Source organism: Geotrypetes seraphini, chromosome 4 (assembly GCF_902459505.1).
Source record: "Geotrypetes seraphini chromosome 4, aGeoSer1.1, whole genome shotgun sequence".
NCBI classification, from domain to species: Eukaryota; Metazoa; Chordata; class Amphibia; order Gymnophiona; family Dermophiidae; genus Geotrypetes; species Geotrypetes seraphini.
The window spans coordinates 154,252,381-154,365,479 of NC_047087.1; the positions used below are offsets into that span (position 1 = coordinate 154,252,381).

A 113,099-nucleotide genomic window follows, 5' to 3' on the forward strand; every position below is an offset into this window, starting at 1 on the left:
AGAGCAGGGCAGCAGGAGAGAGAGTAAGGAAGCGATCGCTGCCTAGGAAGAGTCGGGAGGCAGAGCAGAACTGCGAGGCAGAGGGGAGAAGGCAGGAGACAGCGAGGGGCAGCAGCGAGAGATAGTTCCGCCCACCCCTCTGATGTTACCGCAGAGCAGGACTGGAGCTCCTCCTTAAAAAGGGAGGAGCCAACGGCGGCCAGCCGTTCGGCGCGTGTCGAAGGCGAGCAGCAAAGGCAAGAGCACCTTTGCGAGGGGCCTTGAGAAGGGCCGAGCAAAGACAGCCAAGGATTCCAGAACACCAGAGAATAACAGGAAGGTAAAGAGTGGGCACACGTGCAAGGAGAGTGCACACATGAGCACACATAAAAGAGAACACACACAAAAGACTCACACAGGACAGGGAAGGATAAAAGAGGCAGCAGGCTCCAGGGACAAGAAGGAGGTAGGCCCAAGAGAGGACAGCACTTACTCACAAGCAAAAAGCGGCAGACGAAGTTGGCAAGAAAGAGCCAAGCACAGGAGAGAACACACACACACGCAAAAGAAAGAGAGAGCACCTAGTGGACTAAAGAGAAAGAGAAATGGAAGCAGCAGGAACCCAGAGGAGCTTCCCAGTGTACTGCACGGAGTGTCATATGTACGACTACCTCCTCTTGGGAAGGCAGGCGTACATATGCAGTCGGTGTCAGGAACTGGAAAGCCTGAAGAAGGAAGTTGGTCGACTACAGGGCAGGGTTCAGGAGCTGCCGCCGGCCGCCGGCAGTGTTCCCTCTAAGCTGAGCAGGTGTCCTCCAGCTGCATTGCTACCACTAGGGGGTGGAATATTTTCAGTCGCTAAGGACAGGTATGTTCCCTGGAGTCCTGCAGAACTTGCTTGTCCCTCACAATTGAAAAATGTGACAGTAAAACAGCACCCTCTATTGGTGAGACTGTGGGTGGAGGACTCCTGCTCAGCTTAGAGGGAACAGTGGTCAGCTGGAGGGACTCCATATCTCGGAAAACCCGTTCAAGACAGCTGAAGACCCCATAAGAGAGAGCCACATCGAGGAGCAAGTAAAGGAGCTCGAGAGATTCATCGAGGAGGCCTACAGGAGGGTGGAAGAACAGAATCATCAGCAGCGCTGGAGCGAGGAAGCTACACCCACGCGAGATGGAAGACAAAATCCAACAGACACCAAGGATGAAGGACCTCATGGAAAAATCGAGAAAGCAGAGGAGGCAAAGGCTCACCGGTACCCTGAAGGAGAAGTACTGAACCACATTGAGGATACAGACTTGAGACCAATGAGGAAGCTGAAAAAGGGGAAATCTGCAATCATAGTGGGAGACTCAATCCTGAGAGAAGTGGACAGTCACATAACAGGAGGGAGAGAAGACCGGCTAGTGACCTGTGTCCCAGGAGCAAGAACGAAGGACATCACCGACAGAATCGAGTGGATCCTGGAAGGAGCCAAGACAGAAGAGACGGCAGTGATAATCCACGTTGGAACAAATGATGTCAATAGGAGAAATTACAGCAGGACTACGCTAACTGAACAGTTCAAGATCCTGGGAAGGAAACTGAAGCTGAGGACACAGAAGATAGCATTCTCAGAGATCCTGCCAGTACCGAGGGAAGCAGGACCAATCTACAAGCAATAAATGCATGGCTGAGGAAATGGTGCGAAGAAGGTTTCCATTTTATGAGGAACTGGACAACTCTTTGGGGGAAGAACAAGCTCTTTAGGAGGGATGGACTACACCTGAGCAAGGCAGGAACGAGACTGCTAGCAAACAATGTCAAGAGAGGAATAGACCAGGCTTTAAACTAAGAAGAAGGGGAAAGCCGACAGTCGACCTGACAACGACGGTTTGGACGAAAGTATCCAAAGAAGATACTGAGCGGGAAAAATGCTGGGAAGAAACGCAAGACGAACTACAGGAGTCAAAGGAACAAGAAAAACTGGAGAACAAAAAGAAGAGCAAGCAGCAGGGACTAGAAGAACAGGTTAAAATGAGGAAACAGGTTGCGGATAAAAACGACGAGCCAAAGAAAGAGGAAGAAAGGAATAGAAATCAGGGGCTGGCAGCTCATAAGGAAGACGGCAAGAGAAGCAAATCACAAGGAAAAACAGAAGAAAAAAGGAAAAACCAGGACTTAATTTGCCTGTACGCAAATACGAGGAGCCTAAATTCCAAAATGGGAGAACTGGAAGTCACAGCCAAAGAAGATGACCTAGACATCATTGGAATCACGGAAACATAGTGGAATGAGGAAAACAAATAGAACACAGTACTGCCAGGGTACAAACTCTATAGAAGAGACAGAACTAACAAGAAGGGTGGAGGAATAGCACTATATATAAAGGACACCTTTCACTCAACCAGAGTGGATACGGCAACACAGGCGGAAGGATTGGAATCATTATGGGTTAAATTACTAGGAAGAAATGGAGTTGACATAAAATTGGGACTATACTATCGTCCTCTTGGACAAATAGAAGCAAACGATAAAGAATTGGAAGCAGAATTGAGGCAGGAATGCAAAAACGGAAATGTGATGGTTATGGGGGACTTTAACTACCTCGGGATAGACTGGAGTATTGGAAACTCCAACTGCGCGAGGGAAACAGAATTCCTAGAGGTTGTGAGGGACTGCTTCATGGAACAGCTCTTCAAGGAACCAACGAGAGGGAATGCCACTCTCGACCTAATCCTCAACGGGCTAGGGGGACCTGCAAAGGAAGTGGTAGTAGTAGGACCACTAGGAAATAGCGATCGCAACATGATCTAGTACAAATTAGAAGTAAATAGGACCAAAAGTAAATAGGACCACAGCGACAACACTCAACTTCAAGAAAGGGAACTACGATGCTATGAGAGCAATGGTGAGAAAGAAACAGCTCAAGAAAGCAGAGACCGTGGAGAAAGCCTGGTTCAAGGACATGGTGCAAGAAGCACAAAATCTGTACATCCCCAGGTTTAGAAAAGGGTGTAAAAAAATCGAACAAAAGACCCGGTATGGATAACCAATGAAGTGAAGAAAATGAAAGGACCAAACCGGGGAAAACTGGAAGGAACACAGGAAACACCAAAAATAATGTCACTGAGTGGTTAGAAGAGCAAAAAGAGAATATGAAGAGAGACTAGCCAGGGAAGCAAGAAATTTCAAATCGTTCTTCAGATACGTTAAAGGAAAGCAACCGGCGAGGGAGGAAGTAGGACCGTTGGATGATGGAGACAGAAAGGGAGTGGTAAAGGAGGAAAAAGAGGTAGCTGATAGATTAAACAAGTTCTTCACAAGCGAGGACACATCCAATGTACCGGAACCCGAAGAGATCTTAAATGGAGACCAAGTAGAAAAACTGTCGACAATAGAGGTAAGCCATGAGGATGTCCTCCAACAGATAGATAGATTGAAAAGCGACAAATCACCAGGCCCAAGGGTATTAAAAGAACTAAGAAACGAAGTAGCGGAAATACTCCAACAAGTTTGCAACCTATCCTTGAAAACTGGGAAGATCCCGGAGGACTGGAAAATAGCAAATGTTACACCTATCTTTAAAAAGGGATCCAGAGGTAACCTGGGGAACTATGGGCCAGTAAGCTTGACTTCAGTTCCAGGCAAGAAGCACTGATAAAAGACAGCATCTGTGAGCACATAGAAAAAAATGGACTAATGAAAGCAAGCCAACATGGCTTCTGCAAAGGAAGATCGTGCTAAACGAACTTACTGCACTTCTTTGAAGGGATAAACAGCCAGATGGACAAAGGGGAACCCATAGACATCATTTATCTCGACTTCCAAAAAGCCTTTGACAAGGTAGAAACATAGAACATGACGGCAGAAAAGGGCCACGGCCCATCTAGTCTGCCAACACTAATGGCCCACCCCCTAACTACCTACATGCCAATCCCATCTTTTCTTAAAATCTGGCATGCTGCTTGCCTCAATTACCTGTTGTGGAAGATTATTCCAGCGATCAACCACCCTTTCGGTAAAAAAATATTTTCTGGTGTCGCCATGAAATTTCCCACCCCTGATTTTCAACGGATGCCCTCTTGTTGCCGTGAGTCCTTTAAGGAAAAAGAGATCCTCTTCCACCTCGATACGGCCTGTGACATATTTGAACGTCTCGATCATGTCTCCCCTCTCTCTGCGTTCCTCGAGTGAGTACAGCTGCAACTTACCCAGTCGTTCCTCATATGGGAGATCCTTGAGTCCTGAGACCATCCCGGTGACCATTCGCTGAACCGACTCAACTCTCCGCACATCTTTTTGATAATGCGGCCTCCAGAATTGTACACAGTATTCCAGATGGGGTCTCACCAGGGATCTGTACAACGGCATTATGACCTCAGGCTTACGGCTGACGAAACTTCTAAGGATACAGCCCATGATTTCTCTAGCCCTGGATGAAGCTTTCTCCACTTGATTGTCAGTCTTCATGTCTTCGCTAATGATCACCCCCAAGTCACGTTCTGCTACAGTCCTTGCTAGGATCTCACTATTTAGGGTGTAAGTCTTGCATGGATTTTTGCCGCCAAGGTGCATGACCTTGCATTTTTTTGGCATTGAAACTTAATTAAATCAAAAATAAGCCCCTCACATTCAATAATGTCAAAATAATATGATAATCAAAAAATGAAAAAGCAAAAAAGTATAAATGTCAGAAATAAACTTATAAACAATTTACAAAACTTTATTCATTTCAGAAATATTATAATATGAAAAGTATCATTAACTTAATAAGACTATTATAAAAATCAGTATAAAGATATATAAAAGACTCAAGCCCCACTAGCAAAATATGTAAGCTTCATGATCATGAAAGAAAAAGGGATCCCAATGGCAAAAGTTTCCACCCTTTAAACACTATTAAATCTAAAAAATATATCATCTATATAAACCTAGAAAAGTGCTCAGAAGCAAAAGCATCAATAGTGGAATGAATAGATACATTTTTAAATGTATAAAACAAACATGTATGGTAGCATAACAGCTTAAAATATGCATAAACGATTGCATTCAATAGTTTCAAGTTTCAAGTTTATTAGGATTTTATATACCGCCTATCGAGGTTATCTAAGCGGTTTTACAATCAGGTACTCAAGCATTTTCCCTCTCTGTCCCGGTGGGCTCACAATTTATCTAACGTACCTGGGGCTATGGAGGATTAAGTGACTTACCCAGGGTCACAAGGAGCAGCATGGGATTTGAACCTACAACCCCAGGGTGCGGAGGCTGTAGCTTCAACCACTGCGCCACACACTTACAAACAGAGCAAACACAAGCAAAAAAAGTACATCTTACAAAGCAGGGAAGAGTTAGGTCTATCTGTGTTTAACTTATCTTCTAGACACCTTTCTATATCTGAGATCTCTGTTCTACAGTTGGGGATGTCCTTTGTTCCTTTTGCTCCGGTTGACAAGTATGATATTTATGCTCACCTTCATCGCTTTTTAGAACCTTGAAATTGAAATTATTCTTTGGTTGGAATACTGTCCCTAATGCCAATCCTTCTTTCATAGACAGTCATCGTATTCCCTCTACCTGGACTCCACCGGGGGATCCTGATGTATTCATTTCTGTTCGAAAAATTAGTTCTTAAGGATCTAGATCACCCCCAGACTATCAATTCAAAACTACCTTATAATCTTTCTCGAGCTCAGAATATGGCCATTAAGAATCTTGCCCAAGACCCCACCATTGTAATTACCAGGGCTGACAAGGGTGGTGGAGTTGTAGTCCTTGACTCTACAACATATTTAATGGAAGCTCTTCACCAACTTTCCGATGCTGACGTTTACACATGTCTCCCGGTCGATCCTACTGCCAGCTTTCAGGTCGAGGTGTTTTAACTTTTATCCCAAGCTCACCAGGAAGGGATTATATCTTCCAAAGAATTTAAATATCTTTACTGTCAGCATCCTGTTATCCCTGTCATTTATTTTCTTCCTAAAATTCATAAGTCTCTTAATCATCCCCCTGGTCGCCCTATAGTCTCGTGTAGAAATTCCTTGTTTGAACCCTTGTCTCAGTTTACTGATTTTTTTCTTCAACCTTTTATGTTCAAGATCCCTTCCTATATCCGTGATTCTATGGACTTTATTATCCATCTGTCCAAGATTGAGATCCCTGCCAATAAAAAAGATTTCATCATTTTAGTTACCAAGGACATCCGGCCTTATACACCAGCATCCCTCAATCTGAAGCTATGCTTACTCTCAGAAAAGTTCTATCTGAGTCCTCTGAGGTTGGCAATCGTATGGAACTCATTATGTCGATGGCAGATTTTGTCATCAACAAAAACTATTTTCGGTTTAATGAGTCCCTTTACATTCAGAAAAAGGGTGTTGCTATGGGGGCCTCTGTTGCCCCCTCCTTTGCCTGTTTATTTATGGCTATGTTCGAGGAGGTTTTCATCTATCCCTCTGAGTTTTTTTCAATATATCCTCTTTTGGAAAAGATATATTGATGATATATTTTTTATTTGGCAGGGGTCTCCATCTGATCTGGATAATTTTTTGGTTTATTTGAATCAGTGTAATAGTAATATCCAGTTTTCTATGTCTCAGAATTCTAATTAGGCCAACAAAAACCAAAATATATACCAATATACAAATAAATTACAACACAAAAAATTGGTACGAAAAAGATATAATTTCCCACCGGTTCTATACCAACAAAGGTATAAATAAATGCACTGCCAGAGAAAACCTACAGATAAGTAGGAAAATTCCTATACATCAAAAAAAATCAAAAATCAGTAATCAATAAAAGGTAGCACTAATCAGTACGAGTCTGGGAGAGCCCTTAGACAATGGCTCCGGGCAGGCATTTATGCATTGAGACATGCACTCTTAGATAACAAATCTAGATAAATCCTGCCCCGTACATCATCATGCCACTTATATGATAAATTATGTGATGTGTAGATATAACCTGGTACAAAAAATCAGTGCATAAGTCAATGAACCAAAAAGGTATTAGAAGAGGAAAAAAATATATCAAAAAATGAGGAGATAATAAACAGAGCCCTACCTAACAAACACATATGTAATGCTCAAATAAATAAGTCTAAAAAACCAAAGTGCAGTGAAACTGGGGCAAAAAACTCCCCCAGGAAAAAGGAAGTAAAATAATTCACAATCAAAAGTATAAGTGAGTGCCGTGGAAAACAAAAACACATAAAAAACTAAAAAGGCTAAAAGGTGCAAAATCCTATCACCCCAGCTGGAGAAGCCCCAACATTCAGTCAATCAATCAAGGGCTAATAAAAGGTTCAAGGGAGAGCAGAATGAAACGCCCCCCCAAAAACTCCAAACTTCAAAGAGTAACACAAATACTTAGCTCAAACAGCTGGAGAATTAGTCCAAGGCCAATGCCAAATGTAAACAGTGTCCAAAAAGGTTCAAATGTAATAGTAAATCCACCTCGGGTTTCCGCTGTGTCCTACTATCTTCAACTGCAGTCATGAAATCCACACTGTAATTCACTCACTCCGCTCATTCACTCCACTCGACAGGTCCTGTTTCAATATCCTCATCAGGAGGGAGGAATAGTCACCGAAGGAAAACTTTCAATGAATGGAAGTCCAAAAGAACCCGAACTAAAACACGGGTTCCAACAGACCACAGGCAGAGGCACAATCACGCTGCTTTCACAAAAGTGTTGAAAGGAAGGGCCCTATTTAAAATCGCCATGAAGGCCCCTCCCACCACAACGCACTTACGTCAAAGATTACGGGGAGCCAATCAACAGAATCCTGGGAACCTAAAAAGTTTGATCAGGTAAAGCACTTATCCACGTTTTCATTCAAGCCATGAGGGGAAAACGCCTGGAGATTAAAAATCCAAAAGTTTTCCCGAACCAGTAGCTGAGCCTGTATGTCACCCCTGAAAGTATTAGGTATTTGTTCTAAAATACACCAATTAAGGTGAGCAAATAAATGATGATGTTTAAGATTATGAGTGACCATCGGAGCTGTATGTTTACTTGTATTAAGGCAGCTCCGATGTTCAATCAGTCTAATTCTTATAACTCTACTGGTGCACCCTACATAAATAAGCCCGCAGGGACAAGAGATAACATAAACCACATTGGCAGAATCTCACGATTTGGTAGCCCTGAGGGGATAAATACATTTAGTCTTAGGGTGAATCCATGAATTACCTTGCAGGGAAGTGGCACATACAGAGCAGCGACCACAAGGTTTATGACAGCCCACAGTGGGCATGGGAGTGGGCTGAGAAGAAAAATCAGAACACACCAAATGTTCAGACAAGTTTTTCCCCCTGGTAAAGGCAATACACGGGCGTTCTTTAAACGTAGGACGTAACTGAAGAACATGCCAATATTTGTGTATTTATCCCCTCAGGGCTACCACATCGTGTGATTCTGCCAATGTGGTTTATGTTATCTCTTGTCCCTGCGGGCTTATTTATGTAGGGTGCACCAGTAGAGCTATAAGAATTAGACTGATTGAACATTGGAGCTGCCTTAATACAAGTAAACATACAGAACATAAGAACATAAGAAGTTGCCTCCGCTGGGGCAGACCAGAGGTCCATCCTGCCCAGCGGTCCGCTCCCGCGGCGGCCCATCAGGCCCACTGCCTGAACAGTGGTCTTTGACTAATTTTATAATTTACCTCTAATCCTGTCCCTATAATCTTACCTCTACTCCTATCTGTACCCTTCAATCCCTTTGTCCACGTCTGATAAAAGGGATGGAAAACCTTTCATACGCTGAGAGATTGGAAAAACTGGGACTTTTTTCCCTGGAGAAGAGAAGACTTAGAGGAGATATGATAGAGACTTACAAGATCATGAAGGGCATAGAGAGTAGAGAGGGACAGATTCTTCACACTTTCAAAAAATAAAAGAACAAGAGGGCATTCAGAAAAGTTGAAAGGGGACAGATTCAGAACGAATGCTAGGAAGTTCTTCTTTACCCAGCGTGTGGTGGACACCTGGAATGCGCTTCCAGAGGGCGTGATAGGGCAGAGTACGGTACTGGGGTTCAAGAGGGAATTGGACAACTTTCTGCTGGAAAAGGGAATAGAGGGGTATAGATAGAGGATTACTGCACAGGTCCTGGACCTGTTGGGCCGCCGCGTGAGCGGACTGCTGGGCACGATGGACCTCAGGTCTGACCCAGTAGAGGCATTTCTTACCTGTCCAGACCTTCTTTGAAGCCCTGTAGCGTACTTCTGCCTATCACATCCTCCGGCAGCGCGTTCCATGTATCCACCACCCTCTGAGTGAAAAAGAACTTCCTGGCGTTTGTTCTAAACCTTTCCCCTTTCAATTTCTCCGAGTGCCCCCTTGTACTTGTGGTTCCCCTTAGTTTGAAAAATCTGTCCCTGTCCACTTTTTCTATGCCCTTTATGATCTTGAAAGTTTCTATCATGTCTCCCCTGAGTCGTCGCTTTTCCAGGGAAAAAAGCCCCAGCTTTTTCAGTCTGTCAGTATATGAGAGGTCCCCCATACCCTTTATTAGCTTAGTTGCTCTTCTCTGGACTCTCTCAAGTACCGCCATGTCTTTCTTGAGGTACGGCGACCAGTACTGGACACAGTACTCCAGGTGCGGGCGCACCATTGCACGATACAGTGGCAGGATGACTTCCTTCATCCTGGTTGTGATACCTTTCTTAATGATACCCAACATTTTGTTCGCTTTCCTTGAGGCTGTGGCGCACTGCGCCGATGCCTTTAATGTTGTGTCCACCATCACTCCCAGGTCTCTTTCAAGGTTGCTCACCCCTAGCGGTGATCCCCCCATCTTGTAAGTGAACATCGGGTTCTTTTTCCCAATATGCATGACCTTGCATTTCCCTATGTTGAAGCTCATTTGCCATTTTTTGGCCCACTCTTCCAGCGTTGTCAGATCTTTTTGGAGGTCTTCGCAGTCCTCCATGGTTATGACCCTGCTGTATAGTTTAGTGTCATCCGCAAATTTAATAACCTCACATTTTGTTCCCGCCTCCAGGTCGTTAATAAATATATTGAACAGGAACGGTCCCAGCACCGACCCCTGTGGAACTCCGCTCGTGATCCTTTGCCAATCTGAGTAATGGCCCTTTACTCCAACCCTCTGTTTCCTGTCCACCAGCCAGTTTTTGATCCATCGGTGGACCTCCCCTTGCACTCCGTGGTTCCATAGCTTCCTTAGCAGTCTTTCGTGTGGTACCTTGTCAAAGGCTTTTTGGAAGTCAAGGTAAATGATGTCTATGGATTCCCCTCTATCCACCTGGCTGTTCACCCCCTCAAAGAAGTATAATAAGTTTGTGAGGCATGACCTGCCCTTGCAGAAGCCATGTTGGCTCGACTTTAGCTGCCCATTTTTTTCGATGTGTTCCCAGATGCTGTCTTTAATCAGCACTTCCATCGCTGGAATAGTCTTCTACTTCAGGTTATTGAGGCCAGCAGCGTGCCTGATTTTAAGGCCAAATGGGATAGACACGTGGGATCTATTCACAGAGAAAGGTAGGGGAGGGTCATTGGGGTGGGCAGACTAGATGGGCCGTGGCCCTTATCTGCCGTCTATTTCTATGTTTCTATCAAACGCTTTGCTGAAGTCCAAGTACACGACGTCCAGGGACTCCCCTATATCCAGCTGATCAGATTTGATTGGCAGGACCTTCCCTTCGTAAAACCATGAGCAGCTACTTAGGAAGCTGTGGAAACACGGGGTGAAAGGGGACGTATACAGATGGGTTAAACACTGGTTGGCAGGCAGAAAGCAAAGGGTTGGAGTGAAGGGCTACTACTCGGACTGGAGGAGAGTCACGAGCGGTGTTCCGCAGGGGTCGGTACTCGGACCGCTGCTGTTCATTGTATTTATTAATGACCTAGAAACAGGGACAAAGTGTGACGTTATAAAATTTGCGGATGACACTATACTCTGTAGCAGGGTTAGGACAGCGGAGGAGTGTGAAGACCTACAAAGGGACCTGAACAAACTGGAGGAGTGGGCAAATAAATAGCAGATGAACTTCAATATAGAGAAGTGCAAGGTCATGCATATAGGGAAAAAGAACCCAATGTTCAGCTACAAATGGGGGAATTAGTACTAGGGGAAAGTAACCTTGAAAAAGACTTGGGTGTGCTGGTGGATACAACAATGAAGTCAAAGGCACAATGCGCAGCAGCCTCAAAGAAAGCAAACAGAATGTTGGGCATTATTAAGAAGGGTATTACAACCAGAACAAAGGAAGTCATCATGCTGCTGTATCGTGCAATGGTGCGCCCGCACCTGGAGTATTGTGTCCAATATTGATCACCGTACCTTAAGAAGGACATGGCGATACTTGAGAGGGTTCAGAGAAGAGCAACGAAAATGATAAAAGGTATTGAAAACCTTTCATACGCAGACAGGTTAGAAAGGCTGGGGCTCTTCTCCCTGGAAAAGCGGAGACTCAGAGGAGACATGATAGAGACTTACAAGATCATAAAGGGCATAGAGAAGGTGGAGAGGGACAGATTCTTCAACCTATCGGGAACCACAAGAACAAGGGGGCACTCGGAGAAATTGAAAGGGGACAGGTTTAGAACCAATGCTAGGAAGTTCTTTTTCACTCAGAGGGTGGTGGACATCTTGAATGCGCTTCCGGAGGTTGTGATAGGACAGAGTATGGGGTTTCAAAGAAGGATTGGATAAATTCCTGATGGATGAGAGGATTGAGGGATACAGATAAAGGCATAGATAGGATTATGTAAGGGTATAGATAGAGAGATAAAGGGGATTGAAGGGTTTTAGGCAAAGGATCATCTTACAAGTCATGGACCTGATGGGCCGTCGCAGGAGCAGACTGCTGGGCATGATGGACCTATGGTCTGACCCAGCGGAGGCAACTTCTTCTGCTATTTATTTGCCCACATGTTCATATGTTCTTATTAAACTTATCAGATGGATGGCGGAATATACATATGCTAGCAAGAGATTATACTTATTATTCTTCACCACACAGAGTGTACTCCCGAATTGATATAATTTGGGTCGCTAAATCCCTAGGAGGTAAGATAACAGATGCAAAAATAGAAGAAACTAGTTGGACAGACCATTCCACAGTTTGGATTGATATAATGTGGGGATATTCTAAAATGGGGACACAATACTGGAAATTAAACGATATGCTATTAAAAGACCCCAAAGTAGCACAGAAAATAAAACAATCTATTAGAAATTTTTTAGATAGCAATAGTATTTACCACAACTCACCTATTATGATTTGGGAATTTTTAAAAACTGTCCTAAGGGGAGAACTGATTTCTATAGCCTCATTTAAGAAAAAGGCTTGGGAAAAGGAAGAAAAGGGCTCCTTTTATCAAGATGCGGTAGGCGGTTAACGCGCAGAATACCTGCCGTTATTTTTTTGGCTTGCCACGGGGTGTGTGATGAAATGTCTGACACGCTAACCCCCGTAGCGCACCTTGATAAAAGGAGCCCTAAGAGAAAAACATAAAAAGGGAATTGATGGGGAACAGGTTAGGACCCAATAAAAGAGCACCTTGACTTTAGGAAAAATGGAAGATGAAGCCATTCAATTCAATATAAACCGCCTTAGACTTAAACATTATTAATCTGGGAATCGGGCAGGGAAAATATTAGCACATCGTATTAAAATACATCAGCAAAGTAATATTATGGGGATAATGATCTGAACATGGAGAGCTTTTAACAAAAGAGGAGATCCAGGATAGATTTGTGGAATTGTATAAGAAATTATATACATCAGAATACCAGGGCCAGGAAATATCTCTGACACAATACTTATCTCAATTAGAATTAAATAGCTTAAGATTTAGAGGCCCAGAGTCTGGATAAAGATATAACTGAAGATGAGATTCGAGGAGTAATAAATCAAATTAAATCAGGCAAATCTCCAGGATTGGATGGATTTACAGGAATGTTTTATAAAAAATTTATATCCTATGTAACCCCCTCTCTTAGCAAAGTTATTTAACAACTTAAAAGATAGAGAACAATTGCCATATTATATGAGATTAGCGGGAATTGCAATATTACCATAAAACAGGCGAATAAGATAATACTTATTGTGGCTGGTTATAGACCCATTTCTCCATTACTGGGAATAGATTACAATAAATTATGGCTAGAGTCCTTGCTAATAGACTGGCATCATATATGCCGTCACTCATACACCCAGACCAGGTAGGCTTTATTACCGGGAGACAAGCTTCTGATGGGATTAGGAAGGTGTTAGATTTGGTATGGAGGGCTAAGAGAGAAAAAACTGGGTGGGTGGCAGTCTCGGTTGATGCTGAAAAAGCATTTGGCCGAGTCGAATGGAGGTTTATGGACGCAGTATTGGCGCATAGGGGCTTGGGGTATAGGGATTGGATATTTAACATAAGACCATTAGCTTATGTTAAAATAAATGGATCCTATTTCTCTACATATGAACTCCAAAGAGGGACAAGGCAAGGTTGCCCCGTTGTCCCCCTTGATCTTTGCATTAACTATTGAGCCTTTAGCACAGAAAATCAGACAATCTCAACAGGTAAAAGGCCAGAGGGTGGCGGGTGAAGAGCAAAAGCTGTCTTTTGTTTGCAGCCATTGTTGAGGAATCTGAGAAGACTAATCACTCTTAAAGACATTATGAGTGAATACAGCCAATTATCAGGATTTAAAGCCAATTTAAATAAGACGGAAGTGATGAATATTTCAGCATCAACAGAGATTACGGAATTACAAAGATCAATATCCCTGAGATGGGTAAAGGGTTCTATTTGCTATCTGGGAATAATTTTGGGAGCAGACTGGACATTTTTGTTCCAACAAAATTATATGCCATTGGCCAAAGATATTCAGATAGATTTAGATAGATGGAATAAGTGACATATCTCTTGGCTAGGTCGTATGGAAATGGTAAAGAAGATGATTCTCCCTAGGTTTCTTTATTTATTCCAAGCATTACCGATAAAAATCCCAAAACAGTTTTTTAAAAAATGGAATAAAATGATATTGAGATTCATATGGGGAGGAAAACGACCAAGGGTTGGAAAGCAATCAATGTTTAAGTCCAGGACGGAAGGAGGATTAGGATTACCTTCTTTGGAGAATTATTATAAATCAGCACAGATGAGAGCAATAGTCAAATGGCATTCATCTTCTCCTAAGCTTTGGGTAAAGGTAGAACAAGCAATGTTAGATGGGAAAGAGGGTATAAGAAAATTGAAATATTTACCATGGTTGGGGGAAAAATAATTAATAAATATAAATAATCCCTTCAGTACCTGCTACCTTGGTTGAAAATGCTATTAAACTTATAGTATGATGGTATATTACCCCGGTTTTAATTAGCAAATATACCAACCAGAGTGATGCTAGCTGTTTGAAAGGATGTGGTGAAAGAGGTACATTTTATCATGTGGTGGGAATGTCAAAAGGTCCAGAAATTTTGGGAGCAAATTTTCGAGTATGTAAGCAAACTAATTCAGATCCCACTTAAGCTTAATCCTGAAAGGGCACTATTGGGAGTAAGAATAGAAGGTTTAACATTTTTTCGAACTAAACTTTTGGACTTGGCATTCATAGCCGCTAGACTGACATTAGCTCAGCAATGGCGAATGTTAAATGTACCTACTCTGAGAGATGTAAGGGATCGCTTAGGAATAGTCTGTGAAAAATATAGACTTTCGGCCATTCTAACTAACCAATGGGCAAAATTTAATGATATATGGGGGAGCTATATTGAATTGGAAAAAGAAATTTTTGAAGGAACTATATGATTATTTTGGATTTGGAACCAGGTCCCTTGGGAGGGAGGGGGGGTGAGATAGGGAATGGGAATGTTCAAACTCTAGCATTGATAAGATGTTTTATTTTTATTAGTTTAACAAATGTTACGAGGCATATTCAACTTAAATTGTGTTTTGTACTGAGTTTATTGTATTAAAAACATTAAATAAAGAATTTAAAAAAAAAAAACATATCGGGAAAGATTCCGGAAAACTAGAAGGTGGCGAATGTTATGCCAATCTTCAAGAAAGGTTCGAGGGGAGATCCGGGAAACTACAGACCGGTGAGTCTGACCTCGGTACCAGGAAAGATGGTAGAGCCACTGATAAAGGACCACAATATTGATCACCTTGATGGAAACGGGCTGATGAGAACCAGTCAGCACAGTTTTAGCATATCCAGATCGTGTTTGACAAACTTGCTGCATTTCTTTGAGGGCATAAATAGACAGATAGACAAGGGTGATCCAGTTGACATTGTATATCTGGATTTTCAGAAGGTGTTTGACATGAACGACTACTTCGAAAAATTGCAAGCCATGGAATCGAGGGTGAAATACTCATGTGGATTAAAAACTGGCTAGAGCATAGGAAACAGAGAGTGGGGGTAAATGGACAATACTCGGACTGGAAGAGCATCACCAGTGGGGTGCCGCAGGGCTCGATGCTTGGACCCATGCTCTTTATAAATGATCTGGACAGGAGTCACGTGATGTGCTGAGCCGAGTGAGACGTGCCTTACTCGTGCTTCGGGGCCCCTTGTACCTAACCTACTCCTTTTTGTGAGTCATGCACATTTTCTGCTGATTAGGGCAGTGCATGGACAAGTTTCTTCAACTCTCCAGTCCGGTCATGAGTGCAAAATCGAGCCGAGCTGTCAAGGAACGAAAGACCAGAGCAGCGCGGCCTGAATCGAAAATGGCGGCGGGGGAATTGGGCTCCGCGCTCCCCTTGTCATTGGCCCATATTGCAGCGTTGTCAGCTTCAGTTGTGAGGGCACTAGATTCCCGTTTTGACCAGCTATCGGGCCAACTTATCTATCCTGACGGAAACCACAAGGCGCATGGGTGAGCTGGAACAACGAGTCTCTGTGGTGGAAGACACTACCACTGCTTCTTCAGCGGAGCGGGCGTCCATGAAAGCTTTGATTCAGCGACAGGGGGAGAATCGCTCTAGATGGGATAACATTCGTCTGGTGGGTCTTCCAGAGGAGATTCCGGATTCCCGACTGCTTTCTACATTGGAGTCCTGGCTCCGCACCACATTACCCCTTCCAGCTGGTGTGGGACCCCTGCAGCTCAATCGAGCGCACCGCCTGGGTCGGCGCTCTGATGAGTGTGAGCGCGCTCGGGTTACAATATTTAAGGTGCACAACTCGGCAGTGAAGGCTGAACTGATGCGGCAGTACAGGAAAACCCGGAATACCCTTTCTTTTGAGGGTGCATCGGTTCGCCTCTTCCAAGATTATTCGCCCGCGCTTCAGGAGCGCCAGAGACGCTTCTCCCACGTGTGCACGGCTCTTTTCGACAGGAAGCAGCGGTTTCAGTTGCTTTACCCGGTGCTGCTGAAGATTTGGACTTCATCTGGATGGCGGACTTATGACTCGGCGGAGGCGGCGCAGGCCTATCTGGATGTCTTACCTGGGGAGTCTGGGCCTTCTTCGGCCCCCCCTGAGATCGCTGGCATGGCTGGAGTGTTGGCTTACACTCTCCGGAGGAGTGGATTTTTCTTCCTTTCAGCCTTGGCCTTTTCGGGCCTAGAGATCGACTAACACTTCAGACTCTATTGCGAACTGGCTCTGCAGGGGGGGGGGGTTTGCTCCCTCATTGCTCTTGAATTGCCCCGAGACTTTGTTGAATCTTAGTTTGTGTTTTTGTTTGTTGTCTGGGGGGCAAGAGTTGGGCCATTTGGCAGGAGTGAGTGTCTAACGGGGAGCAGAGTGAGAACTGGATCCCATGTGGCCTATTTTGCTGCCATTATTGTTTTTTTGGAGCTTCCAGTGGATGGGATTTCTCCCTTCTCCCTGGCGTGGGCCCATGATTGCTTGCTGACTGAGAAGTTTGGGGGGATGGTTGAGTTATGAGTGTTTGTAGATTGTTTATGGGGTATCTGTTTAGTATGGGTTTGGTACTGTAGAAGTATTTGCTGGGGTTTGTCTATTTGGGGGGGGTGTGCTTTTCCTGACTCTGGGTTGATTCCTCATTTTGGAGTTCTGCTAGCTTGAATTGCCTCTGCTTCTTCGTGTCTCTTGAGAGTTGCCTGTATGAGCTTTAGGTTTTCTTTATTGGGGGGCGTTCTGGAGGGCTGGGTAGCTCCTCGAGGCCTGAGGCGCTACTACATCTTGGTTCCGGGTGCCTCTTTGGGTTCCTGCAGCCTGGATCTGCTTTTTTGGGTGACTGGGTAAGTGTGTGGAGAGTGGAGTGTGGCTGATTTGGTGTGGGATACCGTGGGGGTTTCGGTTTGAATGAATGTATCTCCGGAAAGACCTATATGGGTGGGATTGGGGGCCCTGTATGCATCCCAATGTGACTCTCTCTCCGCTGCACATTTGTGGAGTGGGGTTTCGGATTGTGGTTGGGTACATGGGAAGACTGGTTTGGGCGGTTGGGGGGGGGGGTTCTTGGGTTGGGATGGATTGGGTTTGTAGGGGTGGGGGTCCTCCGTCATTATGAATAATCCCTTTGTTCATTATCTGCAATGTTTTTGTTTTTGTCTTAGGTCATACCACTTGTTTGGTACAACTGCTCTGGGGGGTGGCTGGGCCCCTGGGGTAGTCTCTTTCTTTTTCTCCTTCCTTTTCTTTGTTCCTCTTCTTTGCTCGCTTGCCTGAGTACTCCTTTTAGACTAACTTCTTGGAATGTTGGAGGCATTACGTCACCGATAAAAAGGTCCAAGATACTAACAGCTTTGCAGTGGTATCGGTCGGATATTGCTTGTTTGCAAGAAACTCGCTTGACTGACGCAGAACATCTTAAGTTACGTCGCTCCTGGGTGGGGGAGGTCTTTTTTGCTGCTTCCCAGGGCAGTGTCGGTCCGCAAATCTTCGCCGCTAGGGGTTCAAGTTCTTGATAAAGCCACCGATGGTAGATCTCTTCTTTTGCGTCTCACTATGGGAGCGCGTTCCTTTTACTTGTGTTCTATGGACCTAACTCGGGAGAATCGGCCTTCCTACAACGGTTGCTTCACCTTTGTTCCCGTTTTCCAGGGGATCCTCTTCTTCTCCTGGGTGACTTTAATTTGGTGTTGGATCCTGCCTTGGATAAGTCTGGATCCTCTGCTACCCCTTTGGGTGCCAGGGGTCGTCTTCTTTCTGACTTTTGTGATGCTCTTTCTGTAGTGGACCCTTGGCGTTTTCTCCATCCTGAGGTTCGTGACTATACCCATCTTTCTCGCGCCCATGGTTCCTGGTCTCGGATTGACCATATTTTTCTATCTACGCCTTTGTTTTCTTCAGTTCAGTCGGCCGAGATTGGTCCTTTGAATATTTCTGATCACGCACCGATTTGGGTGGACATTCACCTGGACACTACATATCTTCGTACTTCATCATGGCGGTTCCCGTTCTATCTTGCTCAGGATGCGGAATTTCGGATATTTCTGCAGACTCAATGGGATGATTATTCTACCAATAATGCTCCACACATGGATGATCCAATTTTGTTTTGGGAGGCTGGGAAGTCTGTGCTTCGTGGACACATTATCTCTTTTTTGAGTGCCCGCAATAAACGCATTAATGGTGGCATTGTTAACTTAGAATGGGCCTTGCGAGTGGCTAAACAATACTTTCTGCGCACCCCTCGAGGGAGACTCGTGAGAACTATTTGTCAACTCAGGTTGCATTGAACTCCTTACTTCATTCTCGTTTCCAAAAATGGATGGGCTTTTTCATCGGCACCATTTTCAACGTTTTGGGAACAAACCTGGACGCCTTATGGCCCGGTTGGTTGCTACTGAGACTAGCAGGAAACCGATTCTCTCTCTTCGGACTCCGAGCGGGGGGTTGGCGACTACTACGCCTGATATTTCAGGGGTCTTTTTTGACTTTTTCCAACGGCTTTATGATGCTCCTGAAGATGTCTCTTCGGCTTTGTTGACAGATTACCTCCAGTCTTCTGGGCTTCCCCGCCTATCGGAGGAAGTAGTGTCCTCTCTTAATAGCCCATTCCGGGCGGCTGAGTTGGGAGTCTGCCATTAAAGCTCTTCACTCTGGGGGGGTCACGTGATGCAGAGCTAGAGAGCAGACGTGTGCGCCTCGAGCTCCTGAGCCCCGCTCTCTTTATCGGCATTTTGGCCTTGGCAATTTCATTCCTCCCTGCTTCTACCTAGTCTCGGCGACGCGCGACCGGGAACCCGATGGCTGCTAAAACGCTGCGTCGGGAGAAGGAAAAGTTAAAACCCGCGGATCCTAAGATGGCGGAGGGAGAAGGCCCGGATGGGGGGATGGTGAGCCCTGCATGGCTACAGGCGATCGTGTCAAAGGTGAAGGACGCCATTAAATCCTCCTTAGATCCGCGTCTTCAATCCATCACTGACAAGCTGGAGGTGGTGGATGGCCATTTGGAGTCTCTGAAGGGAGAGTTTGCGGGGTGCTGCCAGAGAGTGTCAGCGCTAGAGGATACTATGGCTCAGGTTTCCACCACGCAGACAGACTTGCAAGCCTGGGTTCGATCTCTTGAGGATAAGCTGGATGACGCGGAGAATCGCTCCAGACAGGGGAATCTGCGGCTGGTGGGCCTGCCGGAGTCTGTTACCGAAGCGGAACTTCGTGAGTTTTTGGAGCGCTGGCTGGTTGAGACCTTGGAGTTGCGTTCTGCAGCGGGGCCCCTGTGGATTGAACGAGCTCACCGGCTTGGGCCTCGGCGGGCCCCTTCTGAAAAGCCACGGGTGGTGATTTTTAAGCTCCTTAATTATGTGCACAAAATGGAGATCCTCCATGCCATCCGACAGAAGAGGCCACTTCTCTACGAAAACCACCGCGTCCTCTGTTTCCAGGATTACTCTCCTCGGGTCTCCAGTCAACGGTGAGCCTATGCATTGTTATGCTATGCTATGCATTGTTATGTTATGCAGTTCGCATTGTTATATCCTGCCAAGCTTAAGATCTTTTACGAGGGCAAACCACATTTCTTCGACACCCTGCAGGCCGCTTCGCGATTTGTGGCCCAGATGGCGATCCCCTCTACCAGCTCTGCTACCCCATAATGTTGACGGGTCCTTGCTGTGGACTGCTGGCGATTTAGAACTTTGCGCTGGATTCCTGATTTTGTGACTCCTGGACTTGTTGCCATCTACCACCCCTGTCAGCCAGCCTGTTGACTCTGCTGGTAGTCCTGGGTGGGAGAGGGGGTTTCCCCTCTATCGTCCTTGGGAGCTTCTTTGGATGGTGCCTACTGTTCCTGGACTGGGGACATTGCGACCAGCATATGGTTCTCTGTTTTGCAATTTGGGCTGATATGCCTTGCCTTTGTTTCCATTTTCTTTTTTTTGGGGGACCCTTTTGTTGATCGAACAGGTGTCTTGCGGGGTGTTTTGCTTGTTGGGGTGGGGTGTGTATGTGTAGTGGATGTGCTAGGGTGCTAGGTGTGATGGTGGAGCTGTGAGGGTGGGAGTGGGAGTTTCTGAGGTTTGTTTCTTTCTCTTTCTTGTTCCTCTGGGATTGTTTGCTTGATGGGGCGTGTAGAATTGGGCTCCGGATGGCTGTACTTCCTTCTGGTGTATGGTAGGGACTAGCGGCCACCCCTATCACCTGGCTTTGGTTCTGGCTGCTTGGGGTTTTGGGAGGGGGGAGATTGTTGTGGGGGGAGACCTTTTTTGCAGCAGAGTTTTGCCCTTTCTTTTTTTCCCCTTTAGTAGGGGCTTCATCGTATGGTTCTTGGGTTGGGTTGTGAGGGGACTGTGAATTTGTTGCTGGTTTTGGACATAACGAGGGGGGCTCTGGGGGGCTCGAGGCCTGGTTGTCCTCTGGGACGCAGGTGCTTCAGGGGGGGGGTATGGGGGCTATCCCTATGGGGGATAGGGGAAGGGGGGGTTGTTGGGAGTGGGGAGGCTGCTGGGGATTGGTCTTTTTCTTTCTTTTTTTCTTTTCTGCTTGTTCTGGTATTTTGATTTTTAGTGTTTTTCTTTTTCTAGTTGCTTGGAGGTCTGGCTGGGGGGGGTCTCTTCCGGGGCTCGGGGCCTCCGTAGGCATCTTGGGATAATGCTCACCGCTTGGATAGAGTTGAGGACTTGGTGGGTCTGTAGGCTGGGACGGCCTCACCATCTTTATACTCCGTTACAGGATTGTCTTTTGCTCTGGGTCTTTTTGGATCCTGATGGTTAAATTCATATCTTGGAATGTTAACGGAGTTACCTCACCTGTTAAGAGACAGAAGATATTGCAGACCTTAAATAGACACAGGGCAGATGTTGCCTTCTTACAGGAGACGCACCTGACCTCTTCAGAACATGAGAAATTTGCTTGCTGGTGGGTGGGGAGGGTGGTGGGCGCAGCCGCTGTACACCGTAAGGCTGGGGTATTGATTCTTTTGCGCAGGACCTTGGACGCTGTAGTGCACGGGGTCTATGAGGACCCGCTCGGAAGGTTTGTGCTGGCTCATGTTACGTTGGCTAGAAAGTCTTTTCTCCTTTGTAATATGTACGCACCGAATGTCTATGATAAAGTATTTTACACTCGCTTGTTTAAAGCGCTGACCGGGTATTCTGGTGTACTATTGGTGATGGGAGGTGATTTTAATATTGTCCATGATCCCTGTTTAGATAAGTCTGATCCCCGTCCCCATGAGCGCAGGGATTCTTCTAAGGGTATTCCCCTGCTGTGTTCTTCTTTAGATCTAGTGGACATTTGGCGCACGTTGCATCCTGGGGAACGTGATTATACACATTTGTCTCGGGCTCATGGTACCCAATCCCGGATTGACTATTGGCTCTTCTCTTCTAGCCTTTTCTCTTCGGTAAGAGATACGGGGATTGGCCCATATTGCGTTTCTGATCATGCTTTTGTTTGGAGTACTTTGGATGTAGGGTCGGAAAATGTGGGCTCCTGGAGATGGCGGTTCCCGCCCGCGTTGTACAAAGACACAGGGTTTTCTGATCATCTGCTTCAGAAGTGGACAGATTATCAACTTCACAATGTGGGTCATATGGATGATCCTGTCCTGTTCTGGGACGCAGCCAAGGCTGTGCTCCATGGGGAAATAATCGCGTATGCTAGTTTCAAGAAGAGGGCACGGGATCAGGAGATCTTACGCTTAGAAAAACAGGTGAGGGCTGCTCGGATGTGGTATGCTTGTGCTCCGACACCTTGGCGACGCAGTAATCTATTGGCGTCTCAGGCCTCATTGAATGAGTTGCTGCAGGCTCGCTCGATGCTATATTTTAAACATCAATTCCATTTGCATGGCAATAAGGGGGGTAGGCTGTTAGCTAATCTGGCACGTACGGCGGACGGTCCTCGCCGAGTGCTGCGGGTGGTGGGGGAGGGGGGCGAATTGGTTGGCTCGGATGCTGCGATAGTGAAGGTTTTTCGCACCTTTTATCAGCAGTTATATTCCCGATCTGACGAGCCGGACCTACCTAGTGCTCTTTATTTAGATAATGTTTCTGTGCCTCGAGTGACTGCTCTTCAACAACAGCGGTTGAATGCGCCCATCTCTACTGATGAAGTGGCCTTGGCAATTCAATCTAGTCAGTTGTGGAAGGCACCGGGACCGGATGGCTTTCGAGCTGAATTCTATAAATTGCTTTCGTTGGAGATCACTCCTCTTCTGGCCTCCACCTTTACTGTTTACGTTGCACAGGGATCTCTGCCATTGTCTTTACGCGACGCTCACATTGAAACCGGGACATTATCCCACCTTGGCGGGTTCCTATCGTCCGATTTCCCTCCTTAACTTGGAAGCCGAATTTTTTGCGAAAATTCTGGCCAGCCGATTGGCTCGTGGTCGATGATTCTCAGGTTGGATTTGTTTGGACCCGCCAGAGCTCCAGAAACATCCGCCGTCTTTTGACTTCCTTGGAGTTTGTCGCTTCTCGTCGCGTGCCTTCTTTGTTGGTCAGTTTTGATGCAGAGAAGGCCTTTGATAGGGTCTCTTGGCGCTTCATGTTTGCCACTCTTCGGCATTATGATTTTGATGGGTTCTTTACTGGCCATTACTGCTCTCTATGCTTCCCCGTCGGCGGCACTTTGGGTGAATGGTATCCTTTCTGAGTCTTTTGATATTCGGAAAGGTACGCGGCAGGGATGTCCTTTGTCCCCTTTATTGTTTGTTCTTACATTGGATCCGTTGATTCGGGAAGTGTTGCAGAACCCTGACATTAGTGGGGTTCGTATTGGTCGGGAGTCTTTTGTGGTTTCTGCTTTTGCGGATGATCTCCTTGTACATCTTACTAATCCGGTTACAACCTTGCCTGCTCTTTTGATGACGATAGCTGAGTATGGGGATTTTTCCGGTTTCCGGTTGAATTTAGACAAGTCTCTAGCCCTTCCGACCTCCCCGGAGGTCCGGGATTCCTGGCCAGGGATGTTCCCATTGCGTTGGGCGACCGGTGCTTTTCGTTACTTAGGAATCCAATTGACCTCTTCGGTTGATTCCCTTAAGCAGACAAACTTACGCCTGCTCTTTGATTATACTCGTCAACGGCTGGACCAATGGAGATTTTTTCCCCTTTTGGTGCATGGTCGTATTCATCTTTTTAATATGATTATATTTCCCAAATGGCTGTATGTCCTGCAGTTATTGCCTATACGTTTATTGCAGAAGGATCTTCGGGCATTTTATAGACTTCTTTCTCGGTTCCTTTGGAATGGGAAAAAACCGCGGATGCAGTTCCGCTTTTTGATTGGGTCTTGGTCGAGGGGGGGCATGGGTCTCCCCGATTTGCAGAAATATAATCAGGCTTGCCTGCTCCGTTATCTTGGGGATTGGATTCTGGACCATGACGTTTATACTTGCTTTGCTTATGAACGGGCGTACTATTCTCCTTGGCATTTATCTTCCCTGTTACATGCGCCTTGGTCTTCCGTGCCTTCTTCCTTGCGCTCTAGCTTGTTGTTAGGATCTTTACGTGATATCTGGAAGATTTTGGTGTTGCATTTAGGGGGGAGGCCGGGGGTATCTGACCAGTTGCCTCTGCAGGGGAATCTTCAGTTCTTGCCAGGTACTTCTTCGGCTTCCTTTAGGCGTTGGGCCCAACTTGGAATGACTACTTTGGAGCATGTCCTCACCGAGGCTGGGACTCTCTGCTCTTGGCCGGCATTTCAACTCCGGACGGGGATTCGGGAAACTGACTTTTTTGCATATCTACAATTAGACCATTATGTTCATTCCTTGAGGGCGGAGGATTTGCAGCTGGGTTTGGGTGGCCGACTTCGCTCATTTTTCGCTAGTTTTGCAGATGGGGGGCTTTCAGTTTCAGCGTTGCATAAAGCCCTCTGTTTGTTGGCCCCGCCTCGCTCTTGGGACTCTTTGTGTGTACGGTGGGCCCCGGATTTGGGCCTTCTCCCGGTGGATTTGGATGTGGGAGGTCTTATTCGGCGCATCCCAATTATTTCTGTTTCTGCTGAACTACGGGAATGTCAGTTTCGGGTGCTCCATAGGGCTTACTTCACAAAGGTTCAGCTGTTCCGCTCTGCCTTGACCGACTCGGCTCAATGTGAGAAATGTAATGCTGCCCCTAAATCCTTCTTTCACGCTTTTTGGAGTTGTCCGATTGTTCAGTCCTTCTGGAGGAGGGTGGTCCGCTTTTTGGAGGCTCTGTTGGGCTGTTCCATTCCTCTTACCCCAGTGGGGTTTCTTTTAGACAAATTTGAGGCTTTTCATTTATTGCCTGGTGTAGGCAGTTTATTCCTGCGGAAGGCGGGTTTGGTGGCCAAAAAGATTATCTTGACCGAGTGGGTGTCAGCTGACCCTCCTGCGTATTGGGCCTGGCGCAATCAGCTGCATGCCTTGATGTTACTAGAGAGGGGTCAGGTGCGTGCTTCCTTTCGTCAATCCAAGATTTTTCTGCGGGTCTGGAGGCCCTATATCTATTCTCTGTCTCCTAGAATTCGGAGTTCGATTCTTAATACTCTGAGGCTTTGACCTGCTGGAGTGGTGGGTGTTGTTGCTCTGGGGTGCCCCTCCCTGGCCGAAGACCTATTCCTTTATTTCTCTTTATTTTAATTTTAGTTAGGGGATGGGGAGGGGAGAGGTCTGGCATTTCTTCTCAGGGCTCATCAGAGTACAGGGCTCTGTTTGTATGGTATCTTTGTATATATTGTCTATGCCTTTCCATAGGTCAGCGCTTGCAGTTCTCTGCTATCAGCCGTACACATTCTTGCTTTCTCCGTCATCACCTTTTTTTTTTTTTTTTTTTTTAAAATTTTATTTTGGAGGGGTGTTGGGTTGGGTGGAGGGGGGGATGGGGAGGGAGTTGGGCGGGAAGGGGAGAGTTTGGAGAGTTGCTGTCTACTCGCTGCACCGCCTGTGCCTTTCTTGTGTTTCTTTGCTCTGTTTATGCTGATATTAGAAGCATATCTGTATTTAGCTAGGCGATGATGGACAATTTCTTGACATTTGCTCCAGCTCTCCCTGTTTTCTCTGACCTGTACATGTTTCTGCTGCTTTTGTATGTTTATTGTAACTTTAATAAACAGTTTGAATGTAAAGCTCTTCACTCTGATCGAGCATCGGGCCCGGATGGATTTTCGGGTGACTTTTACCAAATTCTTTCCTTTACTCTTTATGGCCCCTTACTGGCTTATTTTAATGCTGCCATAACTCACGGTTCTTTTCCCCGTTATGCTAACGAGGTCCTTATCACATTACTGTTGAAGCCTGGAAAAAGGGCTGATTCCCCCGGATCCTATCGTCCTATTTCTTTGATCAATGTGGATTTAAAACTTTTTGCTCGAATGTTGGCTGATCGTCTTGCTCTTCACCTTCCCCAGCTTATCCATGAGGATCAAGTAGGCTTTGTTCGGGGTCGCCAATCCATTTGTAATGTTAGAAAGGTTCTTTTTGCTTTGGCCCATTGTCATACTCGTCAGATTCCAGCTCTGTTTGTTAGTCTTGATGCTTCTAAGGTGTTTGATAATGTCCATTGGCCTTTTTGTTTCGTACTCTTGAATATGTAGGGTTGGGGGGGTTCTATTTTGATGCCATTCGTTCTCTCTATTCTAACCCCAGGGCGTCACTTCTGGTCAGCGGGACACGAACGGATTCTTTTTCCATCCTTCATGACACTCGGCAAGGATGCCCCCTCTCCCCCTTGCTGTTTCTTCTTTCTCTGGAACCACTGTTGTGTACTCTTAGGAGGTTCGCTGAGGTGCGGGGCCTTCAAGTGGGTGAGATTGAGCTAAAGACCTTAGCATTTGCAGATGACATGTTTTTGATTCTCACGCGCCCTGAGGAGTCGTTATTGTCTGCCTTGGACCTGATTTTTGAATTTGGCTTTTATTCGGGACTGTCTCTCAATTTGGATAAGTCCTTGGCCTTACCCTTTCCTCTTGAGTTACGTGCTGCGTGGAGGGGTGATTTTCCTCTTCGCTGGGCCGATTCAACTTTGAAATACTTGGGGGTTTTTATTCCTCAGGAATTGTCTTGTCTATACCGCTTGAATGTGGAACCATTGCTTCAAGCCCTTCAGAATAAACTGCGTTTATGGGAATCTCTTCCTTTTTCGCTCTTAGGTCGGGTTCATTTATATAATATGCTCATAGTCCCCTGTTGGCTTTACGTCTTTCAGGTCCTACCTCTGTACTTGACGTCTCGGGATGAGAGACGACTGGAACGCATGGTCCAGAAGTTTCTTTGGGCTGGGAAGTGGCCCCGCCTGCCTTATAAACAGGCGGCGACACCGTGGTATAGGGGTGGCTTGGTTTTGTTGAATCTTCGATATCTGACTGTTGGTTGTGGCATGCGCCATTAATGATCTCTTTAGGGGTACTTCTGCATTCACCAATACATCTTTGGAACTTTCTTGTTTTCAATCTGCTCACTTTAGTGCTTATCTTCATTCTCTTTCTTCTCTTGAGCCTGAATCACTGTACAGGTGCTCCACCGTCCCTTGCGGAAGGTTTGGTGCTGGGTCTGCAAATTTCATTCTCTTTCTGCTTCTGTCATTCCCTTTCTGCCTATCCGCTTTAATAGTTCTTTCTTGCCTGTGATAGATGGGCCGAGCTTTGCTCGATGGGAAGCAAGGGGCATTCATTATGTTTTTCACCTGGTTGACAATGATGTGAAAATAAAGCCCTTTGCACAGTTGCGAGAAGAGTTTGATCTTCCGCCCACTGATTTTTTCGCCTATATGCAAGTACATCATTATCTTTCCTCTTTACCCTCTGGTTCCTTGAGAACCTCCTGCCAAGAGCTATTGTCTACGGCATTCACCATTGGTTCCCAACTCTCGGTCCCGCTAAAATTTCATCATCCTCACTTAAAAGATGAATCCCCCTTGTTTGACTATTCTAAGTTGCGAGAAGCTTTGGCTCGTGATCTACCGTGTTTCCCCGATGGTAAGACACTGTCTTATTTTTTTTGGAAGGCCAAAATATGCTCTAGGGCTTATTTTCGGGGGGATGCCTTATTTACCCTTTCATGTCCCCTCTGTATCTCTATCCTTATTCAGTAGGTCCTGCTTACCCTTTCTCTTCTTTGTGTCACTATCTCCATTTTCAGCTTTCCCCCCCTTTTCCTTTGTTACTGCACCCTGTAACTAGAATCTTTCCACCCTCCCTCCACTCCGGCCCAGCCCAGTATGAAATATTTCCTTTTGTTTCCCTCCCCTCTCTCTTTCTCTCTCTCTTCTCCTCTCTCACCCACGAGTCCTGCATCTGGCCCTCTCCCTTCTACCTGCACCTGGCAACACCCCCCTGCTCCGCGGCTCTCTTCAGCAACTCGTCAGCAGCAGTGATCAAGACAAGCTGCCGACATCGAGGCCTTCCTTCTACGAGTCCCGCCTTTGTGGAAAAAGGAAGTTGAAACAAGCGGGACTCGCAGAGGGTAGGCCCCGACGTCAGAAGCTTGTGTCGATCGCTGCTGCTGAGTTGCCGAAGAGAGCCGCGGAGCAGGGGATGTGGCCGGAAGCAGGTAGAAGGGAGAGGGAGATAGGAAGTCTGTAGATCTCCGGAGCATGACACCGACCCTGGCCAGGATGATTTCTTTTTCAGGCGTGCAACTTACAAGTCCAGCGTCGCGGCGGGAAATAGCCATACTGAGCAGTGAGCTCAGCACTACACAGATGAAAGCCTTGCTTGCTGATTGGTCCGGCGGCACGGCCGCCGGACCAATCAGCAAGCAAGGCTTTCATCTGTGTACGTGCTGAGCTCACTGCTCAGCATGGCTATTTCCCGCCGCGACGCCGGACTTGTAAGTTGCATGCCTGCGTGACACACTACTGGAGCCACGGCAAAGGTGGAAAAGAGCCGCATGCGGCTCTGGAGCCGCGGGTTGCCGACCCCCGCGGTAGACGGAGGGACCACACGGAGTCACCCACCGTACCACCCGATTCGGGTAAGCGCAGGTATCGGTGGGTGGCTTATTTGCGGGGGGGGGGGGGTGCCTTATTTTACAATTTTTTCTAAAAAGGGGGGGCTGTCTTATTTGATGGCCCTGCCTTATCATCGGGGAAACACGGTAGCAGTGGAGTTGCTGACTGATGTGATTTTTCAGGCTGTACGTCGGTTGCCTGCCTATCGCAAGTATACCACCTTTTAGGAAAAACACTATAAGCTGATCTTCCGTTTGTATGTTTCTCCTAGGAGGGATTATTTATCTAGTCTATGTGAGACTGCAGCCTGCCTTCGTTGTCAAGCTCCTGAAGCGGGCTTAGGTCACATGTTCTGGTCCTGCCCTGCTTGTTCAGGTTTTTTGGACTGCTATATTTGCTTTTATGGAAAGCATTTGGGACATTACCATTCATTGTTCCCCTTTGCTTTTGTTTGGAAAGGTTCCTCATTATTTCCCTCGTGTGAAGGGAGTTGCAACTTTTCTCAAATGGACTGTGCTTATTGCTCTGAAATGTATTTTGCTGCAATGGCTTGAAAAAGATGCTTCTGAATATTCCCTCTGGCGTTGCCGGATGATTAATCTTCTGATGTGGGAGCAGAGGGATGTGAAAGATCTGTCCTTTCTACCAGGTCGTTTATTCCAGAGCACCTGGGAACCGTTTTGGACTACCCTGACTCCTCTGGCTCGCAGCCACTTGCTCAACTGTTAATTTTTCAAGTCCATTGTTCCTTTTGTTCTGCTTGGTATGACTGTGTCTTTTGAGTTTACTTTTGTACTATTTCTTTGGATGGAGGACCCGGGGTGGTGGGGGGATGCTTTGTGGGACGGTTTTGGGGTGGGGGGGTGGTTATGGGAGATTGGGACATGTGGTCTGGGATTTTTGTGGAAAAAGTTGAGCTGTTTTGCTTCCTGTACCGTTGTTGTGATGCTGTTTTTGTTTGCTCAATAAAATATATTTGACATATAAATGATCTGGACATTGGTACGACGAGTGAGGTGATTAAATTTGCGGCTGATACAAAGTTGTTCAGAGTAGTAAAGACACAGGGGGATTGTGAAGATCTGCAACGTGACATAATCAGGCTCGAGGAATGGGCAACGACATGGCAGACGAGGTTCAACGTGGATAAGTGTAAAGTGATGCATGTAGGTAATAAAAATCTCATGCATGAATACAGGATGTCTGGGGTGGTACTTGGAGAGACCTCCCAGGAAAGAGACTTGGGAGTTATGATCGACAAGTCGATGAAGCCGTCCACGTAGACTTAGTAGATAAGAACAGGTTGTTCACCCTCTCCAAGGTAGGACACTCTCTAAAATTGAAAGGGGATAGATTCCATATGAACATAAGGAAGTTCTTCTTCACCCAGAGAGTGGTAGAAAACTGGAATGCTCTTCCGGAGTCTGTCATAGGGGAAAACACCCTCCAGGGATTCAAGACAAAGTTAGACATGTTCCTGCTGAACCAGAATGTACGCAAGTAGGGCTAGTCTCAGTTAGGGCACTGGTCTTTGACCAGAGAGCCGCCACATGAGCGGACTGCTGGGCATGATGAACCACTGGTCTGACCCAGCAGTGGCAATTCTTATGTTCTTCCAAAGGTGGTTTTTGTTTTCCATATAAATCAGTGAGTCCATCTTCCAACATTCGTTCCCTTGGGGTCCAAGTCCAGGGACAAGATCTTGAAGTCTCTGGACTTCTATCACCTTCTTCTGCCTTATTTGAAGGTCAACATCGTGAGAGATTGGAGAAACTGGGCCTCTTCTCCCTTGAAAAGAGGAGACTGAGAGGGGACATGATCGAAACATTCAAGATAATCAAGGGATAAAGACAGGTTGTTCACCCTCTCCAAGGTAGAGAGAATGAGAGGGCACTCTCTAAAGTTAAAAGGGGACAGATTCTGTACAAACATAAGGAAGTTCTTCACCCAGAGTGGTAGAAAACTGGAATGTTCTTCCAGAGTCTGTCATAGGGGAAAACACCCTCCAGGGATTCAAGACAAAGTTAGACAAGTTCCTGCTGAACCAGAACGTATGCAGGTAGGGCTAGTCTCAGTTAGGGTGCTGGTCTTTGACCAGAGGGCCGCCGCGTGAGTGGACTGCTGGGCATGATGGACCATTGGTCTTATCCAGCAGTGGCAATTCTTATGTTCTTAACAATGATTTTCGCCTCTTAGATCATCTATTCGTGCTTTCGGGTCCTGCCCATTAGGGTAGGCCCACCTGTAAGGCTACTATTTCCAGATGAATTTGTGCTGCCATTTCTGCTGCCTATGTAGTGTCGAGGAAAAAGCCCCCCCTAGGGTTCAGGCTCACTCCACTAGAGGAATATTTTCCTCTTGGGCTGAATCCACTGCAGTTTCGCCTGAAGAGATTTGCAGGGCAGCTACCTGGTCTTCCCAGCAAACATTTACCAAGTTTTACCTTGATGTGGCTGCTTTTGGGGCTTTGGTTCTGGCAGCAGGCTCATCAGTTCCCCCCTGAAGTTTTGGGACTATTTTGTTATGTCCCAGCAGTCCATAATAAAGAGGGATTATACAAGAACGAAAGACTAGGTTCTTACCTATGCTATTCTTTCTTGTAAATCCTCTCTTTATTCTGGACACCTGCCCTATCGTTGTCCGATTCACAGATCACCTGACCAATTACTGGTAAGCTGGATTTCAGTCTCAGACCAGCCTTGCTGAGAATGCCATCTATTTAACTATGAGGGTTAGAGAGGTCCCCAGGTGGTTGCGCTGAGAAAGATGTTAGAGGCGCTGATAAAGACCGCATCATTGATCACCTTGATGGTCACGGTCTGATGAGGCCCAGTCAGCATGGTTTCAGCAAAGGCAGATCTTGTTTGATGAACTTGCTGCAATTCTTCGAAGGAATAATCAGGCAGATAGACAAGGGCGGCCCGGTCGACACTGTATATCTGGATGTTCAGAAGGCATTCGACAAGGTTCCGTATGAACAACTACTTCGGAAAATTGTGAGCCATGGAATCGAAGGTGAAATACTCACATGGATTTTTTAATCCATGTGAGTATTTTTACTGGCTGGAGCATAGGAAACAGAGAGTGGGGTTAAATGGACAATACTTGGACTGGAACAGCGTCACCAGTGTAGTGCCGCAGTGCTTGGTGCTTGGACCTGTGCTCTTCAACATCTTTATAAACGATCTGGACATTGGTACGATGAGTGAGGTGATTAAATTTGCGGACGATACGAAGTTATTTAGAGTAGGGTATTGCGAAGATCTGCGACGTGACATAATCAAGCTCAAGAAATGGGCATTGACAAGGCTAATGAGGTTCAAGGTGGATAAGTGTAAAATGATGCATGTCAGTAACAAAAATCTCATGCACGAATACAGGATGTCCAAGGCGGTACTTGGAGAGACCTCGCAGGAAAGAGACTTGGGAGTTCTGATGGACAAGACGATGAAGCCGTCCGCGCAATGATAGGAATGATAAAGAAGGGGATCACGAACAGATCGGAGAAAGTTATCATGCCGCTTAACCAGGCCATGGTGCGCCATCACCTGGAGTACTGCGTCCAATACTGGTCACCGTACATGAAGAAGGACACGGTACTACTCGAAAGGGTCCAGAGAAGAGCGACTAAAATGGTTAAGGGTTGGAGGAGTTGCCATACAGTGAGAGATTGGAGAAACTGGGCCTCTTCTCCCTTGAAAAGAGGAGACTGAGAGGGGACATGATCGAAACGTTCAAAATACTGATAATGACAGATTGTTCACCCTCTCCAAGGTAGGGAGAACGAGAGGGCACTCTCTAAAGTTGAAAGGGGACAGATTCCGTACAAACGTAATGAACTTCTTCTTCACCCAGATGGTAGAAAACTGGAATGCCCTTCCAGAATCTGTTATAGGGGAAAACACCCTCCAGGGATTCAAGACAAAATTGGACAAATTCCTGCTAAACTGGAACGTATGCAGGTGAGGCTGGACTCATTTAGAGCACTGGTCTTTGACCTGGGGGCCACTGCTTGAGCAGACTGCTGGACACGATGGACCACTGGTCTGACCCAGCAGCAGCAATTCTTATGTTCTTATGTTCTGACTATACAGGCTGTGTCTCCCTATAATTCTGTTTTATAATTCGGGTTTTACTGTTAATCTGTTTTACAATTTATATTGTTGCTGTTTTGAATTGGTTAACATGAGCAGAATTGATTGTTTGGTGGGTAGTTCCCCATTCCCATTCTCTCTCTTTTAATTGTTTCTCCTGTAGAAATTCCTGGCTGCTTGATGATTAACTGTGCTCCAGGAGATGAGCACAGTAGGAGAAGCTGAATTTTGGTTAATTGAAGATCCTGCAGACCTTGGCTGCCCAAGGTGCACAACTCCCAGCTGTCCAGAATAAAGAGAGGATTTATAATAAAGAAAATTAGCAGAGATAAGAACCTCATCTTTCGATACCAGAACATGGTGAGGGAGGGGGAGAAAGAAGGGGAAGAGAGGAGAGGAAAGAAATTCCAGGCATGTTGAAGGGGAGACTGAGATGTCAGACTATCGGGAAGGAAGGTAGGGAGGGAGGTAAAGGAAGAAAAGGAGATGCCAAAGCATGGAGGGAGAGGGAAAGATGGAAGGAGGAAAGAGAAGATCCCAGGGCACGGGGGAAGGGAAGCATATGCCAGACCATGGGGTGAGTTGGTGTAGGAAGGAAAGGAAAGGAGAAGAGAGAAATGCTAGAGCATGGGAGAAGGAGTGGAGACAGAAAGAGAAAAATGGAAGGGACAGAGAAAGAGGATGTATGCTGGATGAAATGGAGAGTGAAGAGAAGATGAGAAAAGCAGAAACCAGATATGACAAAAGGTAGAAAAATATTTTTTTTCTTGCTTTAGAAAATAGTAGTATTATATTGCATTGTAGAAAATGGAAATAATGTAATCTTTTTATTGGACTAATTTTACTACATTTTTTACTAACTTGGAGACCAAAATCCCCTTCCTCAGTCAGTGGTGCACTAAGGGGGGGAGGGGGTACTTTTCCAATCCCTTTTTATATGGTGGGTGTTAAAAAAATGATTGGGCCTGGGTGTCACATACCTTAGGTACGCCACTGCCTCAGGCTCGGCTGCTTTCCTCCTTTGACCTGTCTTCCCTCCCAGTGGGTTTTCTTTCCTCCTTCTCTTGGGCCTCAGCGACTGCTGTAGAAATTAAAATTTTCTTTGTTTCTTTTTTATCAATGAAAGAAATAAAACACCTGCAAGTGTTCCAAAATTCAGTAGCACGGCTAATCTTTCTATCACACCGCTTTGAGAGGGCCAGCTACTCAAATTACACTGGCTACCTATGAAAAAAAATTCACTATAAGTTACCCTGTATGATTCACAAGTCCATCTTTGAAGAAAACTCCAGCAGACTAGTGGCCAGCATTCCAGTCTCACAAACCTTCCACACTCAAGGAACACACAGCGATTTAAAATACAATTTCCATCCTCTCAAGGTGTATGGCGGAAGAGGATGTTCAACTCCACTTACAAGTTCCTAGGACCATAGATGTAAGAACGGGAGGAGGGCACAGGGGCCATAGACTCCCCCAAAATTGCCACTCATGTCATGGCCTGTCCTGTCCATCCTCTGCCGATCCCTGGTGGTCCAGAGGTGTAGCGGGCAGAAGCAAACTTTCCACGCTCCTGCCCACTGCTAACCCAGTCGTTGGTGGATGCTGGAGTTCTCTTCAGCCGCTGAGCAGCACCAAGCAGGAGTGCACTTTGGCGCTGGTGCTTGGCGCTGAGTGGCTTTCTAATGGCTCCCAGAATTCTCGCGAATCGCTGCACAGGTGGGGTAGTAGGAAGGGAGAGAAAGAAATGCTGCTGCTGAAGGAGAGAAAAGGAACAGAGAATTCTTGGACATAGGTGTGCAGTGTGAGGGGGAAATAGAGATGTATATGGGGAAAGGAAGAAAGAGGAAGAATTGTTAGACGTGATAGTGGTGGAGAGGAGGGAGAAACTTTACACTGGGAGGGAGGAGAGATGGCTCAAAGAAGGGAGAGATGCCAGACCATTGGAATAGAAAGGAGAGAGATGCTAGACCAAAGAACGGAAAGGAAGGAGGAGAGAGAGAAATGCCAGATGACAGACAGGAGAGGTGAGAGATGTTAGACCTCAGAAAGAGGGAGGGAAGGAGAGATAGATGCCAGACCATAAGAGGAGAGAGATTCCAGGCTATGGGAAGGAGAGATGCCAGACCATATGAGGGGGTAAGGGGGAAGACAGATGTCTGACCATTTGAGAGGGAGCTGATAGTGCATACTGATGGAGGGGAAGGGGAGACAGAGGGAGGAGAATGGTGCACAGCAATAGGTGCGGCATAATAATAATAATTTTTATTTTGCACACCGCCATACCCGGGGAGTTCTAGGCGGTTCACAGCAGTTAGATTCAATACAAACAGTGCAGTTGCAGTTGGTAACAAAAAAGATGAACAAAGCAATTATAAAAGTTAACATGCTGGTTATACGTCTACAATTTAAGTGAAGGGAACAAAACTACATGCATATGTACAAAAAGTACGTGCAATAAGGACATGCATAAGTACATGCAATAAGTACATGTACAATAAGTACATGCAGCAGAATACATGCAATAGATACAATTAAGTGAGGAGAAATGCGTACACGCCTTAAGGAAGGAGCATACAAGGAAAAAATGTATACAAGCTGTGAGGAGACAGCAGCAATCTTACAAGAGTCATGGTCATGGGAAATGATTAGGGATTCGGTCTGTTGAATAGCTGAGTTTTAATCTGCTTTCTAAAACTGAGATATGAAGAGGCATCAAGTATAATTTTGGCTAGCCATGAATTTAGTTTGGCCGCTTGAAAGAGAAGGTTCTTTCGAAGAATCTTTTAAGGTGACACGATTTTAGTGAGGGAAAAGCGAACAGATTTATTCTGCGGGAGCTCTTATTGTTGTGGCTCAGGTTGAAGTGAGGGTAAAGATAGTCTGGTGACATACCAAATACTGTTTTGTAACAGATGCATGAGAACTTAAATAGAACTCTGGATTCGAACGGTAGCCAGTGCAGCTTGTGGTAGAAAGGGGTTATGTGCTCCCGTTTCTTCAAGCCAAAGATGAGACGGACGGCAGTATTTTGGACCAACCTCAACTTCTTGGTGATTTTCTTGAAGGCGCCTAAGTATATGAAATTACAGTAATCCAGAACACTCAGAATAGAAGATTGTGGGGTGGTCACGTGACCGGCTTCGAGATGGCTGCTTAGCTTGCTCACTCGCTCCAGCCCGATTACAATTAACGGCATCCTGCCTGCTTCACCACTCTATTCAGGTCAGCTAATCCCTTTTCCGTTTCTCTGATGGCCGCGAAATCCCCCAAATCGGACGGGGCGGCTGCGTCTGGCTCTCATGCCGCTCCAAACGCATCGAAAAGATCCAAGCACGAGCCCCGGACAAGGCCTCATCCAAGCTCCTTGTGGCAGACGCTTCCCTGTCTCATGATTTACAAGTTTTACAGGGTCTCATGCACGAAAATCTGGCAGCAACAGCTGATATAAAATCTGAGCTGAGCAATATTACTCTCCAATTTAAACAATTTGAAGCTCATTTGGACTTCTCAGAAGAACGACTAACCGCTCACGACGCTCAATTCTTAGATATACAACGTGGTCTCCGCAAAATGGATCTTATGCAGAGGGACCTGGATGATATGTCTAATCGTATGAGACGAAGTAACGTGCGTATCATTGGTTTACCGGAGTCTGCTGAAGGTAAAGATATCATCTCCTATTTGCATTCTCTCCTTCCATCTCTCTTAAATATACAATTTTCACCGGCTCTAGAAATAGAAAGAGCCCACCGAGTACCCTCCGGCCCTCCTCTACCATCTAAACCTCCGAGACCTGTGGTTTTGAAGCTCTTCAGATACTCTCATGCCTTACAAATATTGCAAGCAGCAAAAATCAAACAACCTCTTTTGGTAGATGGGAAAAAAATTTTGCTCGTGCCTGATCTTTCTAAGAACACTGCTCAAAGAAGAAAAGCTTTCTTAGCCATGCGGCCTCAGCTCAAAACCATTGGAGCGCAGTATGGCTTATTTTATCCAGCTAAAATGAGAATTACCTACCATAATTCCACCAATAATTTTGAGGATCCCGCTGAATTACAAAAATATCTTGATGAAAATATTGGAGCCATGACCTGAATTTTAAAGCTGACTTCAAGATGGATGCATTCTGATCTGGACTGTCTGCTGATGGCTGGAGCTTTTGCACGCATACTGAGTGCCTCTTGACCTCACGAGTCCCCATCTATAGTATCTGCATTCCCTGTTTTGTGCACTGCAGTACATTCTTGTTCTCCATGGCTGCACCTTATATTTTATTTTTCCCTTTTGGAGCCTGGTATTGTCTTCTGTTTTCTTTTTACCATTTTCATGAATCTTATCTCTCACTGCTCATTGTTCCATTTTTTTCTGGATTACAGTCATCATTGCTGCTCATTTGGATGCCTCTCTCCTATGGGACTCCTGACATTTTTAGAGTTCCAATATCTGCCTCTGTTCATTTAACCCCATGGTTTCGTTAAAGATTGTATCCCTTAATGTTAAGGGCCTTTCTAGCCCCATGAAACACAAGAAAATACTACAATACTTCAAGCACCTAGGGGCTGATATATGTCTCTTACAGGAGACACACATAAACCTTGCTGAAGCGCAAAAACTCACCGGCGGCTGGATTCAACATTGTTACGCTGCCCCTGCCCTGGGAAAGAAGAATGGGGTTATAACTCTCATCCACAAATCACTCAACTATCAATCAACCGCTCATTCTTTTGATCCCATGGGCAGATGGTCCTATATCGAGGGTGTCATAGTTGGCAAACCACTGAATCTGCTAAACCTGTATGCACCTAACTCAGATGATCCTTCTTTCTTTCAGGATCTTCACACCATTTGCCATTCCTCATTCTCGGAACACACTATCATTGCTGGAGACTTTAATTTCCGTTGGACCCTTTCATTGATAGATCCTCCCTTTGCCGCCCTGCTAAACTGAGGGTCCGTTCAACCCTTTCCAATATGATGCAAACATATGGATGGACTGATATATGGAGAATTTTTCATCCTACAACCAAGGACTTTACATTTTACTCAGCGCCCCATAAATCATATTCCAGGATTGACTATTTTCTGACATCTAAAGACATTTTAAATATCACCACCGCAACTACTATTCACGACATCTCTATTTCAGACCACGCTGCCATATCCTGCTCTCTCAACTGGAACAAGAAATCCATGCCTTGGAGTCACAATTTGATTCCACTCTCTAGAAATCTCTACAACAACTTAAGTTCCAATACGAGATTTTCAGTTCATCTGCTTCTGTCTCACTATTCCGCCAATCAGCCTCATACTATGCTACCTCCAATAAGGCTTCTTATCTTAAAGGGCAAAGATCCAAACATCAGATTTCTCACATCAAGTCATCCTCTGGTTTAATCCACAATACCACTTCTGACATACTCAAAGAATTTCACTCCTTCTATGCCTCTCTGTACACTTCAGAATCTACCTGTCCAGAAGATGTGATTTCTGAATTTCTGAAATCTGCACATTTGCCATCTATTACCCCGTCTCAACATGAACCTCTGTGTCATCCTATCTCTACTGATGAAATCCAACGTGCTATTTCTTCTATGGCCTCTTCAAAAGCACCAGGACCTGATGGCCTTCCTGCGGAATTCTTCAAAACTTTTTCAGCCTCTCTGACTCCACATCTTTTGTCCTATTATTGGTCTATTATTGCTTCTCCTAATTGTTTATCCCGCTTCCATGAAGCCAGTATTATTGTTTTGCCAAAGCCCAACAGAGATATCCAATTTGTTAAAAATTATAGACCTATCTCTTTGTTGAATTTGGACTATAAGATCTTTGCAAAAATTTTAGTTCATAGAATAGAATCTGTTATGTCTTCTCATATACATAGAGATCAAGTTGGTTTTTTAAAGGGTCATTACGGAGCAGACAATACTAGATTGTTATGTCACATTCTCCATTCCACTCTGTCAAGAGACCAACCCCTCTTAGTGGCTTCCCTTGATGCTGAGAAAGCCTTTGACAGAGTGGAATGGAAATACTTATTTTGTGTCTTTCGCCACTTTGGATTTCCTGCTGAATTTATTCATATGATTTCTTTATTATACACCAATCCTACTGCTAAGATTGTAGTTAATGATGCTCTCTCTGAATCTTTTACCCTCCAACGAGGCACACGCCAAGGTTGTCCTTTATCCCCCTTATTGTTCAATCTAGCTTTAGAACCCCTCCTGGCTCATATCAGATTGTCTACCTCTATTAAGGGAATCTCTATTGCTGAATTGGAATTTAAGTTGTCTGTTTATGCTGATGACATTCTCCTCTACCTCTCTGACCCTGAACGATCTTTGCATTCGCTCATTGATCTTATTTCTCAATTCTCTTCTATGTCTGGGTATAAGGTCAATTGGGACAAAACTGAGCTCATGCCCCTCAAAGATGCCTACACACCCTTCACTCTTCCCTCATATCCGTTCACTTGGCTATCCACAGGGATGAAGTACTTAGGTGTCCCATTTGACAAAGATCTTAAGATAACAATGGACCTTATCATGTCTAAGACTATCTCCTCTGTGAAATCCGCTTTGTCCAACTGGTTTCCTTGTCCAATCTTTCTTGGTGGGGGAGACTGGATACCCTCAAGATGATGGTCATTCCAAAAATTACATATATGTTCACTATGTTTCCTCTTTTATTTTCTAACTCCTTTTACAAACATTTAAAAAAACTTCTTTTTGATTTCCTATGGAACAATAAACCACATAGAATCTCGCAACGTAAACTCAAATCTCCCAAGTTGGCTGGAGGTGTTAACTTCCCCGATCTATTTCTCTATCATCAAGCCTTTTTATTGAGACAGGGATCCGAATGGTTACTTTCTTCGGATCCATGTACCAATACAATGGTCCCTAATTGGCTTCGACTTGAACTAGCCCTTTTACATCCTATTCCTCCACTAAGACTTCTAGGTTCCACGCATCTACAAACTAAAACTCACAATCCTCTACTTCTCACTTCTCTCCGTACACTTCAAGATCTAGATCGCCTGTTAGATTGCCCTTGGTCTCAATCCACACTATGTCCCTTGTGGAGAAACCCTAAACTCCTAATAGAGAAAAAGCCAGTATTCTGGCCGTCTTGGACTACTTACCATATTTGGGATATTTCTGCATTATGTCACTCTGACGGTTCCTGGCACACTTTTCACGAGCTTCAATATAAATCTGGCCTCCCTGACTCTTATTTCTATCAATGGTTGCAATTACGTTCAGCTTTACGTAAACTTAATTGTGATCTGAAAGCTAAACGTCAACCTCCGACTCTACTGACTCTTTCTACTCAATTCCAAAATTTGGGCCACTCAGCTTCCAAGTTTTATAACCTTCTTAAGGAACTCCGATACCCGCTTCTCTCCTCTGTTAAAAAATCCTGGGAGGAAGATATTGGCTGTCTTATTTCTGATCGTGATTGGTCCTCCTATCTACGATCTATTTTTCATTCCTCTAGGTCAGCTTCTCTTACTCAAAGCTTATTTTTCCTTTGTCACAGAGCCCAATGGACCCCGATTAAATCAAATCGTATTAATCCTACCTTTGCAAAGGAGTGCTGGACATGTTCTACAGATATTGGCTCCCTCAAACATTTATTATTTCTCTGTCCCTCTATCCAAATATATTGGTCATCTCTGTGGAACACTATCTGTTCTCTTTTTCATATCGATGTGGCTCTCTCATACCAAATGATATTACTCAAATCTTCTACTTTACCATCTCCTCTCTCTTCTTCCGATGCTTTTCTCTTTGATATTCTTATCTCTCTCGCCTTGAAACTTCTACTTAACTCCTGGAAAGATCTACCTAAGGTGTCCGTAACACAATGGTGGAATCTTGTCTGCTTAACTTATAGATATGAGGCATATTTAGCAAAAAAAAAATGCGACAGATTCCCTCAATTTCTTGCTAAATGGAACTCTCTCAAACTTTACCTCCAAAGCTCCAACTCTTAGGCATTCCTTTGTCTTTTATTTATTTATTAATTATTTATTTCACTTACTTTCTATTTTTCATTTATCTTCTTCTTTTCTTTTCTTCCCTCCTTTTTGTTTTATTTTGCTATAGATAATGTTTTACCCATGTGATTTGTTTATTCCTATGTTGGATTGCTTCCAAGGAATATAGTTCTGATTGTTATATCAATCTTTTTCATGCTTGTTGTTGTATTTACCTATCACATGGTTTGTTGTTGTTTCTATGCTTTTGTTTTATTGATTATAAAACTTTTACAATAAAAAAACTGTGACTTAAAAAAAAAAAAAAAAAAAAGAATAGAAGATTGTACCAGCAGACGAAAAGAGGCGTCGTCAAAGTATTTTTTTTATGGTGCGGAGTTTCCAGAGCACCAAGATACTTTTCTTAAATACTAGGTCAGAGTGTTTCTCCAAAGTGAGATGCTTATCTAAAGTGACTCCTAGTGTTTTTAAGGATTGCTCAATACAGTAGTTCAGCCCATTCACAAGTAGTGTGGTTTCCTTGATTTTGTCATTTGGGGCTGCCAAGAAGAATTTAGTTTTTTCTGGGTTTAACTTTAAACGAAACACTGACATCCAAAGTTCGACCTGATTTAGAATAGATGATAGAGAATTTAGCAGCTCTGATGTAAAGCAGGATAGCGGAATGACTATGGTGATGTCGTCTGCGTAGATGAAGAATTTGAGCTGTAGACTCTGCAAGAGGTTTCCTAGGGAGGCAAGATAGATGTTAAACAGGGTGGGGGACAAAGGGGAGCCCTGTGGGACCTCACAGGGGTTGTCCCAACTGTAGGAGATGGTATCATCCTTAAACACCTTATAGGATCTATTTCCCAGGAACCCATGGAACCAAGTGAGAACATGGCCTGAGATTCCAATAGATGTCAAGCAGTCCAGCAGAATAGCATGGTCAACCAAATCAAATGCACTACTCAGATCAAGTTGCAAATCAGAGCACTTGATCCTTGGCTGAAAAGAAGGTGAAGGTAATCAAACAGAGAGGCTATAATTGTTTCGGTACTATGCCCTGATTGGAAGCTGGATTGGTTGTTGTGTAAGACGTTGTATTTCTCCAAATATGTAGTGAGTTCGGTATTTACCACCCCTTCTGATATTTTGGATAGATGGGAGTAGGAAAGAAGAAAGAGGAAGGATATGGTACACATGGGTAGATGGGAAGAGAAGGCATGGAAAAGTAAAATTTGAGAAGAAAGCAGTAAAATGGAAGAAAGCTGAATGTTAAAAGTTAATGCTAAAGATGGATGTATGGCAGAAAGTGAAGGAAAGAAAAACAGTAAGTGGATAAGGTAGCCCTGGATACACAGTTAAGAGCACAGACAGAAGGAAGTGCAGCCAGAGACTGGGAAAGATGGTATGAAAACCAAAATCACTAGACAACAAAGGTAGGGGGAAATGATTTTATTTTCAGTTTAGTGATTGAATTGTGTCAGTTTTGAGAAATTATATCTGCTGTCTAAATTTTGCACTGTTAAGGAAGAAATGCATTTGTTTCTATTTCTCTGGGGTTGTACTGCATGCAGAGTTTTAAATCTTAGGGTTTCGTTTATATATATTAGTACTGTGGTACTGTGTCCCATATTTACATAAGGGTTATCTGTGTTCTGGTAGGAATGAATGTTGAGAAGCACAGTGTGCTTTGTGTATTTTAATTTTGTGGTTAACCATTATGCATTGTTAATAAGATTATATTGTGTGTATATATGAAAAATGAATGGGAAAAATGGTATTACAATTAGTACTATTATGGGGCAGGGTCTGGGGTGGAGCTTGTGGGCTCCCCAAACAAAAAAGCATTCCGCTGCCTATGCCTAGGACCACATATCTGGAGCAGTCTACCGGCCTACCTGCGATGACTTCCTACACATTGCCTGTTCAGGAAAAAAACTAAAAACATATCTCTCCCCCCAGTAGACTCCACTCTGTCCCAGCCATCTTCATCTCACAGACAGCCATCCCTTAAACTTATCTGGCATTATTAATCTTGCTTCTAAACAACACTGTACCACAAAGGTGACCATCTTACTGTAAGCCGCAATGATTCCCTGTTGAAAATTGTGGGATTTAAGAAGTTGTATTGTATTGTAGAAGAATTGAATATTTTTTAGGCAGATCACTTTTGTGATAAATGAAAGATGGGGAGCGAGGGGAAATGCTGGATGAAAGGATGAGGAGAAAAGGGACATGCTGAATGGAAGAGTAGGGAGAGATAGAGGGGAGATGACCCGAGAGAGAGAGGGGTGACACACTGGATAGAAGTGGGGGGAGAAAGGAGGTACACACTGGATGGAAGTGGGAAAAGAGAGAGAAGGATATGCTGGATAGAAGGGGCAGAGGATAGAGTTAGTGAAAGACTGGGGAATAAGAGGAAAGGGAATGAGGTATGGTTTGAGAAAAATAAATAGAAAGCTATAGGTATAGAGTAAAAGAGGGAAATTGAAGACTATAGAGTAAGATAAATGAAGAGAGGGTGAAAAATAAATTTAAGAATGCTGAAAGGGAAAAAAAACCCACAATGTAAGAGATGGATGTAGTAGAGGAGATGAAGAAGATAGGAGGAGAGAGAAAATTGACAAATTAATACAATACTCTGGCATGAGAGTTAAGAGAAGATAGAGGAAAGCAAAAAGCAGAGATTGGTACAAACATGATTAGAAAAATTAAACGGCTAGACAACGAAGGTAGAAAAAATACTGTATTTTAAATTTTGAATACAGTACAAAATTCACAATTGAAAGTCTGACATATGGGCACAGCACAAGAAAGAAATGGGGGGGGGGGGGGGGGGCGCGCACCATGGAAGACAAATTGCACAGGATGCAATTATAGCTTGCTACAGCCCTGACTGCAAACAGCTGGCAACTGTATCCATGGGTCCTTTTTTTTTTCTCCACAAATATGGTAACACTAACTTGATAGCGTTAGGGTCTCCACAGGAGATCCACTCTCATGTGTCTGCTCACCTGACTAGCATCACGTGACCTCATATCTTGATGCTCTGTTTTTTCTTTTTTTAATATTTTATGGTGTTTACACATGGACGGACATAATCAAAACAAACGTCTAAGTCTGTTTTGGGCCCAGGGCGCTAGTCATCCAAAGTCAGTAGCTTCTAAAGACCATTCTAGAAAAATTCGTTCAAAAAATTTTTTTTTTAAAATCGTCTACTTTTACATCCATCCTTTTGATCATCCAGACCGGTAGTACGTCTATCTCTATACTATATTCCCACCCAAAAAATCGTCCAAATCCCAAATGCCTAGAACAAGACCTTTTGGACATGGGAGGGATCAGCAAAGTGATGGACTGACCATCCAGACATTGCAACAGAGTAGTGGGGCACCTTACAGGGCACTACTGGGAGCATCACAAAAAGGATGCCACATAAACATCTCACCACAACTCCCTTGTGGTGAGCCCTCACAAAACCTACTATACCTACCTGTCTACAAACCCAATAGCCCTTATGGATGCAAGTACCACCTATATGGTTTTGGGTTTTTTTTGGGAGGACTCACATTTTCCATCATGAATGCAGTTGTTAGAGTGGCTTATGGGCCTCGGTCCTCTGGTCTATGGTTCATTAGCCCCCCCCCCCAAGACTACTTAAGCCATCTTTGTGCAGCTCTACTAGGTTGATGTCAGGTGCTGATATTCTGGAGGCAGGTATGTACGTTTTTATTCTGTTTTTTATTGCGGTGTGGTGGGGTCTGTCCCTGCAATGGTTATCTGGTCACTTTAGATATCTTCTGGGCACTTAGACCTATTTTTAGATCGCCTCAACCACAACATATAAGTTCTATCCAGTCAGCCTCATAAAACTTTTGATTTTCCCTGCAGTACGACTAAGTCTAGGTTGGCCCACATCCTGCCCTAACCACTTCTTCAAAAACATCTCTTTCAGCTCTGAGCTCACAGTGAGATTCAGAGGCCTAAAAGCTTTGGTTATTCCCTATACCTTCGGATGACAAATCAGCAGGAGAAAAGCACATTCCCTCCTGGATATAGGGTTATGTGCTCAAAATGATGGGCCGTCCCCTTCACAATCCATCTTGAGATGAAGTGGAGGGGCCTTAAGGCCCTGATTAGCTGAACATTGTGATTTGTCAGGGGATATAGGGAGAAGTCGGGTGGATGTATGGGATCGGTGGGTATGAGGGAGGGAAGGAGAGACAAATTTTTTTTTTCTCCCTAATTCAGCTGATCCTGGCAGGGGAATCCACCATCAGCTGAGCTGGAAGGACTGCACTGAACCGGCTGAGCTGATGGAAGTTGCTTATGTGCATTTTTCATGTGGATTTTTAAATTTTTTTAAATGGCCAAAAAAGATAGACCTGCCAAGGACCACAACGTCTACATAGGTCATTTTCAAAAATAAAAGACAGACGCCTGGCTGTTTTGAAAATGGACATTTACTCTACTAGGTTTCTACGATTGCCATACTATTTCTATCATGCTATGATTGCCAAGCTATGATTGCTGTTTTATCATGTTCGCTTGCCTTACTATTTTTGCTGTCATGTCATGTTAGCCATGCTTGTTTGGTATGCTATGTTTTGTCATATTATGTTTTTACCATGCTTTGTTAACTATGTTTTGCTACTTTTATCAGACAATGTTACGTATGTAAACTTATAACCTGTTCTGAGCTCTTCTGGGAGGATGGAATATAAAACTAAATAAATAAATGCTGCTATTGGTCATTGCCCAGCATAATAATAGCAGCCATACTGGGTCAGACCATTAGTCCATCTAGCCCAGTATCCTGTTTCCACAGTGGCCAATCCAGGGCACAATTACCCAAATAGTAGCAACATTTTATGCTATCAATCCCAGGGCAAGTAGACTATGCACTTTTCCTCCAGGAGCTTGTCCAAACCTTTTTTTAAACCTATCAACATTAACCACTGTTACCACATCCTCTCTTGAATGAAAAAAAACATTTCCTCCTGTTGGTTTTAAAAGTACAATAAAACCTTGGTTTGCGAGTTCTGAAAACATGCTTGTAATCCAAAATACTCATATATCAGTGAATTTCCCCATAAGAAATAATGGAAACTCCACAACCCAAAAACTTTAATACAAAATACTGTATGTACTTGTATTAAACAAGGAAGACCTTCCTTGTTTAGAGCAGTCACTACACTCCTGCAGTGTCAGAGAGAGAACCATCGGCTCAGTTGTGATGATGTGATGTGTGTATACTGTATGTACTTATATTGCAAGACCTTGCTTGCATATATATATATATATATATAGTTAAAATTTAATAAAATGTTTGCTTGTCTTGCAAAACACTTGCATAACAAGTTATTTGTAATCCAAGGTTTTACTGTATTTCCCTGTTAACTTCATTGAGTGTCCCCTAGTCTCTGTAATTTTTGATAAAGTAAAACAATTGACTCATTTGTACCCATTCTATACCATTCAGGATTTTGTAGACTTCAATCATATCCCTCCTCAGCCTTCTTTTTTCCAAGCTGAAAAGCCCTAACTTCCTTAGTCTTTTCTCATAAGAGAGAAGTTCCATCTAGAGAGTTGCGCAGGGACAGAAATCCCATCCGTCCCCATCAAAGTCCCACCCGTCCCCGTGAGGAATCCCACCCGTCCCCGTGAGGAATCCCCTCTGTCCTCACCCGTCCCCGTGAGGAATTCACTCTGTCCCCACCCGTCCCCGCGAGGAATCCCCTCCGTCCCCACCCGTCCCCGTGAGGAATCCCCTTCGTCCCTATAAACTTCAGAAATAGTTATTTCATTTAATTATGCTACTGAATTAAAGGCTCTGGTAGAAACCCATTTACAAATAAGCAAAGAGACTTTATTAATTTGGAAATATTAATTGGGAAGAATACATACTTTGTAAACGGGTTTCTACCAGAGCCTCTAATGTTTATAAATTTTTATCAACACAACTAATATACTTCTTTATCCTGAAGAAAAAAAAAAAGAAATATAATTTTTTTCCTACCTTTGTTGACTGGTTTCTGCTTTCCTCATGTTCTCATTCAATTCCTTCCATCCACTATCTCTCTTCTCTCTGCGTCTTCCATTTGCTCTGTTACTGTGCCTCTCCCTTTCTCCCCCCTTCCAAATTGGTCTGGCACCCATCTTCTTCCCTCCGCTTCCCCCATAGTCTGGCATCTCTGTCTTCTTCCCTGCCAGCGTCTTCGCCCCACTCTCTCTTCCTCATTTCCCTTCAGCGTCTTCTCCCCACTCTCTCTTCCCCATTTCCCTTCAGCATTTTCTCCCCTCTCTCTTCCCCATTTCCTTTCAGCGTCCTTCTCCTTCATCTTCCCCATGTCCTGTCAGCGTCCTTCTCCTCCCTCGGTCTTCCCCATGTCTTCCCCATGTCCTTTCAGTGTCCTTCTCCCTCCCTGTCTTCCCCATGTCTTTTCAGCGTCCTTCTCCCCCCGTCTTCCCCATGTCCTTTCAGCATCCTTCTCCCCCCTCTGTCTTCCCCATGTCCTTTCAGCGTCCTTCTCCACCCCTTTGTCTTCCCCATGTGCTTTCAGCGTCCTTCTCCCCCCTCTGAATTCCCCAGTGCTTTCAGCGTCCTTCTCCCCCCTCAGTTTTACCCATTTCCCTTAAGCGTCTTTTCCTCTCCACTCCACCTTTCCTCCCTTTCTCCCTCCCTGCCCCTTATCTTTGTGGTGCTTCCCCGCCCGACCGACAACAGAACAGGCCCGGTCCGACAAACCTCCCTGCCCTGAATCTAGCTGCTGTAAGAAGGTAATTTAGATTTGCGGCTACAAGGCAGGGAGTTTTGTCGGACCGGGCCTGTTGTCGATTGGTCGGGGGAAAATGCTCTGCGCCCCCTCTAAGGCTTCCCCGGGGTGGACCGCTCCCCCCCCCCTTGGTACGCCACTGCCTTGAATTTATCCTACTTGCCTTGCCGCAGCACACAGCTGAATGGAAGTCTTCCCGATGTCAGTGCTGATGTCAGAGGGAGGGAGGGCTTTGCTTAAGCCCTCCCTCCGATGTCATCACTGACATCGTGGAAGATTTCTGGATCGGCTGTGTGCTGCAGCAGGGTAAGTAGGGAAAAGAAGACAAGCCTCGCGGCTTGAGTGCATCCAACCCCACAGGAACCCCGCGACCCTAGGGGGCGTCCCCACGGGATCCCTGCGACCCTAGGGGGTGTCCCCACAGGATCCCCGTGACCCTAGGGGGCATCCCCATGGGATCCCCGTGACCTGAAGGGGGAACCCGTGGGATCCCTGCGGATCCCGCGAGATTCCCGTCGTCCCCGTTCCCGTGCAGCTCTCTAGTTCCATCCCCTTTATCATCTTGGTTGCTTTTTGAACCTTTTCTACTTCTGCTATATCTTTTTTGAGATAAGCGACCAGAATTTAATACAATACTCAAGGTGAGGTCACATCATGAAACAATAAAGAGGCATTACTCGTATTTTTAGAGTTATTTACCATACCTTTTCTAATAATTGTTTCCTTTTTTGGCTGCCACATATTGCACAGGTTTCAAAGTATTTTCTATGATGACACCTAGATCTTTTTCTTGAGTGCTGATCCCTAAGGTTGACCTTCCCGATGTGCATCACTGTGCCTTTGTTAATCATTTTGAACCCAGAGTCAACACAGGCAGGAGCAAATGTAGATTGCTGCTCCTGACTTACCTACATTAAGGGCATCTTTAATGTAGGCCTGGGGGAGTATGCAAGGGGGAATGGATGCTCTAAGGCAGGGGTTCCCAAAAGGTCGATCGTTGCCTTTGCGATCTTTTTCTCCCTGCTGCTTCCCCAAGCTAGGCCTGGCGTGTACAAGCGCCAGACTTACAAAACTTCACCTCTGATGTCAATTCTGAAGTCAGAGAAAAGTTCTGGGCCAGCTAATCGCTTCCTGACTGGCCTGGAACTTCCTCCCCGATGCTAGAATTGATGGCGGAAGTGAAAGCAGCAGGGAGAAATCGCGATGGTGGCTTGGGGGTGTGGGTAGGGAAAGAATCTGGGAAAAGGAGAAATCGGCACGATGGCTTGGGGGGGCAGGGGGGAGAGAGAAAGAAAGGCAGAAAGAAAGAGGGGGGCCAGGGGGAGAGAGAAAGAAAAGCAGAAAGAAATATTGGCTTTACAGAAGAAGGAAGTGGAACCAGAGACTCATGAAATCACCAGATAAAAAGGTAGGAAAAATGATATTTTCAATTTAGTGATCAAAATTTGTCCATTTTGAGAATTTATATCTGGTATATATTTTGCATTATAGCCCCCTTTTACTAAACTGCAATAGCGTTTTTTAGCACAGGGAGCCAATGAGCATCGAGAGCAGCGGAGTTTCCTGCGCTAAAAACCACTATTGCGGTATAGTAAAAGGGGAGGAGTGGTCAATACCTCCAGACACTTCCCAAGACCTCCACAAAAAAGAAATAGACTCCTAAAAAGCTTACCAACCACCCATCACACAACCTCCCCAGAACATTACATAATCACTGGTGCCTATCTAAACATCCGCTCAGCTAGAAACAAAACCCAACTGATTAAAGATTGGCTAGAAGAAACCCAACTCGACATCCTTCTCCTAACTGAAACTTGGTTAATTTCCGATCAAGACATCATCATCGGAGACCTACTCCCCACAAACTACAAAATCATTCCGCTATCACGACAAACCAGAAGAGGAGGGGGCCTAGCAATAATCCTCAAAGATCAATTCCAGTTCCAAACCCTAGACTCCAAAATGACCAAAGACCTGGAAATCCTCTCCTGTAAACTATCCAAAGCAGACTGCAAAGATTACTTAACCATAACAGTATTCTACACCCCCCCTAACAAATGGAACCAAGCTAAAGAAGATCTCTATGAATTTCTCCTCGCAAATTCCACCGCCAGCACACACACCCTCCTTGCCGGCGACGTAAATCTACACCTGGAACAGGCAGAGAATTCCAACGTTTCAGACCTTTTTTCCTTCCTAACATCCCTAGGATACTCCAAACCATCCCCAACCAAAACTCATACCAAAGGACATCAATTAGACCTGATCTCATTCCTCCCCAACTCCCTCTCTACCCCCCCCAGCATAAGCCTCAAAGACGTAACCTGGACCCCCACCCCCTGGTCCGATCACCTCCGATGCAACTTCAACCTACACTGGCTCAAAAAACAAAGCCTAAAGACACCTAGAACTACCTACAAAGAAAAAACAATATGGACCAGAGGTCAACTAAATCATGAAAAATTCTGGTCCCACTACAACCCAACATCCACCACAGACCCAAACCCCAACTTCATCCCAGGCTGGAACAACTTCAGCACCCAGATACTAAATGACATAGCCCCACTAAAACCTTATAAGAAAAAACATCGCACATCTGCCAACTGGTTTGACGCCAACCTACTAGCTCTGAAACGAGAAGTGCGCAAACTAGAAAGAACCTGGTGCAAATCCGGCACGGATACAGACAGGCATGCCTGGCGTACCAAAGTCACAGAATACAAAAAAACAATCAAGGAGAAACGCTCCAAATATTATGCCCAATCAATTAACACCCCAACCCTGAACAGCAACAAACTCTTTCGACTTATCAACTCATTATTTGACACCAACTCATATAAAACCTCCCCCACAGACCTTCCACCCTCTCCAACTAACCATGCTGACTACTTCGCCAACAAAATCCACAACTTAAAAACCTCTCTTGCAACAACAAGCACCAGCCCATCAACCCTTCTGACCACCCCAAACAATGAAGGTACTATCGCAGACATGACATGGAATTGCTTCGAGAACCCAGACTGGAACCTATTCCTACAGCTATACACTAAATATGCCAAATCAAATTGCCTTCTAGACAATTGCCCTCCCTCCATCATGAAAACAGCGCCCCCTCCTTTCAAAATAGAGCTCTTCAACTGGATTACCCTCTGCCTGTCCATTGGCTATTTTCCACAGGAACTTGGCCACATCCTCATATCTCCAACCATCAAAAACCCCAAAGAATCACTCTCCACAACCACCAACTACAGACCTATCGCCAACATACCCTTCTTCCTGAAAATTATGGAAGGCCTCGTAAACCAGAACCTCATGTCCTACCTCGAAAAATTTAACATCCTTCACGATTCCCAGTCTGGATTCCGCACAAACTACAGCACTGAAACCGTTCTAGCATCTCTAACCGACTACCTCCTCCAACTATTCTCACAGGGAAACAGCGCCCTAATACTTCAGTTTGACCTCAGTAGTGCCTTTGACCTGGTAGACCATGACATACTACTCAACAACCTCGATTCCATAGGCATCTCGGGACAGGTACTAACCTGGCTCACAGGCTTCTTAAAAAAACCGCACCTACCAAGTACACAGCGAGGGAACCTACTCTCACACCTGGTCCAACCCCTGTGGTGTCCCACAAGGCTCCCCCCTATCACCTTCTCTTTTCAACGTTTATATGACTCCACTGGGACACATGTTATCAGACAAAAAATTGAAATCCTACATCTATGCAGATGACATCACAATTGTCATCCCCATCCACTCATTCACGCAAGAAACAGAGCAACTCATCTCATCAGTACTTACAATGGTCGAACACTGGACCACCCAGTCCAAACTGAAACTAAATCCAGAAAAGACCAAACTCTTCCTAGCAAGTCCCAACCACAAATTAACGACCACCACCTTACAACTCAACGGCCTAACTTATCCTATTAACCCCACCATCAAAATCCTGGGAGTCATCCTAGACCGCTGCCTGACCTTCGAAGACCACACCAACACCCAGGTCAAAAAATGCTTTCATACCCTCTGGAAACTTCGCACCATCAAACATTACTTTGACTTCCCCTCCTTCAAACTGCTGGTTCAATCCCTAATCCTAAGCACACTGGATTACTGTAATATAATTTATATAGGCTCCTACAAGAAAACCATCCAGCGACTGAGACTTATCCAAAACACTGCAGTCCGCCTAATCTTTGGCCTCAAAAAGTCAGACCACATCACCCCTTATTATAGAAAACTACACTGGCTGCCAATAGAAGCGAGAGTCATCTTCAAATTCGCCTGTATCTGCTTTAAAACCTTAACTGGCTTATCACCGATTTATCTGTCTCACCACTTCGTGTTCCCCGAAACCACAAGCACACGTAATACCAACCTGTTTACCTACCCTTCCCCAAAGGGATGCACCTACAAAAGATACTTCAACAGAACTCTCTCATACCAAGCTGGCAGATGGACAAACTGCCTGACCACCCTTATTTCATCTGCCCCATGTTACTTATCCTTCAGGAAATCTCTCAAATCTTTCCTCTACGACAAATTTCTTGAACCTCCCCCACCACCAAATAACTAAAGACTACCACTTTAGTTGGCCTCTTGCACTGCCTCACCACTACATACCTAACTCTGCTGTATATGTACTGTCCCCTGTATGATAAATCTACTCTGTTTCTTTACTGTATAAAATACCTATACTGAATATGTACAGTTCGCATTGTATCATCGCTGTAAATGTACAGTCTCTTACTCTGTAAACCGCTCTGAACTGTTTGTGGTACTGCGGTATATAAAAATAAAGTTATTATTATTATTATTATTATTTGTCTATTTTTGTATAGTTGTTTCTGAGGTGCATTGCATATTTTAAAGTCATCATCCTTGACATCTTTGAAAAAAAAACCCGAATATAAATGATAATTAATATTTTCTCTGCGTACAGTGTGCTTTGTGTTTTTTAAAAATTTTATTGTTGGTAGATCATTTTGACTTGGTCATTTTAAAAGTAGCTCGCAAGTCCAAAAAGTGTGGGCACCCCTGCTCTAAGGGAATCTTCTGGAGGAGGTTTTATGCTCTTGGGGAGGGGCTTCAGAAGGGATGGATTCTCTTAGAGAGGGAAGATTGTCAAAACTAACTAATTAGCTAACTAGGTAAAATTATGCCGGGTAGCAGGCTGAATATCCCCACTATCCGGTTAACTGCCCAGATGCTGCCATAGAAGTCAAAGAGTATATTCAGCGGTGATATCCAGAAAGTGATTAAAATGCATCCCCAAACCATGACACTTCCACCTCCATGCTTCACAGTTGGTATGAGGTTCTTTTCCTGGAATTCTGTAATTGGTTTACGCCAAAAATGTCCTCTTTTCTGGTGGCCAAATAATTCAATTTAAACTCATCTGTCCATAGAACACTATTCCAGAAATGCTGGTATTTGTCTACGTTCTCTCTGACAAACCTCAGTCTGGCCTTGATGTTTCTCTTAGAGAGCAAAGGTTTCCTCCTTGCACACCTCCCATGTAAGTTAAATTTGTGCAGTCTCTTTCTGATTGTAGAGGCATGTACTTTCACATCAACAGTAGCAAGAGCCTGCGGTAGGTCCCGTGATGACATTTTAGGGTTTTTGAAGACTTCTTTTAGCATCTTGTGGTCTGCTCTGGGGTCAACTTGATTGGACGGCCAGGCCTGGGCATTTTGGCAGTTGTTTGGAAAGTCCTCCACTTGTACACTATTTTCCAGACCATGGAATGGCTAATGTCAAATTCTTTTGAGATCTTTAAAATCCCTCACCAGACTTATAAGCTGCTATAATCTTATTTCTGAAGGCCTCAGACAACTCTTTTGATCCACCAAGGTGTTCACTCTCATCGCAGCAGTCATGAGCACACCAAACTAAATGTCTGAGGTTTAAGTAGGGCAAACCTCCTTCAAAATGCTGAGTAACGATGTTCTAATCATGTGCACCTGATGTGATACCTGTGTGTGATTTGAGCCATTTTAAGTAGGAAGATATGTGGGGGTGTCCTAATTTATTCCTCAGTTAGAATACACATTTTTGTGGATATCTTTCGTTTCATTAGTAAATCAAGGAAAATTTTGTTGTTTACCTGCAGAGAGAAATTTAAAAAAAGATTTGACATCGATATGTGAGCATTTCTTAAGAAAGAACTGAATATTTCATGAGTTATCCTAATTTTATCACATGACTATATGATGTTATCATGGGGTTGAGAGGGACTTTAGTATGGATGTGTTCCCTCAAAGCTATGACTGCACTTATTGGGTGTTACTTGCCAAATTTGTGGTTCTTGTCTATTCTTTTCCTATTTCTTAGATCCAATCCACAAGGAATGCAGCATTAGATCCATGGGAAGATACCTGATAGCTATAGAGAACAGTTCTGCACAGGATTCCATGTGATTGTAGTGAGAAGATTGGTGGTAAGTTATGTGGGGATATTATAAGAAATGTACATAGTTTACAGTGTTAGGATAGGATTTGTACATTCATTTATATTGGTTCACTGATATAGTTAACAAGTGGGGGAAGGGATGTACATAGAGCTATTCCACTGCCATTTTCTTTGTTTTTTTACTAACATGTTTCTGTACTCAAAAGAGCATATGAAGTTAAGATTTGCCACACTGGGTTGCCAAAGGTACATCAAGCCTAGTATTCTGTTTCTAATAATGGTCAACCCAGGTCACAAGCACCTGGCAAGATCCCAAACATAGGTGCAGAGGAATGCGGCACATAGTTAGGCGCCATGTATAGAATCATACCTAGCGGCACCTAAAGTGGACTCAGGTACTGGTAGGCATCCAAACCTTAGGCACACACTATTTATGCCAGGGTTTTCTTTGCCTAAATACCTGCATCTGAGTCCAAAACAGATATGCCAAAAAACACGCCTATGATCAGCCCCTAACATGTCTACTTTCTGGTAGATACATTGGACTGGGTGCGTACCTGAAAGTGGTAGGCGCTTACTGAATTAGGCATTAATTTTAATTTAAGCTAATTATGAGGTACTAATTGCTTGTTACTGACGCCAATTAAGCTTTTTAAAAAATTAAGTTAGGTGCCTAGACTAGCTAAGCGCACGCTGATCTAGGTGCCTAACTTTAGGTATCTTTTATAGAATGCTACCGTCCCATGTCTGTCTGAACAGCAGACTATGGACTTTTTCTCCAGTAATTTGTCCAAATCTTTTTTAAAACCAGCTACCACATCCTCTGGCAACGAGTTCCAGATTTTAACTATTCTCTGTAAACTATTCTTTGTAAATCTTGATGCAGTAAAAAATTAATCCACTTGTACCCATTCTACACCACTCAGGGTTTTGTAGATTTTAATCATATCTCCCCTTAGCTGTCTCTTTTCCAAGCTGAAGAGCAATAACCTTTCCTCATACGAGAGGAGTATCATCCCTTTTATCATCTTGGTTGCTCTTCTTTGAACTTTTTCTAGTGTCACTATGTATTTTTTAAGATAAGGAGACCAGAAATGAATGCAATATTCAAGGTAAGGTGGCACCATTGAGCGATACAGAGGCATTATAACATTCTTAGTCTTGTTAACCATCCCTTTTCTAATTGCTAGAATCCTGTTTGTCTTCTTGGCCGCTGCTACACATTGGGTGGAAGGCTTCAGCGTATTGTCTGCGATGACACCCAGATCCTTTCCTTGAGCACTGACCCCCCAAGGTGGTCTTTAGCATTCGATAACTATGATTTCGATTATTCTTCCTAATGTGCATCACTTTGTATTTGTCCATATTAAATTTCATCTGCCACTTGGACGCCCAGTCTTCCAATTTCCTAAGGTCTTCCTGAAGTTTTTCACAGTCCACATGCGTTTTAACAACTTTGAACAGTTTAGTGTCATCTGCAAATTTAATCACCTCACTCATAGTTCCAATTTTTAGATCATTTATAAATAAGTTAAACAGCACCGGTCCAAACACAGATCCCTGCGGCACACCACTATTTACCCTCCTTCACTGAGAAAAATGGCTATTCAACCCTACCCTCTGAATTGAACATTGCCTCCTATCTCATGACTCTTTAATTTTCTCAGGAGCCTCTCATGAGGATCTTTGTCAAAATCTTTCTGGAAATCTAGATACACTACATCAACCAGCTTGCCTTTATCCACTTGTTTATTCACACCCTCAAAGAACGTGGGCCACACAATGGAGCGATACAAAGACATTGTAACATTCTCATCTTTGTTTTCTATTTATTTCCTGATAATTCCTAACATTCTATTTGCTTTCTTAGCCACCGCTGTGCTCTGGAGTGTCATGCTCTTACCAGTTCTTGTACCACTTACCTTTCTGCTTACCACTTACCTTTCCCCCTGGCCAATGTAATCATGCTGCCCCCATATATGTCTTATTACTGCTGACCACTTTCTACTCTGAAAAACAGGACACCTAAATTCATTTCAAAAACTCTCCTGCCTCTAACCCTTGACATTTCTGAGAAGAGGACATTCTCTTTGTGAGAGGAGAAGAGGAGAAGACATATTTTTAGGTAAGAATATATTATTTTGCTCTGAGCTTTGATAGGTTTGAGGAGAAAAGCTCAATTGTAGATTCCTTTCTATAGACAGTTTAGATCTTAAAAGAGCAAACTTTACTCAGCTAGTCTCCATAAAATAATAGTTTTGTATGCTTGAACCTTCTTGCAGGCAGAGCAGGGTCTGGCTTTGTCTCCATTTTTATTTATTTTTGCTTTCTTTCTTTTTTTCTCCTAGCTCTCTTTTCTTTCCCTCATTCCTGTTGTATTCACCTTATTTGTCTCTTTCCTTATACAGACTGTATTTCTCCCCTTATTGACCTATTGTGCCGGTTTGTTATGTCCCTTCGTTATTTGTGTCTACTTTATGTTTTAACTGTACCATTATTGGACTGTTATTTGTTTAGTTAAGCAATTGTTATTTGTTTAGTTAAGCAATTTTATAAAATTTTATGAAACCTGAAACTTAATAATAGAGTATACAACCCTTTCCAATAGTTTTAAAAGTGTTTACCAGAGGTAGAAACAAAATTGAAACAGTTAGATTTAGGGCTAAATTCACTAAGGACACTGATCGTGTCCCAACCACTTTGCGACCCCAACCTGATTCACTAACTTTCCTCCCGCACTTGATCTGTGCATGCAAATGAGGGGGAACGGCATGCAAATGTAGGCAGGAAGTGATTCACTAAAAAAAAAAGGAACACTGATTGGGCTGGCCGACCCCAAAACAAGCGACTGCTGAGGACCAGTAGCACATGTCCCTGCGACTCTCCTGCTCCATTGCCACCCTGAAATCCCAGCCAACTTCCACCAGCCCCGCTCTCTGCCCCGAGTAAAGCATCTCCTGCTCTCTGCCGACAAAAAAGCTCTCTGCTCCCTGCTGCGATTCTCCTGCTTGCCGCACCGCGCTCTCTGCCCCGACTCTTGCTGGCCACCCCGACTCTCTCCTGTCCTGACTCTCTTCTCTGCCCCGATTCTCCGCCCTTCCCTGCAGCGAGAGCCCATGGTTTTAACCCCATGGGTTAAAACCACGGGCTCGCAAAAAATAAAAAGCAGCCCCTGAGTGCAAACACCCCCATCGGAGCCTAAACTTTGGGCAGCCACTTTCTGCAAGCATGGGAAATGTATAGCTTGCACTAATTCAGCAACACTTTTTAGACAGAAGGCAGAGCGGAGTAAAAAAAAAAAAAAAAAGACATTTCCAGCGCGGAGAGCATAGAAACATAGAAACAGACGGCAGATAAGGGCCACGGCCCATCTAGTCTGCCCACCCCAATGACCCTCCCCTACCTTTCTCTGTGAATAGATCCCACATGTCTATCCCATTTGGCCTTAAAATCAGGCACGCTGCTGGCCTTAATAACCTGAAGTGGAAGACTATTCCAGCGATCAACCACCCTTTCAGTGAAAAAAAATTTCCTGGTGTCCCCGTACAGTTTCCCACCCCTGATTTTCCACAGATGCCCTCTTGTTACTGCGGGACCCTTGAAAAAGAAGATATCTTCTTCCACCTCGATGCGGCCCGTGAGATACTTGAATGTCTCAATCATTTCACCCCTCTCTCTGAGTTCCTCAAGTGAGTACAGCTGCAACTTATCCAGTCGTTCCTCGTATGGGAGATCCTTGAGTCCCGAGACCATCCGGGTGGCCATTCTCTGGACCGACTTCAGTCTCAGCACATCCTTACGGTAATGCGGCCTCCAGAATTGCACACAGTATTCCAGGTGGGGCTTCACCATGGATCTATACAATGGTATAATGACTTCAGGCTTACGGCTGACGAAACTCCTGCGTATGATTTGCCTTGCCTTGGATGAAGCTTGCTCCACTTGATTGGCAGTCTTCATGTTCTCACTAACGATCACCCTAAGTCTCGTTCTGCTTCAGTTCTTGTTAGGATCTCGCCATTAAGGGTATAAAGTCTTGCATGGATTTTGGCTGCCCAGGTGCATGACTTTGCATTTTTTGGTATTGAAGCTGAGTTGCTAGGACCTAGACCAGCGCTCCGGTTAGGAGTAGGTCATGCATCATGTTGTCGGACATTGAATTTATGTCTGTTATGCTTTTTGCCCACTACATTGCTTAGTTTGGCGTCATCGGCGAATAAATGTTATTTTACCTCGCAGCCCTTCTGCCAAGTCTCTTATAAAGATGTTGAATAGGATCGGGCCCATGGACAAGCCCTGTGGCACTCCACTGATTACCTCCGTCATTTCGGAGGGGGGTGCCGTTCACCACTACCCTCTGAAGCCTACTTCCAAGCCAGTTCCCAACCCATTTCGTCAATGTGTCACCCAATCCTATAGAACTCATCATTGCTCAGCAACCTGCGGTGTGGTACGCTATCGAATGCATTTACTGAAGTCCAGGTATACGATGTCCAGGGACTCCCCAACATCCAGCTTCCTCGTCACCCAGTCAAAGAAGCTGATCAGGTTGGATTGGCAGGATCTTCCCTTAGTAAATCCCATGTTGACGGGGATCCCATAGATTCTCCTCGTTCAGGATCGTATCCAATTGGCGTTTGATTAGAGTTTCCATTAGTTTGCACACTATTGATGTGGGACTCATCGGTCTGTAGTTTGCTGTCTCCATCTTGGAGCCTTTCTTGTGGAGTGGAATGACGTTAGCCGTTCTTCCAGTCCAACGGGATGTTACCCGTACTAAGGGAGAGATTGAAGAGCGCGGATAGCGGTTCCGCCAAGACATCACACACACTCCCTGAGCACCCTGGGGTGTAGGTTGTTCAGGCCCCATTGCCTTGTTAACCTTAAGCTTTGACAGCTCGCAGTAGACACCGCTGGGTGTAAACTCGAAATTACTAAACGGGTCATCTGCGTCAACCCTTGTCTGTAGCTGAGGGCCGAGTCCTGGCGCCTCGCGGGTGAAGACTGAGCAGAAGTATTCATTTAACAGTTGGGCTTTTTCCGAGTCCGCTTCTACATAGTCTTTGTCTGGTCTCCTAAGATGTACTATCCCGCCTGAGTTCTTATTTCTGTCACTGATATACCTGAAGAAGGATTTATCTCCTTTCTGGATGTTCTTCGCTAGAGACTCCTCCATGCAGAATTTGGCCTCCCTAACTGCTGTTTTGACGGCTTTTGACTTGGCCAGATAGACTTCCCTAGAGTCCTGTTTCCCTGATTGTTTGTAAGAGATGAATGCTTTTTTCTTCTCCTTGATGAGGTCCGAAATCTCCGCAGAGAACCACTGTGGCTTATTGTTCCTGCGCCGTTTACTTACTGCATGCGCAGACCATCTACAGACAAAGCAGATGATCTGCGCATGCGTCAGGATCGCTCTTCAGCGATCTGTGTCGTCGGTGGGGGGGGGGGAGGCGTTCCTCCGATCGCCCCCATTTGAATATGGATCTGTCATGAATTGGTCGGCCTATCACGGATCACACATTGATCAGGCGCAATCGGGCAGGTTAGTGAATCTAGCCCTATAGTTAGGAGCAGAACTCAAACTCTCTGTTTAAAACATAACAGAAAGTCAGTTCTGTCTTGCCATAAGGAACAGAAACCAGTGCTTCTGACCTCAATTAGGTATTAATTAGTTTCTGTGAGCTTCAAAGGATCTGTTTGGAGCAGTCCCCTACAAATCATATCTATATAAAGAGAGGAAAACTCCGAGACCAGGATTTTCAAGAACCTGCATTAAAAAGCGACAGTCTGCTAAGGTAAAAACCAGAGACTTTTTTTCTTTGACAGCAGAAAAGGTTTCCTACATTTGCATGTACCTATCGCTGAGTGGCATATGCGCAGAAAAAAATACATAAAACAAAAACAAAAGCCGCTGTGTTGTGATACAGCAGGAGAAGATTGGCAATTCTCTCTGCTGCATCATAACATCCACGACCCCCGCAGCAGGAGAGATGCCCATTCTCTCCTGCTGCACTAAAAAATATCCTGCCTGAGCGGACTGGAACATGCCCCTTCCCCGCAGCAGCAGGAGAGATGCCCACTCTCTCTTGCTGCAAATAAAAAAATTAAAAAAAAAATCCTCCCCCCCCCATTACCTGACAGATGAGCTAGCAGGAAGGAGACAGACATCCTCATTACAGCTGCTGCTGCGTTGTCTAAACTGGGTATTCCCCTCCCTGGTGCATCTTGGAATGCACCGGGGCCTGAGGCTCTGGAGGGGCCTTAAACATCTTGGGCCAATCAGAGCTTCAGGCCCCTCCCCAGATGCATCCAGCAAGAGGCCTGAGGCTCTGATTGGCACAAGATGTTTAAGGCCCCCCCATAGGAGAGGTCTTAAACACCCTGGGCCAATAGATCTGAAACCAATTTAGAGAAATTCAAAGGCACCTTAAAATGTTGGTAGGGTAGTGGCCATTTATTAGTCTACATTGTCTTTTGAGTTGTAGCAGTTCTCTGATATTTAAGTAGTTCTCTGATATTTAAGTAGGCGCATTTGAGTGTGGATATCTCTGTGTGATAGTTGTGTGTTTGGATATATAAGTGATTTGGTGTGCCGGTCTTAGTATGTGTTGGTCTTCCTTCCCCATGCTGTGGTAATGGAGTTGTAGAGTGTTAGATATCCACACTCAAATGCGCCTACTTAAATATCAGAGCGCTAGGTCCAAAAACAGAGCTTATAAAAACATGGATAACACAAGAAAACCTGGACTGTCTTTTCCTCACAGAAACCTGGCTAACCTCCGATTCAGACCCCAGAATAACTGAAGTCTGCCCACAAGGATACAAAATTACAGTGGTCTGCATAGAAAAAAAAAGAGGCGGAGGCCTAGCAATCTTAATCAAACAAGATCTAACCCTTAATATAATTGAGAAAACATCTAACCCGTACATGGACCTTTTAGCTTGCCAACTCTCAAGCACCACACTAAAAGACACACTAAACTGCATGCTCTGCTACATAGCGCCGGGAAACTGGTCTTTAGCAAGAACCGAAGTGGAAAACTTAATATACCAAAACTCACTAATAGCAACCTACAACCTACTCCTAGGAGACCTAAATCTACACCTAGATGATCAATCATCCAAACAAGTAGACAACTTTCTCTCATTTCTCAAAGCCTTATCCTTCCAAATGCTAAATCCACAAATAACTCATGAAAAAGGCCACCAACTTGATATTGCAGCCTTCATGACCAACCAACCATCCTTAACAGAAATTCATACATCTAACGGAACATGGTCCAGATCCATCTGGTCAGACCACTACACCTACACTTTCAACATCAACTGGACCAAAAACAACAAAAAAACTATACCAAAACTCAATAAAGTAACATACATCTCACGCAAACACATCGAACCCTCCATATTCTGGTCTAAAATAGATGAAACTATTCTAGAAAACAACCCCGAGGACTTCATCTTACATTGGGAAAGACTTTGCTCCAACACTCTTGATGATTTAGCCCCACTGCAAACCAAATCCAGACCCAGAAGGAGATCAGATAAATGGTTCGACTCCGAACTGCTACAACTCAAAAGACAATGTAGACGACTAGAGAGAAAATGGAGAAAATCGAACTCGGATCATATAAAATCCGCCTGGAAAAAATCATCAAACAATACAAATCACAATTAAAGGACAAAGAGAAAAGCACACTACACCAACCTAATAGGCACTGAATCCCAAGACACCAAAAAACTATATCCTAACCGACACCAAGCCTACCTGACCACTAACAATACTACCCCCCCAGCCACTCTATTAGCAGAACACTTCCAAAATAAAATTACCAATGCAAGAGCTACCCTCAATGACACCTCTACCCATCCTAACAAATTCACAATTCTCCCCAATTGATAGAGATTCTACTGCAGGCAGATAGAATATGGTCTCAATTCCCCAACATACAATGGCCTGAATTCAACAAATACTACAAAAAATACAGCCATGCATCCTGTGACCTCAACAACTGTCCACCATATCTCCTAAAAACATCCAGCACAAAATTCTGCCCTCTTCTTCTAAACTGGATACAAATCTCGCTAATAAACGGCCACTACCCTACCAACCTCAGCGAAATCATCATCACCCCGATCCTCAAAGACCCCAAAGGACTGATAGACCAAACAGCCAACTACAGACCCATTGCCTCTATTCCACTCTACGTCAAAATAATAGAAGGACTAGTTGCCAAACTCCTCTCCAATTACCTAGAAAACCATAACATACTCCATCCCACACAATCCGGCTTTAGAAACAACTTCAGCACGGAAACACTACTAGGATCTCTCTTGGACATAGCCAGACAACATCTCAGCACAGGAAAAAAAAATGATGCTCATACAACTAGACCTTACCGCTGCATTCAACTTGGTGGACCATAACATTCTACTTACAAATCCTGGATACAATAGGTATCACAGATAAAGTATACACATGGTATTGAAGGATTCCTTAAATCAAGAACCTATAGAGTAAAATCAGACAAACAAAAATCTGAACCTTGGTCAAACCCCTGCGGAGTTCCCCAAGGATCCCCTCTATCCCCGACTCTCTTCAATCTCTATACAGCCTCCCTCAGCTCTCACCTGGACAAACAAGGCATAACCTCCTACAGCTATGCCGATGACATTACCATTCTCATATCCTTCGATCAACCTGAACTCTCCATGATGAACACAATATACCAAACACTAAAATCAATAGCAACCTGGATGAAAGATCACAAACTGAAATTGAACCCAGATAAAATGAAATTCATTCTCCTAGAAAACAACAAAATACCAACCATAACCAACATTGAAATCAACGCAATCAACTACCCCATACAAACAACCCTAAAACTGCTAGGAATAACTATCGACAGATGCTGCACCATGCAACCGCAAATCAATAAAACAATACAAAAGTCATTCTTAGTCATGAGTAAACTTAAGACAAGTTTAGAAATTCTTCGAGAAAAACTCAATTCCAGCTCATAGTTCATGTCCTTAATACTAGGCCTACTTGACTACTGTAATATCCTCTACCTCCCATGCCCTACAACCATAACAAAACAACTACAAACTATCCAAAACACAGCACTAAGACTCATCTACTCATTAAAGAAACATGATCACATTACAGAGCATATCTCCAATTGCACAGGCTTCCGATCCCAGCAAGAATACAATTTAAATTCTACTGCCTACTATTTAAGACTTTATACGGAGACAGTCCAAACTACCTGAATAACCGCCTCATCCACAACACCGCAACCAGACATAGGAAAACTCACACCCATTCTCATACCCCCCAATTAAGGAGGTCAAACGGAGAAAACTATATGATGGCCTCCTGGCCACTCAAGCAGTCAAAACTAGGACAACCAAATCGCCAATCTAATAATGGCATCCCTCGACTACAAGACTTTTAGAAAAGAAATAAAGACCATACTCTTCAAGAAAACTCTGAAAAAAGAAATAATACCGCAAGTCTCAAACTCCACCTCTCACTAAAACAAATAACCTTACCTATTTCTTACTCTTTTTGAAAATGACCAATTTTTTTTTTGTAAGTTCTTGTTGTAATACATCTTGGATAATTCTTTTGTAATCCGCCTTGAACTGCAAGGTAATGGTGGAATAGAAATCCCTAATGTAATGTATTTCATATCAGAGGTATTATTCAGCTAAACCATCTACTGCTTCACGACCTCAGCAGAAAATACAGCAGCAGTATTCTCAGAAACCTCAACAGTCTGATCCTTCTAAGTCTACTCAGTCTTTCTGACCACTTACTCGAGAGAATAGTTTCAATCCAGTTGCCCAAGCCTCTCCCTCAACCAATTGGAGGTCATCTTCAACTTTATTTTCATCGTTGGGAGTTGATTACATCTGACCTTCGGGTTCTCAACATCATTCGAGAAGGTTTACTCCCTTTATTTTCTCACCCTACCCTCCAGAGCTTCATCCAAGGAGTCAGATTCCAATCTCCTTCAGGAGGTCAAGAGTCTACTTCTTCTTAATGCCATTGAGAACAAGAGTAACATGGGGTTTTACTGCCGTTATTTCCTTATACCAAAGATGACAGGAGGTCTTTGACCAATATTAGATCTCAGAGCTCTCAACAAATTTCTTGTCAAGGAGAAATTCAGAATGTTATCTCTAGCAACTTTGTATCCCCTTTTGAATTGCAACAATTGCCTATGCTCTCTGGATCTCAAGGAGGCCTACACTCATATCTCAATTCATCCAGCTTCCAGGCAGTACCTCAGGTATCAAGTGGTGCAACACCACTACCAATACAAAGTTCTACCTTTCGGCCTGGCATCCTCTCCCAGAGACTTTACCAAGTGCCTGGTAGTAGTGGCAGCGGCCATGAGGTCTCAGGGCCTTCAAGTTTTTCCCTATCTGGATGACTGGCTCATCAAGGATCTGTCATATCACAATGTGCTCTCAGCGACACAGCAAACTGTGTCATTTCTCCAGAATTTGAGATTCAAAATCAATTTTCCAAAATCTCAATTTCAACTGTCTCAGAAGCTCCAGTTCATTGAAGCCCTTCTAGATACGACTCAACTCAGAGCATTTCTTCCTCAACAGTGTCAAGACACACTTATTCAACTCTGCCAAGGTGCATGATGGTTCTTCTAGGACACATGGCATCCACAGTCCACATGACTCTCTTTGCGATCCTGTACCTACAGATTCCTCAATGGACCCTAGCCTCACAGTAGTCATAGGCTCTCGACCCACTCTTGCAGCATATTGTAGTGATTTTGTCTCTTCGACAATCACTACAATGGTGGGTGCAATCTTCCAATCTTTCCAGAGGGTTGCTGTTCCAAATGCCTCCTCATCAGAAAGTCCTGACTACGGATTCCTCAACCTATGCTTGGGCGGGCTCATCTGGATGGCCTACTCACTCAAGGTCTCTGGATCTTCAGGGATCGGTGTCATCATATAAATCTGTTGGAAATCAGAGCAATTTACAATGCTCTCAAAGCTTTTCAGCATCTTATACAAGATCAAGTTCTCTTTGTCCGGACGGACAATCAATTAGCAATGTACTATGTCAGGGGTAGGGAACGCTTGTCCTCGAGAGCCGTATTCCAGTCTGGTTTTCAGGATTTCCCCAATGAATATGCATGAGATCTATTTGCATGCACTGCTTTCAATGCATATTCATTGGGGAAATCCTGAAAACCCGACTGGAATACGACCGAGTTCTCTACCCCTGTACTATGTGAACAAGCAAGGAGGAACAGGGTCTCTGCCAAGAGGCTCAAAAGATTTGGAATTGGGCAATTCCTCGCAACATCTTTCTCAAAGCTGTATACATTCAAGGGAAAAAGAATTCTCTGGCGGACAAGCTCAGCCAAATTCTTCAACCACATGAATGGACTCTGAACTCAGCAACTCTCCATTCCATTTTCTCACAATGAGGGGACTCCTCAGGTAGATCTGTTTGCATCTCCCACAATCACAAGCTACCCCGCTTTTACTCCAGGCTGTACTCACCACATCGCCTAGAAGTGGATGCTTTTCTCCTTGATTGGACAAACAATTTTCTTTAAGCATTTCCAACCTTTCCTCTTGTTCTCAAAACACTTGTCAAGCTTATGCAGGAGTCTGCCACCATGATTCTTATAGCGCCTCAGTGGCACAGATAACCATGGTTCTCCCTTTTACTTCAACTCAGTATCAAGAAGCCAATACCTCTACAAATTTTTCCAACTCTTCTACATCCTTTTACACCTGACAGCTTGGTACCTCCAACCTTTGGCTTTTCTTCATCTCCCTCAGCCTGTCAGACTAATATTGGAAGCTTCCAGAAATCTAGCCACTCAGCAGTATTATCAGCAAAATTGGACACATTTATCTGCTTGGTGTCTTCTTCATCATGAGAACCCTAAATCTCTTTCTGTTTCCCTCATTTTGGATTATCTCTTCCATTTATCTGACTGGGCTCAAATCTACATTTATCAAAAAATATATATTAATATTAATAAACTATTAGAGCAGTGTTTCAACTTTTTCAAGCCAAGTACTCCCTAAACCTAACAAATACCAACCAAGTACCCCCGCCTAAGCTCCACCCATCCAAACTCCTCCCCTGACTCCACCCCATAATAATAGTACTAATTGTAATGCAATTTCTTCTTTCCATTTTTCATATACACACAATATAATCTTATTAATGGTAACCACAAAATTATAAAAACACAAAGCACACTGCACACAGAGAAAATGTAATTTTCATTTAGATTTGAGGGGTTTCAAAGAGGTCAAGACAGATGATTTTAAAATATAGAAACATAGAAATTGACGGCAGAAAAGGGCCTCAGCCCATCAAGTCTGCCCACACCAATGACCCACTCCCTGACTTTTATTCCCCTAGAGAATATCCCATTTTCTCTTAAAATCTGACACGTTGTTGGCCTCAATCACCTGCTGAGGTAGCGCGTTCCAATGATCGACTACCCTTTCGGTGAAGAAGTACTTCCTGGTATCACCATGAAATTTCCCTCCCCTGACTTTCAGCGAGTGCCTTCTTGTAACCGAGGGCCCTGTAAGACAGAAGATATCATCTTTGACCTCTATACGTCCCGTAATATACTTAAAGGTCTCAATCATGTCTCCCCTCTCTCTTCGTTCTTCCAGCGAGTACATCCGCAGTTTTTTTAGCCTTTCTTCGTACGTGAGTTCCCTGAGCCCCAAGACCATCCTGGTAGCCATTCGCTGAACCGACTCAATTCTCAACACATCTTTCCGGTAGTGCGGTCTCCAGAATTGAATACAATACTCCAGATGAGGTCTCACCATGGATCTGTACAGCGGCATTATGACTTCAGGTTTTCTGCTGACAAAACCCCTACGGATGCAGCCCATCATTTGTCTTGCCTTGGACGAAGCCTGCTCCACCTGATTGGCAGCCTTCAATGATCACTCCTAAATCACGTTCTGCCGTGGTCCTGGACAAGGTTTCACCATTTAGTGTGTAAGTTCTGTGTGGATTTTTTTTACCTAGGTGCATCACTTTACATTTTTTAGCATTGAAGCTTAGCTGCCAAGTTGACGACCACTGTTCCAGCTGCCGTAGGTCCTGCGTCATAATGTCAGGCACACTGCTTTTACCTACTATGTTGCATAGTTTGGCGTCGTCGGCAAACAGTGATACTTTTCCTCTAAGCCCTTGGGTCATATCTCCTATGAATAAATTGAATAGAATCGGCCCTAAGACGGAGCCCTGTGGTACTCCACTTGTCACTGCTGACGTTTTGGAGGGGGTACCGTTTACCATCACCCTTTGAAGCCTACCGCTTAGCCAATCCCTAACCCATGTAGTGAGTGTATCCCCTAATCCCATAGATTTTAGTTTGTTCAACAGCCTGCGGTGTGGGACGCTATCAAAAGCTTTGCTGAAGTCCAAATAAATCACGTCCAGGGACTCCCCGGCATCCAGATGACTAGTCACCCAGTCAAAGAAGTCAATCAGATTAGATTGGCAGGACCTTCCCCTGGTAAATCCGTTTTGGTGTGGATCACGTAGATTTTCTTCGTCTAGTATTTGGTCGAGTTTCTGTTTGATCAGTGTTTCTATGAGTTTGCACACTATGGATGTGAGACTCACCGGTCTGTAATTTTCTGTTTCTGTTCTGCAGCCCTTTTTGTGGAGTGGAATTACGTTAGCTGTTTTCCAGTCCAGGGGTACTCTTCCCGTGCGCATGGAAAGATTGAAGAGCACAGATAGTGGTTCAGCTAGAACTTCACACAGCTCTCTGAGCACCCTGGGGTGTAGATTGTCTGGTCCCATGGCTTTGTCTACTTTGAGTCTTGAAAGTTCGTAGTAGACGCTACTGGGTGTAAACTCGAAATCTTGAAACAGGTCTTTTTGGCTGTCTCTTGTCTGTAGTTGTGGACCAGCTCCCGGTGCTTCACAGGTGAATACTGAGCAGAAGTATTCGTTTAGTAGTTCTGCCTTGGTAGAATCAGATTCCGCGTAATTTCCATCTGACTGCCTAAGGCGCTCTATCCCATCCTTGTTTCTCTTCCTGTCGCTAATGTACCTGAAGAAGGATTTATCCCCTTTTTTAATGTTCCGTGCTAGATCTTCTTCTGTTCGTAGTTTGGCCTCCCTGACTGCCTTTTTGACAGCTTTCGATCTGACCAGATAGTCTTCCTTTGCCTCCCTCTTCCCAAGATGTTTGTAGGTGATAAATGCTTCTTTTTTCTTTTTAATGAGGTCCGAAATTTCCTTGCTGAACCATTGTGGTCTTTTGTTTCTCTGGCGTTTGCTTACTGTATTAATGTAGCGGTTAGTTGCTTCGTTCAGGATGGATTTCAGATTTGACCACATAGTTTCCGGATTGTCAGTTTCTGCATGGTTTTGCAGCTCTTGATGGACAAAGTCTCTCATGTGGTCGAAGTCTGCGCCCCTAAAGTTGAGGATCCTCGTCGCTGTGTTTGATTTAGAGAAGGCTTTCCTGAAGTTGAGCCATACCATGTTGTGGTCACTGGAGGCCAACATGTCTCCTACTGATACCTCTGAGACACTGTCTCCATTGGTGAGTACCAGGTCCAGTATTGTCTGTTCCCTTGTGGGCTCTAATACCATTTGTTTGAGTTGTGCACCCTTAATGGAGGTTAATATTCTTCTGCTACCTCTCGTAGTCGCGGAGAGTGTGTTCCAATCTGCATCTGGCATATTGAAGTCCCCTAACAGTACTGTGTCACCACGCAAAGTGATGTTCTCTATGTCTTCAATCAATTCCTTGTCTTTTTCTTCCTGTTGTCTTGGAGGTCTGTATACCACACCGAGGTAAAGGCATTTTTCATTCCCTCTGGCCAGGTTTACCCAAAGTGATTCCCCTGTGTATCTAACCTCTGTGATTCTGGTAGTTTTGATATTATCCTTAGTGTATAGTGCTACCCTCCCTCCTAACTTGCCCTCTCTGTCTCGACGAAGTAGATTGTAGCCTGGTATAACCATATCCCCCCCATGCGAGTTTGTGAACCAGGTCTCGGATATCGCTACTACATCAAGGTCAGCATTCCTTATCTCTGTTTCTAGTTCCAGGATTTTGTTGCCCAAGCTGTGTGCGTTAACATACATAGCTCTCCAAACCTGTGAAGAGATGCCTGTCCCTTTTAGTGTGGCTCCTATTTTTTTGTGTATACTATGGGTACTTACCCTAGGCTCAGAAGTGTGGGTGCTACTTGCTTCCCCAGGGTGGATACTTGTTGCTCTGGAATGTGTGTATGTACCCTCCCCCAACTTACCTAGTTGGGGGAGGGTACATACACCTCAAAAACAACTATAGAAAAACAGACAAATATAGTACAAAATATAGACAGCAAATATAAATTCTCAAAACTGACACATTTTGATCACTAAATTGAAAATAAAATCATTTTTCCAACCTTTCTGGTCTGGTGATTTCATGAGTCTCTGGTTGCACTTCCTTCTGCTTGTGCATCCAATAGTTCTTCCCTTCTTTATGCCTCCTCCAGCCCTCATTCCATTCCCCAACCAACATCTCTGTCTGTCCCTCCATGAATCCAACTTTTTCTTCCTCTCTCCCTGCCTGCCCCCTCCACTGAAGCCACCACTGATTTCTCCCTGCCCCACCACTGAAGCCAACCTTGCCACCTGGCACATTCCATTCCCACATCCTGCCACTGCCACAATAGCCACCTGACATGCTCCGTTCCCACCCCCACCCCCTGCCGCTTTCGTCACGCTCTGTTCCCACCACCCTACTGCCACAAAAGCCACCCGACATGCTCCATTCCCACCCCCCACTCACCACCACAATAGGAACGGGCCAGGAGCATGCAGAAACTGCACGTGGTTAGCCCACAATGTCAATTCTGACGTCGGAGAGAAGGTTTGGCTAGGCCAGAACCTTCTCTCTGACGTCAGAATTGATGTCAGGGGAAGGCTTGTGGACTGGCTGTGTGCAGTCGCTGCATGCGCCTGGCCCTTACCTGTTTTGGCAGCAGCAGCAGGGGGTGGGAATGGAGCATGTCAAATGGCTGTTGCGGCGGCAGGAGTTTGGAGGGGTGGGAATGGAGCATGTCGGGTGGTAGGGTCGACTTCGGCGGTGGGGCAGAGAGGAAGCGGCAGCGGTGGCTTCAGCAGGGGGACAGGCAGGGAGAGATCCCAAGCGGCGGCCAGCCCGCATACTCCCTGGGGTAAGCGTACCGCAGGTTTAGAAACACTGTATTAGAGTCCATCTAAATGCTATCACTGCCTTTCATCAGCCAGTGGATGGTAAACCTCTTATATAACAACATAATTATTTATTTATATACCGCACAATGCCTTTCAGTTCTAGGCAGTATAGAAAAAGAATACAATAAGGAAGGAATTGTTAACATTAAGAATACAATAAGGAAATAAATTATTCCAAAAACTTTATTCATTTCACAACTCAAATCAAGTACAATCAATATAAATAATATCAATAAGGAAAGAAATTATTATCATTCAAGATAGAAAAACCATAGATATTTCTAGACAGGATTACAATCTGTGTTAGTAGCCTATAATATGAATGGTAGGAGATATATACAATAAAGGAAGAAAACAGTAGTAGAACAATAAAACCTGTTGCTAAAAGGTAAGTAGAGTGCCTAGTACTGGAGAAACTAGTAGAATGAAGATGAAAAAAAAAAGAAAACAAAATTAAAATATCTTTAAACCAAAACAGGTAAGAACAAATGATGGACAAAAACAGTATTAAAGCAATAAACCCTGCTGCAGAAAGATAAGTAGAATGCCTAGTGCGGGAGAAACAGGTAGACAGTTAGAATCAACAGTTATATACAGTGAAAAGAGAAAAAATGAATAAGATCAAATAAAGATTTACAAAAATTCCAAGAAATTCAGATAATAAAATGGAAAGAATGAAGATAAAAAAATAAGAGAACAAAATTAAAATGTCATTAAACCAAAATGGGTGAAAACAAAACCAAAATAATTAAAAATCAACAGTCAAATAAGGTCCAATTAAGTCCAGTTTGAAATTAGATCTGCTCATCCTCTCATTTCTAGATTTATGAAATGACTTTTCAATGTAAAACCACCTCTCAAGCCACCTTCAGTGGTATGGGAACTTAATGTGGTTCTTGCTAAGCTGATGAAGCCTCCATTTGAACCAATGTCTAGGGCTCATCTCAAATACCTTACTTGGAAAGTTGTCTTTCTCATCTCTCTCACTTCTGCCAGAAGAGTGAGTGAACTTCAAGCATCGGTAGCCGATCCACCATTTACAGTGTTCCACTATGACAAGGTAGTGCTCATCCAAAGTTCTTTTCATCCAAAGTTCTTCTCATCCAAAGTTCTTTTCAAAGGTCGTCACTGAATTTTATCTTCCAGTATTTTTTTCCCAAGCCTCATTCTCTTCTTGGAGAAACGGCTCTTCATACTTTGGACTGCAAATGAGAAGTGCGCAAACTAGAAAGAATTTGGTGCAAATCAGGCACAGATACTGACAGAAACTCCTGGCACATAAAAGTTATTGAGTACAAAAGAAGTATCAAAGAAAAACGCTTCAAATATTACTCCCAATCAATTAACATCCCATCCCTGAGCAGCAATAAACTCTTCAGACTAGTCAACTCCTTATTTGACATCAACTAACACAAAAATTCCCCCACAGATCTTCCTCCCTCCCCGACAAACCTAGCCGACCACTTCACCAAAAAAATTCATAACTTAAAAGCATCTCTTGCAACAACAAGCACCAGCCCATCAATCTATCTACCTACCTTAGAAAATGAAGGTTCAACCACCGACATGACCTGGAATCGCTTCGAAAACCCAGATTGGAACCTATTTCTCAAGCTATATTCTAAATATTCCAAATCCAACTGCCTACTAGATAACTGCCCACCTTCCATCATGAAAACAGTGCCCTCTCATTCAAAGCTGACCTCTTCAACTGGGTCACTCTCTGCTTGTCCACCGGCTACTTCCCGCTGGAACTCGGCCACATCCTCGTATCTCCAATTATCAAAACCCCCAAAGAACCACTCTCCTCAGCCGCCAACTACAGACCCATTGCTAACATACCCCTCTTCCTCAAAATTATGGAAGGTCTCGTCAACCATGACCTCATGTCATACCTAGAGAAGTTTAACATTCCTCATGACTCCCAGTCAGGATTCCGCATGGAAACCATCCTAGCATCACTAACCGATTACCTCCTCCAACTATTCTCCATGGAAAACAGCACACTGCTACTCCAGTTCGACCTTAGCAGTGCATTTGACCTTGTAGACCATGACATTCTGCTTAGCTGTCTCGACTATGGGCATCTCAGGACAGGTACTAACTTGGCTCACAGGCTTCCTAAAAAAATTTATTTTTTAATTAATTTAATTAAGCTGAGCAGGTGTCCTCCAGCTGCATTGCTACCACTAGGGGGTGGAATATTTTCAGTCGCTAAGGACAGGTATGTTCCCTGGAGTCCTGCAGAACTTGCCTGTCCCTCACAATTGAAAAATGTGACAGTAAAACAGCACCCTCTATTGGTGAGACTGTGGGTGGAGGACTCCTGCTCAGCTTAGAGGGAACAGTGAGTCCAAGTCCACAATGAGGGAACCTTCTCCCATACTTGGTGCAACAATGTAAGAACGAGAGCGGAGGAATTTAGAGAAGCAACCTAGAACTGTGGAGTTGATACCTATCTCAGAGAGTTGGTAAACAAGAATATCATGGTGAACAACGTCGAAAGCAGTGGAAAGGTCAAATTGTAGGAGGACGGCGAACTTGTTTCGAGAGTGAAGTTGTTGAACCCTTGAAATCAGGGAAGACAGTAGGGATATCTCCACTCAGCCTTCTCTTTTCCAAGCTGAAGAGCCCTAACCTTCATAATCTTTCCTCATACGAGAGGAGTTCCATCCCTTTTATCATTTTGGTTGCTTTTTTTTTTTTTTAACCTTTTCTAGTGCTGCTATATCTTTCTTGAGATAAGGAGACCAGAATTGAATAGAAACTTGATGGTAGATAAAGGCCAAATGGCCCATCTAGTCTGCCCATCTGCAGTAACCATTATCGCTTTCTTTCTCTGGAAGATTCCACATGCCTATCCCAGGCCCTCTTGAATTCAGAAACAGTCTCTGTCTCCACCACCTCTTCTGGGAGACTATTCCATGCATTTACCACCCTTTCTGTAAAAAAGGGTTTCCGTAGATTATTCTGGAGACTATCACCGCTTAACTTCATCCTATGTCTTCTCATTGCAGAGTTTCCTTTCAAATGAAAGAGATTCAACTCATGCGCATATACATTATGGTAGATATTTAAACATCTCTATCATATCTCCCTTCTCTCACCTTTCCTCCAAAGTATACAGATTGAGATCTTTAAGTCTGTCCCCATATGCCTTATAATGACCACACACCATTTTAGTAGCCTTCCTCTGGACCGACTCTATCCTTTTAATATCTTTTTGAAGGTGCGGCCTCCAGAATTGTACACAATATTCTAAATGTGGACTCACCAAAGTCTTATACAGGGGCATCAATACCTCCTTTTTCCTACTGGCCATATCTCTCCCTATGCAACCTAGCATCCTTCTAGCTTTCAAGATACCTTTTCAAGATCGTCACACCATGGATCATCACATACATTCACACCATGGAGTGAAACAGAGGCATTATAATATCTTTAATCTTGTTAACCATCCCTTTTTAAATAATTCCTAGCATCTTGTTTGCTTTTTTGGCTGCTGCTGCACATTGAGCAGAAGGTTGCATTGTATTGTCTACAATCACATCCAGATCCTTTTCTTGGGCGCTAACCCCCAAGGTGGATCCTAGCATCTGGTAACTGTGATTTGGGTTATTCTTCCCAATGTGCATCACTTTGCAGATGACACTAAACTGTTCAAAGTTGTTAAAACTCATGCGGATTGTGAAATATTGCAGGCAGACCTTAGGAAATTGGAAGACTGGGTGTCCAAATTGCAGATGAAATTTAATGTGGACAAATGCAAATTTAATCACCTCACTCGCCATTCCAATTTCCAGATTACAGTGATACCTCGGTTTACGAGTGCACCGGTTTGCGAGTGTTTTGCAAGACGAGCAAAACATTCGCAAAATCGGCGCCTCGGAAACCGAGCATGCCTCGATTTGCAAGCGCCCCCCCCACGAACCGACACCCTACCCCCCGTGATCGGAACATAATCCAAGGTACCACTGTTTTTATAAATAAGTTACATAGCACCAGTCCCAGTACAGATCCCTGCGGCACTCCACTGTTTACTTTCCGCCACTGTTTTCTATCCTATAACCAATTCCTAATCCACAACTGAACCTATCCAATGACTTTAATTTTCTCATGAGGAACATTATCAAAAGCTTTCTGAAAATCTATATACACATGTTTATTCACACCTTCAAGGAAGTCAAGCAAATTGGTGATGCAAGATTTCCCTCGGCTGAACCCATGCTGACTCATTAAATCATGTTTGGCTAAGTGTTCCAAAATTTTCTTTTTTTATGATTGTTTCCACCACTTTGCCTGGCACTGAAGTCAGGCTTACCAGTTTTAATTTTCCAGATCTTCCCTGGAACCCTTTTTAAAAATCGGCATTAACATTAGCACGGCCACCCTCTAATCTTCAGATGCAACAGATGATTTTAGTGACAGGTTACAGATCATTAACAGCAGGTCAGCAATTTCATGTTTGAGTTCTTTTAGTACCGAAAGATATGTCTTCTACTCTTCTCCTCTCAGAAAGAGAATGTCCTCTTCCCTCTTTCTTTCTTCTCAGAAAGCATAGTTACTTACCAGGGACAGCAGGCAGATATTCTCACATGTGGGTGACGTCGTCCATGGAGCCCCGGTACAGAAGGTTCCAAGTGCATTGCCACTTTAAGAACTTTAGAAAGTTTGTGACCGACCACACTGCGCATACATAGATGTGTGGCTCCTCAGTTCAGTAAGTCAGCTAAGAAGCCAACCAAGGGAGGTGGGTGGGTTGTGAGAATATGCTGCCTGCTGTGCCTGGATAACACCTGTTACAGTAAGTAACTGTGCTTTATCCCAGGACATGCAGGCAGCATATTCCCACATGTGGGTAACCTCCAAGCTAACCAGAATAGGATGGTGGGAGTGTTAGCCTTTTAGGAAAATAAATTTTGTAATACAGTTTGGCAGAAGCGCCCATTCTGTCTGGGAAAAGATTCCAGAGAGTAATGTAAGGTATGAACCGAGGACCAGATAGCAGCTTTGCAGATTTCATCAATAGGAGTAGAGCGGAGAAAAGCTACTGAAGCTGCCATAGCTCGAACTTTATAGGCTGTGACACGATTCTCCAGTTGCTGCCCAGCCTGAGCATAGAAGAGCGAGATGTACACAGCTAACCAATTGGATATCATTCTCTTAGAAACAGGATGTCTCAACATGTTAGGATCAAAAGAGATGAAAAGTTGTGGAGATAATCTGTGTGATTTAATAATAATAATAACTTTGTTTTTGTATACCGCAATACCACAAACAGTTCAGAGCGGTTCACAATGCAAGAGACTGTACATATACAGTGAAGATTCAGAGAATTAATTGTCAAGTATAATGGTAGTCAGTTTCAATTACAAGAGAGTACCGAGAGGGGAAGGAGAAGCCGAAGGAAAGGAAGTACATTGGATTGAGGGGGGAGAAAAGGGAAAGACCGGGGGAGGAAGAGAGGTGGTTAAAGTTTGGTCCGTTTGGCCGGGAGGGAAGGGGTTAGAGGTAAGATTTGAGAGATTTCCTGAAGGATTGGTAGGATGGAGCAGATGAGATGAGGGAGGTAAGGCAATCATTCCATCTGCCCGCTTGAAAAGAGAGAGTTCTGTCAAGGAATCTCCTGTAGATGCATCCCTTTGGAGATGGGTAGGCAAACAGATAGACAGTGTGCTTGTGCAATTGGTACATGGGAACGCAAAGTGGTGTGACAGGTATATCGGGGATGAGCCAGATAAAGTTTTGAAGCAGAAGCAGGCGAATTTGAAGATGACCCTTGCTTCTATTGGTAACCAGTAGAGTTTTCTATAAAAAGGGCTAATATGTTCTGACTTTTTGAGGCCAAAGATGAGGCGGATGGCGGTGTTTTGAATGAGGTCTCAGACGTATAATGGTTTTCCTTGTAGGAGCCCCAAATATATGATATTGCAGTTAATCAGGGTGCTCTAGGACTAGGGATTGGACCAGCAGTCTGAAGGAGCAGGTAGTCAAGTAGCGTTTCATGGTACTAGAGTTTTCAGAGAGTGTGAAAGTAATTTTTTGGACCTGGGCATTTGGTATGGTCTTCCAAAAGTTAGGCAGCGGTCCAGGGTGACTCCAAGAATTTTGATGGTGGAGGTTGATTGGGTAAGTACGTCCATTAAGTTGCAGGGTGGTGGTCGTTAATTTTGTGATTAGGACTTGCAAGAAAGAATCGCCAGGGTCCACCTATAAATGCAGCCTGTTTAACTTTCAAAATCCTATATGGTATCCTTCCTCCCTTTAGTCCCTCTTTCTTGGAATTACCTCAAACCCTAATACCACTCAAGTCCTCCCACAAATTTAAAACTATCCTTCCCCTACGCTAAAATGGGCATTTTCCCCAACATGGAAAGCTAGGGAACTCCCTCCACTTCAAAAATCACTGAGCTCTGGAACAACCTTACCTTCCCCTCTTCGGAACTTGAGCGCTCATCTCAAGTTTTCCGCAAACATCTGAAAACCTGGCTTTTCTCAAAAAATGTAAGGTCTCCCTCCAACTAAGGAATCCAAGGAAACTCATATCTTGGCATCCAAGTCCTCTAAATTTTTCTTCACACCTTCTACCTCTAACCATCTGTTGTAGAATTCCATTTCCTATTTCTCCTACTGTAATCCGCGTCGAGCTCTACTAAACGTGGGAGATGTATGCGGTATACAAACCTAAGGATAGATTAGATTTAGATTAGATAATGTTGAAGTCTACCCCCCCAAAAATCCTGAGTGAGTAAGTAGAGACGGTTACAAGTGGATCGATTTTTCACTCTGTCCAAAAATTACAAAGGTAGGGGACACCCGATGAAACTGCAGGGAAATTACTTTTAAAACAATAGGAGGAAATATTTTTTTCACTCAGAGAATAGTTAAGCTCTGGAACGCATTGCCAGAGGTTGTAGTATAAGTACATAGCCTAGCTGGTTTTCAGAAAGGTTTGGACATATTCCTGGAGGAAAAGTCCATAGTCTGTTATTAAGACATGGGGGAAGCCTCTGCTTGCCCTAGATCAGTAGCATGGAATGTTGCTACTCTTTGGGTTTTGGCCAGGTACTAGTGACCTGGATTGGCCACCATGAGAATGGGCTACTGGGCTTGATGGGCCATTTGTCTGACCCATTAAGGCTATTCGTATGTTTTTATAAAATACTGGTTCAAGTGAAGGGGGCAGTAGAGCCCTCTAGAGAAGGAGGAAGATTTGAAAATCTGTACTGGATTCCTTCCTCACAGCTCGCAAGTATGAGGAGACATTACCCTACACACCTATCTACTAGAAAATATATTTGCAAGGTGTGAAGGAGAGTCCTGTCATGCTGGAAGAAACCCTGCAGTGCTCTAAAACTATCCATAAACCTACCCCTAGGAGCAGGCTGGTTAGGGAAACTGCCCTATAGAATTTATCCCCAATGAAAGAGCTACAAATACCAGCATGCACCAGGCAGGTGATAGCAAAACCCACAAAGGGATTAGCTCCTGCAATCAGCTCTGCTGGGGGCAGGGTTAGTGAGCAGGGAAGCTATCTAGGCTCATTAGCAAAATACCAGAGAACCACAGGTGTTTTGAGAGGCAATCAGCCCCATGCTAGAGAAAATGGTGTGGTCTCTAGGCTAAGGAGGCAGTAACAAACTTACATTATTCCTGAATCCTTGAGAAGCAGAACTGTGCAAAACTGGCACATTCCCAGAACAAGCAGGTAGAAACCCTAAGAACTGAAGCCTCTAATCTTTCTTCTGAAGGTACTGAATATGAGATGGAAATGCCAGAAGAAATGTCAGTAGAGGATATTGAAATGGAGCCTGTAGAATTAGGCATCTTTGAGGGCATGTCAAAGAGTGAAGTCTGAGGGAAGTAAAAGCAGTTTCTGATAATATGGTGTTGCTTCACACAACAAAATAACAAAGAAATTAAGAATGACTGCTTTCTGATTAACTAAGGGTAACAGAAGAGTTAAGAAGCCCATGCTTAGGTGGGAGGCTAATTACACCCCTGAGAATTTCTCCAGAGGCAAGCGGTTTGAAGTTGCCCCATATTTTTCATTTATTCCAGGACAACCAAGCAGCCTATTTTCACATATGGGTGACGTCGACGGAGGCCCACTGCGGAAGGCCTCGCAAGCAGACTTGGTTGTAGAAATTAGAAGTTTTGAGTCAATGCCACCACCGCGTCTATGCGCTGAGTGCCTTCCACCCAGCACAGGGCGCGTTCTCATCAGTTCTCAGTTTTCTGTGGAGACTGAGAAGTCCGTCTTTGACTCTCTGCGATTTAACTTTGTTTCTTTGCTGTGTTTATTTTCTTCGTGAAATCGCTGTGTTACTTTCTTTCTTTACAGTTTAAAAAAAAGACTAATTTTAATTTTTAATTTTTTTCTTCAGTGACTGCGCAACCGCAGCCTTCGGGCTTCAACTTCACAGCGGCTCTCTTCCCTCCTATGTCCCGGCCAGTCACGGGCTTCAAGAAGTGTAGCTACTGCCAGCGTGCGATTTCTCTCACGAATAGGGCCTGCCTATAATCCAAAGTCGTGCGAGCACTGGGCTACTCTTCAACCTCGAGCCCTTTAACCTCATCAAGTTTTCTTGGAGAAATTCTTCAGCATGAACTCCTCGGTGACCTCCTCGACCTCGAGTGCTATCTCGGTCCCACCTTCCAGCGAGGGTCTTCTTGCTTTCACTAACCTCGAGCCTCATCAGACCGTCCTCGTTTGGATTATCTTACGCCTCGAGTACACCTACTTTATCTTCCCCTGAGCTCCCCTCAGGTCAGATACCTCAGCTGAAGGTTCCTGCGCTGGTCCTCACCACTGCCACCTTGGAGCCTTTAGCCTCAGCAAGTGGTCCAGTTTCAGATGCAGATCCACCTTTGCAGGCTTCTCTCCAGACCATGTTGGAGCAGCAATTTGTTCAGTTATTGAGCAAATGTGGTTCTGCCTCGACAATGCCTCCAGTAATCCAGCCTGGGCAGTCGAGTTCCTGCTTGTGCCTCGAGCTGAAGCTTCACACTCTATGTAAGGAGCAGAATCTTTGCAAGTGTCTGGTCTGGCATCTACACACTCGATGCAAGGAGTAGATTCTTTTCGAGTGTCTCGATTGATCCCTTCACACTCTATGCAAGGAGTAGATTCTTTGCGAGTGTTTCGATTGGAACCTTCACACTCTATGCAAGGAGTAGATTCTTTGCGAGTGTTTCGATTGGAACCTTCACACTCTATACAAGGAGTAGATTCTTTGTGAGTGTCTCAACAGGAATCCACATACTCCATACAAGGGGCAGAGTCTTTGGGAGTGCTTTGAGATTTCTCGATCCAAACCACCGAGTTTCGATCTACAGCTTCGAGCCCTATCCATTCACCAGCAGTGTTGCCTGTTTCCATACATAGGGCAAAGTTTCCTCGATTCTTGAGACCTCCTTCCAAGCATCACTCTCGTTGCCGATTGAGGCCATCATTGAGACATCCATCGAGGCGCAGATCTTCTAAAGAACAGTCTTCTTCATCTGGGCCTCATTCCAGACCTTTCAGTTCTTCGAGGCCCCAACTCCTCACTCCAGGATACCGCTTCCGGACCCTGAAGTCATTACCTCCTCCAAGTCTCCATATTCTTTGGCTTGTCATTTCTCCAGAGAGGCTTCACCTTTGTTGTCCGCTTGAGGCACCACAAGGTCATTGAGCCCTTCTCGAGGCAAGGTCTTGGCGGATCAGCTGATGATCTGGAAATTCAGTTCAATGCCGGTTCTAAATTCTCTAAGGAGTATTTCGAGGTCATGCATATCCCTCAACCTCCTGCAGAGTCACTTAAACTTCCTCTTAACAAGCTTTTATCTCAAGCTTTCAAACGTCTAGAGACTCCTTATGCTATACTTGCTCTTCCAAGCAAATTGGTCTCGAGGTATAGATCTTTACACTGCAAAGGGTTTGAGAATTCACAATTATCTCCCCAATCCCTCCTTCTGGACTCCTTATTTTGTAAGGAACCCATCATTCCAAGGTCTATGCTACTGTTCCTTCTGGAAAGGCGGATAAGACTATGTACAAGTTTGGCCGCCATCTATATCAAATTCCTTATTGATCTTCTTCCAGGTTTTCTGAAGAACCTGGATTTACTTAGACATTTCGAGTCCTAAGACATCACTACTACTCTGTCACAACTCGGATTGCATCTTCTCCAGTCATCTTATGATGCCTTTGCACTGTCGGCTAGGGCCACTGTTTTTTCTGTAGCACTGCGCCACTTGGCCTTACTTCACATCATTGCCATGGATCCTAATCTTCAAGACCGTCTGGCTAACATTCCTTGTCAGGGCAATGGCCTCTTTGATGAATCCACAATAATCAGGGATGGAAACTCTCTTCATTTCACTCAGGTTCCACCAGACCTTTCTCCAAGAGAGTATCCTTCCAATCCATCCCAGACCGACCTCCTTCTTCAGGAACCTCAAGCTCTGCTTCATCTCCGTGCCATCGAGGAAGTTTCCCTGGAACAGCAGAGCAGGGGGTTTTACTCCCGTTACTTTCTAGTTCCGAAGAAGACAGGTGATCTGAGACCCATTTTAAATATAGATCAGAATGATTGGTTATGTTCTCTATATCTCAAGGAGGTTTCTACTCACATCCCCTTCCAAACTAAACTAAACTAAACCTTAAGTTTGTATACCGCATCTTCTCCACAATCGTAGAGCTCGGCACAGTTTACAGGGTTAAGGTAGAAAGGAACTCCAAAGGAGGGTTATAGGATTAAGGGTAAGGAAGATAAAGGGGGTATTAGGGTACCAGAGAGGGGGGGGGGATGTTACATTTTTGAGAAAAGCCAAGTTTTCAGATGTTTTTGGAAGAGTTGGAGGGAGCTCGAGTTTCGGAGAGGGGATGTAAGGTTGTTCCAGAGCTCAGTGATTCTAAAGGGGAGGGATGTCCCTAGTTTTCCAACATGGGATATACTTTTTATAGAAGGGAAGGATAGTTTTAATTTTGGGGAGGATCTGGTGGAATTAGGATTAGAGGAATTCCAAGATAGAAACATAGAAACATAGAAATAGACGGCAGATAAGGGCCACGGCCCATCTAGTCTGCCCACCCTAATGACCCTCCACTACTTAACTCTGTGAAGAGATCCCACCGACGATCCCATTTCTTCTTAAAATCAGGCACGCTGCTTGCCTCGATCACCTGAAGTGGAAGATTATTCCAGCGATCAACCACTCTTTCGGTGAAAAAGTATTTCCTGGTGTCACCGTGCAATTTCCTGCCCCTGATTTTCCATGGATGTCCTCTTGTTGTCGTTGGACCTTTGAGAAGGAAGATATCTTCTTCTACCTCGATACGGCCTGTGAGATATTTGAACGTCTCGATCATGTCTCCCCTCTCTCTGCGTTCCTCGAGTGAGTATAGCCGCAATTTATCCAGCCGTTCCTCTTTCGGGAGATCCTTGAGTCCCGAGACCATCTGGGTGGCCATTCACTGGACTGACTCAAGTCTCAGCACATCCTTGCGGTAATGAGGCCTCCAGAATTGTACACAGTATTCCAGATGGGGTCTCACCATGGATCTATATAATGGCATAATGACTTCATGCTTACGGCTGACGAAACTCCTACGTATACATCCTATGATCTGTCTAGCCTTAGATGAAGCCTGCTCCACTTGATTGGCAGTCTTCATGTCTTCACTGATGATTACCCCTAAGTCCCGTTCTGCTACAGTCCTTGCTAGGATCTCGCCATTAAGGGTGTAAGTCTTGCATGGATTTTGGCTGCCAAGGTGAATGACTTTGCATTTTTTGGCATTGAAACTCAGTTGCCAGGTCCTAGACCAGTGCTCCAATAGGAGTAGGTCCTGTATCATATTGTCCGTCGTGCTCTTGCCTACATAGTTTGGCATCATCGGCGAATAACGTTATTTTATCTCGAAGCCCCTCAGCCAAGTCCCTTATAAAGATGTTAAAAAGGATCGGGTCCAAGACCGAGCCCTGCGGCACTCCACTGATCACCACCCTCTGAAGCCTACCTCCAAGCCAGTCTCCAACCCATTTTGTCAATGTGTCACCTAATCCTATAGAACTCATTTTGCTCAACAACCTGCGGTGTGGTACACTATCGAATGCTTTGCTGAAGTCCAAGTATACGATGTCCATGGACTCTCCAACATCGAGCTTCCCTGTCACCCAGTCAAAGAAGCTGATCAGGTTGGATTGGCAGGATCTCCCCTTGGTAAATCCATGTTGACGGGGAATAATGGAATAGTGGATAGTGGAATAACGGGAGGAAGAATGCCGTGAAGGATCTTGAAAGATAGGCAGGCACACTTGAAGTGGACCCTGGAAATTACTGGAAGCCAGTGAAGCTTGGACAGAAGTGGTGAGACGTGATCAAATTTACTTTTTGCGAAAATAAGCTGAGCCGCGGCATTCTGTATCTGCTGGAGTCTGTGGAGGCTTTTCTTAGTTAGGCTCAAGTAGATAATTGCAATAGTCTAATCTGGAGAGGATGATGGATTGTACAAGGATGGCAAAGTGTTTTTGATGGAAACAGGATCTCACTTTCCTCAGCATATGAAGGCTAAAGAAGCATTTTTTTTACTAAGGAGTGGAGGTGGTCATTGAAGGATAGTGAGGAGTCTATGATGATGCTCAGAACTTTGCTTGAGAACTCAAGCTGAAGTGTGGGGCCAGAGGACAATGGAATGGAGGTGGGTAAATGGTCTAATATTGGACCAAGCCAAAGTAGTTTTGTTTTGGACTCGTTTAGTTTCATATGTACAGTGAGGGCCCAGGATTGGAGGTTCGGTATACATGAGGATATGTTCTCGGGGAGATTAGTGAGGTTCGAGTTGATCTCGAGGAGGACAAGGATGTCATCAGCATAAGAGTAAAGTGTTTCATGGGGGGGATAGATGGAGGATTTTCAGAGAGGACATATAGATATTGAAAAGAATAGGAGATAGAGGTGAACCTTGTGGGACTCCACATGTCGGTTTCCAGGGGGAGGATGAGGTACCGTTCATGTTAACAGTGTAAGAACGGGAACGTAAGAATTTTGAGAACCAGTCTAGAACTGTGGAGTTGATGCCTATCTCGGAGAGTTGGAAAACTAGAATATCATGATGGACAACGTCAAAAGCAGCAGAAAGGTCAAATTGAAGAAGAACAGCAAACTTATTACGAGAATGAAGTTGTTGAACCTTAGAGATTAGTGAGGCCAATAGGGATTAGGTGCTGAAATTGGTTCTGAATCCATATTGGTAAGGGAGGAGGATAGAGAATCTTTCCAAGTAGAATGAAAGTTGGGAAGATATAATAGACTCTAGCATCTTGGTTAGGAGAGGGATATTTGCTATTGGATGATAGCTGGATGGAGTGGAGGGGTCTAGGACAGATTTTTTCAGTAGTGGGGGTCAAAGCAATGTGTCCCATTTCAGAAGAGAATAGGCCCGATAGAAGAGCAGAGTTTATAAGTTTGGTGAGAGATGCGATGGCCTGTGTGGGAATTTTCTCAAATAGGTAGGAGGGGAATGGGTCCAAGGTACAGTTGCAAGTTTTTAGTTTGAGGCAGAGTTTAGAGACCTGTGATTTGGATACGAGCTCAAAGGCAGTCCAGGATCTGTCAGCTGGGATGGGGTTGAAATAGGTGGGATGGGGATGGAATCGGTGGGCACCAGGGAGTTGAAGGAGACAGTAGGCGGGAAAGAGCATCTTAGAGAAGTGACCTTTTCATAGAAGAATTTAGCTAGAACATTGGTTGGCGGAGAAGAGGGGAGCAGGGTGGAGTCGTTTTTAGAGGCTAAGGAGCGCCAGATGTTAAACAATGCACTATTCTGGTTGTTGGATCTGGAGATCTTGTCTCTGTAGTAGTTCTTCCTAGCTTTTTTTAATATTGTATTGTAGAGCTTAATATTGACCCTCCAGGTCTGTCTATCTGTAGGGGATTTAGATTTTTTCCATTTGTGCTCCAAAGCTCGACATTTTTGCTTCAGTTCTCTGTGAAATGGAAGGTACCAGGGGGCCTTACGGGGGTAGGAGATGGATTTAGTGGATAATGGGGCAAGAGAGTGGTAGGTGGATTCAGAGAGGGCGATCCAGTTGTGCCAATAGGTTTCAGAATCTGCGAGCTTGGGAACGGAGGAGAGATGTTTAAGGAAATTGGTCCAAACAGATCACTCGTAATTTTTTTGCTGAAGGTAATAGAATTGGGGGAAACAGAATGAGGGCCCCAAGATGCGACATGAAAACTGGGGAGACAGAAAGCCCCTAAGAAATGGTCTGACCAAGGGACGTGTTCCCAACAAGCGTCATCGGCTGAAGTTTTGTAAGAGGTAAGATCGAGGAAACTGATTGAAGTCTAGTGTGTGCCCTTTTTTCATGGGTTGGGAGAGGAAGCAGGCGGGGGAACCTAGAGAGGAGAGGAAGTTGTTAAATTCAATCGTGTCCTTGCTGGTGATGTCATCAAGGTGGAGATTAATATCCCCAGTGATCAGTAATCTTTGAAATTTAAGGAAGGCGTTTGTTATGGTCTCGAGGACAAGATCAGAGGAATTGATCCAAGGGGTAGGTGGGAGGTATGGTATAGTAGCAAGATACCCAGTGGGTGAGGGTGGAGCTCATCATTGACTGAGGCTAGCATATATTCTAGTGAGGGGTGACAGCCCTTTTCAAGGAGCTGGACATCAAAGAAAGATTTGTAGAGGAGTGCCAGGCCGTCTCCTTTTTGGTTAGATCTGGGTGAGAAGAGGCCTTGGTAACCGTGGGAACAGAGTCTCGTTTTGTGTAAATAGGTCGTCTTTAGCAATCCATGATTCTGTGATGCACAAGAATCCAGGGTCAGAATCATCAAGAAGGTCTTCAGAATTTGAATCTTGTTGCATGTGGATCTGATATTGCAATAAAGTGTCGGGACCTGGGGGAGAGAGTCAGAGGGCATGAATGGAGAGATTAGCAGGGGGCAGGGGCTTTAAGGACGCATGGTTGACTTTTCGGGGATTTTTTTTTGAAAGGGTGACTTCTGGTGGCATTAGCGCTGGGGATTCTGAGGCCAGGCAGATATTACTGGCATTTGGGGAGCTCGAGTGGATAGGAGAGGGAGGGTTTCAGGCAATCTGAGTTAATCTGAGCAGGAGTAAAGCAGCTACAGAAAGAGGCAAGAGGGAGAGAGAAGCCCAAGGGGGGAAAAAAGCAGATAAAAGAGCAGGAGAGAGAAGCAGAGGCAGGAGACCAAGAGGCGAATCGGTGAGAGTTAGCTCCCCACCCACCCCCGAAGTCGACCACTGAAGCTCCGCCTTAAAAGGGGAGGGGCCAACAGAGCAGAGTTGATCTGAGCAGGAGAAAATCAGCTACAGAGAGAGGGGCAGAGGGAGAGAGAAGCCAAAGGGGGAAAAAGCAGATAAAGAGCAGGCGCAACACAGCAGGACACAGAAGGCATCCACAGCAGACCGGCAAGCAGGCAGCACTGGAACGCAGCAGACGGAAGCAAGATGTTGAGCTACCCAGTTTTCTGCATCATCTGCCATATGTATGACTACCTCCCCTCTGGGATGCAGTCTTACGTATGCACTCGATGCAGAGAACTGGAGAGCCTGAAGAAAACAAGTCAGATTCCTGAGTGGTAGAATACTGGAACTGGAGGCACTTCAAGCAGTGGATGAGGGAGACAGAGATGCAGAGAACGTCCAGACAGAGGAAGCAGAGAACAAGACAGAGGACACCATCAAGGAAGAAGTCCAAGAGCTGGAGAAGTTCATAGAGGAGGCATACAGGGAGGCTGTGGAAAATCACCAGCAACAGTGGAACTGCCGAAAGACACCTACAGAGTGTGGTCCACCCGACGGACAACCACCAGGAAGAAATGGGTGACACAGCAGCGAGAATGAAGGACACGGACCTGTGGCAGGAGAGATGGACATACACCAGGGACCTGCAGCTGGAGAATCAGGAGAAGATAGAGAAGACAGCAATTGTCATGGGGGACTCCATCATCAAACAAGTTGACAGCCACATAGCAGGAGGAAGACTTGATCGGCTGGTGACCTGCCTACCGAGAGCCAAGGTAGAAGACATAGTGAGCCGCATTGACAGGATCCAAGAGGAATTCAACAAGGGATCCAAGAAGAAAAGAACAAAGAACGGCGTGGCTCACTGTAGAGGTGAAGGAAGCGATCAGAGACAAGAAAACTTCATTTAAGGAATGGAAAAGGTCAAAAACGGACAAAACTGGAACAAGTACAAACAACATCAACACAGGTGCCAAAAAGAGACTAGGGCTAGTCTCGGTTAGGGTGCTGATCTTTGACCAGAGGGCCGCCGAGTGAGCGGACTTGCTGGGCATGTGGACCCACTGGTCTGACCCAGCAGCGGCAATTCTTATGTTCTTATGGAATAAAGGGAGTGCTAAAGGAGGACAAAGTCAATCACCGACAAACTGAACACATTTTTTGAGTCTGTATTTACCGAAGAGGATATACACACATACCAGAAGCCAATAGGAAAGAAGGCAGCAGGAAACGATAGGAAACTGACTGGGTGATGGTCAGTCTAGAAGAGGTATGCAGGCAGATTGACTAGGCTTAAAAACGATAAATCTCCTGGACCCAGATGGTAATCAAGGAACTGAAAGGGGTTATCGCTGAACTGCTTCAAACTAATAACCAATCTGTTGTTGATCAAATCGGGAAGGATTCTGGAAGACTGGAAGTGGTGAATGTTACGCCGATCTTCATGAAAGATTCGAGGGGAGATCATGGAACCTACAGACCGGTGAGTCTGACCTCATGTTCCGGGAAAGATGGTAGAGGCGCTGATAAAGGATCACATCGTTGACCACCTTGATGGACACGATCTGATGAGGACCAGCCAGCAAAGCTTCAGCAAAGAAGATCTTGCTTGATGAACTTGCTGTACTTCTTTGAGGGAGTCAACAGGTAGGTAGACAGGGTGACCCAGTCGACATTGTATATCTGGATTTTCAGAAGGTGTTCGACAAGGGCCCCGCATGAACGACTACTTCGAAAAATTGCGGAGCCATGGAATCGAGGGTGAAATACTCACATGGATTAAAAACTGGTTGGCGGATAGGAAGCACAGAGTGTGAATAAATGGACAATACTTGAACTGGAAAAGCATCACGAGTGGAGTGCCACCGGGTTTGGTGCATTGGACCCGTGATCTTCAATATATTTATACACGACCTGTAAATTGGTACGCCGGCGAGGTGATTAAATTTGCAGAGTTATTCAGAGTAGTAAAGATGCAGAAGGAATGCGAAAGACATGCAACATGACATAAACACGCTCGAGAAATGGGTAGCGACATTGCAAATGAGGGTTTAACGTGGTAAGTATAAGGTGAAGCATGTCGGTGACAAAAATCTTATACATGATGTGCGGTGCAGTACTCAGTGAGTACCCCCCCCCCCAGGAAAAACTGGTCAACAAGTCGATGAAGCCGTCCATGCAATGTGCTGGCATGATGGCGCAAAGGGCGAACAGGATGCTAGGCAAACAGATCGGAGAAGGTTATCATGCAGCTGTACCAAGTCATAGTACGCCTCTACCCTGGAATACTGCGTCCAGCACTGGTCGCTGTACTTGAGGAAGGACACAGTACTACTCAAAGGGTCCAGAGAAGAGCTAAGGGATTAGGGGCTGGAGGAGTTGTCGTACAGTGAGAAAATTAGAGAAACTGGGCCTCATCTCCCTTGAAAAGAGGAGACTGAGAGGGGACATGATGAAACATTCAAGCTAATGAAGGGAATACACCTTGGTAGATAAAGACAGGTTGTTCACCACTCTCCAAGCTAGGGGGAACGAGAGGGCACTCTCTAACGGTTAAAAGGGATAGATTCCGTACAAACATAAGGAAGTTCTTCACACAGAGAGTGGTGGGAAAAACTGGAACGCTCTTCCGGGGCTGTATAGGGGGAAACACCCTCCAGGGATTCAAGACAAAGTTAGACAAGTTCCTGCTGAACCAGAACGTATGCAGATAAGGTAGCCTCAGGGCACTTGTCTTTGACCTAAGGGCCGCCGCGGAAGCGGATGCTGGGCACGATGGAACACTGGTCTGATGCAGCAGCGGCAATTCTTTATGTTCTTTTGTTCCAGAGCTTAACTATTCTCTGAGTGAAAAAATTAGTCCTCCTATGGTTTATAAAGTATTTCCTTTAACTTCATCGAGTGTCCCCTAGTCTTTGTAATTTTTGACAGAGTTGAAAAATCAATCACTTGTTTCTACTCCACTCAGGATTTTGTAGACTTCAATCATATCTCTTCTCAGCTATCTCTTTTCCAAATTGAAGAGCCCTAACCATTTTAGTACTTTCCTCATACGAGAGGAGTTCCATTCCCCCTTTACCATCTTGGTTGCTCTTTGAACCCTTTTTCTAGCACCACCTATATTCTTCTTGAGGTAAGGAGACCAGAATGAATGCCATACTCCAGATGAGGTCGCACCATGGAGTGATACAGTGGCATCTATAACATTTTTAGTCTTGTTACCCATCCATTTTTAAAAATAATTCCTAGCATCCTGTTTGCTTTTTTGGCCACATGTGCACATTGGGTGGAAGGTTTCAATCGTATTGTCTACGATGATACCCATATCCTTTTCTTGGGTGCTAATCCCCAAGGTGGACCCTAGCATCGGTAACTGTGCATCACACAAGAGGGAAGGAAAATGCAAGACAGTAACAGGCCACAAACTCAAGTGTATGTGCATGAACGCAAGGAGCCTAAGGAATAAGAAGGGGGAATTGGAAGCTATGGCACAAAAAGATAACCTTGATATCGGCATCATGGAAACATTCTTATGTTCTTTGAACAGTTTAGTGTCATCTGCAAATTATATCACCCTCGCTCATCGTTCCAATTTTCCAGATCATTTATAAATTAAGTTAAATAGCACCAGTCCCAGTACAGACCCCTGCGGCACTCCATTGTTTACTCTCCACCACTGTTTTCTATCCTATAGAAAAATAACCATTTAACCCTACCCTTTGTTTTCTATCTGATAACCAATTCCTAATCCATAACTGAACTTTGGCACCTATGCCATGACACTTTGGGCTCCTTTTACTAAGGTGATCTAGCATTTTTAGCACATGCACAAAATTACCACGCACTAAACCGCGTGGTACGCTTCTAGAATATTGCCAGCTCAATGCTGGCGTTAAGGTCTAGCCCTTTAATTTTCTCAGGAGCTTCTCATGAGGAACTATCAAAAGCTTTCTGAAAATCTAGAAATGCTATATCAACTGGTCATCTTCTATCCACATGTTTATTCACATCTTCAAAGAGGTAACCACAACCCCCCCTCCCCCACAAATGCATACGGTACGCAAAGAAATCTTAATTATTTATATTTGGGAGGTTTTCAAAGAGGTCAAGGCAGATGACTTTAAAAACATGCAATGTCACTTCAGTATCAACTATAAAAAATAGACAACTATAGTGCAATAATATAGACCAGATATAAATTCTCAAAATGGACACATTTCAATCACTAATTGACAAATAAATCAGTTTTCTACTTTGTTGTCTGATGATTTCATGAGTCTATGGTTACACTTCCTTCCTGACTGTGCATTCAATATTTCTTTCTTTCTGCCTGCTGCACGCTTCATCTCCTCTGGACCTCATTCCCTTCCCCAACCAACAGCTCTCTCTGTCCCTCCAAGAGTCCAACTTTTCCTCCTCTCTCCTCTACCCTTTTTGGCAACATGTCTCCCCCTCTCTCTCTCTCACTGTCCATCCAGGCATCACTCCCACCCCCTCTACTGCCACATTCAACATTTTTCCCTGTCTCATCTCCTACAGCATGTGCAGCATTTTTCACCACTGCCAGCCAGCCCCATGCCCACTTCTTCTAGCACCCATTTCCAGTACCATGTCAAATCTCTCCCTCTATCACTATGTCCAATATTTCTCCACCTTGCATCCTCTTCAATCTGTCCCTGTTTCTTCTCTATACCATACCCAACATTTCTCCCTCTCATCCTTCTCTCCGCCATGCATCTCTCCCTCCCTCTCTCTCTCTGCTGAATTTCCCTCTTTCTTCCTTTCCCCATGTCTTTCCCTCTCACTCCACACCTATATCTAACAATTCTATTTTCCTGTTCCCCCAACTCTCTCACTCTCACTCTCAACCCCAGACCCCCTCACCCCGACTCAGCTGGGTACATACTCTCCCTACTTCCCCCAACTCCTCCTCATCACTGTAATTTCAAATCTTCGGACAGCCGGTGTCACAACAAAGTGAGCCTTCTGCTGTCGGCCTGCCCTGGAAGTGTTCTTTCTGCAGCACTTCCTCTTCCTCCTTAGGCAGGAGGCTGCAGAAAGAACACTTCCGGGGCAGACTGACAGTGGGAGGCTCACTTCGTTGTGCCACTGGCTGCCTGAAGATTTGAAATTACAGCAGAGGGGAGATGATAGGTGGGAGAGACATACTTCTGATTGACAATATTTGGGGAGGCCATGGCCCCTGTGGCCTCCCCCATTTCAGCACCTATGTTATCAACAACCTTATTAGCAAGATTTTTTTTAAAGTTGAAACTTAAATATTGAGTATTTTATTTATGTATATCATTTACAGTTTTTCATCCAATTATCAAGCCTTTCATTATTTAATTATTGTAATGTTTGTCTTCTAAGACTACCAGTTAAACAAGTACAGAGATTTACAGGTGCTTCAAAATGTGTCTGCTAAATTGATTTTAGGTGGAGGGAAATTAATCATGTTATTGTTATGTAAACTGCACTAGCTTCTTTTCAAGCTAGGATTGAATTTAAGGTGCTTATTAGAGAATGACACGGTGGCGGTTTACCCGCGGCCACCGCATTTTAGCCGCGGGTCACCCGCCGAAAACGGGGAAGAAAACTAGCAGTCGCTGCGGCGACGGGGACAAGGCCATTCACCGCCCGCGGGGCGGTGAATGGTCTTGTCTCCGCAGTGAGGTATCAAGGATCACGCGGTCCCCGCAGCCACCGCCCGCCCGCCCGTAGCATTTAGCCAGCTCCCTCCCTCCACCTCACCTTAAATTTTGAGTTTTCCGGCTTCCTTTTTTCCGAGCCGCACATGTTCAAAAATCCGTGCACGCGCGGCTGCGCGAGTCAATCAATCTTCTCCTCTGACGCAACCGGAAACAGGAAGTTGCAGGAGAGGAGAAGTTTGATTGACTCGCGCAGCCGCGCGTGCACGGATTTTTGAACATGTGCGGCTCGGAAAAAAGGAAGCCGGAAAACTCGAAATTTAAGGTGAGGTGGAGGGAGGGAGCTGGCTAAATGCACGGCTTTTTGAACGCATGCGGCTAGGGAAAAAGGAAGCCGGCAAACTCGGAACGAATATAAGGTGAGGTGGAGGGAGGGTAGGGGCTGCTGGACCATTCTTCATTACTTTGCCATACTAATTCCATTCTATGTTAGGTGCCACGGACTCAGATTCGAGTCCTAGCGATGATGAGTTAAAGATCCCAAAAGATGCTGCGGGGACGGTGACGGGGCGGTGAATGGGATGGCAGTGGCGGTGACGGGGCGGTGAAAGGGATGGCAGTGACGGTGACGGGGCGGTGAATGGAATGGCGGTGACGGGGCGGTGCAGAGGATGGTGGGCCGGTGACGGGGCGGTGACGGGGACAGATTTTTTCCCCGTGTCATTCTCTAGTGCTTATACTTGATTCTATATAGCCTGTGTCCTAGACAGACATCCTATGTAAGTTATGTGGGTATTTGCAGAATATTGACCAAATGCCTAGATGACATTTTCACGAATATGTGTACTCACATGTGAATAAGTGCTAGCATTCTAGATATATACATGTGCCTAGACTAAGAAATACTCAGATGGGTCATTAGGCCTTTATCTGCCATCATGTTTCTATACAGAATACTGTCATATGTGTAAATGCAAATTTACATATGAAAATTACAGGGTGACAAAGTGATATTCTTTAACAGTGCACCTAAATGGCATAGTGCAGCGGTTCTTAAACCTGTCCTGGGGGACCCCCAGCCAGTCAGGTTTTCAAGATATCTCTAATGCATGAGGCAGATTTGTATATAATAGAGGTAACAGGCATACAAATCTGCCTCATGCATTAGGGATATCTTGAAAATCTGACTGGCTGGGGGTCCCCTAGGACAGGTTTAAGAACCACGGGCATAGTGCAGAAATGCAAGGAGTTTATATATGTGTGGAGCATGTAACATAAAATAATTTAAATTATATGCTTTCTTACTGCATTTTGCAATCACAGTTATCCCAGATTCTTGCAAAGGATCAATCTTAAACCTGTCTCACATGCTGGATTTAAAATTTTTGGAATAGTGAAACCCTCAGCTGTACCCCACCTGCAAACATTTGACCCATGCTTTTACAAAGACTTAATGGTAGTTCATAGTTTAAAAGTATTAAAAGTATCTGAAATTTGGTTAATGTGGAACCTTCTTCACTGTGATTGCATAAATGTAAGGCACACATATACTAAGTTTATAACTGAGCATCCAGATGCCTGTATAGAATAGATTCTCACCACACAGCATCAGAGTGCCTGAATGGAGGCACTACTATTGGCCTCTTTTACAAAGCCGCGTAGCAACAGCCCCGAAGCCCTTTAAATCTCTATGGGTTTCGGAGCCGTTAGCACAGCACAGATGCTAGTGCAGCTTTGTAAAAGAGGCTGCATCTGACTTTAAAAAAATCTTTGTATCCTTTTGTCAAGCATTTTAATTCAAAACAGCAATATATGATCTATTTGTTTTCAGATGAAAACAGCCTTGAACAATGAGAGTTCACCTGAAAGAGGATGCAATTTGCACTTTTCTCCTGTTACTAACTTTTTGCACTATACTGTACGTCCAGCTTTGTCAAACATCTCCAAGAGGAACTAAGGAGAAAAACCACACAAGACCTCCAATAATGTCAAGGGATCTGCCAAGACGACATCCCCAAATCAGATTGATAACACATCCCAACCCTAGACATATTTCTGGCATTAAACGAGCAAAACCAGTGTACAAGGAACTTAAACGCTCTACCATAGCACCAGCAGTGACCTACTCTTCTTTTGATTTTCAGCAGTATCTGAAGAATAAGGATGAGAGAAACTATAATGTTCTCATTAACCAACCCCAAAAATGCATAAAAACCCAAAGAGACCCTTTTCTGCTGATTGCTATAAAATCTATTGTAGAAGACTTTGACAGGCGTGAAATTGTACGCAAAACATGGGGAAGGGAAGGTTCAATTAATGGTTTGTGCATTAGAAGAGTTTTCCTGCTTGGTGTCCCAAAGAATAAGACAACAGTAGCTATGTGGGAGACCCTTGTGCAACATGAAAGTCAGACATACAAAGATATTTTATTGTGGGACTTTGTGGACACCTTTTTTAATTTGACATTGAAGGAGATACATTTTCTGAACTGGGCTGCTGAGTTTTGTTCAAATGTGAACTTCATTTTTAAAGGAGATAATGATGTTTTTGTCAACATGGAGAACATTGTGGATTTTCTAGAGGTCCGTAGTCCTACAGAGGACTTGTTTGTCGGTGATATTATTAACCATGCAAAGCCCATCAGACTAAGGAAGAGTAAATATTTCATTCCTGAAATAATGTATGGACTAGGGATGTATCCACCTTATGCAGGAGGTGGAGGATTTTTAATGTCTGGGATTACAATGACAAAACTCTCTCAGGCATGTAAAGAAGTAGAACTCTTTCCCATTGATGATGTGTTTTTAGGTATGTGCTTGCAAAGGATCAATCTTAAACCTGTCTCACATGATGGATTTAAAACTTTTGGAATAGTGAAACCCTCAGCTGCACCCCACCTGCCAACATTTGACCCATGCTTTTACAAAGACCTAATGGTAGTTCATAGTTTAAAAGTATCTGAAATCTGGTTAATGTGGAACCTTCTTCACAACCAGAATTTTTCATGTACTAAAAAAAAGAGTGCAAAGAAACCATTTTATTGGGAAAGGAAAAAGATGGTGACAGGAACAATAACAATTTAATTTCCAGTGCAATAGGTGAGACATTATAGACCAGGGGTGTCCAACCTTTTAGCTTCCCTGGGCCACATTTACCGAAAAAAAATGTTTCTGGGGCCGCACAAACGCATAAATGCTGCAGCAAGACAGAGGAGGGAGCCAGCAAGACAGTAAACACCCGGGGGCAGCAGAGGAAAACATTGCATTGTCCTCGACCGAGGCCACACAAAATACTTCACTGGGCCACAGGTTGGCCACCCCTGTTCTAGACCATAGGATTATTTCCCTTTACCCACATGGACTGCAGAAGAGAGCCATTCCAGGTTTTCTACTCCACCTCTAGAGTACTTCACAGACTAGCTGAGCTCCTCCCATCAGTCTTTCTCTTCTGTATGCATGGCTGCAGGTGTTAAGAGTTCTGCTCTCCCATATTTATTATTTTTAATTTGGTGTACTTTTGTTCCCTTTTGCAGTTCTATAGCATTTCAAGCACTTTTAAAAGCTGCCTGCTTGAGAATTCACAGACTTTGGTCCCTTTGGGGTACTTGTTAGCCGGTCTGCTAGTCTTCTTCGGAGCTCAGAGCCATCCCTGACCTGGCCTTATCCCTGTTATATGGGGGGGGGGGGGCTCGGCCACAAACCGTTTAGCACGCTTAGGCAGCTCAGCAGTGTTCTGCAGCTTGCAGGCTGCGTTTTGCACCTCTGCCCATCCTGGTGCACAGTCAGTGGTCCGCAGGGGTCGAGGCATAGTCAGACAGTGGGTCTGACCGGCAGCCCGAAGAAACAGCTTAGTAGCAGGTTTCCCGGCAGTGTGGCAGTGATTTCTGAGTCTGGCTTCTCACAGAGGCTAGAAAGTAGGTACAGCGTCTGTCTCCAGTGGTGATCCGTCAAAAGCGCACTGGACTTTGGCGCACTGACAATCCCGCGGTGACATTTGCACGCTGGACATATGCCCACTGCTGCTCCCACTGCTTTCAAACTGTACCGTTAGCGCTGTGAGGGGGGGTTACCTTGTGCTCCAGTTGGGGGGAACCCCCACCACTACACTGAAAATCTCCTGACCACCAAAAATTGAAAGGAAAGTTTTCAGTGTACTTGGGGAGGTTCCCCCATAACTCCCCCTCACAGGAGGGGCCTAAGACAACTGTGCCGATTCTGGTTGGCCCAGGCGCCTCAAGCCCCACCTGTGGGCGGGGTTTGAGACACCTGAGCCAATCAGGCCCTAAGGCCAGCCATTCCCGAGATGGCTGGCCTGTCGGACGGATGGGCTTGGCACCCGTCTATCCGACCAACAATTTTTAAGGTACGGAGAAGGGGGGTGGGGGTGTCGGGGGGCCAATCGGGGGTTCGGGGGGGCGGTCATGGGGGGGTTGCATCGGGGGCAGGAGGGCCTGAGATCCCTCCTGCCCGTGTTTTAGTGGGGGGTGGGGGTTAGAGGGTATCGCCGGGCCAGGAGGTCTTGGGCTCCCTCCTGGCCTCATTGTGTGGGGGGAGGGGGGTTGGAGATCACCGGGCCAGGAGGGCTTGAACTCCCTCTTAGCCCCATCAGATTCGGAGGGGGGGGGTTGGGGATCGTGGGGCAAGAGGACTTGGACTCCCTCTTGCCCTGATGTCAGCGGTTTACCAGGGCAGGAGGGCTTGGGCTCCCTCTTGCCCTGATCGAGTCGGAGGTTTGGGGTGCCATGGGGTAGGAGGGCTTGGGCTCCCTCTTGCCCCGATGTCAGTGGGGGGGGTCACGGTTTGCCAGGACAGGAGGGCTTGGGCTCCCTCCTGCCCCGATAGTGTGGGGGGTGATGTATCGTGGCAGGACAGATTGGCCTCTCTCAGGACAGATGGGCATCTCTCCTCCTGCGGGTCGCGGCAGTTCGGGTAGAGGGGTGATCGCATCGTGGCAGGGGAGATGAGGCATCTCTCCTGCCACAATGATTGTGGTGGGGGGTAGTCAAAACGTAAAAGTGCTGACTAGGCAAAATCTTTGGTTATACGTGTTGTACGCCTAGGTGTAGGTCGGCCCACCTCCCGCCCTTTCCCTTCCTCTAAAAATGCCTCTTTTCTCTCTGTGCGTTTAGAGGCAGGGGAAAGGCCTAAGCTGGTTTTAGATATGTCTAAAACCAGCTTTAATTATGGGTACTTGGACGATCAGGCTTTTTGATCGTCCAAATACCCATTTAGGCCACTTTTTAGACATTTTTTTTTATTATGAGCTCCTTAGCGTCTATTTTTAACTTTAAAATCCAGTTCTTGTCAGGTAGCAGGATGACTGTTACCAGTAAAGTAGCTACCTCCTTCGTTGAAGTTTCCAAGATTGTAGTTAAATCCATCTGTTCGCCTTCTACCGGAGGTTGTTCCTCTGAGGTTTTTGTAGGAAGATAATATATTTTTGAAAAGGGAGGAAAGGTATCTTCTGGAACATTAAGGATTTCTATAAAATATTTCTTTAGAACTTCTTTAGGAGAGAGTAGAGGTAGCTTTGGAAAATTCAGTAATCTAAGATTATTTATTCGGTTATTATTTTCCAAGATTTCCATCTTTCTTCTTAAGTTAAGACTATTTCTAATTAAGGTTGTTTGTACCTCCTTTACTTCCAATATCTCTTTCTCAACATTTTCAATCTTAGTTTTTACAACCACTATGTCCTGTTTAAATCCATCTAATTTCTCCCTTTGTTCAAAAAGTTTGTTTTCTAGGTCTCCTCAGCTTCTTTTGGCTGGGATGGACTATTTGGTAGATGGCTTATATGACCTTGTGAGAGTAATGGCAAAGATCTTAGCCTATTTGATATTGGCCCGCCAAATGCTCTGGGTTTGACAGTGGGCTGGAGATTCTACCTCCAAGGCAACCCTGGCTCATCTGCCTTTTAAGGGACAGTTATTGTTTGGCAAATGGTTGGATGATCTCATAGATGCGGTAATGTATCAACACCCTAAGTCTCTGCCGGATAGTTGGACCAGACCTCAGGGGCCTGGCTTTCTACTTTTCGTGGCTCCAGAAGAACCTTTCGGGACCACAAACAGTTTTTTCCCTCCTCATCGAAGAGATCTTCATGGAACTTCAAGGCCCGATATGCAGGCTACAGGCACTCCCAGCCTGCCACCAGCCATCCTGCCCGACCTGCCAGCAAGATGCAATGATGCCAGGGAGCCGGAGATCCCTCTAAAGGTAGGGGGTTGGCTGTCGGAGTTTTTGCCTGACAGGATGCGCATTACTACAGATCTTGGAAATTATTCAATTGGGCTACAAGTTGGAATTCGACCAACCCCTGTCCTTTTGGTTTGTGACCTCTCCTCCAGGGGGTCAGGACAGAGTGCACAGAGTCCAAGCTATAGTTCAGCGCTTGCTGGATATTCAAGCAATAGAGCCAGTGCCAAATTATTTTTCGGGCTCAGGTAGATACACTTTATCGTGCCAAAAGAAAGAGTCAGAAGATTGGAGATCTATTCTAGATCTGAAACATGTGAATGCGGCCCTCAAGAGACCTCAGTTCAGGATGGAGACCATGAAATCGGTCATGGTGGCGGTGTCTCCGGGGGTTTCTGGCCTCCTTGGATCTTATAGAGGCGTCCTTGCATATCCCCACATTTCCAGCTCACCGCAAGTTTCTAAAGTTTCATGTGCTGGGTCAGCATTATCAGTTTTCAACTCTGCCTTTTGGCCTGGCAATGGTACTCCAGACATTCACAGCACGTTGTAAGACAAGCAGTTTGAATTTGGAGGGGCAGTGGTCAGGAAAAGAACCAGTCCAGTCTATTTACAGGAATATGATTTGTAAGTAATTTTGTAGAGAAAGATATATTATTATTATATCTTTTTTCTCTTCTTTCCTTATTGTATTATTGATTTAAATTTAATATTAGAATGTAAACTTAGGCATTCCTTTGTGAGGGAAACCACTCCTATATTACTACGTATGTATTTATGCATGTACCTTATATGGGAATGAAAAATATGTTAAGTCAATGGTATGGAAACAAAAATTATGATGTCAAATTAGATATATAGGTAAAGAAGGCAGGACAGCGTATGAGACCATTCATCAGAAAGATGCTGTTACACTTCTGAGCAAACATGTCTCCTTGTACAAATGCCTTTTAAAACAAGATTATTCTGTCATTACAATAAATACATTTAATTGGAAAACTTTGTACAATCATTCTGGAGCGTCCTCTTGAGCAGGATTAAGAAGTAATCCTGTTCACCCTGCCTCGATGAAAAACAGGTGAAAAACAGGAAACCGACTTCCTAAGTCGGCAGAGTCTGGATCCCTGTTGCCTCAGGCGTTTCAGAAGATTGTGCAACATTGGGGTCTACCCTGCCTCGATCTTATGGCCATGGTGAAAAATAGGAAAGCGCCACACTTCTTCAGCCACATATTTGAGCCTAGAAGCGAAGGGATCGATGCCCTTGTACAGCCGTGGCCTCCGAATATTGTTCTCTACGTCTTCCCACCCTGGCCAATGATAGGCAGGGTTCCTCAGAGAATTGCGACTCATCTAGGCCAGTGGTTCCCAAACCTGTCCTGGAGGACCACTAACCAGTCGGGTTTTCAGGATAGCCCTAATGAACATAAGAACAAAAGAACTACCATCTCCGGATCAGACCTTCGGTCCATCAAGTCCGGCGATCCGAACACACGGAGGCCCAGCCAGGTGTACACCTGGCGTAATTTTAGTCACCCATAGCCCTCTATGCCTAAGGAGATGTGCATCTAGTTGGTTTTAAATCCTAGAACGGTGGATTCCGCAATAACCTCCTCTGGGAGAGCAACCCAGGTGTCCACTACTCATTGCGTGAAGCAGAACTTCCTGATATTTGTCCTGGACATGTCCCCTTTAGCTTCAGTCCATGTCCTCTTGTCCGTGTCACATTGGACATTGTAAATAATGTTTTTTCCTGCTCTATTTTCTCAATTACTTTCAGTATTTTGAAAGTCTCGATCATATCACCTCGCTGTCTCCTTTTCTCAAGGAAGAACAATCCCAGTCTCTTAAGTCGTTCCTCGTATTCCAAGTTCTCCATACCTTTTATTAGTTTCGTTGCTCGTCTCTGCACCCTCTCCAGCAGTTTTATATCCTTCTTTAGGTTGGGAGACCAAAGTTGGACAAAGTTTTCCAAGTGTGGTCTGACCATTGCTCTATAAAGTGGCATTATAACTTTCTCCAATCTACTCGTGATTCCTTTCTTTATCATGCCTAACATTCTATTTGCTTTCTTTGCCGCTGGTGTGCATTGTGCCGATTTCAGGGTCCTATCTATCAGTACACCCAGGTCCTTTTCTTGTTCGCTCTTACCCAGCGTTGCACCTGAAATTCTATACTCGTGTTCCTTGTTCTTTCTGCCTAAATGCACTTTTTCACATTAAACTTCATCTGCCATTTCTCCGCCCATTTCTCTAACTGACACAAGTCACTCTGGAGTTCTGCAATCTGATTGCCCGGCATAGCTTTGTGTCGTCTGCAAACTTGATGATCTCACTGGATGTTCCTTCTTCTAGGTCATTGATGAAAATATTAAATAAGATGGGCCCAAGTACCGAGCCCTGGGGCACACCGCTAGTCACTTTCTCCCAGTCTGAGAACTTCCTATTTATGCCCACTCTCTGCTTTCTGTTCTCCAACCATTTGCCTATCCATCTTAATATATCTCCCTCTATTCCATGGCTTTGTAGTTTCCTGAGAAGTCTTTCATGTGGAACCTTGTCGAACGCTTTCTGGAAGTCCAAGTATATTATGTCCACCGGTTCTCCACTATTGAAGTAAATTCGTCAAACATGATTTCCCTTTCCTGAAGCCATGATGATTGGCTCTCATCAGGTCGTGTGTATCCAAGTGCCGGACTATGCTATCTTTAATCAGTGCTTCAACCATCTTTCCAGGGACAGACGTAAGACTCACAGGTCTGTAGTTGCCCGGTTCTCCTCTTGATCCTTTTTTGAAAATTGGCATGACGTTCGCTATCTTCCAATCGTCCGGTATCTGTCCAGTTCTAATTGACAGGTTGGCAAGTTTTTGCAATAGCTCTCCGATTTCAACCTTTTAAGTCTCTCGGGTCCAGGGGATTTGTCACTTTTAAGATTGTCGATCTGGTAGTATATCTGGTCCAAGTCCATTTTTACTGTGGTGAGGCTGTTCTCTATTTCTCCTTTGAACACTTTCACTACTTCTGGTATTGTTGCGGTGTCCTCCTTCGTAAAGAAAGACGCAAAGAAGGAATTTAGTCTGTCTGCAATTTGTTTGTCTTCCTTGATTTACCCTTTTCTTCCCTAGTCATCCAGCGGTTCCATCGCCTCTTTTGCAGGTTTTTTCCTTTTATGTATCTAAAGAAATTTTTGGCCTCCTGAGCTATTTTCTCCTCATAGTCCTTTTTGGCATCCCTCGCCGCCTTGTGATATTTCTTCTGATCATCTTTGTGTTTGTTCCAAGCTTTGGTTGTTTTTGTGCATGAAAGAGATTTGCATGTAATGAAGATGATAGGAGTGCTGATCTGACCCATGCATATTCATTAGGGCAGGGATCTCAAAGTCCCTCCTTGAGGGCTGCAATCCCAGTTAGGTTTTCAGGATTTCCCCAATGAATATGCATTGAAAGCAGTGCAAGCACATAGATCTCATGCATATTCATTGGGGAAATCCTGAAAACCCGACTGGATTGAGGCCCTCAAGAAAGGACTTTGAGACCCCTGCATTAGGGCTATCCTGAAAACCCGACTGGCTGGTGGTCCTCCAGGACAGGGTTGGGGACCAATGATCTAGGTCGAGTCATTCTAGTGCAGACATGGGCAACTCTGGTCCTTGAGAGCTGGAATCCAATCGGGTTTTCAGGATTGCCCTAATGAATATGCATGAGATCTGTTTACATGCATTGCTTTCAATGCATATTCATAGGAAATCCTGAAAACCCGATTGGATTCCGGCCCTCGAGGACCGGAGTTGCCCATGTCTGCTCTAGTGGCTCCCAACTGGCTACAAAGACCCTGGTACGTGGATCTGATGCGACTACGGGTAGGCCGCAGGCTGCACCTGAGTGCCTCTATAGACATTCTTACTCAGAGCTTTGCTCTTATGGCTTGGCTCTTGAGCGTGCGGCCTTAGAACGTAAAGGCTATTCAGAGCTTGTGATTGTTGTACTTCTCAAATCCAAGACGTTTTCCACAGTGTTAGCCTGCGCTAAGGTGTGGAGCACCTTCAAAAATTGGTGTACCCAGGATCAGGTAGACCCTTTTTCGGCTCCTGTGCCATAGTCCTTGCTTTTTTCCAGGCTGGTCTGGATAAGGGCCTCACTGTGGTGTCCTTAAGAGACCAGGTGGCTTGTCTATCTTGTTTCCGAGCTCCGGATAGCTGCATCCAGATGTGGCTTGTTTTTTGAAAGGGGCTCTGCGGGTCCAGCTGCCTGTTAAGAATCCATTCCCGGCCTGGGACCTTAATGTGGTTTTGTTGGGCCTTGCTAAAGCTCCTTTTGAGCCTCTTCCAGATGCCTCACTTCTAGATCTTACAATCAAGACTGTTTTTCTGGTTGCCATCACTTCTGCCCATAGGGTTTCCAAGCTGCAGGAGTTGTGTTATAGGGACCCTTTCCTCCAAATTTTGGAGACGGGAGTTTCGCTTCGGATCATTCCTTCCTTTTTGCCTAAGGTGATGTCGGCGTTCCATGTCAATCAGGAGGTATGTTTGCCTGTTTTTCAGCTGATAGGTTCCAAATATCAAGATCGTCTCCTAAAAAGGTTGGATGTGCGTAGACTGCTGCTGCGTTACCAGGAGGTCACTAACGATTTTTGCCTTTCTGACCATCTCTTTGTACTGACTCATTCAGACTCCCGCTTCTAAAGTCACGATCTCCAGGTGGATCCGTAGGGCCATTTCCTCTACTTACATTTTGAAGGAAAACAGTCTCTTGTTCCTGTTAAGGCATGTTCTACTAGGAATGTGACTTCTTCGTGGGCAGAAGTGCAATCTGCTTCTCCTGATATTTGCAAATTGTACAGAGTGGATATTGCTGCCAAGCAGGACTCGGCTTTCAGGTCCTCAGTCATGAAGGCTGGTGCAGCAAGCCCACCCTGACTCTCTGGGGGACTGCTTTTGTACGTCCCTATGGTCTAGAAAAGTGTATCGCGGCACACTATTGTACCTCCTGAGATTTGAAGTGTGCCGCAGCATACAGGGCAGGGAGAGAGGTGCCAGCTAACTTGGAACTGCCTGCCTTCTGCTGCCGAAATGCTACCGGGACTCAGGAGAAGGCAGGAAGTTGCAAGTTAGCTGACGTCGGCGCCTCTCTTCCTGCCCCTGTATGCCACGGCACACTTCAAATCAGAGAAGAGGCAAGCAGGAGTCCTGGTAGCTTCTCTCCCCACCCCGGACCAGCTCCCCACCCCGGCAGCTCAGCATGATTTTAATTTAGTCGCACAGCTGCCGCTAGCATTAGTTTAGACTCGGTTTCTTCAGGCAGCCATGGGGCCTTGGCTAGGCCAGCCCACTTCGATGATGCAAGATGGGCCAGCCTAGCAAAAGCCACGAGGCTGCCTGATGAAACTGTGGCTAAACTAATCCTAGCGGCAGCTGTGTGGATAAGTTAAAACCACACAATGAGCTGCCGCTAGTCTAGAGAGAGGAGAGGTATGCTGGACAGGGAAGGAGGGAAGGGAGAAGGGGTACTGCTGGATGGGGGAAGGAATGGAGAAGGGGTAATGCTGCACAGGGGGAGCAGGGAAGGGAGTAGGGGTACTTCTGGACAGGGGGAAGGAGGGAAGTGAGTAGGGGTACTGCTGGACGGGGGGAGGAGGGAAGAGAGTAGGGGTACTGATGGATAGGGGGGAGGAGGGAAGGGAGTAGGGGTACTGCTGGATGGGGGGATGAAGGAAGGGAAAAGGGGTAATACGGGACAGGGGAAGAGGTAAAAGGAAGGTAGAAGAGATGCTGCTGGACCTGGCAGAAAGGGAGGGAAAGGAAAGGTGCTACACATTGGTGGGGAGGGTGAGATGGTAGAGAGAGTATGTTGAGTTGGGAGTGGGAAGGAGGTATGCCACTAGAGGGAAGAGGCAAGAACAGAGAGAGAAAGTGTGCAGGAGGCAGAAAGTGTTGGACTCATGGAGAGGGCAAGATTGATGGGGAGGACAGAAAGAGGGAAGGATAAATGTTACAATGGGGAAGGGGGAGAGGGCAGAGAGTGAAAAGATGGATTCATGGAGGGAGAGAAAGCAAGAGATGTTTGGTTGAGGGAAGGAGGACCAGAGGAGAAGCATGCAGAAGGAAGAGAGAAAAAAATGTTGGACTGTTGGAAAGGAGGGAGAAATGTTGGACTGGGAGGGGGGCCACAAAGGAGGAAGGGAAGGGATATGGACTGTAGGGGGCAGAAAGGAGGAAGGGGAAGAGAAATGTTACTCTGGGGGAAGGAGGGAAGGAGAGAGATGTCAGACCATGGAAATAGGGAGGGAAGGAGAGAGAGATAGGAAAGGAAGGGAAGACATGGAAAAGTAGATTTTGAGAAGAAAGCAGAAAAATAGAAAAATTCAATGCAAGGTAGAAAGTAAAGATGGAGAGAGAAAACAGTCAGTGGATAAGAAGGCACTGGAAACATAGTTAAAAGCACAGAAAAATAAAGTCACCAGTCAACAAAGGTAGGGAAAAAGATTTTATTTCAATATAGTGATTGAAATGTGTCAGTTTTGAGACTTTATATCTGCTGTGTATATGAAAAATGAATGGAGAAAATTGCATTACAATTAATAAAGGGGGTTGGATCTGGGGAAGAGCTTGGGTGGGTCTAGGATGGTGTTTGTGGGTATTCAGTTGATATTTGTTAGACTTCCTTGCTGGCTCGCCCTACTGCCATTTCAGGGCCTGTCTGGAGGGCCTCTACTTATGCGTGGATGTCAACATGATGATGTCATGCATGTGTGTGATGTCATCATGGCGATGTCCGCACACTTCTGGGTGCCTTGAGCGGTGGCCACTACCTTTAGTGTGCCGTGGCTTGAGAAAGTTTGAGAGACACTGGTTTGAATGTCTCACCTTTTGCACTGGAAAAGGAGATTATGTACTTATCCTGGTAAGATTTTTTCCAGCAGATAGGTGAGGCATTCTAGACTCCCCGCCATGTCCTTGCTGTGCCTACTTTCAGGTTTCAGATTCAGATTTCAGACTTCATTGTCAATTTCAGTCTCCTTAGCTGTTACCATCTTGTTTCATGGAGACAGGTCAGCCCTTAGGGGCTGGGACCCGGTTTTGCGAGTAGTTCCTGAGCTCCTTTGAAGCCTATGTTGGCGGTTACGGGTGCTGTTAGTTACAGGTGCCTCTACTGTACAGATGTGAGTGTCCTTTCATGCTTGGGTACTGACTGATGGGAGGAGCTCAACTACCATGTGAAGTACTCTAGAGGCGGAATGGAAAACCTAGAATGGTTCTCTTCTACAGTCCATGCAGGTAAAGGGAAATAACCCTATGGTCTAGAACAGTGTTCTTCAACCACCAGTATGTGTACCAGTGCCGGGCCACAGAAAATTCCTGCCAGTCCGCACAGGGTTTGCGAGATTGACGAGCTACAATTTCCTGCCGGTCCACGCAGGGTTGGCAAGATCATGGGTAGCCTCCCAGCAGCTCTCAGTACTTGCCATTGCAGCGATTCATTAAGGCAGCCTTGGGGCTTTTGCTGAGTCATGGCCGCCTCTGATGATGTAACTTCCTCTTTCCTCAGAGGCGGAGTGACCCATTAAAGGACCCAAGGCTGCCTTAGTGAATTGCTGCACTGGCAAGTACTGAGAGCTGCTGGGGGGGGAGAAAGTCACTGTTGGAGGCTGGGAAGCTGCTGGACAAGGGAAAAAAGGGACAGCTGATACTGGACCTGGAGGGAAGGAGAGAAGCTGCTGGGAGAGGTGGAGGGAAAGGCATCTGGGAAGCTGCTGGACAAGGGAAAATAAAGGTCAGCTGCTACTTGACCTGAATTGAGGGAGAAGGAGAGATGCTGCTTGGAGGGGAGGAGGGAAAGCTGCTGGACAAGCTGCTGCTGGAAAAGGGAAAATAAAGGGACAGCTACTACTGGACCTGGAGGGAGGGAGAAGGAGAGATTCTGCTTGGAGGGGAGGAGGGAAAGAAGTCTGGGAAGCTGCTGGACAAGGGAAAATAAAGGGACAGCTGCTACTGGACCTGGAGGGAGGGAGAAGGAGAGATATTGCTTGAAGGGGAGGAGGGAAAGGAGTCTGTGAAGCTGCCGGACAAGGGAAAATAAAGGGACAGCTCCTACTGGACCTGGAGGGAGGGAGGAGAGATGCTGCTGGGAGGGGAGGAGGGAAAGGGAAGGGAAGAGAGTTACTGCTGGACAGGAGGAGGAGGGAAGGGAGAAGGAAAAAAGGAATGAAACAGCTGGCAGGGAGATTAGAGGAGGGGAAGGGGAGAGACAGGAATGAGAAAGTATAGAGATTGATGATGGGAAGGGGGTCAGCAGAAAAATAAGCAGAAAGGGACAAAGATGCTAGATCTGGTGTAGGAGAGATAAAAATGAAGAGAGCAGTGAAGCTGGAATGAATCATGTAAAAAGGAGAGAGGAGACACAGGCTGGATGGAAAGGGGACAGGGGCATAGAAAGAAGATAGATATGGAAGGGGACAGTGGATGGAAGAGTGTGAAAAGAATATGAAACCAGAGATAACAAGAGGTAGAAAAAATAATTTTATTTCCATTTTGTGTATTATTTGTAAAATGACAATTGTACAGAATATTGTTTGTTTTTATACTTTAATAAAATACATTCAATATAAAATCATAACTGAGGCTTGTGCGGATGGGATCAGATGGTTTGCGGGGACTGAGCTTGTGGAGACGGGGCGGAAATGGGGTTTTTAAATATCAGTCCTAGTAGTTTGCTGGTCCACAAAATAATTCTTTTATTTTCACCGGTCCATAGGTGTAAAAAGGTTGAAGAACAAAGGAGATTGAGAGGGGACATAATCGAAACATTCAAGGTACTGAAGGGAATAGACTTGGTAGATAAGGACAGGTTGTTCACCCTCTCCAAGGTAGGGAGAATGAGAGGGCACTCTCTAAAATTGAAAGGCGATAGATTCCGTACGAACATAAAGAAGTTCTTTTTCACCCAGAGTGGTAGAAAACTGAAATGCTCTTCCAGAGTCTGTAATAAGGGAGAACTCCCTCCAGGGATTCAAGACAAAGTTAGACAAGTTTGTGCTGAATCAGAACGTACGCAGGTAGGGCTAGTCTCAGTTAGGGTGCTGGTCTTTGACTAGAGGGCCGCCGCGTGAGCGGACTGCTGGGCACGATGGACCATCGGTCTGACCCAGCAGCGGCAATTCTTATGTTCTTATGTCTCACCTATCTACTGGAAAAGATCTTACCAGCGCAAGTACATAATCTTATATTGGACATGTTAAAAACAGTAAAATAGTTAAGTGCAATATTAAGAGCTAGTTTGAATAGTTTATACATCAAGACCAAACTAGAAAAGCTGAATTTGCAATAGGTTTAACATTTTAACATTACAGTATACAATATTCATTAACATTAGACTTCAGAAATAAGCAATTTTTTTTGTTTTAATATGGAGAAAACTAGTAAAGCTGACATACTATATTATGCGACAGTGAAATAATTCACTGTTAACATTTTTTTTTCAATAATTTTTAATTTTACAACCATATATGAACAAGTAATTTCTGTAGACCAGGGGTTCTCAACCCAGTCTGATTTACAAGATATCTACAATGAATATGCATGAGAGGTTTGCATACAATGGAGGTACTGCATGCAAATTTATTTTGTACTTATTTTTTGCAGTTCTGATAGCATTGAAATGCATCTTACTCAAATGGCTGGCTCCGGAGGCCCCTGCTATCTCTTTGTGGGAAAGCATGATCTCTCTGATATCCAGGGCCTGCGTTTCATGGCCACTTGGGAGCCCTTTTGGAACACTGACTTCTGTGGTTAGGAGCCTTATCCTGAACTGTTGAATGTACTGTACTTTTCTACTCTCATGTTTTTTCATTACACTGTGTTTATAGTCACTGGTGGTGGGGACTCCGGAAGGGGGGTTCTGTTATATTGAAAAATTTGTTCTATTTCTGGGGAGCTGCTTTTTCTTTGCTGGAACGCCGGAGGAGATCTTCATTGCTGCCCCGTGTTACCCGCAGCGGCGGCTGGCCCCGGAGGTGGAATTCGGGCAGGCACTGTGGAAGACGGACCCTTGACGTCTTCGGGTCCGTCTCTCCTAGCTGGAATTTCCTTTAAATTGTAGCCTGCTGCTGCAGTTTCTTCGGGAGCTGCTTTTTCTTTGCTGGGACGCCGGAGGAGATCTTCATCGCTGCCCCATGTTACCCGCAGCGGTGGCTGGCCCCGGAGTTGGAATTCGGGCAGGCACTGTGGAGGATGGACCCTTGACGTCATCGGGTCCGTCTGTCCTAGCTGGAATTTCCTTTAAATTGTAGCCTGCTGCCGCGCGGCCGAAGGGGTGTGCCCTAAGGGGCAGGTTTTGCCCCTTGGGAGCCCCTTGGAGCCGTGCCGTAGGAGCTCAGGTTGTAAAACTTTGATTTGTTATCATGGGTAAAAGGAAAATTAAGCCTCATGGGTAAAAGGAAAATTAAGTCTAAGAGCTCAACACCCGCTATTTCTGGTCCTATGGACAGACATTTGACATTTCCTACAGGAATTTCACCACAACCTTTATCTGATATGAATTCTCCCATATCTGGAGCATCGTTGAGTCCCCTCGAAAGGACACCCCCCCTTCATCCAGTATCTGGTGGTAGCGGGAATATTACTCTCGCTATTTCCACTGGATTAGTGGTATCGTCTACTCAGACAAGTAAACTAGTTTTTACTGAAATACCTAAACCACTTGAATTTTCAGGTGTAGTAGAGGATCAACCGCAAGCAGTAGAAAAACAAGATATTACCCTTAAAGATTTGTGGTTAGGAATTTCTAGAGTTGAAGGGTTTCTCAGAGAATCTGTGAAACAAACACTGGAATATTCACATTCTGTGTCTCAAAAGTTTGAGAATATGGATTCTAACTTAAGTTATTTGGATAAAAGATTAATTGTAGTTGAAACTCAAACTAATACATTGCAAGCTGTCTCAGTATTTGCTGTTAAGGATTCTACGATGTTACATTCTAAAATGGAAATGCTGGAAAATATGCATAGAGCGAGGAATTTCCACTTGGTTAATTTCCCAGTGATTCATTTGTTATCTCCTGAATATTGTTAAGAAAATTTTTCAAAGAAATACTGGGATTACCCAATGCGGTAAACTTCCCAATAAATAATTGTTATTATATTCCGCAAAAGAAAATACAATCCGACCAGGAGGTGGATCACCTGGTAGCAGATGATATAAACCTGACAGAGTTTTTGGAGGATACTCAGGATGTGATCCAGAGTAGGTCCACCATGGTAATAACATGCATGAGTGAGATAGATAAAATGCTAATAATGAAGCTTTACTTTAAAAATAGGCTGACCAAATTTTGTGGAGATTTGGTTAGAATTTTTCCTGATGTCTCAAGAGCAACGCAGCTAAGAAGGAAAGAATTTTTGAAATTAAGAATAAGAGTTTTAGCACTTGAGGCATCTTTTTACCTAAAATTTCCATGTAAATGTCTTGTCAAAGTACAAGACATTGAATATATATTTTGGTATCCTATTCAATTGCAACAATTCCTAATAGCTCGAGATCAGAAATGAGTTTACTTTTTTGATTTTTCTTTGCCTTAAATGATTCATTACTGAGGAAATGGTAGGATGTTAGAGTCCCAATTAGTAGGAAATGGTTGTGATTCATCTGAATCAAGAACCAACTTCTTAGTTTTCCTAAATTTTGTTAGTTGTAAAGTGGCATGTCTCCCCATTATTGTGGGCTTGAAAAGGATTTTTCTGTGCTGTACAATTATTGTTAAACTTTGTGTTAGAAACCTTTTTTCCCTTGGTATCATCTGATATTGTTAATTATTAAATTTATAAATTAAAAAAAAATTGTTCTATTTCTAAGCCTTGTACATATGGTTGTTTCTCTTCTGTGCTCTGGTTTTGGCTCAATAAAAATCATTTAAACATACATATTTCTTGTGGATATCTGAAAACCAGATTAGCTTGGTATATATCCCAAAAACTGGGTTAAGAATCCCTGCTCTAGACTCTCAAATATTAAAATTCAGCAGAGCTGCTATCATCAAACAAGACAGCTTATTTTCAACCTAATCAAAAAGAATAAGGGCCTTTAAAAAAAATAAAATCCTTTTCCAAAGGCACAGAATGGAACAAATCCCTTATTACAGAACTTGGCAAATCATGGCACATAAGGACCTTCTTTCCCGAATACCACTTCCGCAAATCTTCAGTGAGGTATCCCTAATGTGACCATTTATTTTTTTTCATCAAAAGGGGACATCTATTAATTGTAAGTCCCGCCCCAACCCCGCCCTAGCCCGCCCCCAATCCCACCCTAGCCCTACCCCAATCCCACCCCCAATTTCTTCCATTCATTTTTCATGTACACATAATATCTTATTAATTCATAATAGTAACCATAAAATTTAAAAAACTACAAAGCACACTATATGCAAAGAAAATTTTAATTATCAATTATATTTGGGGGGTTTCAAAGATGTCAAGGCAGATGACTTTAAAATGTGCAATGTCACCACTATAGAAAAATAGACAAATATAGTGCAAAATATAGACAGCAGATATAAATTCTCAAAACTGGCACATTTTGATCACTAAATTGAAAATAAAATCATTTTTCCTACCTTTGCTGTCTGGTGATTTCATGAGTCTCTGGTTGCATTTCCTTCTGACTGTGTATCCTTTCTTTCATTTCTTTCTTTCTGCACTCAGGCCCAACAGTTGTCCCTTTCTATTCCCTCCCTCCTTCCTTCCTATGTCCTTAGTGCCGTCAGTGTCTCCTTCCTATGTCCTTAGTGCTCCCAGTGCCTCCTTCCTATGCCTTAGTGCCCCCAGTGCCTCCTTCCTATGCCCTCAGTGTTCCTTCCTATGTCCTTAGTGCCTCTTCCCATGTGCTTAGTGCCCTCAGTGCCTCCTTCCTATGTCCCCCTCACTGCCTTCCAGACTTTGTCCCACCCCCACCCCCGAAGCCTGCCTACCTCCCTCCCTCCCTGCCGCGCCAAAGCCAGCCTACCTTCTTCCCTCCTTGCCGCGCAAAAAAAAAAGCCTCCCTTCAGCGCCCGATTAAAAAAAAACCCTGCTGCTGCTAACCGCAGCCCAGAAGCCGCCTTCCCGACATCAATTCTGACGTCGGAGAGGATGTTCTGGGCCAGCCAGGCAGCAATTGGTTGGCCCGGAACGTCCTCTCTGACATCAGAATTGACGTCGGGAAAAAGGCTTCTGGGTTGTGGTTAGCAGCAGCAGGGGTTTTTTTAATTGGGCGCTGGAGGGAGGCTTTTTTTTTAGCAGCAGCAGGGAAGTAAGCAGCGGCGGCGTACCGGGTTTTTTAAAAATCAGGCGCTGGAGGGAGGCTTTTATTTGCGTGGCAGGGAGGGACAGGAAGCAATCGCTTGTCCCGTTGTCCCCGCACACAGCTTCGGGACGCTGTCCCTGAAAACAGGACATTCGGCATCCCGAAGCTGTGTGTGGGGACAACGGGACAGGGGATCCCAAAACGGGACGTATGGCCACCCCTTCTTTAAAACTGTGCAATTCTTCTTCTCAACTCTTTCCTAGAGACATATCTACCTGAGTCTCAGGATTACCCCACTGAATATGCATGAGATAATTTATAGACAATGGAAACCTGTTGTATACAAATTTCTCATGCATATGCATTATGATAATCCTGAAAACCTATCTGGTTAAGAGTGTCTGCAAGAGAGGGCTGAAAAGCATTTCCACAAAGGATAGCATACTAAAATCTTCTTATGAGATGCAGCAATTTGCTAAAATTTAAACAAGCAAAAGCTACAGGCTAATGATCCTTGCTTTAGTACATTTGGTCCCATGTATGAGACAAAATCGGAGCAACCCATGTTTAGAAAACAAACATGGTAAACAGAAGACCAAGTTCCTAACATTGCAAGTACAATTAAAGATTCCATAACTGAATTCTTCCTAATATGCTTCAAAATCTAGAATTGCCATTTCAGTATGCCCACAAGCTAATTGTTATGCGCAGCAAAAAATACAGTAGTGCATTTTAAAATTAAATTTTCCAATTGCACTTTGTTAGCTTGGCTTAGATCAGGGATCTCAAAGTCCCTCCTTGAGGGCCGCAATCCAGTCGGGTTTTCAGGATTTCCCCAATGAATATGCATTGAAAGCATATTTGTTGGGGAAATCCTGAAAACTCGACTGGATTGTGGCCCTCAAGGAGGGACTTTGAAACTTAGAGGCTTAGATGTTACACGGTAGGCTTCCCCCCCTACACACACACATACGAGCTGTTTCAAATGTGATAGTTCAAATAAGCTCTCTTGTTTTCTTCCTATTAACTATATAATACAATTTTTTTTCCAGAGGCTAATATATTATTGCATTCCAATAACAGAAAAAAGGATTGGACGGTTTGCACTCTTAACAAACTGTAATACAGTATATTTGTCATTTTGGTTGGAAAATTACCATGTATGAAGAGTCTAAATGTATATTACATTATATAGCTGCTTAGAAAAAAAATCTATTTGTTAATTTGCTAAAGTATCTGAGGTTTTCTTTTTGTGGAAGAGTAGATCAAAATGAAATTATCTTTGTTACTCCTAAAACTATTAACCATCTCTAACTGAAAACAAATTAAAACTCAATTTATTGTTTGGTTGAACTGTTTACAGCTTTTAAAAACACCATTAGAATTTCCAAATATTATTCTAATCTCAAGGCTAAAACATTTAAATGCTAGTCAACTGTGGCAGTGTCCAGTCCGGGTTTTCCTGGATCCTGTGCGTGCGCACCTCCCCCCCCCACCACCATAAACACAAACCACTTTATCAAGTCCAACTATCTTTATCAAGTCCAATCACTTTATCAGTCCTTGCCATTCTCAAACAGTATTCAGCAATGAGGTTTTGGCTTACCTTAGCCAATGACTTTCTAAAAATAGAGGATCAATTTATCAAATCAAAATATATTATAACTAAATAATAGTTCTCAGTGAAAAAGCCAACGGACTTTAAATGTGAAAGCAGCAGACGCCGCCATCCCAGACTTTATAAAATCATAGCATCCTCTTCCCTACCTAATTTTTATCCTTACTTCAATACTAATTTCAGCAAATAAGGTGTCTTATATGACTGTCTATAACAATGGGAATAGAACAGATGAAAAAAGTAAGATGCAAACTCAAGTGTATGTACACGAATGCAAGGAGCCTTAGAAATAAGATGGGTGAACTAGAAGCTGTGGCACAAAAGGATGACATCGGCACAACGGAAACATGGTGGACTGATGAAAATGTCTGGGGCACGGTGCTACCAGGATACAAACTATACCGCAGAGACAGAGTGGCTCAAAAAGGAGGAGGCATTGCCATATACGTCAAAGAGGGAATTGAATCTACTGGAGAGAACATGCCACAATGGACAGATAAGTTAGAGTCTTTATGGACCAAAATTCCAGAAATAAATGGACCAGAAACGAGGATAGGCATCTACTACCGACCCCCAGGGCAGGCTGAAGAAATTGCTGAAGAAATGATGGATGAGATTAAATGCACAAAGCAATTACTAAAGAAGTGTGAAAACCAAATGGATATACAAATTCACTTCTTATATCACATGTAAGAAATAGACTTTTTGTAAGTATACCACGCCTCAGAGACCAAGTATAAAGGCACACATTGGCTAAATACTTAGTTTGGTCTTGGTATCAATCATAGGCAAGTGGTAATTTGAGGTATTTCATATCCTTTCAATTCTTAATTTATAATTTTAATTTTAATTCTTCTTTTTTGATTTTGTCAAAGTTTTTAAACTAGATGTATAAACATCTTTGCCATCAAATACTATGAAAAATATATGAATCAAAGATAGTGCATAAACTCAAAGAAAGCACTTATCTCAAAAGCAGTTCACACTGTGTAGATCCCAACGGGGCCACCGTTTCACCTGAAGTGGCTTCGTCAGGGGAACGTGATGAACAGTGTCTAAAATAAGCAACAAAAGTTACATTTAGTATAGTATTTGAGTACATTCAAATCTTAGGCTTTAAAGTTAAACATGTTCAAATCCTAGCAAACTTACGGAGCCGACGTTGATTCAGCATGTATTTTTCAAGAAATGGCGTCGGTAAAAACCAACGCTGAACTATTTAAAGGGATTTTGCTCAGCTGTCGGTACTACGTGAAGAACGTCAAAAAACGTGATAACGTGATGACGTTCGTGAAGCTGACATCGTAGGAAATTTTTTTTGTACTTTCCTACGATGTCAGCTTCACGA

The 113,099-nt window shown here is 44.5% G+C and overlaps 1 protein-coding gene across 4 annotated transcripts; it reads left to right on the forward strand.

Moving 5' to 3' along the window:
- Window positions 1-7,645: 7,645 nt before the first annotated feature.
- On the forward strand, window positions 7,646-108,195 carry B3GNT9 (UDP-GlcNAc:betaGal beta-1,3-N-acetylglucosaminyltransferase 9). 4 transcript variants are annotated; one of them, XM_033942845.1, is made up of 3 exons: window positions 7,646-7,776; window positions 53,412-53,517; window positions 92,495-93,855. In XM_033942845.1, exon 3 carries the CDS (start codon window positions 92,514-92,516, stop codon window positions 93,744-93,746), a length of 1,233 nt encoding a protein of 410 aa, XP_033798736.1. In that variant the 5' UTR covers window positions 7,646-7,776; window positions 53,412-53,517; window positions 92,495-92,513; the 3' UTR covers window positions 93,747-93,855. The 4 variants fall into 4 exon arrangements, with proteins under 4 accessions (XP_033798736.1, XP_033798738.1, XP_033798734.1 ...); XM_033942847.1 differs by lacking the exons at window positions 7,646-7,776; window positions 53,412-53,517 and adding exons at window positions 77,331-77,458; window positions 106,498-108,195 and having other exon boundaries at window positions 92,495-93,471; XM_033942843.1 differs by lacking the exons at window positions 7,646-7,776; window positions 53,412-53,517 and adding an exon at window positions 77,331-77,458.
- The last annotated feature ends 4,904 nt before the right edge of the window (window positions 108,196-113,099 follow it).

What these genes read in the sequence shown, in the direction of transcription:
- B3GNT9 (XM_033942845.1), top strand. Translation starts at nt 92,514, where the DNA reads ATGAGAGTTCACCTGAAAGAGGATGCAATTTGCACTTTTCTCCTGTTA.